This window comes from Excalfactoria chinensis, chromosome 1 (genome assembly GCF_039878825.1).
Source record: "Excalfactoria chinensis isolate bCotChi1 chromosome 1, bCotChi1.hap2, whole genome shotgun sequence".
Lineage (NCBI taxonomy): Eukaryota > Metazoa > Chordata > Aves > Galliformes > Phasianidae > Excalfactoria > Excalfactoria chinensis.
Genome location: NC_092825.1, coordinates 9,436,226 through 9,580,404, shown reverse-complemented (window position 1 = coordinate 9,580,404; position 144,179 = coordinate 9,436,226). Strand labels below are relative to the sequence as shown.

General features: G+C 36.7%; 1 protein-coding gene across 2 annotated transcripts; it reads right to left on the bottom strand.

Annotated features, from left to right (window-relative positions):
• Positions 1–24,982: 24,982 nt before the first annotated feature.
• HGF (hepatocyte growth factor) lies at positions 24,983–86,159 on the bottom strand. Of its 2 annotated transcripts, none has more exons than XM_072342554.1 (18): positions 85,920–86,159; positions 74,119–74,284; positions 70,028–70,140; positions 69,264–69,378; positions 64,546–64,688; positions 62,744–62,864; positions 57,640–57,758; positions 47,093–47,267; positions 45,025–45,152; positions 43,569–43,671; positions 41,532–41,671; positions 39,435–39,473; positions 38,857–38,953; positions 35,870–35,944; positions 35,133–35,279; positions 34,316–34,422; positions 32,574–32,719; positions 24,983–29,053 (listed from the first exon to the last, which is right to left on the bottom strand). In XM_072342554.1, the coding sequence occupies exons 1-18, from the start codon at positions 85,993–85,995 to the stop codon at positions 28,883–28,885; spliced, it is 2,181 nt and encodes a 726-aa protein (XP_072198655.1). In that variant the 5' UTR covers positions 85,996–86,159; the 3' UTR covers positions 24,983–28,882. The 2 variants fall into 2 exon arrangements, with proteins under 2 accessions (XP_072198655.1, XP_072198656.1); XM_072342555.1 differs by having other exon boundaries at positions 32,574–32,716.
• Positions 86,160–144,179: the final 58,020 nt, after the last annotated feature.

The window sequence follows — 144,179 nt, the reverse complement described above, 5'->3', positions numbered from 1 at the left end:
AAAATATTTAAGCAAAAAGGATTTTTTATTAGTATTATTATTACTGCATCATTGTATGAAAAGGGAAATATTTTTTTAAAGTGCATGTATTAGCAAAGTAAGTTTGGACAATATCTACCAGGAAGGAAATTCAAAGCAGGAATTACATTGCTGCTTCTACCTCCTCTATCCTTCTTTCATTACCCCATTCTCAACTTCATAAAATCTAATTTTGTCTTGACTCAGATATTCATCAAAATCTACACAGTGTTTTCAAGTCAGTCTGCTTTTGTGTAATCTTTTAGATAGACACAGGGGAATAAAGTCTTCCAGAAAAAACAGGTGAACTAACTTTCCTGATGTGAGAAAAAGAAGTCTTGAATGGCTGACAAGATTTCAGGCCTGATATTTAAATGCAAAGTACATCTTGTTCTTCTTGGATGAAAAGTCAAGATTAATATATATATATATTTAAATATACATTTCACTCAATCCAAGACCCAGTCATGAGTCAGTTTTGTTTATTTTTACCTCTAAGAAGCATTTGGAAAACTAACATTTCCCAAGAATATCATGACACATTATATTTCTTCCTTTTCCCCATCCCACAGGAAATAAGTCATCTGCCTCCTTTTTCTCTCCCATATAACATAGCTAACTTAGTGCTCCTTCCCATGTAAGAACTTCTTCCCTCCTCTTTGTTTCACAGGTAGTCTCCTTTCTCCCTAAAGATCTAATTGATAACACATATACTAAACCTCGGATCCAACTCCTTCTGACTTTTAGGACTGCTTCAGAAAGGTATCTCCCCTGGAAGACCTGCCTATTTTTTCAAATCATGTCAGATGCTCTCAAAAGATGTTCCTTTACAGGGACATTGATGTCTCAATAAACCAATTCATTAATTAAAAATTTGGTTTCTGCTATACATTATTCTAGTTTGATAGAAATAAAATGCGACTATAAACTAATACAGAGCTATTATAATATGGCCAGCATAGTATGAATGGCAAATAATGACATACTAATTGCATACCATTAAAAATGAAACATTTATGAGTATGTCAATAATCACTTGGTTTTGACAGGGATAGCATTAATTTTCTTCATGGCAGTTTCTACGGTGCTTCATTCTGAACTTAACAGAAAAAAAGTGTTGAAAATGGTAAAGGGATTAGAGCATCTTTCCACTGAGAAAAGGCTGAGAGAGCTGAGATTCTTCAGCCCAAAGAAAAGGAGGTTCAGCAACTTCTAATCAAGGTCTATAAACACCAGATGAGAGAGTGCAAAGAGGACAGAGCCAGGCTCTTCTCAGTGGGGCCCAGTGACAGAAAAAGAGGCAATAGGCACAAACTGTAAAATGGGAGGTTCCATCTGAACATCAGGAAGAACTTCACTGTGTGGGTGATGGAGCACTGGCATAAGTTGTCCAGAAGATGTGGTGTGATCTCCTCGGAGATCTTCAGAAGCCGCCTGGATGGTCCTGGCACCCTGCTCTGGGTGTCCCTGCTTGAGGAGAGATTGGGCCATGTGGTCATTTTGTGACTTTGAGAACACAGTGATGATTTATCTAGTGCTACATAGTGCCACCATAATCTCTGCTTTTTCACACTGCCTTGCCAACAAGTAGGCTGGGTATGGACACTGAGAGGGAACACAGGACAGCTGACATCAATTGAACAAAGGGATGTTCCATACCACATGACATTGTGTTCAGTGATAAAAGATGAATGAAATGAAGATGGGGGAGTCTGTTTGTAGAGACAGAATTTTGAGGCCTCTTTATCTGGAAGTAACTGTACCTCTGCCTGCTGTTGGGAAGTAGATAATTGTTTTTATTTATTTATTTATCTATTGCTTTGCTTTCATATGAAACCTTTATTATTATTATTTATTTATTTATTTAAGTTATTGCAAACTGTCCTTTTCTCAATACACTTCCTGTTTTACCCTTCTGATTTTCTTCCCCATTCCACTGCAGGGGCAATGAGCAAGAGGATGTGTGATGCTTGCCTGTTTAACAGAATTATGCCACATCACTGAAATTAAATGTATTCACAAATACAACTATCACTGAAAATGACAAATAAAAACAGTTAGTATTAATGGTTTAGGAAGTAGAAAACTAACTTTTCAGTGAACAGTCCAGCTGAGTTTTAGCTATATAAAAAACTTGCAGACATCACCATTACAATTATAGATGGAGCTGTATCATTTCACCTTTTTCTGTATTATGTTTCAAAAACACTTTGTTGAAAGAAATGGCATGATAGAGACTGAAGTGATGAATGCACTGAAAAATTGCTTCCTGTCATAAATGACTTTATAAACCCACTGGGAAATTTTTCATGTCTACATCTGGTAGATGGTGACTAATGCAGGATAATCAAATTAGAAATCATTCAGCCAGTAGGGACTAGTGACCACACGAAGGTCCAGTGTCTAAAGCAAGATTAGAAGTCGATATGTGTAAATCACAACTGATTCTAATCAAAAGCAGATGCTTGATTTCAGAAAGGTCTTCGTGGACGAGTTGTCAAGAAAATTTAGAATTAACTGAGTAGATGGAGACAATGAAATGCAGACTACATCATAGTACAGACAATTGACAGTATTCTATACAAATGTGTATGCACAATTTCAGAGCACAGTGTCCACAGAGAATACATACACTTTTTAAAAATAATAATAATAATAATAAATGGACTTTCTAACTGATGGTTGTGTAACTAATGTGCACATCACGTACTAACATTCTGTGAAAATTTGCAAGAAAATAGATATACTTATTCTCTGTTTTTAGATGGAGTACCAAAAAAAAAAAAAAAAAAAAAAAAAAAAAAAAAAAAGATGGTGAAATTCTTACATCAGTTTCTTTCTTTTCTTCTGGATGTTTTACTACAGCTCCATTAAACTTCTATAGTTTCTATCTATCTCAGTCGTTTTCATAGTCTGTTATCATAATTCAGGGGTCTCAGTATTTTGAAGAACAAATACCAAACACATAAGACAACCTCTTTCTTTTTTAAATTTATTTAGTGTACCTACAGCACTCACATAGGTACAGAGAACCAAGTATTGTGAACCATCTAGTGTGTTGCACAGGCCTGAATTTGTGCACTATGTCTTATATACAGTATGCCATATACCAGTAAGGAATGTACGGCCTGTAAGGAATGCATAAGGGTATGTTTTGCCGGAGAACTGATCGTAACACTAGCAGAAGACAACAATAAACTCCTTATAAAACCATGAGAATATTTTGCCAGTAACAAGCACAGTGGTGAGTATTAAAAAAAAAAAAAAAAAGTTTGACATTCAGATAAATAAAATATTTGAACAAAGTAATTATGCCAGAGTGTAGGTTAATTTTACTAAATGTGTCTTGTTTTATAATACTTCAATATTGAGTACTTTTTAGCTTTTAGTTAGGTGATTTTCAGACAGTTTGCCATCTTCTCCTTCTGAAAATTCATATGATTCATTATAGATTACTCATAACTTTTGATTGGCCAAGAAATTCTCATGAAGTTCTATTTCCTGTCTAGCTCACTATTTAACATAAAAATGATGCTTACTGATATTTAATTATAATTGTATAAGTAAATAATTCTGTGAATTGAGATTTAAATGAACACATACACAAATGGAATTAAAAGGAATGTTCCTACAAGCCAAAGAACAATTTGGACAAAGTAAGAGCTGGAGAATATTAATAAATATATGAATCAGAGGCTTTCCTGCAAACTGTGTAGGTGGGTAAGACTAATGGAAAGAACTGAGTATACAATAAAGCTAAATCTCTACTTTTGCTTGCTGAAAACAATCATCCAAAAATCAATTGGGTTATTCCATTTATGTATTTTAGTGAAATGTTACTGATTTTAATGCTATGATCTTCAGTATGATTTTGTGTATAATACAAAAAAATATTTTTCTACTATTGCATTTATAATATACCTGGAATCTTAAAAAGGAAAATATGATGGCATTTGGGTACAATTCTGCTCTACTGAAAACAGTGTCAGAAAGAGCGGACTCAAGTTGCTGGCTGCTAGTTACATGTACCCTAAACATGGTGTCACTAATCCAGAGATGAAATCATACTCCAATGGAGAAAACAGGAACTTCAGTTTACCCAACAATACACAACAGTTTCTTAAAGATCAAGTCTTGTATTATTTCTACAGTGACTGAAAGATTAAGAAAAAAGTTTGTATGAGTGTATACATAGTATATTTAGAAGGACAATTCGTGACTCAAAACATAAGTGTAATTAACATCTAAGCCCTTTTCAGCTTCTGAATGCAAACACTTAGAAACAGGATAAAAGAGTGAATGTAGAGAGTACATTGCACACACTCAACAGAGAGAATTTTTTAGCATGAAAAAACAAAACAAAACAAAACAAAAAAAACAACATAAAAAACTCTTTTGTTAATTCCTTGAATTAACAACATATGTTGTTTACTTATTGTTGCATCTTGAAGAAAAAATAAAGTTGGCTTCAACAAATAATGAGCAGATGAATTTTGGAGAAAGAGGACTGTGTGGCTAGAATTACGAATACCAGACAGTAATGCCTGTGTATTGCGGGCTTTAGGTTTTCCACAGCAAATAACAGTCTGCCAGGCAGACAAACAAATTAGCTGATGATGGACCTCCCTGTCAAAACTAACCTTTAATCTAAGACAGCCCATTTAACTAATGAGGAATCCTCATCCTCTGCTACTATGATAACAGGAAAATGTCGTGGACCTGATAAACTGAAGAGTTTGTCAAGATTTTGACCTTCCTCCAAAGTGCCTTTGACATTAGTTAGATGAGAATGTGAGGACTCAGCTATTTGAGTAAGTCTCCATAGATCTAGTCCCTAGAAGGTCTCAAATAACTTCCTTACTTGCAACAGGCACTTTGGCCTGACTCACAAAGCAGGCTGAGATGTTAAGTCCAGCTCCTACTAAAAACTGTTAGTGGTTTCAGTTCATCTCAGTTAGCTTTAACCAGTTTAGATACAATGTTCTAGACTAAATATTCACTGTCCACAGTCCCCACACAAGTGCCACACAAGATTTTCAAGTCACACAAGATTTTTCTGTTCCAGTTTTGAAGTCTTTGGAAATCTATTAGAATTTAGATGTGCTCAGTTTGAGTAAAATACTTTAAATTCGCACTTTTCTCCTGGTTCATAGAAAAGCAGTATTTGACCCTCTGATGTCAGCTAACAAGCAAGTTCAGAGTACATGCAAATTAGGTGGATGACATGCAGCTTTTAATCTGCTCCAATTTATTTTCTGTACTTGATCATTCAGACGATGGAGTATTCAGCTTTTTACTCCACTGCCACATGACGCAACTTTAACTCATGCCCTTCACATTAGAGTAGGACTAAGAACTGAATATGCTATCTATTAAACTCTTTGGACAGAGGGCATAAATGGAGATAAGAGCACATTTCCTCACTTTAAAAAAAACAAACAAACATCTTTTTTTTTTTTTTTTTTTTTTTTAATTATTTATTTATTGAAGCTGGTGTTAAATTTACAAAATTAAATGAAACTATGTCATGAAGTAGGTGAGGTTGTTTTGCCCTGACACCACTGGAAACAATGTCTGAAATCGTGTTTAAAATATGCTGTCAGTCTAGTAAGATTTTAATACAGGAGCAAGTTACTTTTACAGAGATGACAACATTACATTAGTACATTAGTACTGCTAACACAAATTGGACACAAATGTGGGTACTGAGTGCATCTTTTGGGAGAAGATTTTCACATTACCTCAGTTGCCATTGTGATAAATGTTATCTCTCTTAGCAGCTCTATTAGTTGCCTTACATTGTCAATAGATAAGTAAAAGGAAATACTAAACAGTACAAAGGTTTCTTTGGATTCTCAGAGTTTCCATGAAAAAGAGTGGGATTAAAATATGGATTTTGAAGTCAGGAATTTTGTTCAAAATAAACCCTTGTGTCTTTGGTATCCAGAAATAATGACAAATGGCTCAATCAGTTATTTGCTTTCCTGATGGAGTCATTGGGGAACTTCACTGAGCAAAGTTCAGGTCATCCTCTGATAATCAGAGAACACTGGGACTAAGAATTTGTTTATACAAGAGATAAACCGCAGCAATGGTACTTTCACAATCTAAGTTTGTGTGTCTTCTTTTCCAGTTTCTGAAGAAATGCTTAGTCATTCAAGCCAGCATAGATTCCATTCTAACTATATTTAGTCAAAGGCAAAAGGCTAGGAGAGCGTATCTTGATAAGGACAACACTTGTGACTTACTGTTTGATTTGGCAACTAGGGCTGTAATCAAAAAGCACTGATATTATTGTTCTCAAGGGTTTTGATAGATTAAAAAGCATTATGAGTCATCATTATGAGACTTATTTTTCCATACCTTCCCCTCATTTCCACAGCACATTTCCATTTCCAGTGGTGTGTTCTCCCTTGAAGATGGAGCTTTTCTGATTCCTCCTACTCTGCTTCTTCACATTCATGCAGATCTCATCCTTATGAAATCTAGGGTTATTCTTCTTTCTTATCTGTTACTCTAAATTCTTTATCTGTTACTCTAAATTCTTCTCTCTGGCTTACACTTTCTTTGAGAAGGTGTTACCTAGGCAGTAAAAGGTTGATGGGGGAGGCTGTGAGATGTATTTGTTAGGTTTCTAGGAACAACAGATGCTCTGAAGACAGGTTGTGTCTCCTTATAAAAAGAAAAAATAAATTAAAAATGCAAGACAAAATAACTGGATCAATGAATAAGGGAAAAATGAGCATCTCCTGGTGCTGTGTTGGCAGAACAAAAGGGAACAGAGGAAAACAATATTCCGTGAGGGCACACATGGCCCCACAGTACCTATCATTATATTCACAAGTATACTGTTCTACTGGGAAAGAGACAGAATGTTCTAGCTGTTAAGTATAGTCTGTACTACAACACAACAACATCACTGTAACATTCAGTGATGTGTATTCCTCTTTCTACTTCATTCATTCATACTCATTCAACATAATCACAGTGAATGACCATACAAAATATATATATAATTCAGATCAAATATTACTGAATTTACACTTCATACTTTTCTCTAATCACTGAATTCTCAAAAATCACACCTTCTTCCCAGTCTAAAATAGTCTCCAATAGTCTCCAACACTTCCAAGTTTAGAGGTAAACTTTATACACTGATTATGTGAAGATGAGCACATAACTGATGCTCCTTTCCCCGAAATAATAGAAAAGTGTCAATAAGATTGACATTTATGGCATTTTATATTACAAACAGCTTTAGTACTATATGAACTAAAAATAGACAGCCCATGTTCAAAAGAGTAGTCTTACTATGAATTGAGAGGTGAGGTAACATGTATATTCCATTTTAGCATTTTTAGGGGAAAATATATATATATATATCTTGCAGTAAGTTGCAGAGGTGCAACTTGCTCTAGAGTACACCATGGATGTCCAGAGTGGATAAAATGTAGGGTCTATAACAATAAAATAATATTCCAAATAGTGCAGAATTGTGATAAGCTTTTTAAGAATGTTATTTCAAAAACCAGAGTATTAAAGCCTGTTATAACATCTGGTAGCCCCAAAATATAGAAAGTTTCCCCAGTACTGCCAGGGTGAAGTGTTTTGGATGACCAAAAGAAAAGAGTGTTATGACATTTAGGGGCAAATGACCTTCAAGATTTGCTAAGGTTCACAACAGCTGGAAGAAAACAGCATTTGTCTAGAATTCACTGAAGAAACAGATATACAAAAAGCACCATACATAGCAGCATAAATAAGAAATGTATCTCCTTTATCAACATATATATGCCTTTCCACAGCTTACCTCATTTCATCTGGAAAACAATATTTTTACTATATATTTTTTTTACTCAATAGCTTCCAAGCTCTGATGCTGTTTGTAGATTCTGTGTCCTGTTCTGTACAGCTCAACTAAATAGACACATTCTTAGGTCTCTCAAAAATAGTTCTAGAAGAAAGGCCATGCATGCAAGGATGGCAGATGGGAAAAGGTTTCTGCTTCAGTCAGAAAACAAACAAATAACAAAAAATTCCACAAAAACACACACATACACTCAAAAAAACAACAACAACAACAAAACAAACAAACAAAACAAAACAAAACAAAAACTCTTCAAAACATAATATTAATTACTCAGTTTTGTAGAATCATTTTTTCACAGACATAATTAAATGACACTTTGAGATGTACTCAGTCAAAAAGATAATTTAGAAATGAATGGATGATTACCATTTTAAATGACCCTTCAGAAAAGTCAGGTTCTCCCTTTCCCATGTTCAGACGCCATCTACAAACATGCTGGGCTCTTTTGAAATACTGTCATCATTTGAGGCATCAGGAGTTGGCTGTTAGCAGAGGACAGATACAAATAATTGTTCTCTAGATGGATAGGACATGACAAATATTGTTTTGATCTGCCTTGAGGCATAGGAGAGTGGAAGGATACAGTGCAAAAGTCTTGATGTGAAATAAATTGGAATAATTACAATAGCAGTCTAATTATATATTGCATAATATAACCCACAATTTCAATACATTTCAGGAAGATCTAATGAGTTCTGATTTTATACCTATTTCTTGGCTGCAAACCAAGCTAATATTTCTGTCTAATCTGATTGGCTTGGGCAGGATCAGCAACTCTGGCTTCACAGTGATAAAAACACAGAAGATAATACAGTATTTTAATCTACATTTCTATTAAAAGCAACATTTGTCTGTCTTTTTTTCTTTTTTTTAACCCATATTTTAAAAATTAGATTTCACTCTTGTCTTGCAGCTATCTTTATATATGCCTTATTTCACTGGCAAATGGAGGACTGTTACATGGGTGGAATGCCCAATTGAAGTTATCAAGAGTATAAAATTCAGATTTTGTTCATGAGTATGATATTACGCACTTCATTAGTGCCTAGCTAACAAGATGCATTGCATCTACCAGCAGCAGGTGTCTGGTGAACAGAATGCGATGCAGTGCTGGAAATACAAAATACTGGACAGAAGAAGATGTCATAAATCTCAGATTTCAGGGGCTTGGTACTTCAAACTGGAAATTACCAGTGCCTAAGCTTGATAGACCAGACACCAACACATTGTAGCACTAAATTTTGAAAGAAGGAATGCTAGTCTTTGGTTTACATGAGAAGCACAAAGGTACCTGTCTGAAATGGAAGACCATAATTGCAAATCAACCTGCCATGTCCTATCATAAGCCATGTCAAGAATAAGAAATCGCCTAAGAAAATACAAAAGTCTATGTGGAAAATTAGGGTGATCTCCTTTTATCATTAAATATGAGGAAAAGGGTGAGGTTAGAACTCAACTTACAGCAGTTTCCTCTCTCTGTTAGAAAAAAAAAAAATATATATATATAAAAATTATTGATTTAGGATTGAGAATCAGAGTCTAATAGAGAGATCCAAACTTCTCAGAAATAAATCAACACCTTTCACAGAAATGAATAATAAGGAAAATGTATTTTAGTTCTACTGGGGTACAGTGTCCAGTTCCACTGCCTCTCAGTATGATAAAGACACAGACATATTAGAAAAAGCCTGACAGAGGGCCGCTAGGGTGATGAAGGGACAGGAGCACTTCAACAATTAAGAGAGGCTGAAAGAGCTGGCGCTATTCAGCAGAAAGAAGAAGAGGCTCAGGATAGGTTGTACAAAGCACTATTTGAGAAGGAACTGAGTTTCACACGTAACCAAACTGATTTTAAAGGGAAACAGGGCTGTAATCCAAGCAAAGCTGGATGATCTGTGAGTGCAGAACAATGCACAGAAACCATGTTAAAGTCAAGTAGAACTGCATCTCTTACAGTAAGGAGAGAGGATACTAGAGCAACAGTGTGCATAATATAAATTTCTTCAGAGACCTAATGAAGATAGTTCATAAACACAGAAGGCTTCACGGTCAACCAAATAGGTCCATCTAGCATTTTAAAATTGCTGAACAGTGTTTCATACATAAAGTGAGCACACCAAAGATGTATTATGAACTGGACTAGTTCCTTTCCTTCTTTGCTTTGACATACTAAGACACAGACTTAAATTTACACCAGAAAGCTTTCTAAAAACTTGGCAGGAACCAAGTACAGAACCCACAAGGAATCAAAATTATTGTCTTATGTAATACAATAAAATACTCTGGTGATGATTCAAAAGTCATGACAGAAATCTGAACTGTCCATGTAATTTCAATATATTTAAGAACAAAAAAGAAGCAGACAGAATATTTCTTCTCACTCAGGACATTTCTACAATTCCAGACACCACATGGGAATAATACTTCTGTAGATAGAACAAAAATATTTTCATAACGATGAGTGTAATCTCACTGTTACACTGTTGGAACTAAACTGTAGTTCTCTGAACACACTGGTCTTCATGGTTTGTTTCCTCCAGATGACTTCTGTGTATTCATTAAACAACATTTCTTCAAAAATGAAACTTTAAATTACTGTGTGTGCATGTTTATGCATGTGAGTCTAAAAGAAAAAACGTCATTAAATACTATGTTAGCCACTACAGAATATCTTACATATGATTATGTTTTGTTGGTGTTGTTGTTTTGGTGTTTTTTGGTGGTTATTTTGTTGTGGTTTTATTTTTTTTTTTGGTCCAACAGCTGCTTTTAGTTTAAGCAGTTTACTGTTGCTAAAAGCTCTGACAATCCAGATACTTCTTGCTATCAAGGTTTATCTCAACCTGTTAAAGTCTAGATAAAGGGTTGCCAGTTTTCCTGCTTCAAAGGAGACAAGAGTAATTGGAGCTATAAACTCTCCCATTCGTCATTAAACTGCACATTTTTATAGGACCACAGAAAGCATCTGTATCTTCACTAAGACAAGGCATGCATTAGACAGATTTAAGCTGAGACGGTTCAATACTGCAGATCACTTGTCTGACATTTACAGATGTTGATGTGCTCACACTCATTTCAGAAGAAGGGAAAATAGAACATGCATAGTCAGAAGACTAGTTTACAAAATGAGGACCTCATACAGCACAGTTCTTTGTTTTAGATGAAGCCAAGAGCCTTAGTCCTTTACCAGATGGATTTGGTACTTGTCACACTTAGGTTATACAATTCTTTTCAGAGAAAAGATATCAGTTTCTCTCACTGGTGTCTTGATATAAAAACAGTTTTATACAATGTTCAAAACTTATGTTCTCCTAAAGATGATTTCAAACACGGTGCCAAGGCATTGATAACTGCACACTTATCTGTAGAGGCCTCTAACAAAAGGTTGAATCTACCTAGCAACAAAATAGCTTTAGTTTGTACATGATGTTCATACTCCTTTATGGTTAATTTTATGAAGTCTACCTTTTTAATAACTTGTAAATTCAACAAAGATGGAAACACATTCAGAGTAAGTTAAGCTTATGCATGCAGGAGGCCTTTATCAATGGAATACATAATATCCACAGCAGAAGTAGGGTTCTGACAGAGAAGAAGTTCAAATATAATTTTTCATTTCCTTTCCCCTGTAATCAATAATTCTAAAATGAATCTCTATTTGTTTCCACTGGAATGGAAAAAAAAAAAAAAAAAAAAAAAAAAAAAAAAAAAAAAAAAAAAAAAAAGTTGCCTGATAAGATAATCATTGGTTTCTCTAGGAAAAGATAACTTAGATAACTAATATTTCACATTTTGTTATTACAAATGAGAATTTGGGTTAGCACAGCACTGGCAGATCAGCTTATGATACTGCTAAAAAATCTAAAGGTTTCTGACAATTTTATAATTTATTTTTTTTTTCCCATTCATAAGCTGTCTCTATATATTTTACAAATTGTGGGTTTTGTAGAATTTGTGAATAACATCCAGTAAGCAAAATTACTTGCTCCATAAGAGCAAGTAATTAATAAAAAAAAATATAAATTAAAAATTAAAGTAATTGATAAAAAATAAAAAACAACTGCAGAGATTTTATACATACATGTAGAGGTGAGTTTCCTAATGAAGAAATCTCACAGATTCATAGAATTGTAGAATGTCTGAGGTTAGAAAGGACCTCTGGAGGATGTCTGATCCAGCAAACCCTACTCAAAACAGAGTCACCAAGAGCAGGTTGCCCATGATGACTGGATCTGGTCTTGTTTAACATATTAATCAGCGACCAGGATGAAGGGATAGAGTGGATTCTCAGCAAATCTGGTGATGATACAAAGCTGCAAGGAGTGACTGACACACTGGAAGCTTGTGCTTCCATTCAGCAAGACCTGGACAGACTGGTGAGTTGGGTGGGAGGCACATTATGAGGTTCAAAAAAGGCAAGTGCAGAGTCCTACACCTGGGAAGGAATAATCACAGGCATCAATCAGTACAGGTTAGCAGCTGACCTACTGGAAAGGAGCTCTGAGGAGAATGACCTAGTTGTTTGGTGGACAATAGGTTGGCCATGAGGAAGCACTGCACCCTTGTGGTCAAGAAGACCAATGGTATTCCATGGTGCATGAAGAAGATTGTGCCCAGTAGGCTGAGGGAGGGGATCCTCCCCTTCTACTCTGCCCTGGTGGGGCCATATGTGGGATATCATGTCCAGATCTGGGCTCACTAGCTCAAGAAATACAGGAAACTGCTGGAGAGAGTCCATCAGAGGGTCACAAAGATAGATGCCTGGAGCATCTCCATTTTGAGCAAAGACTGAGTGCTTGGGGCTGTTCACCTGGAAAAGAGAAGGCTGAGGGGCAATCATATCAATGCTTACAGATATCTAAATGGAGGGAATCAAGTGGATAGTGCCAGGCTCTTTTCATTGGTGCCCAGACAAAAACAAGAGAAGACATAACAAGCACAAACTGGAACACAAGAAGTTTGATGTGAACATGAGGGGAAAATTTTTTACTTTAAGGGTGATAGAATACAGGAAGAACCTGCCCAGAGAAGCTGTGAGTCTCCTTCTGTGGAGAGATTCAAAACCCACCTGAATACTTTCCTGTGCAATGTACTGATTTAGCATGGGGTGGGACTAGATGATCTCCACAGGTCCCTTCCAACTCCTATGATTCTGTGATTCTGTGGGTCTGTACCAGGCTCCTATAAGTGACTGGCCTGTCTCAAATCGAAGAATTTGCAGAATACAGTCTGCAGTGGTTGTTCAAAAATGCTAAAATAAAATTAGTTCTGAATTTCCTTTCTTCAGAGAACTGCTGCGTGGTAGAACTGAAAGAATTTTAAAACTCATTTTAAGATCTGGCAATCTGAACAACACTGGCATATAATTTTTCAGCAAGATGAAATATGCATGTACAAGAAAAAAGCAAAAAGCAAGATACATGCAGTCTAATCCATTTAGCAATCTGTCTCTAATTTTAATGATGTATTTGTCATTTTATTACTCAGAAAATGTCATTTATATGAAACTGTCACTATGATATTAGAGGGGAACAGCTTGTGTTAAACTGTGCAATGTCTTTGCCAACTTTCAATTTTAGTTATATTCTACCTCCTTAGAATTTCCCTAGCACTTTCAGTGTAACACAGATACTTTATTTCATGTGCTACACTTTTGTACATAGTTGCTGTACAAAAATATGGTGGATATTGTCATTTATTTAGTTTGTATGTCAGTATAAAAGTTATTTTGAAAAGTCTTGTGTAAGAATAGTCTGAGGTGAGGAGAAAATCCGACAGTATTCTGAAATATCTTTCAGTGTTTTTAAATCAGTGTTGAGTAGGTGGAAATAAATTAATTTCAAGGAAAAAGAATTAGAAAAAAAAAAAAAGTGATATGAAATTATTTTTCTCTGATAGATATTTAAAATTAATATCATGCCCAATAATCACTAAGCTGGACAAAAGGTATGTCTCTTTTTTGTTGTTTGTATGTTTACATCAATACCTCTGCTTGGTTAATTAGTCAAATACAGAAAATTCACTGCTATTTAACAATTACTAAGTCTGTAAAGTATTCTGCAGGAGATCAAGATAAACACAAAGACAGCATTTACTGTTTGTTGGTTGGTGTTTTTTTTATGAATGCATCTAAGGGATTTAGCACTCTTCAGGTGCCTATCTACCTTACAGGAAAATTGTAAAGATTTTGGCAATTTTTTCATCTCCTATTCACAATTTTTACTATGTATAGCAATTAATAGTTAAAACTCAGAAGTCTTAGAGGCTTGGATTTCACTTATGTTTTCTAAGGCAATATCAGCTTATTACCTTCCTATGGTTTAGTGAGAACAAGGTAATGTAGAGCACTCTGTAATGTTAAACATAACGCAGACTTCTCATGTAGTTTTAGCTCAAAGCTCACACTCAAAGAAGGAAATGTTTGTATTTGAACCAGATGAATTTCAGCTGAATTAGGATGAAAGATGTTTATTAAAAGGAAGGATTTCTAAAATGAAAATTATTATTTAGGAAGCTTCAAGCAATTTTATTTCTACAGTTTCTAATGGTGAGTCTGTTGTTTTCATTCTGAAACAAATCACAGAATCACAGAATCAGAGAATCACAGAATCACAGAATGGCCCAGGTTGCAAGGGACCTCAAGGATCATGAGGCTCCAATGCCCCTGCCTGGCAGAGCCACCAAACTTCCACATTTACTAGATCAGGTTGCCCAGGGCCCATCCAACCTGGCCTTGAACACCTCCAGGGATGGGGCATCTACAACCTCCCTGGGCAGGAGGTTCCCAGGACCTCACCACTCTCCTAGTAAATAAGACAAAACTGTCTCTTAACAATTCTTATTTTAATTAATTATTTTATTTATTTATAATGGGAGTTTTAAGATTTAAAGTACTGGGTAGTTGGAAGGATTGTGAAGAATGTTTCATGTCAAACAAAGCTCAGGTGGATATTACTTCTCACAGGCTCAAAACGTTGACAGCCGGAAGATGTATCAGAACCTTTGATTTTATATTTCCAATAAATAAAAGAAAACTGCCTTATCATTATTTACAAATAAAGAATGGATGCCCAAAGGGCTTTGGGAAACTAGGACCTCCCTGGACCTAATGGCAGGGTCTGACAGCCAAAGCCCACCACCCTCAGCCAGCAGCATGGTAGGCTGGAGGCAGCAGGGACTGTCCCAGACATGGAGAACTGGGTACCTCCCTGGGGCCAGGGTGGGCTGAGGCCTGAACAGAACAGGGAGGGTCTGTGGTAGAGCTGGAGACAGTGTCCTGTAAACTTGCTAGAGAAGGGACCAATGATCCTGGAGACTTGAGAGAGATTCCTGAGTCCAGGGCCATGGGTGGGGGTCAGGAGAGCCTAGAGGTTAGGCAGGGACATTAGGGCCCATGAGTAACTCTTCATAGAGAAGAAATTCAGAAAACAAAAACAAAAACAAACCAACAACGATAAAATGACAGAAATAAAATAAAATAAAAAATAAATAAAATAATAATAATTTAAAAAAAAAACAAAAACAAAAACAAAACCAACCAAAACAGTTTCATGGTTTGTACTGTCTTTAAAAAAAAAAAAAAAAAAAAAAAAAAAAAAAGAGAGAGAGAGAGAGAGAGGTAGGGAGAAAAGAAAAAGTTTAACCATTAAAAAAAGATGATACATAGATGGATTGCAAAGGGCTACTTAAGAGCCCGTTCAACTCAGCAACCTCTATGGAGTAGCATAATTTCCAAATTCTTCCCCATGAATCCTCCGCTTGTCATCAACATTTACTTTCAGTCCATAAATCCTTCATGTTAATCTCAAAGATTTTGCCCTGTTTGTAGAGCTGTGGAATCAAGCTTTACTTGATGTAGGATGATGGGTTTTTTTTAATACTATTTGGTTGTCTTGATCAAACAATTTGTTTAATTTCAGCATTTGTTCCACATTTTTCCTTCAATTCATTTCTAATATACTTTAAGCAGACTACAGTATAATTCAAGTTAGGAATACCAAGATTTGGGACTTTTACACATGCACACGTCAACTTGTATTCTATAATGTAATTATAAAAAGGTTTTGACCCTGCCACATGTGAATGTTTTGGACTAAATTCTGATCTTAGATGAAGCACGTATCAGGTACAGCGATCGTCATGTTATAAATATATCTCTATATTCTATCAAATAAATGTCAGGTCTGGTATACAATCTGTCATTTGTAATTCTGAATCCTAAGAGATGTGTCTAGACAAGTAATATAGATGCTGGAAAGATATATACCCCAAATTCTACTCCAGAGCAGAGGCCAGTTATAGGTGTTCCCCACAGACTCTGAAATAACTGGACTTAATGTAAATATATTAGTGTTTTTTTCTGCACTGTCTTTCATCTATACAAAGACATATAATAAGTCTCTGAATAATAAGCAACTGCACCTTGTCTATTTCTGTGGGAGTTCAGAGAATCAGAGAATGGCTTGTATGAGAAGGATCATCTAGTTCCAACCCCTCTGCCTCAGGGAGGGTTGCCAGCCAGTAAATCAGGCATTAAAAAAAAAACTTGATTACCCTCCTGTTTATAATCTCCCTTTTAATACTAGAAGGTCATAATAAAGTCTCTATGGATCCTTCTCTTCTCCAGGCTGAACTCCCAACTCTCTCAGTCTGTCTTTGTAAGAGAGATGCTCCAGCCCTCTGATCATCTTCACAACTCTCCTCTGGAGTCCAAAAGCTCCACACCTCTTTTGAGCTGGGGGCCCCAGGCCTGGACACAGTAGTCCAGAAGACTCATGAGGACAGAGTAGAGAGGGACCATCACCTTCTGCTCTATGTTGGCAACTCCTCTTCTGATACAGCCCCAGATACTGTTGGCCTCCTGGTCTGAAAGCAACGAATGCTGGGTCATCTTAAGTTTTTCATCTGCCATGATCCCTAAGTCCTTCTCAGCAGGGCTACTTTCAAGTTCTTCTCCAAATCTGTATACATATTTAGGATAGCCAGACTTAAGTGCAATACTTTGCACATGGCCTTCTTGAACTCCAGTGGGTTCACACGAGCCCACCTTCTGAGCTTGTCCAGGTCCCTCTGGTTGACATTCCTTCTTTCTGCCGAATAAACTGCACCACTCTTCTGGGTATCCAAAAAAGTTCCTGAGGGTGAACTTGGTCCTATCATCTATGTCACTGATACAGATACCAAATAGTACTGGTCCCAAGTCGGGCTCTTCGGGTACACCACTTTTCACTGGCCTCTACCTGGACATAGAGTTATGCAAACTGAGATTAAACCAAATGAAAATTTGAATGTGTACCCTCATCCATAGAGTTCCAGTTTTTGAGACTTTCAATGTCAGGCTATGCTGTATTCTTAAAAAGAGATAAGCCATTAACATTTTTAATGTCAGTTTTGAAACTCTTACTTATGTTTATGGTATTTCTGGATTAGGTACTGTATAAACAAGTCTCTCCTGCAATTGGTACCCACATTCACCCAAAGTTACAGTACTTTACAAATGTAACTGGCTTAATTGTGTCCTCAAAGGGAGGCACTTTTCAATGGAACTTAAGTTTATGCTTGAAACTAAGCGTATGTTTATAAAGGGACCCAAAACAGATCTTAAGGGGTTGTGTTATCCATTCATGTTGACATTTTGGTGCTAAATGTGTCAGGAGCTGAATAATCTACTGATTCTGACTAAATCTCTGTAGGCATATTAAGTATACGGAATGAATATCACAAAGTCTACATGAGATTCTCTCTCAACACTTTGAACATTATGACAGAATTGAATAGCTTAGAAACACACAGGACGGTGATAAAATGTACAGATTCTTCTCTTGCTAGACATATGATGTTTCCTGCTGTGAAATGTTTAAATTGGACGAAACCTAATGTATTAGTTATCTTGGTCAGCTATCTTGTACATGATAAACTGACTGCTTTCTGTCATGCAATATGTCCAAAAGCAGTTATGTTAGGATTCACATCAAAGATATCCTGTAAGGAGAAATATCCACTGTTGATTCTTGTACTCTTCCAGCTACCAAAGCCTCACACAGCTAGCAGCAGAGAAATTATATATATATATATATAAATATATATATATATGCATGTATATATATATAATTTCATGGTTTGACAGACTGTACTACATCTGTCCATACACAAGAATTAATCAAATGAAATATCTCTGATGAGATTTGCCAGCTGCTTTTGACTGCTATGTGGCAGCCTAAAACTGTACAGCAGTTGAAGAAATTTATGGCAGCTCTGTATCCTCTGTATCATCAGAGACATATAGCAAAGACAAAATCTGCTGCTGAGCCTGACCTTGACATATCTCAGAATATTTTTATACTTCACATCATCATTTAACTGAATCTAGAACTCTAGAGATAGAACTCTAGAGATCACCTGCATGAATATTAATATTAATCCTATGTGACAGAGCTGACAGACCCTCTTCCACCTATCACAATAACTACTAAGGTGACAGAATCTCCTGTAATCAGATCAATTCTACTTCATGCTATCTCTTTACTGGAATAAACTTTCAGGTTTTTTGAGAAACTCTAGCCCATTTAGTCATGCCTTAATACACCACTACACAGACTGTCCATCTCCGCAGCTGCAGTTTTGTGCCAGATTGCAGTCAGACAGTGTTTTATTGTGAAAAAATCTACTCGAGGGCCATCCTCAATAATGTGAAATAGTAGGCAATATCCCTTGGGCTTTAAAAGTGAAATGTCAGGTACTTGAAGATCTTCCTGGTCTTTATATACTATGAAATATTTTAATTTCCTTAGAGCTGATATTGTGTTTGTTTTGAACTGAAGACAAAATATTAGGAAAGATTCTGGAGGGAAATCCAGCACACAAGTGACTAATAACAATCTAATCCCCCTGTACTATTGGAGGAAAATATGTTTTTGTTTCTTTCTTCTTAGTTAAGTAAACAGATAAATATATTTCCCCTGGCTTCAATTACAGCAAGTTGGCTTTACAGAAGAATCCTTTCAGTTTTGATTTCCTGTCAGCTTTACTGAAACACGACCACAGAGTACAGTATTCTCTTGATGTGATTTTTATAGACTCTAAGCCCTAAAAGGAGTGTTTCTAAGTCAAATAGCAATACGTTCTAACTTGGATGGGTTGGTTTGTTTTATCTCTGCAGTATATCTCCACTGTTAATGAACGTGTGAAACTGGGAAAATGATAAAGAAAGGATGTGGCTTGAAAGAAAACATTGCTTTTTAAAGTTCTCTTCCCTTGATTTTCATCTCCTAAATTGGATTCAATAGCCTGACTAAGTGCACACACAGACATAAACTGGTTCAAGCTGCTTTTTCAATCATCTTCCCATTGCAGGTAGAAAACAAATCAAACCAAACCAAAATGTCTTTAAACCTCATGTACTAAGGGCTTGCCTCAGGGAAGTCAGTGCCATACTGTAATTTTTCCTTTCCACATTGCTTTTTATATGGGGATCATCCAGAGAAATAGACCTAACAGCAACAGGTGTCATAAGCTGTGATCAAAACCTGCATGATTCCTAAGCTACTTTCTTACAGCTTGGTGCCCTGAGAACTAAATTTACTGTCCTACTTTCTTATTCATAAATCTCCCTGGGTGTAGCCCTGAAAATATTTTTTCAGCTCTGTCTCTACAGCACTTTTCTATTTCAAGTCAGACTTTACTTCTCTACTCATGTGCAAGTGGTAGCCCATCTTGAAGAGAAATAAAAAACTGTATAAGGAGAAATATCTTCTAAAAGTCACTGTCTCTCCTAGAGTGAGTATTATTTTTCCTCTCTCACACACACAATAGAGCTTAGTCTTTACAGGCATGGTCTTTGAAGAGAGGAAGGCAAATGCAGAAATGCAACATGGTGTGATCATGCTCAAAGAAATAACTTTCTCTGTACTTTGCAGAATAAAAAAGTCCTGCCATAGAAGTACTGTTGCTGAATCTGTGCTGAGAGACACAGACAGTAATGCAGAGTGGGGGGGAAAAATAATAATTGAAAAAAGGACTTAATCACATCTGATCTTACTAAGAATATAATGCAGAAGGCACATTTGAAACAGAGAAAGTGGAATGTCTTCAGACAACTAAGTAGGGCAATAAAACTGCCAAGAGGGGAGCGAGTAGAAAAGCTTTCCAAAATGCTGCCTTTAGCAGGCCATAAGTCTTACTCAGTGTTCAAGCACATCACTTGCACCAGTCTTACTCTTTCTTGTTTATTTTCTCCTGGTCAGCATTAAAATAGAATAATAAAGCAGCAAGCAAACAAATATGAGCAAGAAAACCCATCTGAGAAGAAAAAGAATTTGTGTTCTTGTTTGTTAACAGTGTTGAGGAATCTCCTGGGCCACACTGTGCCTATGCAAATGCCAGTAGCTCCTCTGCGTCCATTCCAGGAGGGGAAGTCTTGTGCTAAGTATCTTAAATAAACATTCAGAGGAATAGGAGAATGACAAAGCTGCATTTAAATGTTTCAGAGAGAAGCACATCCAGAATTTTTGTTTGGTACCCAGATGAGATGTCTTCCAGTAAATCTTGGTTACTTGAGCTCACACGAGCTTCACAGACTCCTTCCTGTATTTAATTAGAAACTGCTTTACAGGTAAGGAATATTTTGTGAAGTGAAGAATTCGTCAGTGGAATGGGAAACAATTTCTGTACTCAGTGTGGAGTCTGGAATTGCCATGACCACCAGCCTCTCAGAAGTCTGCCCTAACACTGACAGGGTGGAAGAGTACAAAACTCTGCTGCTGCTTTGAAAAGGGAATGCACAATCCATAATCAAATAGGCAGGGAATTACCTCTCCAGAGGAAACTACACAGAGAGGGATCCTGGGGAGGCAGGCTGGAAAGAAAACAAACAGATTTCAGTTGGAAAACAGCCTGGTCTCCATCAAACATGGTAGTAAAACTGACATACTCTTGCAGACAGAGTTGGTAGGATCAGTATGTCATGATGGAAAACTCACTGATAAGAACATTTGGAGGTAGATTTAATGCAAAGGTTATCTAAAGAAAAAATATATATATTTAAGCACATCTGTTAACAAGAAAGAAAGGTACAGCTAAATGAAAACTTCAGAAGAATGTTAAACTCAACAATTAGCGTTAAGGAATTGCATAGACTAGAAAGTCAATAACACTAAGTAGAACCAGAGATAATTAAAGAATACCATGTTTACAGTCTTTTTGCTAAGATAAAGTAGGATGTCAGCCTGGAAAACGCATCCAGCACTGTAGAGGAGATTCATAACCGAATTGATTAGGATAGCAGCCCAGAAAGTGCTCTAGTAAGGAAGCAGGTTTCTACAGGAAAACGTTTTGCTTTAAAAACAGACTTAGCACTAAGCCCTGCCCTTACTGATAACTAACACAATTAAAGTGCAATAAAAGGGAAAAAGCATCTGGAGGGGTCTCTAAGGGCCTGTTCACCATTTCAATAAACACTGTGGGTGCACATGTTTAGTATTGATTCACTAGACTGTTTGGACACCTTTAGAACCAGGGCTAAGCTTGTTCGTTTAGGGCCTTGATGTGCAGCCTACGGTTGCACTGGTGAGTCCAAACTTGAACAGAGCTGGTTGAATACTAATCGAGTCTATTCATCTGCTTCCAGGACAATAAGCAGCAGAGGGCCTATATACTGCTTCAGGCAATACTTGTGCTTGCACACAGAGAGAAATATGCATACACAAATACATGTGTAAACAGGCTGCCAGGGCAGAACCGAATGGATTGGCTTGAACCAGCTATTATGTATATATAGTGTGTTTGTAGGAACTAATTTCAGTGCATTTTATCCAGGTAGTCACACTGCTCTTCTCCCAGCCATGGCACTGGACAATGTATTCTGTGTGTTAGGACTGAAAAGATTGAGCAGGAAATGAAGAAAACCAGTTGAGGGCAAGTGTGGCATAAAAGTCCCTCACTCACAGTTCTGGTTTCTATTACAGAATTCTGCCATCACAAGTGCACAACATCAGGATGTGAAAAATTCATACCACTCAGTGTCACAATTAAGCCTACTCTTGTTATTCTTGATCACTGGACAAAAATAAACAGTCCTCAGATTGTTCTATTCCTAAATCAAGGAATTCCAGTTGGCATTTTGGAATATAGAGAAATCCCAGGTTGTAACTTTTCTCCTGAAGTATCTGCATGGACCAAGGACTTCTGAATTATCAGCTAGATAACACTGCAAAGGCAGATGCATGCATTTGAATGAGTGTGGTGCACATATGGTCATTTGCCCGCATGTAATCTGTATCAGTTTGTGCAAGTTTCTGGATATTATGAACAGTTTGGAATGGATGGCTGCAGAGCATCTCCCCACAGATAACTGAGCCTCACTGATGTGGAATATGTAGAAGCCCCTAGCATCTACATTTCCCTTGTGTTAATACATTTGATCACAATTTAGGAACATCTGTGTGGATGTCCTGATAGCTAGAGTTTTTCACATCCTATAGGTATTCTTGGAGACATATACTGAAGATGTTGAAAAGCAGAAAAAAGTGATGCTCTGTGGGGACTATTCCAACAGAAACTTAAACTTCAAAAAATGATAGAATCAGGCAGACATGGGTACTCATCTGCCTTGTGGTAAAGCAGCTGCTTATCTCAGTTTTCATTTAAGACAGAGACTGAGAGAAGAAATTATGTGGTGTGGTAGTTTTTTAACTGCTACATGGAGTTCCAATACTCTTAAACTCAATGCTAAGCAGCAGATGGTATATTTATGGCCAAGATGTGAGACAATTGTTGACATGGTTTGCAGCAGCAATGTTGATGTAAATGCTTGTTTCCTCAGATTGTGTATCATGATGACATTAATACACAAGGAAAGAAAACCATCTGGAAAATTTTCAGTTAATATAATCTGAATTTGTGAGGATGGCCAAAAGGTTCAGGAAGAAGATTTAGGATCTGCCCACTAGCCCTAGATGATGGGCTGACATTAATTTCAGTGCAAGCAGGATTAGATCTTCAGATATAGAAACACAACATGTATAACATCTACACGTATAACATCTTCTGTGACCATATGGTGTCACTGCACTTTCTCAAGTGTCCTGAACCACGCTGAATCAGCTCTTAAGTTATTCTGTTGCAACTTTTCACACCACATACCCTATGGTATAAAAATTGAGACTGAAAAATTTGTCTGTTCATTTTAGGGCTTACTTTGGTCTTGACCTTTTTATGATTTGCTTTTTTCCTCCCAGCTGTTTTCTTTCCTATTTATTGTAAGTGGTTTTTATTGGCACATAGCTGTCCAGAAGTCGGTGCTTTTGAAGGCAGAGTTGATACACAATTGAACTCTCCTAAATTGCCTGCTCTGTTTACATGAGGCTTGCTAAATAAGAAAGAGCAGAAATCAAGTACTGATAGTCTGTGTGGTTTTCATCATTTATCATCTGCAGAGTACAGTGTTCTTGCAACTGCAGGAGATAAAATCTCAACAGGAGATTGTAATAGAAAGGCAATATCCCTTTGCAGATCTTTGTTGTGTAAGCAGTTAATTTTCATGGCTCCCAGGAAGTAGACAGGTGACACAAGCATTCTTAACACTTTGAAAACTATAGCAAGAACAAGTTTTGACAAACAGATTGCATCTAAATTTTTATGATTTTGAAAGCATGCCTTCATGGTTGAAGTTACTGGCAAGCTTCCCATTGGTTTCAGGAGTTATTCATAAAATCCACTGATTGTATGAACCAATTAGACAATCCCCTTTTTGGATTACAAATAAAAATAATGAAATATTTGCAATGGAAGATTCATAATCCGACTTCAAACACTCTGTACATTAAATCATTTGAAGGATTACTTATTATTTCTATAGTTGGAGTTGTGGCAAATATGTATTTAAACTCCAAAAAATTCAGCATAACCAGAAATGCATAGAACTTAGAATTTCATCTGGATAATGAAAAACAAGCCTTGAACTTACTGACCCTTACTTGAACTTGCTGAATCAGAATGCTATGATGCTATAGGACCTTGACAGTATTCAAGTGGACAGAGATACTCAAGATACTCACCCAGTGATGCTAGTAAGTTTCACAATTGTTTTGTTTTGTTTTGTTTTTTCCCTAGCAATTGCTGTTGACTTTTCTTGATATTAGGTACATAGAATCATAGAATCATAGAATTACTCAGGTTGGAAAAGACCTTGAAGATCATCAAGTCCAACCGCAGCCTAACCAGTAGCCTATCTCTTAAAAAACAACCACAAAACAATACCACAACAACAAACCTCTGCTAAATCATATCCCTGAGTACCACATCCAAACAGCTCTTAAACACATCCAGGGATGGCGATTCAACCACCTCCTTGGGGAGCCCATTCCAGTACCTAACCACCCTTTCTGTAAAGAAGTTCTTTCTAATATCCAACCTAAACTTGCCCTGGCACAGCTTGAGGCCATTTCCCCTCGTCCTGACACATGTCACTAGTGAGAAGAGACCTAGACATCTAGTATAGCATCTAGATTTGTTCTCTTTGCATCAACTTATGTACTGCTGGTAATACTAAATGACATAGTAATGGAGGCTTTTTCCTGAGATGTAATTGATCATATTAAGAGACATATTTTAAATGCCAAACCTATCACAGTGGAATTGTAAGAAACTACAAGCTTTGTGTCAAATGTTCACATTTAGATTAATAACAAGCTTTTCAGTCCAAATTACTCTTCTCAGAGTATGCTTTAGTCATTGTCTATGCAGAATTCCAGTATGAATCTATTGGAGAGGTTCAACAGGATCACATATTTTTCTGTTTGTTTGTTTGTTTTATCTTTCATTTTATGCGTGGTCTCAGTATTGGATGCATGGAGATCTTTAAAATATCAGTCCTCTTTTATTTGGCACAGTAAAATCCTTTACTGAAATTAGGAGTGGCAGACATTCATTTTTCTAAGGCTTCCTCCTAATAATGAAGTTCCAAAGATTCTTCTTTAAGTAAGAAATATAGTGCTAATTAGGTTGATCTTTTTTATAAAATATTTTATTAAGAATAATAAGAGTAAACAAGGTTACAAAAATACCAACTTTATTAACTAGTGAAGATGCCATTAATTACAGAAGATCGTAATACAGGTTATAACCACAGTGTTCCCTTTTTGTTAGGCATTTGGTCAGTTATCATTAATGGAAGCATTATTTTTCCCACTTAAATATGAAAAAATACTCTTATCATACACCAAATTCCACAGTCAGCTCCCTGAATTGACCCCACACAAGGAAACACCATACACAAATGCCCAAGAGTGTATCTAAAAAGGATCACTGCAAAATTTTAGGATGAAAAGCCATGTCAGCTCCTGCCAGCAGACCTAACATTCATAAAACAACAATATACCAGTGCATGTGAAGGAGGAAGAAAATAACTGATAAGGAAAGAAGACTGAACAACCAATACTATTGGTTTTATATAGGTTTCGTGGGAGTGAACTGGTTTACAACCAGCCTTCCATAAAGTTGGCAATAAAGCCTCGCCTGCTGTTGCAGTAGCTGTGAAGTCCAGAACTGGTGTGCTTTTCGTTGTAAAGGATGCATGTAGTTCAGTGCACAGCTGTAGGGAAAAGCATTGAGCAAATTTCAGCCCCCACTTTGATAATCACATTCATTGATTTCAAGGGACATTTTGCCTGAGTAGATTTTGACCCTCAGAAGTATATTTGGACCCTTGTCTGAAAAACCCTAGCTCAAGTGAGTAGCTCTGTCAAGTACACTGGCATTACACACAGCAAAGGTTTGCAAAATGCCTGGGAGAATTTTAATTTCAAACTACAGAAGATTTTGGCTGTAGCAGCAAAGATTTGGATCAGTATATTCCCAATGAGAGCTATAGTTTCTCTGAGGATCATGAGATTTAGGAGAGAAAAAGAAAGGCAAAAAAAAAAACAAAACAATTATTTTTTTATTTTTTTTTTTAAAGGGAGAAACGTTTTTTTTAAGGAAAGGAAGAAGTGTCAGCCTGTTTCAGTGCCCAAAGAAAATCAGTCATTGAGTCAAACTTACTTCAGTAGCTCAAACTCAGGTCTTAGGTTTGAAAATTTTGTATCCAGTTATTACACTTTTCAGAGTCCATAGATTAGTTGCAGCTAGCAAAAGGAAGATGAAATTCAAAGGAATTTTAGAACGTCCCTAGATAAGAGTTTAGGTCCTGTATCCCTTAATTATAATATGAACAAAATCACATCTGCAAAGTAAAGTCCTGATCCCACAAAAGTTAGTAAGAGGCTTTTCAGAAATTTAGATGGACACTAGAGTAGGCCCACCTGTTATTATAGAGAGAAATGTTAGAATAATGAATGAGTATCTGTAGAGTGTCCTTTCAGAAGAGAATCCTGTTGTTATAACAGTTGCCTGGCACGGTACCATTGGTACCAACAAGAAATATTCACAGGAATAAATGAAGTACAAATTCATTACCACGTATCATTATTCTTCTCTTTCCTTGCTTTTCAGAGTCTCGTGTGCCCTCCATATAGATAGGGAGAGCAAGAGCACCTGATAAGCAAGTGCATACAAACATGTTAAGTTCTGGAGCATCAACTCTGCACAACTTATTTTACTGAGGTGATGCCCAGAACAAACAGGTAAAAATCCTTACACATTGTCTAACAAAAAACAGTATTTCTTAATCATATATATATATGTGTGTGTGTATATATATATAAAAATCACAGCCTTCTGCACAGCAGAAGATTATAACTAAAATATTTTAAGATTTAATTTTTCAGATAGACATAACAAAATGCCTACACATATAATACAGTGAGCACATAACAATCCCTAGGGTACGAAGAGTGAACATGGAATTATGTATTTTATCCACATTCTACTAATGACTGAAAACAAAACTCACTTGGAGGTTTTCAAAAGTCTCTCTCAAAAAGTTAATTGTTTCAATATGCTGTGTTCAGTATATACTTAGTAAGAATACAGTCTTTACATAAATGACAATAATTAGTTGTAAATACAAAGGCTAAATCCTGCCCTCTTTAAGCCTGTGAGTAAGAGAGACAAAAATGAATATGAAGGGTTCAGAAGCAGTCAGGATAGATAGACTGCCCATGTAGCATCCACACCTTCAGGTCTCCAGTACGGGAAATTGCTTCTGTTCCAAAGAAACTATTTACATCAGGAGGAATTTCAGATGCTCTGCTTCCTAAAATATTTCTTCCTATGCACCAGTAGATGTTGCTGGATGCTTGACACAAATCTCAGCAAGCCAAGGGATTTAAGCTTGGGCTGAAATTCATCCTAGTTGACTAGGAGATGCAAGCATATTTGAGTCTCACTGTAGACAAAGTGCACCACTGAAGAAAATAATTTGGTGAGTTAACATGAGAATGGTTTACCATGACAGCTCTTCTGAAATGGTTTCTTTCTGCCAGGACAGAACTCAGCCCTGCGTCTTTTGAATGAAATAAAATGTTCTTTTATATGTCTACATCATCATGTCAGCTTAGAGGCTATGCAGTTAGATATGATCTATATACCTTACAATTTTCTACTGGAAACATATACAATTACACTGTCACAAGTGAAGTAATAGTGCAGTTACTTATGCAATTGCATGTACAGTAGTAAAAATAACTGGATATATGTTGTATCTGCTTCCTAGAATTTACAGGGTAGTCAGTGCCACCTATAACGTATTGCCAGCTGCTAACTGTATAGTAATTCCAGACATACAGTTACATATCTAAAATGGAACAAGCACTTTTCACAGATGCTGATTATTTGTTCCTTTTCCAAATCAGCATAAAGGGAAATGATAGTTTTACATGCAGGCAGAAAACACAAAGTGCTTAACTACTAGTGATATTTTCCCTATTTTAAACAAGATCATCTCCCTGCAATAACTTTATTGCCCTGAAAGGGATATACAAAGGACACTTTTTTGACCAAAGTTAGGTAAGATCTTATTACATATCTGAAGTCTCTGAAAAGTTTATCAATATATATCTAACTTTCCTACTACTGTCTTTCATCCAGGTGCCAGATTCAACTTTTTTATTTTTTTTTCCTGATATCATCAGAGTTACTTTTAAATAAATATGTAGAATCCTTTCAATTTTAACACTTACCTCTTGAGAATGATTTGGACATATTTATTTTAAATACCTTTTAGTGGCAAAAGTCCATCAGTGGCAAATCAAGACTACTTTTTCAAATCTGATCAGATACACTTTCTTGCACTGTAAATTCACAGTTAGTTCTGTGACTTTGAACAAGTGATCAACAGTTTGCTAACGAGTTCATTTCAACATCTCTTTGCATATCCAGAGAGTTTTTTGAGATTTCTCTTAGAGGACCACCTTCACACTAAAGGGACCAAGTACACAAATAGAGACTATAAGCACTATGTAACAGGAAGTGATACTGACTTCTCTGAGAACTCCACTGATTGAAGGCTTGTCAAAGTTTGTCAACAATGAAAAGATTAAAGTCAAAAGGGATGATTTTTGTAATGGAATATTGACATTTTTTGACCTCTCTTAAGGGGGTATGAGAAATAGGATCATGTATGCTGTCTTTGATAGATTTATACATCTCCCAGTAGAACTATCGTCATATCTGAAGAGAAGTGTATGGCTCATAAAAAGAAGTTGTGTTAAATAAAGCTATAATATGTTACTCCTTCTAAGATAATCTGAAGAGCAGCAAAAAAAGAGGTCATGTGATCTTTTTGTACAAAACCATTAATCATCCAGTAATAATATCTTTGCAAAATTTTTTACCCATTCAAGTATCTTCAGGAGATATGTCACCATACTTGCATATACTGTAAGTTACTTCAATATTTATAAAACAACACTGATAGACAAAACACCAATAACACCCATAAATATTAAAAGAAGTTCAACAAACTTGACTATCAAGTAGTTTAAAAATGGTTGATCTTTACATTACACCTTAATTCTATGCTGTCCCAAATCTCTCTGTAAATGGAAGCTGTTGAGTTCTTCAGGGTTTTCTGTAGGTCATCATAATCTTGTGTATCCACCGGGAGTAATAAGAGACTCGAACAAAAATCCCAGGACGATTTCGAATGGCACATCCACGGCCAGGAACGATGACACCGACTACTATTTTTAGCCTGTTTTGTTCACAAACCAAGGGACCACCATAATCACGCTAGGGAAGAGAAAGAAAACAAAAATTAATTTGAAAAAGAAAAAAAAAAAGAATGTCACCTAAAATGCTTCAAGACACAGTGCCCACAGTGCCTATCTACCCCCTACTGCTTGCTTTCTCTTGGGCTGGACAAAGCTGAATGAACAGGCAATAAAATTATCTTTACCACAGAACAAACCCCAGCCTCTAATATCTTTTTTTCACAACAGAACTCATATGAACCAACATCAACATAATCTTTCATTTATTCATATGCAAGTAATCCTTCTTTACGTATGATTCTAGTGATACTAGAGAGAGACTACCAGCTCTTACTGTCCTGTTTCAGATACATGTAAGTACAATATTTATGGATGTGATCTACCTGGACTTTTGCAAAGCCTTTGACATGGTCCCTCACTACATCCTTCTCTCAAAATTGGAAAGGTATGGATTTGAAGGATGGACTGTTTGATGGATTAAGAACTGGTTAGCTGGATGCAGCCAAAGGGTTGTGATCAATGGTTCTATGTCAGGGTGGAGGCCAGTCACAAGTGATGTCTTTCAGGGGTCAGTCCAGGGCCAAGTGCTCTTCAACACCTTCATCAATGACAGAGACTATGGCATCAAGTGCACCCTCAGCAAGTTTGCTGGTGACACCAAGTTGAGTGGTGCAGTTGATACACTGGAAGGAAGCCAATGTATGGCTCATGTGGACATGAGCCAGCAGTGTGCACTGGCAGCCGGGAAGCCCAGCTGTTTTCTGGGCTGTATTAAAAGAGGGGTGGCCAGCAAAGAGAAGAATGTGATTGTTCCCCCTCACAGCTCTTGTGAGACCCCATCTGGAATACTGCATCCAGGCCTGGGGTCACCAGTACAGGAAGGATGTGGAGCTCTTGGAACGGGTGCAAAGAAGAAACACTAAGATGATCAGAGGGCTGGAGCACCTCTCCTGTGAGCAAAGGTTGAGGGAACTGGGATTGTTTAGCTTGGAGAAGAGAAAGGTCAGGGGAGACCTCATTGTGGCCTTCCAGTACTTGAAGGGAGTGCGTAAACAGGAAGGGGAATGGCTGTTTACAAGGGTGGATAGTGACAGGATAAGGGGGAATAGTTTTAAACTGAGACAGGGGAGGTTTAGGTTAGATATTAGGAGGAAGTTTTTCACACAGAAGGTAGTGACACACTGGAACAGGTTGCCCAAGAAGGTTGTGGATGCCCCATCCCTGCAGGCATTCAAGGCCACTCTGGATGTGGCTCTGTGCAGCCCGTTCTAGTGGCTGGTGACCCTGTACATAGCAGAGGGTTGAAACTACATGATCATTGTGGTCCTTTTCAACCCAGGCCTTTCTATGATTCTATAATTTCTTTTATAATGAGGGAAGGACTAATAAACATATTCTTTGTGATAACAATCTTTTTTCAAAGAGTACTGAGAGTAGTAGCTACTATTATATGCATCTGGCAGTCAATTGTATTCCAGTACAGTAGGATGTGAATCTGTGAACTAATTGGCAGAATAAAATTTTTAGAAGTAACGTTTTGTAGAGAAAGAGACATAATTTGTTTAAACACTCATGTTTGGTATATAATAATAATAAGACATGTATGCACAGCAGTATGTATTTAGTGGAAATTTGGTGTATGTTCAACTGAGATCAAGGACACATTCAGCATTAATGCCGTATAGTTAAATTAGGGTGAAACTATAATTTAGTTACATTCACATAGATTTTGGACTTGAACACAGATATTTTATACCCAGGCAAAAGTGTATCCAGCAAATCTGTAGCAAAATTAGGCAGTAAATGTTTGTATTGAATAAGGAGACAAAAAAAATTAAGTAGTACGGTAGTAAGTACTATTGTGCCTGCAGTAGGGAACTTCTAAATGGACTCCTGGGGTCATAGGTGTAGGCCATATAGTGGGGCTTTTACTATGAAATTGTAATTTAGATATATTCATATAGAACAGGGACTTGAACACAGACACCGCAGTATTAATCCAGGTGAAATTTATACTGAATCAAGCAAACTAGCTGCAAAACTAGGCAGTAAATATTTGTATCACATAGTGAGATGCTGTTTCAAAAAATAAAAGCTAATGTTTAGCACTCTTCTCTGGCTTAGAAGGCAAACAACAACGTGCTTTATCTAGTGGTTGGCAACTCTGCCTATGGTATGGGTTTTGAACTAGATGAACTTTGAGGTTCCTTCCAACCCAAACCATTCTATGATTCTATTATTTAATGTTTGACCTTTATTTCTTTTTCAGTTTTGTTTTTCTAGCTGGCAGCAGATTATAGACAATAAACAATTGTCAGTATCATCAAAGCCACTCATAAAACACTTTCAAGAGTGGAGTTTTATCTGCCAATCTGATTTTGTTTCTCTGCTTGTTCTTTAGTGAGGAAAGTGGCTTCAAAGGGGAGCAGAAAACCATGCATTGATTAAGACTGATTGCTAATATTAATCAGTCGATTTCTCATTGTAAGGGAAGACAAAATGCAGGATCCCAAGAGTCCTTCATCCAGATGTTTCACTTATAAACCTTCACGTGTCTAAGAGCACGTTTAGGATGAAATATTTTATTTTTAAGGAAAAAATAAATGTATTAATAAAATGGATCCTGTGATATATTAATAGTGAATGGAACAGACTTCATCTTGATGAAGACCTGTTTCTCCTATGGGTTGGTAGTATCCATGGGTAGGGAATCATTCACATCAGTGTTAGGAAATCATCTTTTTCTCCAGATATTACATGCATTATGATATTCAGGACTGCCTTCCTTTAGATATCATCTCATCAGACAGATTTTCAACACACAAAAAACAAATATCTTCCTATAATTAATGATTTATAGCATTTCTCCTCATATGTCTTTTCTCCAACAACACTAGTCCCAAGAAAACCAACTGTATTAAACTATATTATTGCCAAAGCATCACTTTCTCCTCTACTCAGTAAGATATGGCTCAGAATTTCTTAGGGAGACCAAACTCCTCACTCCTCCAATCCAAAAAGATCTTTTGGATCTTTCTGTTTATTTCATAACTTTATTAACTCCACTAAGCAGTGATTTTTTTATTTTTTATTTTTTTTATTTTTTTGTTGTTATTTGTTTGTTTTGGTTGGTTGGGTTGTTGGTTTTTTTTTTTGGATGTTGCTTGGAAATTCTCATCTAGCTAAGGAGTTCAATTTGCTCAAACCCTTAGTTGCTGCTCAATCAAAATTGCTGTTACTACCACACAATTCACTTTAGTCCTTATTGTACAAATTTATTTCAATCTAGAAAAGTCTTTGAGTACTGAAGTGTACATGAGTAGTAGCACAAAGTAACTTACAGAAAGAAACTTCTTCCCACACTTTAGCAGCAAATACATCATTAGAAACACAAATCATTTTCTAAAGCAGAAGATTCATTTACATTTTTTGTATACAAGTTCAATGCAGAGAGAATAATTATTAAAAAAAAACCCTCAAATTATTTCCCAGGAAGAAAAAGTAAGATTCTTAATACACTCATAAAATGTAATATTTACCTCACAAGGCCCAGCACCAATGGTTTCAGCCACAGCACAGATTTCTGACTCATTCACAGTGATCTTCCCTTTAAGATACTGGTTGCATTTCTCATTTCCCAGAATAAACAGGTTTGCTACCCGGAGAAGGCCATCATAGTTAGCTACTAGGGATTGAAAAGAGAATACAGACTTCATTCTATTTTAGTTAATAAACAAAAATATCTGCTATCAATAATTTGTCCTTTAAGGATTTTTTCATATTTGTTCCAAACAAAATTTGCAATAAATGTTCTCTGAGAATATCTGAAGAGTTTTTCAGTATTGGAAGAAAGGGGTAGATTCTACTGCCAGCTTGCTTTGGCATATCACAGAAATCAGGAAAAGTGTGAAATGTTGTCACTCCTGTTAGCAGAGCGAGGATTTCACTGCCTGCCTTAAACAAGGGTTAACATGTAATGGTGGCTGCTATGGTCTAAGAAAGGATGTGTTACTTGAAAAATACCATAGCAGTACAGTTTTTTTCTTGTTCTGCACTGGCTCAGCTACGCTGAATGACTTTGTACCTGCAAGAGCAGAGCCACAGCTTTATGCAATCTCCACTCTCATCAGTGTGAAGGTCAGGAAGCAGGAGCCCCATGGAGCCTGTTCTTGTCCTCATGTCAAAAGACAAGTCTGTACAAGCTGTGAATTAAAACAGAGGGCCTGGACCTGTCCATTCTCTGTACAGTGATCAATAAAAAGTGTAAGCTTTGCCTTTCACAGAATTGTTATTCTGTTTACTTAAATAGAAAAATGAATGCGGCACTTCTTCTGTCCCTGACTGTGATGCTATAAGGAGTGCGTTAAGTAGCATATAAAATATGGTACAAAGCCCTTGGATAATGGATGTTTGTATTTATGGTATTATGTAACTCTGCAGCAGTGTAAATTCCCGTATCTATTCTCTTAAACTAAGCTTTACTGTGACGCTGTGCCATGTCCCAGCCCTACTTTCCTTAGACAGCCATTCTCTTCAGAGGATATCTAAGGATCTGTGGGAAAACGGCATCTGAGTACAATAAATACTGCAGTAAATATTGTTAACTGACAGCTATTAAGTTTATCATCAACATATCATTAGCCAGATATAACATTTACCAGACTAAATAAATGTCTTTTCAACAAAATATTTGTATTTACTTCGCACAAAATCTGTGTTTAATACTTGTTAGTAAGGCTACGAAGTCAAGCACTCAAGAGTTAGGAAATGCCAGACATACTGCTACTTGTAAATCATGATTAACACTGTCTTTGTGTACATTAATTATCTTAATGTCTATTATTCTATATTATTTTTCCACCACGTGGCTTGCTTTGAGATTCAGAAATGATCATGTAGATGAATCAGAATTTTTCTAAACATGTTTAGAACTCTTCAAAACAATTATGCCAGACTTTTTTTTTTTTTTTTTTTTAATATGTAAATCAATTTTGTCTTGGCAGTTTGTTCTTTGAAATGTTTGAATCATTTTGTCTTCTCTCAAGGGAAAAAAAAAAAAAAGAATGGATTAATAGAAAATGTTTCACATTAATTTAGCTTTGATAAAATGCATAAAGATTTACAAGAAAAAAAAAAAAAAAAGAGGTGAAACTGCATTTCATAATTAAAAGGTGTTGGACAAGTGTGGCATCAGGCAATACCAGCAGCCTCACCTATAATGACAAGAGGAAGGGAGTAAGCTGTCAACGTATTCATTTAGTTTTTAAAAATAATTTCTTACATCCAGTGTATCCCCATCCATAAACACTGCAACTGGTCTTCTCTGGTATGGTACATCCAGAAATGGGCAATCGGATTATTTCTACAAAATTTGTCAATACAGCAGGTCTGAAAAGAGTAAACAAAAAGTACATATGATGGATTTTATTTAACCTTCTAGAATTTATTCTTAAAATAATATTCACAGAAGTTAAAAATTGTGCCAATTCTTTTCCTTTTTTTCCCATCTTTGAATAATATGATGGATTCTTTTGTGTGTGTGTGTGTGTCTTACACTTGTGAACTGTCAAGAGTTTTCTTGAAACACTGTCAGTACTTTTACGTTGTTTAACTTGGTTTTTCATCTTAAAAGTAAGTAATGATGGCATTTCATTTTAATATGTAGGTGTTGGTTTTGTTTTTTTTTTTAACATTGAGAAAGTTTGTAAGTTTAAATGTAAACAGATATCTTAGTTACTATCTGCTATTTACTCTATAAATGAAAAGCATATACTTTTCAATGAATATTAAAATAAAGAAATGAGCTAAACCTGGTAATTGGGAAAAAGGTAGCCATGATTTTTCAGAAGTAACAACTGATTTCTGAGTAAAAGAGCCACCATTGATGGACATTTCAACTGAAATTCATCCATTTTCTTAATACATTCATGCTTTATGTGTAGTGCCTAGAAACAGCTGACATGAACATCTTATAATTGGAAATTAATCTTACAGAAATGTCACCCGCAGTATTGCAACAGTACAGAACTGAATTTGTTATTCTTATTTAGGATGAGTTTCATTCAGAAGCTGAAAAACCTGGGATAGTCGCTACTAACCTGCTAAGTTTTAGTAAAACCAGATCGGATCCTGCCGGACCATATACCAGCTGGGAGATATTTCGAACTTGCCTGTGCTTCTCTTCTCCCTTTCCTTTGATGTTATGGACTCCAAGCCAGGCTTTGTAGTCTTTCAAATCTTTGTAACTAAATTAGGCAAAGTAAGTTAGGATTTTGCTGCATGGATAATAAAATAACTCCAAAAAAACTCTGCTTAACATGATTATACTACAAGATCTTAACTAACAGTTTACTAGAAGTCAGTTTACACTGCCAATTTCTATTCCAAAATCAACATCCTCAAATATAAGTTTTTGGTCTGAAGCCACTGCATAATTTCATCATTAAGTGTGACTAAAATGTGATTTTGTTTTCTACTAGAATGCAAGCATTTGAATCTTTGGAAAGTGTGAACCTTCAAACTTTGCAAAGTTTGCCCAAGACTTCCACTTTATTCTGTCCAGTTCAGAAAAAGCATAAGATTATTTCCACAAAGAGGCTACTGCGTAACTACACTTGGATAAAATGTTTGTACTTCTGTGTATAACAGCCAGACTTCTTTTAGATTAACAATGATAAAAACTGAAAACGCCAAGGCCTCTCAGAATTTTGACATCAGAAGAGAAGTGTTAAAGACAAACAGGACTGAAAACTCCTGCATTTAAATGCAAGTGTTGTACTACTAAGTTACAAAAAATGCATGTATTTCAGTATTGCAGAACTACAGACTACTGTACCGAGAAGGGAAACACTGCCTTGCTGTGAGAACCCACTCTTCCTTTACCAGAGTACCTCCACAGATATGCTTATTCCTGTAAAATAAATAAATACATATATAAATAAGGATACTTTTTATTCCAACCTAGACAAAACCTTTAAAGATTACTGCTGCAAGCTTTCACTTAGATACTCCCCTGGTGCAGGGAAAAGTGGCTGAATGACAACCTGTGGAAACATTTTGCTGTCCCTTTGCCCCACAGTTTGAATACATGTGGTAGCACAGCTTTGCAGATTTGCTGCAGTTTGCATGAGCCAAGAGAAAAGAGAAATTCAGTTACTCTGTTCATTTAGTTGTTTCAGAGGTGGTTCTATAATGAGAGATATTTTAATTAATGCTTAAAAAGTGAACCTCTTTTTAATGGCAATTGGACTGAAACAGTCCCCAGACTGCTGCCACATGTAAACAACATTTTTCACATAGGTATTGTTCAAAGCATTGACCTCAAGGTGGAGAGTTACTATTTGGTTACCAATCCTATGAGATTTCTGTCCCCACATACTTCAGTTGGAAACAATCTGCAATATATGACATCCTATACAATTATAGAAAATCTGAAGCATAATATATCAAGTAAAACAATTAAAACAATTAAGCTTGGCAGTTCTTTCAGAAATAAAAATGATTGTGGAAAGCAGATTAATTAGTTTCCTTCATTGTGCCTCCAAAGTCACATTTATTTTCTAAAGCTCTTTAAAAAATGAATCATAATCTTCAATGATTTGTGAAAAAAATAAAAAAAAACAAAAACAAAAAAACTCCAATTTATAAATTCAAATCAACAAAGATTAAATACTGTGTAAAAAATTCTGGAAGGAGCCCAGATTCTGCATGGAATTCAAAGAAATCAGAATAACAGAGATGCTTGACTGCTTTTATTGTGTTTGATTGTTTGTTTGTTTCTCGTACATTTGGTTTCAGTTGTTTTTTGTTTTTTTGTTTGTTTGTTTTTTGGGGGCGAATGTGTTTTGTTGTTGCTGTATTTTAGGTGAGGAACAAATTATGTAGTCCAAAAGGCTGGATTCTTTATAAAGTCATGACTCTAAGCAACCTCTGGTATAGAGGATGGTATCCCTATGAATAGCAAGGGGGTTGGAACTAAATAATCTTAAATGTCCTTTCCAACCCAAACGATTCTGTGATTCCATGATTCTCAGTTTTATTATACACATTTCACACAGAAGGAGTGTAAGTGTGTGTTCCTGCCTGTTAGTTTCACCACTTACTAGTATAACTTCACAAGACTGCATCTAGTGCTTCACAAGACTGACTAGTACAGAATGTTAAACCTCTCATTTAAACAAATCACAAACCCAGAACTGATTTCCTGAAATGAATGAAATTTCTCCAAATATATTTAAATATTCCTGATAACAGAATCTTCATCAGATAATTAGGAAAATATATCGTTAATTAATTTAACATTCAGAAGTGGACCTCAGTTGCCAAGTATGAACAGAAATTTGTAAACACAAGTAAGAATTTGTCATTGCAGTTCCATTTTGAGATGTACAACTAGTTTTTTGCAGACTAAAAGTTAGGATACAGCATCCTTTATGAAATTCTTAAATCCTTCATGTAAAATCTTGGAATCACCAAGATATTGTTTTAGACAAAAGGCTGTCTGCTTCACTGGTAGCAGTACACAATAAAATTACATTTTTATTCCTATATGTAATATTTCAAAATATATTTTCTGCTGGAGTATTTCAGGAATCTCTTTTTCATAAAATAATCTTCAGTATTTTATGCACTCTGCTTAAAAGGAATATCTGCTTAAAGGAATTCTGTAGTATTACATAAAATCCATTTTCTGTTAATGTTATTTCTTATTAGCTATTTAAACTTTAGGCACAAGGTATAATTCCCATTTCCTGGCAAAATGCTCCCCAGTCATTAAGGCCGCTTTAAAAATGATGGCAAGATAAGCTTTCCCACAGAGATTCAGCATTACAGCCGACATATCTGTTTATTTAGTCTAATGATGTTACTCTAGATATTCATTTCTGGACTATCTATCTGCTAACTCTAGAATGTTCTAGTTCTGATCTGAGCCCAGGAGCTGGAAACATTGCCAGGGCTGTTAACAGCTCACAGTATTTCTTCAGCAGTAAAGTAATGCAGAAAATAGATTTTCTTTTTGTTTGTTTTCTTTTTCCCCAGAGTATTTGTGGATACCTCCACAGTTTTTAAAGCGGTGACGAATAATAATCTAACAGTAATAACATGCACTGTATTTTTTACAAGTAGACAAGGAAAAAAAGATGCATGAGATCTATTTCCTGTTATTCATTACTAATTTACACTTCTAGCTGATGAGTTATGAACAGAAGAGGCAACAGTTCTGTGTTCTGGCTTTTACACGGTAGCAAACTAAGATGTGACACAATTCCAGATGTACATGCTAGGTCTTAGAGTTCCTACTTATTTTTTAATACAAAATACCATTTAATTGCATGAAGTGATAAGAACAGAAAGTAAAACTAGATATGGGTATATATCGTGAATCGTTTCCTAAATGCATTGCCGTTAAAAAGTAAACATTGACATGAAACTCAGTTTTCTTACAATAAGCTATAAAAGAAACAGTTTAAGGCTAAATGTGGAGCCAGTGATGTGAAAAGGTATGCAGTTGCCAATCTGAAGAGCAGAATGCTATGGATGCTTTAGAAACTCATACACATAACTCATCACTAATGAACATAGAACCATTTCACCAGTGGAGCAATATGTAACAAGATGGAATTTCCAAATGTCCCTGGATTGCTCATTTCTAAATGTCTTTATAGGATTGAACTACATTTTAGAAGTATCCTTATTCCAATCAATGTTTTCTACAATTTGAAAAAAAACAAAACAAAATAAAAATAAAAATAAAAATAAAAATAAAAATAAAAATAAAAATCCTACTAGATGCATTGTCCTTTTTATCAACATGATAGTTACCTGTATGTCAAACTAACCACCCATCCTTCGTTAGTTTGTGTTGGGATTCCATTTACAACTCTCAAATGTTTTGTTGAAGCACAAGGAATGACAGTATCTGAAAGCAGGTCCAGAGATCACATTTTACTAAAAACAGCGGTAGGAAACCTGTACAGTTACACATAAGGACCACAAGAAGGTCAATATTTATCATGGATAGTGTACTCCTTACTGAGCTAATGAAGTATATAACTAACACATTAAAACTACTTCAGTGAATTTGGGTTCAGTCCATATAGATTCAGTCAGGAATATTAAAAGAAATAAACACCTTTTAAAATTTATTACAAACATTTCCATACTTATAAAGCAAATAATGTAAGTTGTTACCATATCTCAAAGATGAGAATAAAAAAAAATGCAATAAAGCCGTTCTACATTTGACTTTTGTAAAAATATTTTTTTTCCAATTTGTGTATTTTCTTTTAACTGTTTTGTTTGTTTGTTTGTTTGTTTGTTTGTTTCCCAGTCATAAATAAAGGGCTAGTCTTGGAAGACAAAATACATGCAACATACAGTAAATCACCAAACTAACTTACCATCCAAACTGGTTGTAGTAGGAGTTGTGTCACCATTACCTAGACAGACAAATAAGATATCCTTAATACAAAACTAAAACACATCTAATGCTTGAATATAGTCATAACAAACAGCAAATGGCATATTGTTAATTTTAATATTTCATTAAGTTTAAAACATCAGTGATTTCATTAATACTCTATAAAAAAGTTACAATTTGATAAGATTTAACTAGATGGAAGGATTTCATTCCAATAGAAAGGAGTAAGAATTCTGCAACAGAAGTTTCTGCATTTTTCTTCTTGGCTGAATCCTGAATACATCAGGCTATCTGTCATGTTCAGTTTCTACATTTCAGTTAAACATGACAAGGCAGAGAAAGGAAATAATGATTTTTCTCTAAGTTTTCAGAAACTGTAGAAGTAATACGATTTAATCCAGATCAGTTTTGAATAATTTTTCTAATTTTCCTAAATACCATTGAAACTTCAAAAGTTCTTATATGTTGCATTCAGCATGAACTTATCTTTATTAAGATGTGTTCCCCAAACTCTGGCTTTATTCTTTCATCTAGTCCAAGTCACAATGCGGTTAAAAGAAAGTTGCTTAAAATTTTATTCAGAAGTTTTGCCTCCAGTAAAGTCTACAGTTGTTGCCCAGTGGTATGAGCTAGATGTATGGGTGCAGCTGCGGAAACTTTGAAATAACAAATGTTGAACTGCCTCATGTAACTTCATTTCCATCATCATCTGTATGTATATGTAAAGTTACGTGGTTATGTATATAGTTATTTTCTATGTGTATAAAGATGTACATGCATATATATGTGTACATGTCTGTACCTCTACATATGACAAAGTTTGAGCAGCCTGGTTAAAGTCACCAAGTAGAGTTGGCAATTGCCAATATTTTGTCTGTATCAGTTAAACAGGTTACTATTGTGAAAGCAAGCTACTTGTAGTTTAACACTAGTCCATACAACTTACAGTTCTAAAACAGACATATTCCAGCTTTGGCATTTGAATCTAGAAATCATAATACCACAACTGATAATACAGACATTACAAATGGCTTTTCTGAATACTTCCTTAGGAATTGATTAAGTGAGATAAAGAACTTGGACTGAGTGAATAAAATTTATATTTCTTCGGTTACTATTCTTCATCTACATAACCTTTCACATGATTTGTTTACTCTTCACTTAAATGAAAATAAAAACCAAAAAAACAAAAAACCACAAACAAACATACAACTTCTTTTATCATCTCTTAGAGATACTGTAGTTCAGAATATGAGGAAATGCAGCAAATGGCTGCTAAGAATAGATTTAACATCATCCTCAAACTCTAGACATCACAGATATACCTATTCAAAAGTCTAAGTTACCATTTAAATGTCCTCCCAGGATATATAGCTAAGTGATTTAGAAATAGGAAGTAATGAAAAAAAAAATCTAAATGTGAATTGCACATTCTTATTCATGAATCTATATTTTTTTTCCACACCTAGCTCCAGCTTATTACTGAATTCCCCATGATTTTTATTCCTGTTTAGTTAAGCTATGTAGCCTTATAATATGCAACTTTAAAGATGTGATTTTCTGAATTTTTGCCAAGAGTTAAATAATCTCACAAGCATCCAGAAGCAGGATCTAATATATATAGGTCATTTACACATCAGCATATGTATAGTGAGCTATCCTCACTCTAAGCACAAATTCGGAACACACAGACTATGAAGCTTTTGCAGCACAGATAGCTGCTGTCCCTGGGTTTCTTAAGGCCATAGCCAGCATTCTGACCACTAGACAATTCATTGTCTCCATCCAGCCCTCATTCAATAGCTAGATCTGCTGGGAAATGACCATCTGTAATAGAGCTTTTATGCTCCTACTGCATAAATAAGTCTTGAAATCTCCAAGCTGGTAAAGGAAAAGGACTTCTTGTTCATATATTTCAGAACCAGCCTTCCTCCATTCATTCTCAGTCATGCACAATTGATTCTTGATCTTGAGTTACATTATTTCTGCTGCCACAAATGACAATGGAAACGTATATACATGCCACATCTTTACTGAGAATAGAGCTGACAGTGCCTGAGGCATCGTAAGTACTCACATCGAGAAATAGGGCAGTAATCCCAGGGAATGAGAGGATCATCTGTGTAACACCAGGGACCATGAAAATCATCATCTGGATTGCGGCAGTAGTTTTTCTTCAGTTTACTAACATCTGGTTCTCTGAATATTTGTATATGCCTATAGGGAAAAAAAAAATCAAGGTTCTGAAAAAACTCTAGGCTATAGCTGAGATTTTCAGAGGTTAAATATTGCTTTGCTCTGCACTGTAATATTAGCTGATTGAGCCTGAAGGTAGGGTTCAGAGTTGGTTAAAATCAAAGGGAAGCTGAGACAAATATTTGCTGGATCTGGGTCCAACTGTCCTCTGGTTAGTATTTTAAGTACTGAGTCCAGTGGACAGGTGGGAGATTTCTAGATCTCTCGCTCAAACTTAAATCCATGGATACCTGCAGGAGAAATCTTTAAACTGATTTGAAAAGTGCCTATGCTGCATTCAGCAAATCTGCCTGGGAACCTAGGTATCTTGTCCCTGCTGGTTAGCAGAAGAGAACACTGATCCTGTATAGAAGAAAACTAAACTGTAGGTAAAGGAAGCAAAAATGCAAGGAAGTTAAGCAGACAAAGCAGCAGGCAAAGAGAAAGATGAATTGAATGGCTCAAAGTCTAGTTATAGGTGATCTAAGCAGCAGACCTGCACAAAGCATTCAATGAAAGGTGAAAGTCCAGGGTGATGATCTGAAGTGAAGAAAGCTGTTTATTTTGGTTTGTCAGATAGGAGCACACAAGCTACTCAAGTTACAGCTTTGCTTCCCTCTAAGCTCCTAAACAACCAGGTGCACTACTTCTGATTTTCCCTAACCAGAGTAATTGCTGAGGTAAGACAGGTAATTTCCCAATCTTTCCTGATTGGAAAATTAGTGGTAGGAAGAGAAGAAAGGCTGATCTATACTTATGAATACACCTGCATCATACATCCTGTTGGTACAAGGTTCAAGCTGTATCCTTCACAGGTAACTGAGAACATATCTGAGCTCTCTGAAGTCCCGATCTTAAATCTCCTCCTTTAGATAGTAAGTAAGCTGGAATATATATCCTGTCTCTGACCCTGGGTAGGGGAAATAACACATAGTCCAACCTGTGATTCCAGACAGTGACACTGAAATGTTTGTGGCTTTTTTTTTTTTTTTTTTTTTTGTAACACAGCTTCCCTGAAGGTTCACTTACTGACTTCCATTGATCCTATTACTCCTGAAATTTATTAATCTACACTTCTGAACACAGACAACATTGAGGATCCTGGAGTGACTGAGAAAGTCTTTTGTAATTTTTGCTGAATCATTCTTGCCTTGGCAAGTAAGTTAAACAAACTTGCTATTTCCACTGCTTAGAATTCAGAAGCCAAAGCAATGATAAACAATAGAAACTGTAATTTGCTTTAATGACACTTAATGTCAGTGTCATTAGATTTTAGACTCACAATTCAATTTCAGTTTGCAGGGGACCTCAGTAGATATCAAGTCCAACATCCTGCTTCAAACAGGATGAGCTAAGAGATCAAGTTGCTCAGGAATTTATGGTGTTCAGAACTTAGAAAAATATAAATATAAATATTGAGCAAATGTAACATGACCATTTCCTGCTTCATTCCTGCTATTCTTTCATAGGAAAACAAACAAAGAAAAAACAAAAACAAACAAACAAAAAATCTTTCAAGGACAAATGAGGAAAACGCGACCAGTAAACTAAACACTAAGAAACATCCCAAAGCCTGCAATTAGTGGTTAGCTTGAACAAAGACATGTTGTGTAATATATTTTAACAGGACACTACAAGACAAGACAAAAGACAAGAAAAGACAGGAAAAGACAGGAAAAGACGGGAAAAGAAAGCAAAAAAGAGGAGGGAGGGGAGTGGAGGGGAAGAGAGGAGAGGGGAAAGGAGGGGAAAGGAGGGGAGGGGAAGAGTTCCGGGGCATATGGGGCTATTTTTGAATCACTGCAGAAGAAACTGAGATGCCATCTGGAGTCAGTATTTATTCAGGACTCACTGAACAATCTCTTTTGTATGTACTCACCTACGTAAGTCTTCAATATTCTTGTCCCATGTGGAGCAAGTTAGTCCAAATCTTGTCTTGGACAGATTCCCCGTGTAACTCTTTCCATTGCCACGATAACAATCTGAATATGAAATGTTGAGACAAAGAAAAGTGGAGGGCAACTGTGCAACACTGAACAGAAATCTCTTCCTTTCCATCATTAATTCCAATAATTAAAGATAAGTTTTACATGTAGCAAACACTTTATGATATAAATCAGGCATCAGTATAAATCAAATCAGAAAGAAAATGGCAGAAAGTTTTCAAATTTAGATACATAATCTTTTGCTTGAGGCCTTTGTTCTCAGTATAGTAGCATTTTAAATGTCATCTTGCTTGGATAAATTGGGACATTTTCTTTCATAAGTAGTTAGGTTGTGTATAATGTATTATGGTTGCACCTAATGTTCTGAAATTTGTCAAGAGCTGTTTTATACAAAACAAAGCAAACCCTATCTTTTATCCTCCCTCCTCAAAAACAGGCTTTCAGCCTGCCTATCTTCAACAACCTACCTTCATGTAAACTCTGGATACTGGGTATAGAACATAATTCTCGATTTAAGTTCTACTTTGGCAAAATTGAAAAATTTACATGACTTCAATTTTAATGAAATTCAGAATCTTGCCTGTTGCCTCCAGTAGAAGTCATGTTTAATTCATAATCTTTAATCACAAGCTTTTCTGAGACTTTTCAAGAAGATTATTTAAAATGAGCTTTACTCTAAAGACTTCTGTATTAAGTGATTCATTTCATATTCATCAGTATTTTTACTTTTTGATAACTGATACTTAAAAAAAAGTTAAAAAAAAAACAAATTACTGAATGAAAGGAAAAACATAGTCCTTGCTCTGAGTTCTTGCAATTGTGGTTCTTTATATCTTAGGAGATAAATTATTTAAAATCTAAAGTAGCCAACTTTAATATATGCTGAAGTAAGGTAACAGATTACAAGTTTGAAACTCAGCTTATGTCTTGGTTGATATGAATTCTCAGTGTATATGGGAAATCCCATGTGGAATTTCTTTTAGTCTTTTAGTTAAGGGGGTATATGGGGAAAATAACAAATGTTCACAGCCTTATACACACAAAGAAGAAAGAAGCTAACCAAGAAATCATGAGAAATCATCTCAGCTGTGAGAAAGGCAGTCCAAATTAAGAGTGATAATAGAGTGAAGATTGAACTAGTCTAAAAATCAGATCCAACAGCAAATCTTTGCTGCAACTTTCCCTGCTGGAACTGAAATATGAACTGAGAAATGAATCTCATTTACACCATGATGAATCCCAAGTATGCAAATAACACTAAAGCATAACTACACAGGTGTAATGCAGATGTACTGAGATCAGCTTCTCCAGTTTTCATGCTTGCATATGTACCACTTGGAACAGTACAGCATTCACTTAAGATCATGTTATCACCTTTCCCTCTGTTACCTTGTTCATTTGATACATCGCACTTAGGAATCTGGGAGCAATAACCAATCCGGATGTTTGGGTCAGTAGTAAAACACCAGGGTGATTCAGATCCATCTGGATTTCGACAGTAGTTCTCCCTCAAATCCCTATAAAAATAAATATGTTAACTCACAGCAGGGATCACCTAAAACCACTGATGCATTCTATCAGATTTTATTATGAATTAGTAATAATAAAGGCTCCTAAAGGTCTGTGTGCAACTTGATCAGTGTCAAGTGCAGGGAATTGAAGAACCAGTAAGATTACATATACCAGAAAATGTAGTAATTGTAATGAGAAAATGATTATGGGAATTCATTTTCAGTGAACTTATGTTTTGACTAGCTATAAGATTGCATTTGAAGATTAACAATATTTTCAATATAGCTTATTTTTATTCAGGATTCTCCATCACAATTTGCATGCAAGCTGACATTGGATACACCTGCAATCCATTACAAGTGCTTTTAAACACAAACATTACCAGAGTGCTTAAAATTCCCTGTGCTTGAATGGTTCTGCTGAGCTTAGAGGAACAAAGTCCTTATGATTGTCAGTGATTCATTTAAGAAACTGAATCTTAGAACATGAAAAAAAGAAAAGAAAAGAATAAAGTATGTTGAAATCCTATACAGCTGTTGAATTTAAAGTTGGCCACAAGGGAACATATTTAAATGTCTCATGCAGCTTGAATTAAATAATCAAACCTCTTAAATGTTTTATTTTTCATCTCCTGACATTTGTTGCTATGTTCTCTGCAATGCCATATTTCATTGCATTTTTCCATCTGCATCACTTACTGATAACAGAATATGGAAATAATTGGTCTAATGCTGTAATTCTTCCTCTGTGTTCTGAACATCCATATACGTGATTCCATTGATTTTACTCAGTCTATAGTCCTAAATAGCTACAATGCACTCAGACATCAGCTGAATAAAAAGTCCTAATGTTTTCGACACTATACTGTTAGAAAAGCGGTTAAAACCACATAAGGGCCTAAATCTGCAGCAAAGGTACAGCACAGATTGATTTAAATGGTAGATTGTCTGAGGAATGTCTGTGGGGTCACGCTCAAGCACAAATTTACAAGTCAATTCAAGAGGGTCCTGTGATTAACAGGAGCTTCAGGGTCATTTCCTATTTGCTGTCACATTGTCAGTAGATTTGTTACTACACACAATATTTGATCAATATTCCAAACAACAATAGTAAAGGGCTTAAAGAGCTTAAGGTATTAAACCTAACTGTTCTACTCAAGCAAGGTATTGCTAGTGTGAGAATCCTAAATGAAACTAAAGTCTTTTCTTTACTTATTCAGTACTTTACCAGCACCGTTAAATCCCAACACAAGTCCATACTGTTATTCAGCCACCAATAAAGACAGTTATATAAGTATATATACATAGATATATGTGTATATATAGTATTTATAAAGACTTGAAGTGTAAACTTTGAATCAATGCTAATTAGCTAGGTTTCTTCTATGCTCAGTGAAAAAGAAAAAAGGACTGAAAGATTATGATTAAGATAACTGCCAAAAACAAGTAGATGATTCACATGCTGTGAATGTATCTCTCCTTTTATGTACTCTACAGGAAACTTAGATGCCCAGTGGTCCTTCAGGTAAAATCTGTTTTATTTGTGCAAATACATTTACTAAGTGGAAAAAAAAAAAAAAAAAAAAAAAAAGGAAAAAAAAAAAAAAGATTAAAAACATGGAAAATAAAAGAAGTGTTGTCAAATATTGTAAATACCAAGTATTGTCAATTTTTGGTTTTTGAAAAAAATTATTTAAAAAGTAGTGTCAACGTTTACTGAAAAACAAAAACACCAACATTTTTACCAAAATTCACCTAGAGCTAATGTTTTGAGACAGGAGTAATTTATTTTCCCAGATTCAAATATTTTCCAGCAAGCAGAAGAAATGTATCACTGTGCAGAGTGAGGGACAGGGATCCCACTGCCTACTTTGGCAGTGTGAAATTTAAAAAACAGCAGGTATTGTTCTTAGCCAAATGCATTAACACCCATTGTCTCTACTCACTTGCACTTGAAGTTCTCAGGAGTGATGTTGTGCTGATGAGGAAACTGGGAGTCCCACCGTTGGCACTGGATCCCACTCCATATAGTGTTGACTGTGCCACGGTAGCCCTCGCCCTGCCCCTGGATGCATGTTGTTGTCTCAGCCACTGTCTCTGTGCTGTTCAGGATTCCAACATCTGCAAATGCAGAGAAGTGAAGCTGTTTTGTTTTCATAAAAATGAGCCCAGATCGGGATGTAGGGTTTGAAATCTACGCTGCATTCCAAATTGTGGAACTGAAGTTCTTTGTCAATCTGTCTTTTAAAGAATAATGATCTCCTCTTCCCATTGCCAACATTTGTAAAATCAGAATAGGTACTAGGCTTTATGCTAGTTTCCCCACTTGCAGGCCAGGAATCTAATAGCTGTGTAATGTTTAGGAATGTTTAGACGCTCATTCTGTAACATTGAAAGTCAAGCAATATTCTTAGTTATTGTATTCAGTTCAGCAATTAGTTTTTCTTTTGCTTAGCTTTACACAACTTAGTGACCACCCATGTTCACACTGTTAAATATGTTAAAACATGTTTGCAGGATGAGAATAACCTAACTGTTATTATTCCCAGAATATCAAGTCAGAGAAAAGAAGAAAATAAAAAACAAAAAAATGAGATAAACCTTATTCTCAAGTAACATGCTAAATATTCCTTGAAGCTTCTCTTTGTATGCCTCATATAGTTGGAGAAAAAAAATAGCCTTGCTTTTGGAAATCAAAGATCATTATTCTCTAAAGAGAGACAAATGTTTTAAAGACCAAGAAAATTCTTCAGACTCAAGATCTTTTACAGATGTTGATATACTCTGCATTCATCCTGGTGTGGGTTGTCTTGAACTAAATTCAGAAGAACAGTGGTTTCTGAAATGACTCATTCACATAACTTGAAAGTCTTTCTATTTCTTATGCAATCTTCATAATTGGAAATTAATGGCACAGATATTGCATCAGCTATATACAAAGTAATACAAAACTAAATACACTACAATAATGCTTCTGCACTGTCCCCAAAAGCTCCCAATGTCAGATTATTATATTTCTTTTAAGTAACTGTTCATCTTTTTGTAATTGCTGTTGTTTACAAGAATAAATGTATTAAGTATCCTAAAGTACTGTTGCCAGCAATAAGTATGTTAATAAACTTTTCAAATTACTTTTCTTCAAATAGTCCAGTGATTAGAAAAATATTCCTGTGTTTTACTCATATATAGTTCATGCCTACTAACTTTAGCCAGTTCTGTGAACTTGTGGAGAATATGGTTCTTCAGGAAACCAAATGTCATAACAGATGGGTTTGGTTGATTTGCTGTCTAATCTTCTATGTTAAAGACCACTTCTCTGTCAGAGGATAACGTCAAGTTGTGCAATTGAATTATACATTTCTACATGATACAGAAAATTTTCCTTCTTCTCTTCATCTGACTGATATTTTTACATTAGGGTTTCACTGTCAAATTAACTTTTTGTCCTTCCTTTCCAAGATGATTTGTCTGCAAAGTTTGACCTGTTTCATTGGGATTGTCAATTCTATATTCACTCCAAAATGAAAAGGGTGTCACAAGCAGACTTCTGCAGGCTGATAAATGCGGTGGAGTCATCAAATGGACTTGTAGCTAAATTTTTAATCATTAGTATTCATTTTATAAACAACTGGACAACAGTAAAAACAATAAAGGACAAATTTGTACATCTATTAGAAATAAGCAGCTGCATATTTCAGTTTTCTACTGTCACTAAGGTATGAAAACAAATTGGAATTATATTCTTAAAGACTTCTGAAACTGATTAAATTGAACATCAATATACCACGTTCAAATACCTATTTGCCACTGAAAAAAGATATGCATCTCTTCCTTAAAAAATGAAGAAAAAAAAAAAAAAAAAGCCAACATGACGTACAATTTGGAATAAGAAAGTCAGTCACCAAGATGTATTTCAGTATACATATGGCATCCTGGCTGCATACTAACTCCAAAGTTACTACTGTATAACTCCAGCAAAAAGCCTTCCTAATAGCAAGAAAATTCAATTTAATGCAATATTTAATGCAATTTTTTACTCCAAACAAGCTTTTTTCTTTCTTTCTTTTTCTTTTTTTTTATTGCACGCCTTAACTGAAACAGCTAATGCACCAACTGATTTAAGCAATGCCACAGCATTTTTTTTTAGAGTTTTCCTTTCATTCATCTAAAGATACAATGCTCAACTTCATATACATCAGCTTTTACATCAATTTGTGTTAAAATGTTCTCTTTAAATGACCTTCTAGACAGACAACCTTGTCTATCCTATTATCACTTAAATACTTGCAAAACCAAGTCATTGTGATGGCTAAGAGAGAAATTATTTCAGGATCCATAATGCATGATGGATTATCTACTCCCACTACTTTGTGGCACATCTCAGTGAGAATTTTAGAAATGAAGAAGATCTTTAAAATATTTTTAATTTGAGTTAACAAATCAGTTCTATTATTCCAAAAGGTTTCTTGCGAGACCACCTCTATTTCTTGGAAACTTCTAGTTTTCAAATATGAAAAATGATACCAAAAAAATATTACTGAAATATAATTCTGAAATTTAAACCTGAAGTTCTCTTGGCTTTGGTCCTCAGAAACCAACTTCTCCCATTCTTTCTTTTGAATCCCAGAACAAGCTGAGAAATGATCAAAAAAAGCCTCAACAAATTCAGCTGGCGATTTCCACAGATACTATGGGAACTGTCTCCCTGTTCACAGGAACAAAGGGTAAACTGGACACACACAGAGACATGCAACAGCATGGAGAAAAATGACTGCCTTAGTAGGCACTACAGAGGTGTTCTGCAGACCATAATGCAGTTGCCAAACTTTAAGAAATGTCCAAGATATCTATGACTTCAACTGTCATCTTCCTTCATACTGGTCTTGCTCTTGAGGCTAATTACTCCTGTCATGCACACAGCCAAATACAATAACTCCAAGCATAGATACAAGGCATGGAGCGCACTGATGAATAAGTCCTACTTCTGAGAGCACACTCACCAATTTTCTCAGAAAGACACACAATTACACCAGTAATCAGTAAGACACCTCATATGCATCCTAGATATGCCTCTAAAATAAGACCCTGGATTACCATGGTTTTATTTTTTTCAGTCAGAAAACCATTATTTATGAAGTTGGAAGATGAATTCATGATGAATACACAGTTTCTACACAGACAGGTACGTTGATATCATAATAGAAATACTTTTTTTTGTTGTTGTTGTTGTTGTTGTTCAATTCAACTTTATAAACTGTGAGGAAAAGTGCTCTCAAAGAAAGATCACATAAAAATCATCATATGAAAGACTTCTATTTGTGCTTTATTGATTGTCACTTTTTATTCCTGTACAAAACTACATTATGAAATGAATAATTTATTAAATGTCAGCAACATTTATCCACTTTTTAAATTTGATGTAATTATTTTTAAATTCTGTGAGACTGAAATTAAACATGCAATTCAAACAGCCGTATTTGAACTCTGACATGTCCAGGCTGAGGACTTCAGTGAAACCTCAGTAATCAGAGGTACACTTTTTCCATAAAACCTTCCTTATTTTGGTATCTTAAACTAAATAACTATTAATAATGGACAGCTCATATATTCATAGAAGCTTGAGTAAAGAGCCATAATGTTATCCAGAGCTTCATGTGTAAAGCCACAGTCTTCTCAGTACTGGTTCTCACACTAATGCCAGCATGAGGGAATCAGCAGGGGCCTTGAGTCATTCTACAGCTGAAGCAACCAGCCAGAAGCAAATCCTGCACAAATGTTAGGTCAGTGGATAAACTCCTACTAACTTTAATGAAGGCAGAGATTTTGCTGGACTACTATTGTTCTTTCATGGTAAGACTATTTAAATACTGTTGGAAAAGATCTAGTTGGAAAAGAAATGTAGTCCTGAATGATTTTCTTAGGAAAAAGAATCTACAATAGCTTACCTAGTTGCAATATTTTTCCTAGAACATAACAAAATGTGCCCAGAGTTATAATGAAAGATCTTAAAAGGTAGATTTTAAAAGAGCTGCTTAACCCAGTGTAGAAACAATACTGAAAACAATAATGTCCCTTTGACCAACACAGTTCAGCATGTCAGTGATTTTCAAGGAATAAGCTGCTCTTGCGTAGTGAGGTTGCTTCTAGCCATCCCCACCACAAGCAGTTCAATGTACTCGTGTGAAAGTTCCTTTCTTTCCCTGCTTTCTACACTGTAATATCTCATAGGATGCAAAACACGGGAAAACAAAGAAACAAGCAAATTCTGTACTTGTAGCCTTGATGAAAAAGAGTTCTTTTTTGTTTGTTTGTTTGTTTGTTTGTTTGTTTTGTTTTGGTTTTTTTTGTGTACTTTTGTACTGTTTCACTGAGAACATAAAAGAAAGTGAAGAAACAAATTAGATCCAGGCTCAAGAATGGCAGTACTGAAGAATACGTTGTTATTTAAGACCTGCAGACCTACACAGTCACACCTTGAAGAGACAGACTTTTTCTGAGTCGTTCCAACACAAACGACTAAGCTTTAAATCCATATATGTATATATATATATAGTTTTGTTTTGATTCATTCATAATCTTAATCTGGATTCAGATTTTCAGTGTTAAATCTTTGCAGGTTCAGGAGAGCTTTTAGATCTCCCTTTCAAAGCTATGCTAGAAAAGTCTATAAGGACCTTCCTTGAGGGAAAGACTCTCTTTGGGAAAATACAGAGTAAAGTAGCTGCAATGCATGCTTGAACTCTGCTATTTACTTCTCTTTAAAACAAACTGGAAGGTATGCCTTATTTATTATTAAACACCAGTCTCTTCTCACTCAGTCCATTCCATAAACATCCTTATCTTAAATAAATATTAAACTTAAAATGAGTGGCACATTTGTTTTTGTTTACACACTCTAATGCAAGAATGAACTCCTTAATAAGAATTCCACATTCAAATGGTCCATTCAAGTGGTCCATTTAAATCTCTGTTTTTAAAATATGAGTAATCTAATACTGGTGGTTCTCTGACTTTCCAAACCTGCAACTTTTTGTTGTTGTTGTTGTTTTTTTACATCCAGACTTCTCACTTTGCTGCTTTATCCCCTTCCATCAAACCTAGCATTAAACCCAGCCTGTTATTGAATTATTTTAGAACAATGAGGTCTCCAGTCATCCCCGCCTATTTCCTGCGAGCAGTGACAGCAAAAGCTAGATCCATACTAAAATCAACTTAGCTGGTTGGAAATCACATAGGCAGCAACAGAACACTTTCCTTAACATACTAATTGCATGCAGGTCTGCAACTCTCAAATGACTGACATAAGTTTTTTTCTCCTTTCTGGGCCTCATCCATAGAAATGTAGCTTTCTTTTTTTCTTTTCTTTTTTTCTTTTTTTTTCTTTTTCTTTTTTTTTAATTTATTTTTTATTTTATTTTAAAGCAGCATTAGTTTCCTGTCCTTCCTGTAGTCCATATCATCATTCATGACAAAGTAATAGCCATTTTCTTTAGTTCTTATTTGCTGTCATTGCTCCCATTTCTTCATTTCATCCTAAACTTCTTATTCTCATTCTCATAGTTGTCCTTTTATCCTCTTTTCTAACTAAAAATTGTCTCAAGCCAAAACCACAGACACATATGTGAGCAACTTCAAACCAATCCTGGGGTCCCTGAAGTCTTAATCCAGATCCAATTTTTGCAGCTTGAGCCATCTCTAATCCCTAATTGCTCCTGTCATCTCTTTCTCACAGCCTTGGCTGTAAGCCACCATGTTTTATGCTGCCTTCTGTGCTTGGAAATAAAGTTACAATGCCCTCCTGTCTCCTCAGTCTTAAAAACATATTTATTTTCTGAATGCTTCCTTCCAGTGACTTTTTTGCTTAAAATTTTGTATATGAGCTGTTGTCAGCATTTTGGCTATAGAGCATACTAGCACTCATGACATGTAGCTAAAACCACAAACAGCATGCTGCCTTGTGGTCACTCCCCTGAAGAGAGGACACCTACGTTTTTGTACGGGGTCCAAGGGTTTGGATTTGCAGAGCACTTTTTCTAATTAGTATTTCTTGTAAAATATATAAACAGTCCTCATCATAGGAATTAAAAATCTGTGTGGGAATCCAAACCACAAAGCTATAAAAGACATACAACACATGATGTTCTCTTTTTAGTGTACCGAAATTGTACACAGCCAGAGCTTCAGAAAACGGAGCAGCCACTGAAACCCAGAATGGTCTAGTGTTTTGGGCTCCCTGCTAGGAGGTGGGAAAACAGTTTTTCTATGTGCCTCAAGAATGACAGAAAACTCAAAACATGGCTCTGATATTTTGATTCACATTCCAGTCACTAAGCCGATGATATAACTGTAATATCTCCAATAAATTCCCTCTTGAGTTTATAAAATAAAGCAGTGAAAGCACTGCATTTTGTGTAGAGGGTAGGGCTATAAACCTGTGTTAAATATCCTTTGAAAATATCAGCTACATGATGCACTTTCAAGATCATTACTTCTGCATTCTTGTTAGCATAGATTCCTTCAGTTATTTCCGAAGATTTTTACTGTGAAACTGCCGTTTTACATATGAAATTTCCACTGATCTTAATATAGTTTCTATTAACGTAAGGGAATACTCCAAAGTTTGATCTTAATATAAAAAACTAAAGAAGGAATTCACACTTAATGTTATCAGCATCTGCCTAGAAATCAAACTAATATTTTCATCACATTAAAATCGTTATATTGTTGGAACTTTTATTTATTTATTTGTTTGTTTATTTTATTTTGGTGATAATTGTTTGGGAATTACTTTTTTTTCTGGAATTATAGCGTAACTGTGAATGATACAAAGATAACAGTACAGTAGTTTGCAGAAGCTCTCCCACCACATGACTTTATACTGAGAGTTACACGGACTGTAAGCTTACGTGACCAGCAAAGCCAGATGTGAATCCTCAGAACACTGACACATCAGCTCAGGAAATGCCAAAGGATAGAGGTTTATAAAAGTTGCATTTGTGAAACAGTCAGCTGTAACTTTGGACTATTTTTATTTTCATGATAAACTCACTTCTAACAGTGGAAAAGAAAGCTCTATTATGCTACGTATGATTCATATTTTATTGAATATCTAAAAAATAAATAGAAAAGGAAGCTCAGTTCAGTTTAATTAAAAAATAAACAATTGCTTAATGAAAGACAATTCAGCTTCAGAGCAGAACAAGATTATGTTTATACTAGGAAAAGGCTGAACTTAAATGTTCAAATTATCAAAAAATCTAGATACGATTACATGATTTAGTACTGTAGTTCACAGACAAGATCTTCAACATGAGTATGGCTTAATGGCTGCCTAATAAAAAACAAGCAGTAGTGCTTTGTGAAGTTTCTTCTGTCTCTGGAGAGCCTGATTACAGACATTATCCAAAGTGGCAAATTATCTTCACTTTTTCACAGTGAAATAATTTTACTAATTTTAACTACCTTATACTGGATTTATGACTTATGATAGTTTGGAATAAATTCACTTACTCCTTGCCAGGGAATACATTCATAGTATTCATCTCAACCTTTGGACTGTAAGCACTTCGGATAAGAAGCGACTGACACCCCAAGACTTTGCACTGGCCTAAACCAAGAACTAGCAAGGAGAAAATAATCTGAACTATGAATGCTGGATGCACAAGGAAAGGCAGCATTTGATTCACTAAGAATTAAACAGTGAAAACAGAGAATCCCATACTTCCACTTTAAGTTTGATATTGCTCATACGTAATAATTCCAGAGCCATTTCCTTTTCTCTCTCTCTCTCTTTCTCTCCAATATAACCATATTGAAAAGGCTGTGGTATGAAACCTTTGCCAGCAACCTTTACCAGCAAGACTTTCAGGAATCCTAGGTCCCAGAGGCCAGATTGAATGGATGGAGAAAGGAACATATATCTTTGGTGGAGGAGGATCTTGTCAAAGAATATTTGAGCAGGCTGGACCTGTAAGTGCTATGGGTGTTGACAAATATGATTACGAGGACACTCTTTAAGTCTTTGCTCAATCGTAACAACTGGGAGAAGAGACTGAAGAATGGAGGAAAGGAAATGTCATTCCTATGTTCAGAAAGAGTAAGAAGGAAGACTCAAAGAATTATAGGCTAGTCAACCACACTTCCATGGGAAGGTGATGGAATAGCTAATCCTGGAAACCTTTTCTGGGAAAATAAAAGAGAAAAAAATCATCAAGAATGAATAGCATGGATTCATCAAGAAGTCATGTCTGACCAACCTGATAGGTTTCTGTAATGAAATTACATGGCTGATGGATAAGAGGGGAACAATACATACTGTCTTTCTGGACTTCGATATCAACAAACACCTGAAGGGTGGGTGCAAAGAGGATGGAGCCAAGCTCTTTTCACTGGTGCTCTCTGCTAGAAAACAGGCAATGGGTACAAACTGGAACACAAAATGTTCCATCTACACATCAGTAAGCACTTCATTACTGTTCCGGTGACAAAGCAACAGTGCAGAGAGCCTGTAGAGACTCCTCTTAAGCTGTCTTCAAAAGCCACCTGGACATGGTGTTGGTCACTCTGATCTGGGTGTTCCTACTTGAGCCAGGGGTTGTGCTAGATGTATACAACAGTTCCTGCCAGCCTCAGTCAGACTGTGATTCTGTGATATACATATTTATCCAACGTTAAGGGAAAAAAAGAAAGAAGTATTACATTATGAAAACATACTTTTTTAAACATCCATTACTGTCTCTATTTTGTCCAGATTTGAGATATCCTAGTAGCTGTTTGTCTTGTTTTAATAAATAAATAAAGAAATACAGAGAATTTTGAAAATTGAAGAATGTAAATCAATGAAAATTACTCCTGTAATGATTTTTATTTTTTTCCATTTTTGAATTCTCATGTAAATTCAGTTCTAGGTGAGCTTAAAATGTTCTTTTTAATAGAATCTAGTCTTCTGTCCTCCACCTAGGAGAGCTAAATGGATTTTACAGTGAGACAAGCCTTCTGAAGTGACACTTAGAGCTAGATGAGCTAGATGAAAAGCAGAAAGTCTGTTTTTTAAGACTTCTTTTTAACACTTAATTTTGGTTAAAATGAAGCAGAACTACAAAGGAATTTGTAATTTCCCAAACTTTGCAGACCTCAGAGAAACTGACTTTCTCATGAGCTAACAGGACACTGAGATTTTCACTCAGAAGCTTCCCCTTGACTCTACAAAAAATCCAAAGACTGGTTTCCTTTCCTGTCTGTGTTCCTTGCAGCTCAGCCATAAGGCTAAGCACATGAAGTAGTGGGGATTCTGACAGTCATGTCTTGTTTTTAGACTTTGCCTCTACTCCCAAAATGTTTTCAACACAGTATTTTGTGTAAATCAAATAAAGAAAAATGTTTTGTGTACTGTTAGATGGTCTTTAGCATTATGCTTACATGCTGATTATTTTGTAGGATGGTAGTTCTATGGAGCAAAATATGTATCCCAGATCTGGCACTGAAAATTATAGGAGATAAGAGAGAAGATTACCACCTGCAGATCCCGCATTTCATTTGTTGCACAAGTTACACTCTGCAAACAAAGTAAGGATGCAAATCTTCAATTCCTAATTTAAAAAATGCCACTACAAAACATAATATTAGAAGCTTCCTCTGCCCCAACATTCCCATAGAATTACTTCACCACAGTTTTCAAGAGGAGCCCAATAATTTTACCTTCTCATTGTCCTTGTATTTCTCATTTAAAACATCTAATTTTCAGTAGAATAGAGCTGGCAGAGGTATCACAAAAATCAGCAGAATCTGGGCTTTGAACATAGCATGTGCTCCTCAGAGGTAAAATCTTCACAAATTCTTAACTAATGAATCTCAGAGTAGGCATCTATGCATATCTTAATATCATTATCACTTCAATCCTCTGTATGTAAAGTGAAAATAACAAAATCCACCATTTCGTAGTATGAAAATATATCAATTGACCGTGGGCCATTGATATTGAAAGGATGAACATCACAGAGGAACACATGAGTAAATCAATATTTCTGTCTTCAACACAAGGTTGAATAGCATGCAGGAACCAAGACCTAGAACCACACTATATGTAAAACAAAGATATGTTGATAGAGCAGGGAAGGAGGTCTGCTCCAAAGCGTTATGTATGAATCTACACTCAAAGTGAAATTCAGAGACTCAACATGGCCAAACTGTTATTGTATATTAGAACTTCATGCTTAAATTGCTTGACTTTGTTAGTTCTTGATTTTTTCTACATTTCTAAACAATTTCCTGTATATAGGATATACACATATACATATTCATGTGCTAAGTAACTCACACCTCTTTTACTTCTCATCCAAAATAAATATAATGCCATTGTAGGAACTGCTCTTTGAAAACTGCCACCAAAGTGCAATTAATGACATAGCTTTGGCCCTATATTGCTTGAACTGTCTGTGGTCTGTGTCCAAATTTTGAAAGAGAAAAGGAAGTAATAAATTCTGCTTTAACTTACCACAGGTTTTAATCGCACAGAACTCCCAGGGGGTGTTAGGGTCAAGAGTGTAGCACCATGGTCTCAGCTTGCCATCAGGATTGCGGCAGTAATTATCATCAAAGCCCTTGTCAGGATATCTGCAAACCACAACACGAAATGTGTCAGGCAAGCCTTCCTGGCAGTAGTACACAGGTCTGTACAAGGTACATAAAGGACTGGCTTTAGCAGAGAAAAATAAGAGCCGGTTCCTATTAACCTCCGGTCTGATCCTGTGAGATGGATGCAAATAGTCTTTAACGCTATTAATAGGTTAATAACATAAAATCTCTTTCTAAGTGTGCAGCAAAATCAAGCTTCCACAGAGGGGATTCCCTGCTGAGCTAATGCACAGGCCACCGGATGGGGTAACTCTGCTAATTGCTAAACTCTTGCTCTTTGTCTGTCAATCGATGACCAGACTCTAAAGCCACTCATTTTTTTTTTTTTTTGAAACAGCCCAATTAAGTGTGGATTATATAAACACTGCCTGGCAGGCTGGACTCATTAAGAAAGCAGGTTCTTCAGTGCAACAGCCCTGGGTTCAGACTGGAAGCTATTTTGAATAGCTCTGTTACTAATGATAGCTCAATTTTTGTAACAGAGCTTGTTCTAGGTCATGCCCTTATTTCATGCATTGGGGGAAAAAGGAGAAAAATAAGAAATTAACTTCCGTCTCACTTTATCTCATTAAGATTTGAAACCATTCTGCCATTTAATTATTTCCATGTTCCTACTGCCATCACTGAACTGTCAGGAAGGGATTCGAGATAAGGAGGTTCTTTTTGCATAAAAGTACCATACAGACATCTATAAGCTTAAGGAGATTAATGTATACTTTTATTATTATTATTTTCTCCAGTGTATACAAATTGTCTTGGTTTTCCAGTTTTAAGGAAACATTTGTAAAAGAAACAAAAAGTAGATTTGCCCCTGAGGAAAACATGAAAAGTCTGTAAGCGAACAAGGAACGTAACTACCTGGGAACATGAACCCATTTACAACTGCAAACAGATGTGTTTCACACAAGCATTAGAAGATATGGTTTACAAGCATATGTTTTTGCTAAGATGCTTTTTCTATCAAACAGTTATCCTATTATCAACTCATATATTTGCAACACGATCTCCCATTCTTTTGGTTGAAACAGGCTCCTTCACCTATGCAAGGAATGGGAACAGGATTCAAATAGACTTTGTAAAAAAACAAACAAACAAACAAACAAACAAAAAACAAACAAACAAAAAAAAACCCAAAAACAAGAAACCATACAAAAATGAAAACTGAAGGAATTTAAGAATCTGTTAGTTTCAGATCTAGAAGCAGCACCTCCTTTTCTCCTAGGTAAAAGAATCTGTAAAGGAACAAAAAAAATAAAAATGTGCTCAAGGATTTCAGAAGCAAAACGTATAGCTAAAAACACAATGGCTCTGGACACCTGCTACGTGCAGGGATTAATTTTGATGTTGACACTGTATGCACTCTGTAATGTCCACAGAACCAAAGTACGTCCAGGATTGGCAATGTCCCTGCAATCATAGCTCCCTAAAGCCATTCAGAACAACAGGGTATGTAAAGCATCCACTTTATAGAAGACAAATATTATTCCTAATATTGTATAGTATGTCAAAAATGTTATTTAGTATTCAGAACTTAAATATAGATGTAATAATTCTTCAAGGATAAATCTTTGACAATTTTTGCCAGACAGCAATGTCCAGATCTTTCAATCTACGTATCTAAGTGTTTTTTCTGTGTGAACAGCAACCTTCTCAGTCTGTTTCTTCTCACAACATTTTCAGGCCTGCCTTTGTGTTACATAAGATATAAGACAAAAAAAGAGGTTTCAAACTATTCAATGCAATTTCACAGTGAAGAATTCTCAGAGAGCTTTTCCATTTGTTCTGCAGATTCTTCTACCTTACAAAATGCTTGGGCACAGTGTCCAAGGTTTCCAAGATCTTTCAGAACCCTTGAAACAGCACTATCTGTACTTTACTGCTCAAACTGAAATGAAGCATGAAGATACACATCTGGTGTCAAAATCATGGCTTTTTCTCATTATCTCAGAAAAAGGAAGTTAGATGAAGATATGTTTATTCTATATAGCAGACAGATGACAGTGTCTAGCTCTTACTAGAGCTAGTTACTAAAGTAAAACCGAGAGTCTGAAACTCTTACTTTATCAAAAATTCTTTTCACTTAAATTTTTGTCACTTTATAAGACACACAGGACTAAAAATTTGATTTTTTTATAATGAAATTTTTGTACCAGAGATACAAATCAGAGTTCTCTTAACAAGAGAACACCTACTTTAAAATTTAAACTCTTATATTACATTTCAGTCCTACTTTCCTACAACAATATTTACTGCCACAATATAATTGTTTTTGAGCAGAACATATGAGTGTAAGAAGAAATGCTGCTTCTCAGTTCCCCTCAATGTCGCTATCCTCAATGGTCTTTCTTTCACACTGAGGCATAAACCTGCCTTACATGAGGGACCTGGAACTTCAGACAATTCTGCATCCACTAAAGGTTAAAACTGGGTCATCCCTGAATTGTTTCAGGGTATTCCTACTGCTAGCTTCAATCACTTCTAACAGATATTATCAGTTCTCTTCTGTTCTCTAAACTCTGACAGGAAAAAAATCTAGAGCAACTCACTTAGGTGACAGAAAAGTGTGTTTCACTCTGAGCTGAAAGCATGTTAATTATGGTGCGCTTGAAAACGTCATTAGTTTTACCTCTCTTTTTTCATTATTTTAATTGATGCCTTCATAAATACAAGCAAGATAAAATCGTCCCAGCTACACTAGTCCTTTCTGGCTTCCATGTTATTCACATTACTCATAGATAATACAGGGTAAGCCTCTCTGGAGACTGATATATCATTTGCTTCAAAACTCCTCTCCTATTTTAAAAGCTACCATTATCCAAGTGTAATTGGCATTACCTTTAGTAAACATTTCCTAAAATTAACATCAGTGTACTAGAAATGTCCTGGACGCTGGTTACAGTTGTGAAAGCACATATAGGTGGTTCATTTAATATGGATTATTGTTTGTTGTTTTTGATTTAATTATTTATTTAAAATAATAATAATAGTACTACAGCTTGAAAATAAGAACGTGTTTACTATAGGGATTATAATTAGAAAGGTGATCATGACTGATGCTGCAGATAGTCTGAAAAGTTATTTTGTGAACAAACCAAAATTAGTGGAACAAGAAAAAAATCCTTCAGGCAGTAAAGTTATTATTGTTTGTACCCAGAATTTCTATAGATGTTTTGTTCCCAAGGAACAAAATTCCTTTTGTGACTTATTCTAGAGTATAAAGCAAGTACATAGAAAAACTCAGAAACAGATTATCTTCAGTCACAGACTGCTAATACAAAATACTAATTGTAGCAGAACTACAGGAGACTCTGCTAATTATTCATAAAACTGATCATTTTAGCCAAGAGGAAAAAAGAGTTTGTCTCAGAAACTCCGGAACTGCAGGTCCTTACTGTTTTGCTGAAAAATAAGACTTTCAACCATCTACATTACTGTATTTCTGAGCATAAAAATCAGAATAAATGCAGTGGAACACTTCAAAATATAGGAAAATATGTATTCTTTTCTATATAAAGATTTCTGTTAGTGGAAGATCTCACATATTCTGAGTCTGTCGATTTTTGTAGACTTTTGCTGGCAGTTGGAGGTTATTTAATTCATTTTAAAGGTGCAGGTAATCCAAACTCCAGAGTAAAATTAAACAGTTCAGTTTAAGAGAGACACAAAGGTTCTTCTGCATGACCTAAAACTTGTCACAAAATTCTTTCATAAGAAAGTGTTATAGATGATATTTAGCAGTTGGGTGAATTTTACACTCTATGACAACTGCTAAAAATGGAAGGGAATTTTTCTTGCTATTACTGACTTATCTAGCATTATACATATATCTGTGCATATACATATATGCACATATACACATGTATTCATAAAAACATTATATATACATAGAAGTTTAAAACATAAATCCATGTTGAATGATGAACTTTCTCCTTGTAGAACACATGCAGTAAGGAAACACTTTGGTCAAATAAGATGGATCATAGAATCATCACAGAATTGTTTGAGTTGGAAGGGACCCAAAAAAGTCCTCTAGTTCACCTCCCCTTCAACACCTACAGATAGACTGTGTTGCTCAGAGCCCTGTACAGCATGACCTTGAATGTCTCCAAGGATGGGGCATCTACCACCTCTCTGGGCAGCCTGTTCCAGTGCCTCACCATCTTTACTGTAAGAAACTTCTTCCACATATCCAAAGTAAATCTCCCTTCTTTTATTTGAAACCCTTTCCCTTTGTCCTGTCACTACAGAACTCTGCAGATGGATGCATTAATTTGCGTGAGGTCTTACCAGAACAGAGTAGAAGGGCAGGATCATTTACTTTGCCCTGTTTACCATGCTTCTTTTGATGCAGCCCAGAATGGAGAGGGCATATTACTCGCTCATGTTCAGCTTGCCATCCTCCAATATTCCCAAATCTTTTTTAGCAGATACTTAAATTTGATTAGAACAGACAAACTACAGCTTTAAAACCATTCTATATTTCAAGGTCTTGATCTTTGGATAATATTGCAAGTTTATATTCACAAAGCATGTTAATAACTCTTGCATTAAAAATAATAATAATAATAAAAATCCAACTGTTATTTACTCCTAATTTCTTTAAGGTATTTTAAGCTGACTGAAGCTGTGTAACAATATATCCTGAAACATTCACAGGTGATTTTTTTATCATGATGAAGCAAAGGAGGGAAGTTTTATGAACTAATGTAATGTGTATAAGCCACTGCATTCAACAGAATTGGGATGTAGTCACTGCTGCTCAAAACAGTCAGTAGTCCTCACCCTGCACCTCCATCATGACTGCAACAAACCCGTATACACCATGGGTCAGATCTACAAATAACTGAAACTGTCCAACTCCATGAATTTCAGTCCAGCTAATACTTTGCCCAGCTAGTTCCAGAATGTGTATAATTTTCAAATGAAAACCACACAGATTTTCATGGTAGCGAGGAGGATGTTACCTCTCTGGACGAAATTTGTGTTTGTGTGGTCTCTGAAGGTCCCAGCGCTGACACTCCTTGCCTGACTCAGTATGATCCATTGGCCCTCTGTAACTTTCTCCATTGCAGGTCATGCATTCAACTAGAAACAAAATATATATACATAGTTTTATAGTAATTAATTATGCTAGTGAATTACAGAATAAAAAATAATAATAATGAATTACATCCCTGCTGTTATAAATTGAAACCAACATAGAGAGGTGCAAAAGTTGATACCTTTTAAGTTAGGAATGACTCCTTGGAATGGAAGATTTTGTTTGGAATTGAATTATGTCTCTTTCTCAGATCTAATCCAGATGCCTAAATTTGGTACCAATTCATAGGACTCTTGCAGTTTGGAGGCAGGTAGGTGTGAGCTGCTAGAGTCATTTGTGTTCCTAGTTGCTTTTTAATCTTACCTATAACAGAGATTTGAGTTCTGATTTTACCAATTCCCTGCATATAATGTAGAAAGTGTTTTGATTAATGACAGAGAGACGCAGACAAGGAAGGAGCATTATTTGGAGGTGATATTATCTAATGTTTTTAGTATTCACAGTCCTAAATCACTCATAAAGCTCTGCAGAATAGCAGCACTAGTTTAGGTGCAGAATAATGCCTGAATTACAAATTTCAGGAAGTACAGTCTTTAAATTCACAGCACTTTCAGATGTGTATAATATTGTTTCTTTTCAATACTAACTCTTCCTGCTAGTGTAAACAATTATACATTTTCAGTCTTGGTTTAAGAAAGTGGGAAGGTGGAGGAAGAGTGGGTAAAAACTACAGAAAGGATTTGAAATTGCAATTAAACAAAATACACTTCATAATTTGGAATGAAATTAAAATGTAACAAATTCACCCTAATTAACTAAAGACACATTTCTCAAGTGCCCCCTAATTAGAGTAATTGTAATTAAGGAGCACTTGGTAAATAATTTATGCAACTATAGATCTCATTCTTCAGTCAAAACATTCACTGCTAAAGTCTGGGTCCCACAGCAAGCTCCAGGTCATAACCCATTTGAAACTCCCTTAAATTGATCATTAAATGTTAGCTCTTTATAGATTTACAAACTACTTATAAATCATTCTCTTCTCTCTGTTCCCTTTTATTCACCTTCCACTGTGTGACTATTGCACTTAACACATTAGCAGGAAAGTGGAAGGCATCCTATCTTGAGAATTTAAATGAAATGATTGATTAGAAGTGAATTGGCTGATTAGCAAGATGTAAGAGCTTGGTTTGAAAGTTAACAGAACATAAAAGTCAGATGTGATGAGGCATATCAATTCAATTTCAGATTCTGAGACTTGAAAGTGGAATGTGACTGGCTTTCCTAGATGTTTTCCTTATTTATGTAATTCATTTGAAAAGCAAAATATCTTTTTACTTTAAGCATTTGTCCTGTAATTCACTACTTATACATTTTCATCAAAAAGGCAGAAAGTTGATTTTACACTAGATAAGTTTATCAGCTGTTGAAGTGAAATTGTTAATGTAATGTCTCTATTAGACAATGAAATAAGAGATATGTTTGTGCAGTCAGCACAACTGCAGTGTTCTAAATTCTCTGTGATCTGAGCAAGAGCTAGTGATCCTGAAAGCTTGTTCAAGATCTTTTCTTCAAACTACTTTTTGTGCAGCAGCATTCATTCTAGCAAAAAGTTATCTTTCCTTACTGCAAAGACCATAGATGAGTATTACAGAAGCTAATGGAAGTTCTGTGTACTTGTTCTCTGTACAAAAAAGGCACCTTTTGACTTGAGCCCTGCCTTACCTTCAGAGCAGAGGGGGATGTCGCATACTTCATGGCGCATCTCTGGGCTGGTGGTGAAACACCATGGCCCTCCCTCTTCCCCTCGGGGGTTTCGGCAGTAGTTTTCCCGCAGGTCTTTACCCCGATAGCTCGAAGGCAAAAAGCTAGTTTTAAAATGACAATCATTACAGCATCAGAGCATGCAAATTTCAGTGTTAATCATATTATTTTTATAAACAGAAACAATTGGATTTCTGCTTCCTTTTCCCTCCACCCAGCCTACACAAATGCACACATCCAGATATCCGTCCATACACAAATACATATCTTTGGTCAGGATTACTCAACCAGTGGCCTACGTCTTGGACAATTCCTCTTAATAATAAATAAAGCTTACTCTAGAAAGTTTTATTCCTATTCTTCAGGTATTTTAAGCCATTTATTTGGCTCTAGAAGACCCCAGGATAAGGAAGGTAAATTTATTATGAGAATGGAAGTAAAATCCATTGGCATGTAAGACCTGCTGTTCATGTACACTGTGTGCACATGTAGCAGACTCAGCCCAGCTGGGCTTGGTGCACACTTACACACAGAAGTTCCATACCTGGTCAGGCAGCAGCTGGAATTGAGCACCACATGAACATGGCTGAGCAGTGTGTCACACCATGCCAAGATGCTTTCACTAACTGAAGCCATGCCTGCTTTTTGTTCCAGAACCAGAAAATGCCCCAGATCCCTCTTTCAGTGTCTTGCTGCATGTTTTGACACAAGTCCCACTGATGTCACCATAGGATCTGCTACATAAAGACCCCATTAGTCAGTGTTATTGCACAAACTGGGTCATTTAGGAGCTACAAAATTTTCTCACCATTTCACTGTATTTTCTTCTTTTGGTATAAAGGCCTGTTAAATAACAATAGTCTTATTCCTTTACAATAGAGGATTTCAGGGCAATCTTAAGGACTTCGGCTTTTCTAAGAAAAATGTATGCTGCTATTGTATTTTTGGCCTGACAGATATTTTCAGTATGATACTTCCCTGTTGATTCCCAGCCCAACAAATATGAAGTCTCCAGGATCAAGCTTTTGTCTTCTTACTGTCTCTAACGTTATGTGTTCTAGAGACAAAAAAAGCTAACACCATGGTAAGGAACCCAACCTAAGATCTCATCACTGCACAGCCTGCACAATGCAGACAAACCCAGTGTTCCTTCACTGTCAGATTCATTGCAGTGTAGCGCTAAATTCTATAGTTTAAAAAAAACAAACACATTCTGGATCAGAAAAAAGTTTGCAATTTAGCTTAACTGTTAACATTTAGTTTAATTTCTGTGATTTCTAACATTTGTTCCATTTTTTCCTCAATACACTTAAATTGTAGGAAGACTACAAACAAAACACAGTTTTTATTCTGAAAATATCCAGCACTTTTTAACAAACTTTTTTTAAAAATTATCTTATTTTTTGGCTTCTTTTTTTATTATTTTTAGTCATCAAGGGAATTCAAGAATATCTATATTTTTAAAGAAAAAAATGCTTTAAAAATTAATCTAACTTCCTTTGAACAAATGTAGATACTTGAGCTCAGGAATTTGAATGGAGCACCAGGGACAGTATACACAAACTGTGTGCCCCCGGTGGCGCACGGTGTTAGAACTGCCGCTTGCAACACCAGAGGGCCCGGGTTCGAATCCCCCCTGTGGCGCAAGGGGTAAAACTGCCGCTCTGCTACACTAGAGGGCTCAAATCCCGGGAGTTGGACTCGATGATCTCTAAGGTCCCTTCCAACTCGCACGATACTATGATATGATAAACACTGATTTAGTTAATATACAAAAGCAAATGAGAAATATATGTTCTCTATTGTCATATGCCATGCTATGAATGAATAAATAAATATATAAAAGCAGACAAACAGAAAATTCCAACAATTCCAAAGCAACATTTCAATCATGTTTTATTCTAGTTAATGTAATCTTTGAATTAACTGAGGTGGAAAATACCTCTGTTAATCACACTGTGGTTCTAGTCAAGGCAATATGGAAGTAGTACTTAAAAGTGCTTTTATCATTTTTGATGCTGGAAGACAATGACTGCTACTTATTAAACTTTTGCTTCCGTTTTCCCTCTGTAGTCTTGCAACTCTCAAAAAATGTTAAGTAAAGACAATCCTGGACAACTGTTTTTGATGATGTGTTACAGCCTGTGTATGTTTTCATGGGATATGTCAATGCAGTTTAGAAAAAAATATTTAATTTTCCTTCTGGAAAACGTTTCAGCTTAAAAAATGATAAACATTAGAAAATATCAGCATCTCATATGATGTCAGATTTACTGTTAAAACATCAAAACAAATGTTAGAAGATAGCATTAAAAAGCTAAGATGTGTCACACGGATAACTGGTATCAACAGGTATGGAAACAATATTCTTGAGGAAGGAAGAGATAAGACATATTAAGGGCTCACCCAGAATTATCCAATAGAGCCACTTTTAAATTTGTATACTTGTTAAGTTCAACTATATTAGCCAAGGAAAAAGAAAACAGAGCCAGAAGATGAGGCCAGCAAGAGTAATAGTAAAAGCAGATTTAACCACAGCTAAAGCAGCTGGAAACTAGCAAAATGTGAAGTGCTAATCTAGTCTCAGACCTTTTCTCTTTGACTCTTTTTATATTGGCTTTAGCCAATTTTATATGGATTTAGCCATTTAGGTAATAAATGTTTAAGAAACAAAAATTTTAAGAGAGAGTTTTGTAATCTGTGCTAAGATAGGAACTAAAATATTCTGATCCTGATTTCAGTGAGGAGCGTTACCAGAAGAAAAAATAATTAAAGGTATCATTAGTTAAATTTAAACACAAGTTTAAAGCTTGAAGCTATTTCAACTTTTGCTGGAAAGATCAAGAAAAAAAAAAAAATCAGTAAAATATATTTCTCCCTTGAATATGAAAAAATATATTTATTTTCTAACTGGCAGTTTGTGATAATAAGATGTTGAGAAAAACTGACCTAAAAATCTAAGCGTTTCATAATAATAAGTTCCAAACACACCACTACTGTCTGCTTCTTCCCATCTCCCTCATGTCTCTGATGATGAAATCATATTTTCTGATGTTGAAAAACAAAATTAGCAAGCAGCCACCTCATTTATCCAGTGACCTTTTAAAAATTAAACTTATTGCACAAGAGAGGAGAAAAGTCATTCTCATAAAATTCATCACAGAAGAGTGGCTGTCCAACTGTACTATATAGAGCCATGTTTGCTATGTATTAAAATGTAATTTAGTGACATATTTCTTTATTTCATTATGTAGTCACAAGTATATTAAATGAAATTAATGCTTATCTCTGCTTATTCCATGATTACTGAGAATTGTTTCACTTCTAAAAGAAGAATATTGTATACTTCATAGTGTTGAGTCTTGAGAGGTCATTGTCGTGTGAGCTGATGGCATTTATCATATGTTCACAATTAAGCATGGTCTGGTCCGACACTAAAAATCAGACACATTACCATCTATATTGTAAGCAATCAAGTCCAGTCAAATTCAAGCCTGAGGCTCAGCTCTGTGACACATTGTAAGAGGAAAGATCCCAAGTATCCTTTGCCCTTTAAAGTTGTTCCAAGTTCTCGTCTTGCACTCTAGATAGATTTGGTCAGGACAGGACTGTGCAGTACACAGCCCAGATCCTCATTAGCAGTCTCCAGCTTGGCTCTTGCTAGGCAAAGTTCTGATGTTGGGAGAAGAGATCAAAAGTCAGCAATGTGAATGGGAAACTATCGGGTGAGAGAAAACATCTTTTTTTGCCACTGTAGGGTTTATCATTGAAATGGATGAAAAGAGTCAAACAGAAACAGACAAAAAGTATACAAGTGCCTCCGTTGTTTTGTTTTTTGTTTCTTTTTTTTTTTGCTAGTTTCCAGCAACTTTTGCTGTGGTTCCATCTGCTTTTATCATTACTCTTCCTGGCATCAGGTTTTTTTGTTTTCTTCTCTTTTCTTTACCTAATGTAGTTGGAATGGGGCTATTCTCAGGGTGTAGATATGTTTTCACTTCCTCACAATACCAGATCTTAAACTCAAAAGTTTAACTGCATCAGTCTTTAGTTATTGCTTGTACAATCTGAAGGAAAGGATTTAAATCATCTGCTCAGTCCTTTCATGTATTTATTGCCTGGTCTAAGTGCTTTGTGGAGTTTAATATATTCTACAAATAGAACAGAATAAATAGTAACTATACGAAATGTGGTAACAATAATTATACACTGATCAAATAGGTGGGCTGATATTCTTACCATTCTTCATTTCCTATGCTATATTTTTTTAAATTACCCATTTCCTAGGAGTCCATTAGAAAACTGATAAACTTCCAGACTCCAGGCTGAAGTAAAGCAGCTGTTTTGCTACTGCCAGGAGCTAAGAGATCAAAAGGAAATAAACAGCTGAAAAATCCAGTGCAGGAGAGGAAGGGATCCAGACAAACAATCTGGTATTGGAGAGAACTCTTTGGAGAAAGTTTGAGAAGTTCTGTTTTGTTTTTTGGGTTTTTTGTTTGTTTGTTTGTTTTTTCTGGAACCTGGAGAATGGCATCTCTTGGGGAAAGGCAAGAATACTCCTAAGAGATTTTGTTGTTTAAGGTCATCATTCTCATAAATTCTGTGTCTGCTAATAAGTCAAGCTGTGCTTTGTGGAATCTGTCTGAGCATTATTCCCACTGTCTCTGCTCCTGAACTCTTACCTGTGCTCATGGGGGATCATTGAATTCCAGGCCTGACACTGAATACCACTTTTGGTAATAGATATTGTTCCTTTGTACTCAGCTCCTTTTCCAATTATACAGTTTCTGACATAATCTATTGAAAGAAAAGGAAAGTAAATTAGGACCTTCATTAAACACTTTCCCAGCGTATCTAAAAATAAAGCTCATAATCAGCTTTCACATAAAAAGAATACATTTTTAATAAACTTAAGAGGCATGATTATTCAAAACATACTTTTGTTGTCCACATACATTCTTGTTTTCTTTTTAAATTTGTAAATACTAACTTGACAAAGTCGTTACTGAAAATATTACCAAAGTGCCTGACTGACAAAAGTCCATAACTTGAGACTTAACACCTCCACTCATTAATAAATAATAAATAAAAACAATAACAATTGAATAACAACTCAATAATTGTAAGTCATATAACTGGTATTCTATGTAGTAAGCTGATGTAGACTATTACGTGGGATATTAAGCAAATATGTAGATTGGAAAGCTGAGCAGCAACAAGTATGCAAACATCACTGCCCTTGATAACAGAAGGGAAAAAAAAAAAAAAAAAAAAAAAGGAAAAAAAATGGTGAAAAAAAAAATTGCAAATAAAAATGTAAGATGTTCAGAATGCATATAACCACCTTATGTCCAAAAAACATATACACCCAAAAAGTCACTGACTGACCTCAGCTTTTATCCCCCATCCTTAGTTGGAAAAATAAATAATTAAATAATTCAGTTACCCTTCTTTTCAAACAGATCAAATGCATGGTCTTGCTTCTTTCTCACACCATTTGTCAAGCTGTTGAAGGATAACCAATGGCACCGTTTTGTAACTCTGTCATAAGCAAAGGCCCTGCAAAGAAAATCTGGATGAGAAAAAAAATCTCTGTGTGGTTTATAATAATGACACATGGCTTGCCAAGGAGCATGCAATGACTGCAATGACATCAGATTTATTTTTACTGGGAAAGTCAGAGAAACAGCCCAAATTACTATTTAAACCCACAACTGTGTTGACAAGAACAAAGAAACAAAGAAATTAAATTTATGTGGCCATTACATTAAGTACTAGCTTGGTTGTTCACACTAATCTAAGAGTTCCCTTGTTGTTAAAGATCTTTGTTTTAAAAGTAAGATAAATGTGACTGAGTCAGTATTTGTGTCCTTAGTTGCATTGCTTTCTGGGAAGGAAAAAAGTAAAATAAAAATGGAAGACTAAAACATCCCTGGTTTTCTTTAAAATATGCACGTGAAATCTCACACAAATAGCACAGTCGTAGCTTGAGGAAAATTCAAGCACAAGATCTGTTTCTTGTCCAGAACAACAGAACTATTTGAAAATAAGATTATTATTTTTTATTTTTACAAATAATATGAACTGTGATAGTGTAGCAAACTTTGTCCTTGCTTTGCTTCTATTTTTTCTTCTCTTTCTTTTTTTTTTTTTTTTTTTTTTTTAATTTTATTATTATTTTTAACTTTTTTTTTCAAGGATAGAGTACAAAGTGTGCTGAACTGAGCAGAATTGGGAGTCAAAGGGTGGGGGAGAGGGGGAGCAAAAAATAACAACAACAACAAAAAAACAACCAGAAATTAGAATAGTAAGACCACTTTTTTTCTATCTATCTATCTATCTATCTATCTATCTATCTATCTATCTATCTATCTATCATTATTATTTACCAATATATAGAGTTTTTCTCTCAACAGTATTTTGAAAGGAATTTTCTTAACTGTAGGTAAAATATTTAGAAGGTTTTTAAAGATGGATTGACTGGAGGAGGGCAACATTTATTGCAATTAACAATCAACCAAAGAAAAAGAAGTAAAAGAACTAAAGAATTTTTTTCCCTGTAATTTTTCAGTAGAAAAAAAAGTAACAAATCACTCATATGACACTACTGGCTATAAACCACAACAAAAAGTCTGTACTAGCCATCAGTAATCCTAAATATTCTCAGCTATTTTCTTCTGATCTGAGAAGGCACTTTAACACTACCTGATAGTATGCAAAAGACGTTGATTCTTACACTTTATCCTTACTTTGTCTGTGCACTGCATCTCCAACTTATAGCTCCTGATTTCCTTTTAATTCTCCTCTTGCCACACAAGTTTTTCTGTGTGAGATCTTGCTGGCTTTAGTTTAAAATATTACAAGATCCTATCCAACCTCCCCTCTTTCAAACATCCTCTTCATTATCTTTTCCATCACCAAACAGATTTTTCATCCAACTGCTCTCTCTACTCTGTTGACTCCAAATGTTTCCAACCTGCTAACCTTCATCCTTCTGCCTTTGTTCAGCCTTCTGTTCTCTCCTGGCTAGTTCTCAAATATGAGCATATCCAAGTGCCTTCAACTCCATCTTCACAAAAATAACCTTGACCTTTCCTGCCTTTCCAACCACATACTCCATTCCCCTCCTCCCTTTTAAAGTGGGAATGCAAAATGCACTGTTTACAAACACTTCTTTCATTTTTTGCCTTTCTGTTGCCTTTTGGTTTCCTTTCAGCTTGGCTTCATCTACTTTTGCACATCAAAGTTTCTACCACTGTTTTCTCAGACACAAATCCTGCGGATTTTTACAGTTCCGAAGTCAACATATTTAGGCAAATTCTCGGACTTTTTCTACTGATACTACTGATCACATTTTTTGTTATTGCTATGTGTACTGAAATAATCAGTACAATTTCTGATCAGATACTGGAATCTTGTGGTCTAGAATGTAATCTCTTGCTGTCTAAATATGAAATTTAAAGACAAAACAGAAGGTGAGAAGACAACAGTGTTGTAGTAAGACTATCAGAGCTATGTAAGTAAGGAAGTGACAACACAAGTGCAGTTATTTAAGTGATGGAGAAGTACTGTCTGGATCAGTACTATCACTCGAATGAAGTCAGGAAAATGTCAATAAATGCAGGTATATAGAATCAAATATATAAAAAGTAATTTTATGTCTTTTTTTTTTTTTTTTTTTTTTTTTTTTTTTTTATGTTCCCACAGATACCAGTAAGCTAGTAATTACAAGTTTTTTTTTTTTAATGAGAACACATGTCAAACATATGTTTATAGTAGCATCAAAGAATCATGCACACTATAACAAGACTCATCTGATACTAAATGGAAATCCCAAGAATGTTCCCAGTTACGGAGAATATTTCTTTCTGCATAGTGATAGCACAGAGTAGTCAACTACACCTCTGTTGCTAGCTTTGCTTCTGAACAAGTGCAGGGAAAATTGTGTAATTCAGAGCATGAGGAGACAGATCTATAATTATTTTTCATCTTCAGTTCAAAAGAGCTATGTGACTGATTGCGATACTGCTATCTCTGAGTACTATTCTTCCAAGCTCTTTTCCCAAGGTCCCTTGTGGTTTCTCTTTATTCTTTTATTGACTGATTATGGCAGAGTTTGCCCCTTAATGAATCTGTCAGGCAGTGGCAGGGACTGACTGTCCCAATAGAAAAAAATCTTCAAAAATGAAAAAGTAATGAAAAAGCATACATGTTTTGCATTATTATTCATATAAAGTAGAATTACTGAATATATTAACCTACTTATTTTCAGAACAAATAAATGTACTAATCAGAGCAGATACAACCAGAAAAAGTTTGAAACAATTTTCTTGAGCAGATGTTGGAATACAGAATTGTTGTTTGCATGGCATTATTCAGAATTTTTTATACTGTGAAATCTAATTTTAAAATACTTCTTGCTGCTGAACATCAGAACTTAAGGTTCTCTTGTTCACTGAGTACAACCTGATTCAATTGGCAGTGCTGTCAGTGGAAGGTCTGCCAGTAGGAAAAAGATTCAGATGTACCATGTGAAAAATATTAGTGTCTGGAAAATATTTTTAACAAAAAATTGTAAACTCTGCTTATTTTTTACATATGTAAATAGGCAAAGTCTGAAATAATACAAAATAGATCTCACAGCATTGGAAGTAAAAGCTTGAAGAAGGATCAAAGAGCTTTCATTATCAGTTTGATCTAGCTTCAATTTTAGCAAGAGTACATTTTCTTATATTTTAAGATAAAGCTGACATTTAGCTCACTAGTACAGGAGCCATTCATTGTCTCCAAGATTCTCCAGTGTTCATGTTATTCATCTATTGGTAATGGTCTAGACAAAGAGAGGCCAAGGGGACAATTCAAGTCTAATACACTGAAAAATAACAGCAACATGTTCCAAAAAATAGTAGAGAATAGAGAATACGTATTAGGCAGATAAGCAATCAGCTGTATTATGTGCTTGAAAGAAACAGCAGATGCTGTAGAATAGCTATCATGTATTTATAATGACTATGTAGCTGAGAAGGTTTGATTCCATTGTATCAGGTTCACAGTACTTGCCAGCAAAGTTTAGCAGTCCATGTATCTGTGCTCCATGTGTGAAGTTCCCATTGACTTCAGTGGGAGTAATGTGTAAAGAATGAAGACAGAATATGGTCTGAAGTGGTGCTGAAGTACTGCAGCTGTGATGTGTGACAATATCCATTTTGTAAGAGATATAAAAATCCCAGAAACGTTCACTCAACGCTACAGTGCAGCACAAGACATCCACAACTTAACATCCATACATTTTTTCAGCAATATTATGGGTAGGATTATAGATTGAACAAGCTAGGACAGAACAGCTTTAGAAAGGGCTGATATTCTCTGGGCAGGTAGAACAATGCCAATATTTTATTTTTTTTTTAAAGTGCAAACTTTAAGTTGTCCTCAGTACAAGCCACAGCTGGTGAAAATTACAGTAAGATGCTCTGCCAAAGAGCATTATGTAAGAATATGTTAGGAAAAATGTAATAGCAATAGAGATACATTACTTACTTGCAAGTGAATGAAAGGCCTTTGTTCCTGCTGCATCTCTTGGCACACTGCTCAGTGGTATTTAACAGCTTGGTTTTAACTTCCAGTGTTTTGTTTACTTTGATGAGCATCAACTCGCCTGTTTTTTTATAGTCATGAAGAGGATTTCTCCTTTTTCCTTTACCTTCTAAGAAAGAAGCACAGAAGAAAAAAGGTTCAAGTAGATACACGAGAATGGTGATCTCCATTCCTAAAAGCTGGTGTGGAAGAAAAAGCAGAAAAACTCAGTTCAAATTAAGGATTGAATGATAGTCAAAAAAGGTGGGAGAAAAGTTTTTCATCTGAGTATTTTTTTTCAGAACTCCTGAGATATGCCTGTTTTGCATCTTGAAAACTCTATCGTAAATATTTCCATGAAAAACTGAAGTGACAAAGTTAAACAATAGTCTTCCCTTGATGGATAGAGGAGAATTAAAATCAGAATGAGAAGGATATAAATATTGCAGAGAATCACAATATGAACCTGATAAACTGTTTTAAAACAGCAAACTTTTTAATCACAAGTTAATAACAGATTTTGAGCCTAGAAGTAATACAAAATAGTTACTTGTGCTATTTGTTATTCCAGCGAAAATTCACTGTATTGTTTTGGGTTTAGAAGTCAATGAAAGAGAACTGTTAGCCTACGGAAAAGAGGAGGGGAGATGTAAGCCAGAGTATGTAAACAGTTCACACTTTGGAAAGATTTCCACTAAAAGTTCTGTTTCTATTACTCTGTTGAAAGACCCAAGGAAAGATGTTTAAAATAGAGAAGATTGTCTAGAGAAGTATGGTTAAAGTGCAAGAGGAAATGTCTTTGTGCTTTACAAGGAAAAAAAGCACAAATTTTCTAAAAATATATACATTTTATATGTATGCACATATTTGTTTTTCTTATAGAAAGCAGTCTGCCTCCATAGGCTGCTCCATTATCAGTGAAGGTAGATGAGTACCTTTGGAGAGTTTCTCATAACTCTAAGGCACACAAGTAACACAGGAAGGATAAATTGCCCCTTTGATCTGTTTCTCCATTTTCACCATATCCAAAATGATCCTTTTAGATTAGATGGTTTGTGTGTGTGGAGGGGGGGGAGGGCGGGAGGAATGGAGAGAGGGAATAAGTGAATTTCTTAATGACCTAGATAGTAGTATTTTTCATAACATATAGGTAATTTGTCATACAGGTGAAAAGTGCACATAGATAGCACATTTTTCATTTGGCACACTCTGCACTGAATTTCAGAATAACTCCATGAAGTGTAAAGCTCCAATAGCTGAGGTTCCCATGACTCTAAGTTACTGACAGCTGCACATACTGTTGAAGAAGCGTGTTTCTTTCACAGAACTTCCATTCAGATTGTTAAGGGATCACATTTTTACTGGAATGAGTTAAACTGTACCTCTCAGTGGTGAGTTAGCCCTAAGACACCTAAAAATAGAACAGATATTTAAAGTAGAATCAATCAAGGTTCAGTTATTAAGAGACAAAGTGAGAAAGAGAAGATCAAAGTAAAATAATATCACTGCTGCAATGTATCTATAAAAAATTCCTCATCCATTTTCCTCTTCTTTTAAAACTGCTGAAGGTGAGCAATGCTATTCCCCTGTACCTAATAGACTATAATTTTAATTCCAAACACAAGTATTTTCAGAAAACAAATTTCCCTCCAAATAACAGAATCATAGTACATCTCGGGCCAAAAGGGACTTTAAAGATCATCCAGTTCCAAGCCTCTTGCCATGGACTGAGTTGCCTCCTGTTAGATCAGACTGCCCTGGGCCTCATCCAAACCTGACCTTCAGGGACAGGGCATCCACAACTTCTCTAAGCAACCTGTTTCAGTACCTATTATTTTTACAGGAGGAAGTTTTTGTTGAAAAGTTCAAATGTTAACAATTTTGGTACTGTGTCTGGGATCCATGTCAGTTATCATAAGCATTTTCATTCTTGAATTTGCACAACACATATATTTCCCAAATGACTCATGATGCTTAGAGAAATGTTATGATAGGGCTCTGACTTTAAGTATTAGCATTGTTACTGGAAACTATTTTGTCTGCACTGAAGCTGCTTGCTTTTATTTTTATTATTTTAATGTACCTATGAAAGAGCCAAAGTGCTGTAATAAGAATTGCATCTGTTCTTTAAGACAACCACAGAAAAACAAGGCTACCATTAAGCTTTTGTGGTAAATGTCTCAATCTATTTTCTTACAAAATGTTGTTATATTGTCTCAGCCAAGATTTTTATGTCAAGTGAAGGTAAGAATTTGTACGGAAATATCAAAGTATTTTCTTTTAGTTCCCGATGCTATCATTTCCCATCTACTTGTAAGTGTAATTATCTTTATTCCCTATGATAACAGCTTTTCAAACTCACCAGCTAGCATGCAAAAATAGGAACATCAACCAAAGGAAAAAAATCAAGAAATTCTTTTCTGCTATACAGTTCACAGTAAAGCTTTTATTTTTTTTCTTCCCTGAGCAGTTGTCTAAAGAGGATTATGGGTTTGAACTTGCATTTAGCAATTCATAACAGCCTGATTTACTTTAGCTTTCAAACAACATTCAATGACTTTGCCTATAATCCAAAAGGCGAAGTGCCAAATACATGGTGTGACTCTGTTAGAACCATCTGAATAATGCAAAGCATTAATTTTACAACTCTAACAGCAACAACAAAACAAAAAAATGTTTTTTATTGGTTCAGACCAGGTCCTTTAATTCTTAAGATCTCAAATAGAATTATGTCCCATTAATGTTCTACATTAAAGGATACTGTGCAATATTGTCTATATAGTTCTTCTAATTAGTGATGGACATTTAATTCAGCTTCTTAAACTTTGATTATTCATTACTTTGTGGGCCAGGCCTTCTGATGCTTCTTGTATTTGTATGCATACTAGTAAAGAAGTATGACATTCCACTTAAATTTGAAAATAATAACAGCTAATTCAAGCATAAAAGAATATACTCAAATACAAACCAAGATTTTTTTTTTTATTTTTTTTTTCCCCTCAACAGAAACAACCCCTAACTGAATATATTTATTCGACTGACTCAAAGTATTACTGAAAAAGGTGAGGGCAATGCAATGCTTCTTTCTTCCTCTTAACATGATAGAAACCATGGTCAGACAGAAAAAATCAGAGCTCAGCCAGTGTACAGGGAAATGGAAACTACCATAGCGACTCTAGTAGGATGCTTTAGTGGGTGAGTATGTTGTCATCCCATTTAGGATCTCCACAATTTTCCCACTGGAGCATTTACCACTATCCAAAACTGTGTAAAGTATTCACTTTAAAATAAATATTTTTCACAATGAAAGACATGTAAGCTACAAGAAAAAAACAAACAAACAAAAAAAAAACAACTTAGGTTCTCTTACTACGTTTTCTATATGAAGTTTCTGTATAGTCTTCTAAGATATGGAGTATCAAGTGAGTTTACACAGCTGGGGGAAAATATTTCAAAAAATGACTTCTCTTAGAGTAGTTTCGGTCTATGCCAAATAGGTAAACAGAGATAAAGAAAACAATCATTTTGCAGCACTACTTAGAAGACCCATTAGGTGGTTGTCACACCTGTATTCTATAACCTATTTAACCATTATGCATTGGACTAGTTAACCATAATGACTGGTCTAGTGGGAAAATTGCAGCAGAATCATATTATTTATCTTATTATTTATTTATTTATTTATTTATTTTGTCTCTGTTTCCACACCAAAAAGATATTTGTATTCAAAGTATCATCATACCACCACCATACCCAATCCTGAAACTATGTCAGTAAGTTTCACACGTCAGTCAAAAATATTACACTTAGTAGAAAACAGTAAGTCTGATAGTAAGCTACAAGACAGCCAGGAAGTTTAGGTTGAATTTAGTTGCATTCCACTTAGAGCTCAAATACTTTAGCAAGTCAAGACTCTCAGATTTTAGTCTGACCACAAAAAGGATTTGTTTTCCCATTTGTTTCATAGTAAAAAACTAATATCACCCAAATTATACCAACGTTGTCACAATCAAGAGCATCTAAGATATCAAAAGGCCTAAAGATTACTTTTGCACATTATATTGAGATCAAAATACTACTTGTATTGTCTACAGGAAAATTTTACTGTCAAATTATCTGATATTATCCACTTCATTGGTAATTGCTTTCTCTTTCCTCCACCAGTCCAACTTTTTAAAATGCACTTGTATATTAAGGCTTAAGTGTTATAGTCTTACAAAGCACTGGAACATACTTCTTTCTCCTTTGAAAAATCTTCATTTTTGTGGACATGTCATAGACTACACAAAGCTTTTATTAATCAAGTCTAGTGATGCATTCAACATGTCAGCTTTCAAGGTTCCAAGTCTCACTCTAATGTATGCAATAGTTTGGGTTTTATTAAAGAACCACATCATGGAGACTTGTAATAATGTGAGATGTCTCATTCCTTTCTACTTTTGCATCCTACTTCACTAACTAGAACAAACACATAATGCCTCAAGACCAAATTTTCTAAATTAGAAGATAAATAAATTTAAATTCAAGGTTTATGTTTGAATCAAGATCCTTAAAGAAATCTTGTTTTTGTAAGGAGCTTTATTTCCTTATTTTTCTTGTATACACTTGTAGACCTGGATTATATGTTTCAGAACTTCAGCAATTTTCCAAGTGGTTATTTGTTTTCTTGTGTTAAACTTTCAACTGGCTAGGATAATGAGAAATGTTTCTTCTATTATGATAGCTACTGATGTAAGTAAGTTGGATGAAAATTTGCATTTGGTAGATGGAAAAAGATGTTTACAATTTTTAGTTATGAAGAAAATAACATTCCCATAGTAGTACCACTAGTCATTATTCATGTTGGATGTTTGTTGGATGTCAGAAATAAACTAAATCCTTGAGGAAAAGAAGAATCAAGAAAAGGAAGATACCTTAATGTCTAAATTTAAGGAATCATTTGCAGTCCTCCCAAATAGTACAATAAAATGCAAAATAAGATGACACTGGGTAGAAAAACTGAAAAGAGGTTATTTGTCCATATACTGTGCATAAAACTGAGAGAGATTTAAGATTTGAAACATATTTGAATACTGACCCCTGAGAGACACCACTTGTAATTGGTCACCAGCTGGACTTAACTCCATTAACCACTACCTGCTGGGCATGGCCCTCTAGCCAGTTCCTTACCCAAAGAAGGGCATACCTGTCCAGACCACGGGCAGCCAGTTTTCCCAGGAGAATACTGTGAGAGAGAGTATCAAAGGCTTTGATGAAGTCTAGGTAGATTAAGTCAACAGCTTTTACCTCATCTACAGTCTGGTCACCCAGCCATAGAAGGAGATGAGGTGGGTCAAGCATGACCTGCCTTTCACAAACCCATGCTGTCAGGGCCTGATCCCCTGGACGTCACACACATATGAGAGACCGCATCTCTCTCATCAGACCTGATGAGGTCTCTCATCTGTGATGCCCATGCATCATATGAGAGACCTTCAGGAAAAAGGCATAAGAAACTTAACTTCATCTGAAATAAAAGGAAGAACAGTTCAACACCGTAAATATCTCCAGTATTTTTTAACAAGAAACACTATACTTAAAAAAAACAACAATGTTATCCTCAAGAAAATATATTCATAACTATGTATCTGAAAGGGGGGAAGAAAAAAAACAGCAAATTTTAGAACTTGGTGAAGTGTACAAAGACAATTATGCAAAATGATGGATTATCTCAATATCTTTTTTTTTTTTTTTTTTTTTTTTTAAAGAGATAGCAAACCTAAATCTTATCTCAGTGTAAATAGTGAAAATGTAATATAGGAGTAAAAGATAAAGCTTAATTATAAGCATAGAAGTGCACTTGGCAAACCTTGTGTAGAAGCAAAAAATCATTGAGTATAAAACAGGAGTTCTCAGCATGTTGTGAGGTCTTTAGCTTGTCTATAAAATATGATTTGTGAAAAATTTTGAATTAAATTCAACAGTATATCTTCAGGGTAATGCTTTTCAAAGGATATAAAGTATCACGGGTCAATTGTGTATTGATACAGGCTCCAGTACAATACCGTAAATATACCAACTTCATTAAGAGAAAATGAACTTGAAAATGGGTGTCACAAGATGGTTTCAGATATGATATGCTAACAGTGATTTATTATATAAAAGTATGGTCACTGTAAAAACTGATAAAATAAATAAATAAATGGTGAACGTTGATATCAACATCATTTACTGGGTAATGAAATAATTGATATCTATGAGAATAGTTAGGAAGCAGTTTTTTAAACAAATTCACTCAAGACAGTTCTCTCTCTTAAATCAAGTCTAGAAGAGTCAGTTAGATAATGTGAATTAATACTCATAATTTTAACTTACTTTTAACTTAGTTTCAACTTGCTTTCATTTATTTTGACTTCTCCTTAAGCATGTTTCAGTATCAGAAATGTCCAGTATCCTGTCTAGAATGCAAAAAGTGAACATCTTTTCCAAATGAAAAGTCATTTGGAAGGAAGGAAGGAATAGAAAGGAAAGATAGAGAGACAGAAAGGAAGCAAGAAAGAAAGAGAGGAAGAAAAGAATGCAAGCAAGGAACCAAGAGAGAACGAGAAAGGAATGAAGGAAAGAAAAAAATGCAAGAGAGAAAGAAAAAGAAGAAGGAAAGAAAGAAGGAAAGTCATAATGAAAAACTGAAACAACTCTGAAATGTGCCCAAGAAAATAACTTTTTATACTGAATAGATTTAGAAACCAGATTAGGTTTAATGTGGTTATTTATGTAAAACAATAATTTGGCATGAAAAAGTTTATCAACCATACCCATAAGAACTGCAGTCAGCTATACAGATGGAATGTCACCAAAATAAAACCAGCTGTCCAAAGAGTCATCTCTTGCTTGTCACAATTAAATTGTTTCTCGGAAAGGTATCTGGAGGATCATGTGATTATTCTTCCGAATTTATTTTCTTGGCAAAAGAGCCATCACAGAAAAAAATATCTGCAATTTTTAGAAAGCAGTTTGCAATACATAATATAGGGATAATTTTTTCCTTATTTTTATATTGGCTTTCAGTCTAGCTGTTGAGCAGATTCAGGAAATGTAAAGAATATATTTCTTTTTGGCTTTATGTTGCATATTACCACTCAGTCACACACCCACACACACATACACACCCATGCATACATATCCTTCATTAGCAACTGCAAAGATTGTCATTTTCTTTGGAGCCCAACTTCAAGTTTTTGCAAAGTCCATCCTTTGTAACTCTCCTATAGTCAGCATGAAAACTCAAGAAACAAAGGATAACGCTAACAACTGATAGCATGTTCTATAATTGGATGGTAGATGCAAAAGAACAGCTCTTTCTCTTCCAGGAAAAGGTTATCTGCACAGCAGGATGCTGAGACCCATTGGCAGAAACAAACAGTCTGCAGTTTGTACTCTGACTTGCTGTATCTAACCTCTGGCTAAATTACAGAGAACTTTTTCCCTTGTAAGATTTTTCTTCCTATGCATCTGCAGAATAATTAAATCCCTTCTATTTTGCATTGCATTCCACAATCTTTACAAATATGTGATGCTTTTTTCCAAGGAACCCTGTCCATTGTGTGCTCCATTTGCAATGGGGTCTCAGCTGCACCTTAGTGTGCCAGGGTTTGGAGGGGGGAGTAAAAAGAAAAGCACAAGCAGACAGGACAGCAGTTTAGGCAAAACAAAGATGGACCTGTATGAGGAGTGAAGAGCTTTGCTACATGTTGTATACATAAAAAAAAGTGCTGCTGGCCAAAGCAAGGAGTCATAGGAAGAGTTGGAGCTGATGGGAGATGGATATAGCAGCCAGTCCCACACTGTGCCAGCAGCTCTGAGGACTGCCAGGCATGGCCAGGCACATCAGGCAGCACATGGGTGGAGGCCCACAATTCATTTAGCTCCGTCTCCTGTAGCTAGATTTTGCCAGAACATCTGACTAATCTCGAGCATGTTCCTAGCTCTGCTTCACTGCAACACTGCTTTACGTGTGGGTACTAATCACATACAGGAATAGTTCTACTATCCTCTAATGGGACTGCCAAACAAACAAACAAACAAACAAAGAAAAAAAACAACATAGAAAAGAGATGAAGGAAAATTAAGGATATCCTCACCCCTTCACAATGCTTTGTAGCTCTTTGTAGCTGCCCTAATTTCTAACTGCAGTGTACAAACTTTGCTCACATCTGGAAGATGCCAATGCTACTATTCCAGGTTTCCAAGCAAGTGTGGAAATTTTTCTCATCTTCATGCAGCCTTATATCCTCTATCCTTCTACCCCCCACCTCAAGACTGATGGAAGAAAGTGAAATTCCAGTACTCATTTACTACATGCAATTGCAAAAAGTTCATGGCGACTCTTTCTCCCCTACATAAAGCTTTTACCCATCAGCAGGCCCGGTTATCCTGCTTTAGAAAAGTTTGAAATGCTTAAGTGGCAAACTAATGTTCAGTGTAAAGATCCAAAAGGGAGATATTATGCTCTCTGAGGGAGTCTGTGAATTTCCCTTCCAACCCTGGCCTCAGTTGAAGTATTACAATAATGACAGATGAACTCCTCCAATAAGAGGCTTTCGTTTCTTGACTTCAATGCACAATTTTCCAGAGTTTTATGCAACATTTTAATCTGATGTCTTTCAACTCTAAGTTCGCCTGCTAGGTTGCTTATGAAAATAGCATTAATAGAAACAGAAAATCTGTTAAGCAGGGTAAGAGCGTATTACATACGAGAGCAAAACAAGCAGCCCCTGGCACTGAGCACCAAAAGGATTCCATTAAACAGAAGGAATACAGTCTTCCAACTGGCAGAGTAGCATTTTGCTTTGTTGACAGTATATAGAATAATGACTATCTACAGCTGGGGTGGGGAAGTATAAATCACATTAAACTTTAAAATATATGCAGCTAAGCAGACCACAGGGATACACAACTTTCATATATCGATTATTGGTTTGGGATTTTTTGAAGCAAGTTATTTATAGGAACTAAGTGCAACTCCCACATCTTTGTTAGAAACTTTTCAAATGATCTGAACTACAGAAAGTGCTGAGAAATAATGGTGAAGAAACACTCCAATGCCAGTCTTTTGCAGGAAAAAAAAAAAAAAAAAAAGTCTTTAATTTAGATTAATCTTTAGCATTCCTTCTTCCACAATATACCAATCTAGTTTCATTATACGTGCAGCCTCAGTTTCACTAGATTATCTTCACTAAAGAAATGCTAAGAAAACTGAAGAATGTCAGTGTGATTTTTTTGTTGTTGTTCTGATACAGTTATTAGCTTCATATTAATTTATTTCTGCAAGTGATAGAAACTTACAGGATGTTGACAATGACCAGGAAAGTAGTCTATAGGAATCTTGCATGTTTATCACTTTCACCAATCAGCTTCTTCATATCTACATATAATAAAGAAACTCAAGACTGATGGGATGGACAGCTTGCTTGCATGAAAGTTTCTTCAACCTTCTTTTTATTTATTTATTTTTTTTAATTAATAGAATAAAGTATGGGTATGCATTAGCAAGATACTTCTTATCTATCTATCTATATATTGATTGTTTTCATCACTTAGCTTTTTCATATATAAAAATAATAAATACACAGACATATATTAAGCTTTCTTGAAAACCTTTCAGTAAAAATAATTCAAAACTCTTCTTCCTTACATTGTAAAATCCTGGAACATTTGTTGAGGATCATCTATTTTTACAAACCAAGGTAACTACAATGGCAGTATGTGGTAAGAGTTATCTTTCTTGTCCAGAAAACAAAAAATAGGATTGATTAATATTAGGGTAGGTGGGGGAGGATTGTTAAGGAAGGGAGTTTTGCCAAGAAACTGTCACTATGAAAGTTGGCCAGAGAACAAGTTCTACTCTAAGAAAAATTCTGAAGTTTAGGAAATCTAATTTCCCTCCACATCAGGATGAACCATACACTAAACTGAAGAGTCCATTGGTTAGTGAACAACCATAACCAACCATAAACATTAGTCCACTGATACACATAGTATCAACCTCCCAATCTCTACCATTAGAATATTAGATTGAGCCTAGGAAAATACAGACCTGATTACAGTCAGGCAGAACAAGGACTCTTTCAAGGAAAGTGTCCTAGTCATCAAGGGATTAAGTACAACCTAGCTTCTTATGAACTTGGCTATATACCAGTTTCTGTCTGGTTGGCCAAATGAAGTTACACAAGTCTCTTCTGCTTTTTTTCAAAATCATGAGGTGATGAGTTTCTATCCCAAGTGAGAACTGTTCACCATCAGGTACTCCAAGTTATTGTGAATGTTTCTTGATGCAAATTTCTCTTTCATTTGATAGCAGGGAGCTAGGCCAAATAAATTTTCTGTCTAAAAGGAAAAGTTGTGATGGGTCAGCATTTTCTAGTAAAAAAAACACCACAATATTTCCTCAGAAAATTCCTAACTAGCTCTAGTCATCAAATTTTCTGAAAAGTCACATGTCCATAGAATGGAAATTGCAATGTATGTGGAAAAGGCGTTCAGAAAAATGTAGTAGTATAGTGACTATATCTCTGTTTCACCTGCTTCTACTGCCTACGAAAACAGAGTCAGCATTGAGCAGACTGAACACATAAGCTCTCATGAGATATTCAGCAGCAGACAGAACTGCACTCTTACTATAGGGGAAAAATTACATGTCTATTGCAGATGATGCTACCTTTTTGTTTTATTTTATTTTATTTTAGTTTTTGGTCTTACACACTCAGATCACAAACTCTTCCACTTAAAAATACTATATATATTTTATATAATATATTATATATATTTATATTTATTATTATTATTATTTTACTAGAAAATCTAATCATATCTTGGAAGCCATTGACATCACTTGCCATATCCGATGCTCTCCAGCCTTACCGCTGGACCCAGACACTGCCTGTGCCTGCTCTCTCTCTGCTTACTCCTGGCAGATCCTTTCCTTGAATTCTGGCTGCCTTTTGTTTCTGTCTGTGCAAAGGTCTGACCCAAACAATGTTGGTGGAAGGAAGGAAGGAAAGGTTTGTAGAAACCTTTACAAACTTTCTTCCTCAAGCATCTCCCCAGAGGACCAATAGAAACACAGAGTTAGCTCTCCAGATATCCAGTCCAAGGGGGACACTTCAGGAAAGAAATTCAGCTAAAGAGCTTCCAGCACTTGATTACTTATTGTTTGTTTGTTTCCCCCTCACTCGTCCCCCCCCCCCCCCCCCCCTCCGCTCCTGGATTTCATCGGGAACGTCTAATGAAATTACAAGTACTACAGCCTGGAAACAGCACGTTTGTGCTGCTGAACTCTAGCAAGGGTTTTTCCTTTCAGCAGCATACTATTTTATGCTTTGGGTATTCCTTGTCAGTGTAATTAAATTAGCATTTATCCTAGCACCTGGCAATTACAGGCAGACGTTTCCTCATACTCTGACTACAGGCAACGATAAAACGTCCTCCTCCCGCTCTCTGATCTCTCTGTCCTGAGAGACTCCCGAACGCCCCTCACCGAGTGGGGCGGTGATGGAAGCAGCAACACTTCTACACCACCCAGCTTGTCCCCGCCGAGAGCAGGTTGTCCCGAGACGACCCAGGATGGGCACTGGCACCCAGCACCTCACCCCGAGCCGCGCTCGGTGCTGGTGCAGCGCAGGTAGAGCTGAGGGGCTCCGGGTAGATAGAGGGAGAGAGGGGAACGATGCAGCTGTGAGCTAGCGAGGGGTGGAGGGTGTCTCTAAAGAAGTGATAGAAGAACTAACCTGCCGCAGGGATGGTGATGGGAGGCAGCAGCAGCTGATGGAGCAGCAAGGCTGGCAGGAGCTGGGTAGCCCACATGGTGCTGGCGGCCCCCCCCGGCGGCTGGCGGGGAGGAGATGTCTCCTCGGAAGGACCCTGTGCACAGCCGGTCACTAAAGGAGTCAGAGCGAGCCGAGCTGCTTTTTATTGCGATGATCTAAGTTTGTTGTGTGATTAACTGGAAAGATCTGGGTCCCAACTCCCTCTTACGGTAAGAAACTGTTCAACAACATATCCACTCTGCCTCCTCTCCCCCTCCCCTCCCCGGGAGCTGCCTCCCCACCCGCCCCGCAGACGGCCCAAGGAGAGGGCTCCCACCGCCTTCCTCCTTCCTCCCTCCTCCCCCCACCGCCTCCCTCCCACAGTTCCTCCCGGGGCTCAGGGCCAGTACCGGGCGGGCCAGGTCCCCCACCGCTGTCTCAGGGCTCGTCCCTGCTGCTGCAGAGTCCCTCAGATTTTCACCCTTCTGCATCCTGGCTCGCAGCCCTTTTGCTCTCTCACCTGCGGCCAGAACAAACCTTTCCCTTCCTCTAGACATCTCTCCTTGTGACTTCTCCGTTTCTCCACCTGCCCCTTGACCCTATTCACAGGTAGCATAGAATCATAGAATCACAGAATGGCTTAGGTTGAGAGGAATCTTAAAATATCATCCAGTTCCAAACCTCCAGCCATAGGCAGTGTTGCCACCCCCCCCGATCTGGCTGACCAGGGCTCCATCCAACCTGGCCTTGAACATCTCCAGGGACGGGGAATCCCTGGCTTCTCAAGGCTGTGTCCGCCAGTGCCTCAGCACTCTGAGTAAAAAAAATTCTGCACATATCTAATTTAAATATCCCTTCTTTTTGTTTAAAATTATTCCCCTTCGTCCTATCACTATCTGCCCACGTGAAGAGTTTGTCTCCCTCCTGATTATAAGCTACATTTAAGTACTGGAAGGCTGCATTGAGATCTCTCCTGAGCCTTCTCCATACTGAACAAGCCCAGCTCTCTCAACCTTTATTCATAAAAGTGTTCCAGCCCTCTGATCATCTGCAAGGTCCTCCTCTGGACACACTCCAACATCTCTGCATCCTCCCAGTGCTGGGGGCCCCAGGCCTGGACAGAATATTCCAAGTGGGGCCTCAAAAGGGCAGAGCAGAGGGAGTCAATCAGTTTCCTCACCCTGTTGGCCGCCCTTCATTTAATGCAGTCCATGATACAGCTGGCCTTCCAGGCTGCAAGCGCACACTGCTGTCAAGCACACTTGTATCAAGCTTTTTGTCTGCCAATTTCATCGACGGCTGTTCCAGCAGGACTCTTCCTGCCCCACTGCCAGGGACAGACCACTTAGGAAACTCACCTTTCCTCCTGTGACTCCCCCTGGCCATTGGTCTGGCCTTTCCTTCACCCTCTTTGGCCATCTGTCAAGTGCCACTTCCCCAAAATTGTGGCAACTCAAGAGAATCTAAAGGTCAAGTATCAGCTGTCTGGTGTTCTGTGGTGGCAAACCTCAGTCCATAGCAAGGCTTGTCCTTCCTTCCATCGCAGACAAAATGACTGTAATTCTTCTCTTGCACTTCATTTTAACTTCATGGAAGCAATGGCACTGGTGTTTGTTTAAAGTCATGAGGCTGGCCTTCCGACATGTGGGTGTACAAAAATAAACACTTCAGGAAAAATTTTGCCTTAATTTAAACCATTTCTTTGTCCCATGCACCCACCTACTGTCTATAGCACGAACATGTGACAACACAGGCATCAGGAAAATGTTCCTCTCAATTTTCCACAAATAAATCAGAGCCTTGCATGTGGACCCTTGCCATATGGGTCATAAATGGGTCTCCTCCGAACCGGTTTCCCTTGCCCAGATTTACTACCAAAACTTCTGATAAGCAGCTTTTCTTAACAGTGGGGATGTTTTTGAAATAAAAAAGTATTAATTGTTATCATGTATTCAGTTTTCTTCTTTATTCCCCCAAAATACATATGTGAGTATATGTATGTGTATATGTGTTCTTTTATGTCTACATATTTATATATATATATGTATGTATGTATGTATTTATATTCACACTTCTTTCCTTTCACCCTATTTATGCCCAGTGGCAAAATAAAAATTTCCCATTCGAGAACTGCTGTCTTGCTAAGAAAAAGAAAGCAGACAGCAAGGAGTTGAGAGAATATAGAAGTTGTATTCCCAGTGCCACTGACCTTGTGTGGAATCCTTGTCCACTGCAAATAATAGAATATGGATATCTCAATTTCTGTTTTTCTTCTTCTTATGCTTTAAGATGGACATAAATATAAACAATAAGGGGAAAAAAAAAAATCATAGCACCATGCTGAGCTCAAAATACCCATGTTCTGTTAACCAAACGTATTTGACTTGTCCATGCTTTTTTTTTTTTTTTTTTTTTGTATAATGCACAGAATCATGCACCATTAAAATCAAGTATATTTTTTGCCACTGGCTTTCGTAAGGGGGACTATTTGGCCTGTAGTCATATTTGTCCTGAACTGGAGGAGGGTTTCTGCTGTGTCTCATAAAGACTAGGATGCTCCCTGATGGATAAAATATTTATCTATATGGATTCTCATTATCAATACACAATCCTGTATACTGCCTGAGTTAAAATCATGGGCACAAATGTTTTTGCCTTAGTCCTGATTCTCTATTTGTCCGGTTTTGAGGACTTGCTGGAGGACACCCATACCTTTTACATAATCCTTACATATTTGCCTTTAGAGAAAACTAGTGTATTCAGTGTGAAAGGCCAGATAATGAGGAAAGATTAGAAAGGAGAAGATCCTATAGGTGCTACATTCAGATGCTACATTCATAAACAGTCAAGGCATAGGTTTGCATCTGATTCCGGGAATTCAAAATGCTCTATGGTCCTGAATTGTATATGGCAAAATGTAGAACAGTCCTTTTTCTGTGTCTTCTTGCCATGTGCATTTTACAACTGAAAAAAAATATTTAAGTTCAGCTCATTGAAATTTTACCTTGAAATGAAATTCAGTATGAAGAAAGTCTGCAAATATCACATTTCATTCTTAGCCTTTCTAAAAAGAATTCCATGTCAGGACTTAGCTTGCACATAGAGAAACTACAGAGCTAAACAGTGTAACCAAAGTTGTAGGTTTTATGTGAGAATATCCTGTTATGTGTCATGGTTATATCTAAAAAATATCTAACTATAACTAAAAAGAAAAGAATTACATATTTTACCAAAGATATATTGGCTCTGGATTGCCTGCATTAATAATAAGTTTGAAAAAAGTTTTATTTTGGTTGGAAAAGTAAGCAGACATGACCAAATACACAGAAATCGCTATTTTTATATTTTGTTTTCTGACCATAACCACAGTTGGATCTTTTTTTCAGATGTAACTTGCTACCCAGAAATGCTAGATATTCACTGTTATGGCAGGAATCTTCACACACAAAGAGTAGTACCAAGTCTAAATAAGCTTTAAAGGAAAGCATTTCTATATGAACCAGTATCTGTCATGTGAATCACCTAATCACCTGTTGTGTTCAAAATAAACCTTTCTACTTTGCAACAATTTCTATGCTAAGGTTCCACTGGATAGTAAGACCAACAAAGTAAGCAAGTGTGCATAGTAGTTATTCAACATTGAGTTGACTGATGAAAAAGATACAAGCTACTTGAGAAGCAAAAATAATATATATGCTTCATTTTATAAGCAGGAGCTTTCTTTTTAGTGTCCTGGAAAAAAAAAAAAAAAAACAAACAAAAAAACAAAACAAAACAAAAACAAAACAAAACAAAACAAAAAAACATAAAACAACTGAGCTTGAGACTAGGAAAGAAAAAGACAAAAGTATGGACTGGGAGATTTAATGCTGCCTAGAAAGGCAAAGTTTAAGCAGAATTTAGCCCTTTAAAGGCACCTGAGGCAGAGATCAGCTGGTCTCGTGGCACCTTCCAGCTCCAGATTTATTTAGGCAGGTAAAAAAAGATAAAAAAGTAAGTGGGGAGAGGGATGGAAATTGAAAGGAAAAAGGAAAAGAAGAGGATAACAAGATCCCAGCACAGGGATTAGTATGTTTAGTTGAATGTCAAAGCTCAGCTGTCCCCTGAGTCTAACATTTTAGATTCAGCCAAAAGAATTTTGCATGTCATCATATTAAATGCTGCAGATCTGAATTGCTGGTCCCAGAAGGCAAACTCACCCCACCAGTCAAGTATTTACACCCCCATGCAGTGAAGCAGGAGAGTTTGGCATCTCAGATGAGGCTTCTTGCTGATGATTACCCACCAGGGAGACTCCAGGATGATGACAAGAGCTACACCTCCCTCTGAGATGTAGGCAGTAATCTACATACATTCACAGATAAAATCCCATGTGGATTTAGTAGTCTAAACTATCCAGCTTTAAAAAGCTTCTTTTTCCTTCAGCTTGTGTCATAGTTTATGAACAAAAATTAGTCAGAGACTATTACCTGGTGTTATAAGCACAGGGTTTGGCCCTTTGCAGATGCACTTTACTCAAAAGCAAGATTTTATAAACGGTCTTCATACCTCAACTGAGCACTTTCATGGTGCAGACCATGAAAAATTATGCAAGATATATGTAAAAATGTCTAGGTTAACACATTATACACAAATATATGCTCCTAGAGTATGAAATGTATAGTTTTGAAGTTGGTGAGGTTAAAAAGGAACATTGGCAATGAAGTGATCTGGTTGTGTTTCTTTCTACCTGTTCCTTTCACATATGTTCATAATATTCCAACATATGTAATTCATAGCTGCCCGTATTCAAACTCTCAGGCATCCAGGTCTGAATCCTAAATCTTAGTCAGGTAATCCAGTGTCCATTCCTGCACTCATTTAGTAGCATAAATATTTTATAGCTTTCCTGTGTAAATCACACTGTAACTCTTCTTTACATGTATGTTGTATGATGTTTAAGGATAGATAAAATGTCTAACAAAAGAGCTTTGAAGTTACAGTATGAAAGATATGTAAGCCATTTATGGCACTGTGCCAAACAGCAGCTGATGCCAAACTAATCCTTCTAGATTAGTTTGGAAATAACTACTTTCAGTATTTTGGATAAGCAAAACAAAACAAAAATACCTGTGTGTATGTACATATAAATTATGCACACCAAGTTGATTTTAGTAGGGATACATCTGATCAAAATTTATCAGAAAAAAAGTCAGACGTTTTAACACCTACATGCTTTATTTACACAGACTTAAGTCCCTCAAAATATTTTCATGCAAAGATGATTCTTTTCAGAAAAATTCCCCTTAATATCCAATGAAAGATTTTTGTAATATTTTGTATTGTGGTTAAATATTCGTAGGATCTGACCTTTCTACTCTAGAATTAAAAAACCCCTTCGCTCTACTCCTTAGAAATGTTTCATGTATGCACTCAGAGTATATGGATTAGGAATGTTAAACTTTTTGGTTTTTTGTTCGTTTGTTTATTTGTTTGTTTCCAAATTGATCACTTTCTGCAGTGCCAAAAATTATTTAATGGATAAATGCCATTGGCAGTTCTAATGTACTTTGTCTATATTAATCAAGACAGAACGTGTTCCTCAAAACCTTTACAATAGATTTTTTTGTTGATGTTGTTGTTCAAGAATGTAAAAGAAAAAAATAAAAAAAAAATAACCTCGTTTTGACCTTTTTTTTCAGCTAAAATGAAGTTGTGGTACTGGCTGCTGGAAAAACAAACAGAAGCTGAATACATTCATTATGAGGCAACAACCCCAGAAGCCCTTAATTTACATACCGTAGTTACCGAGTTACTTCTCAGAGGATAGCTATTCTCCATATTATTTAACTCTTCAAGTATGTTTGTGTGGGTGTTCTCTGTAAATGTTTCAATTTTAGCAAAGAAAGGAGTGTTTTTTCATGCTTATTAGAAGATACATTCTTCATGACACGGTGATCTCAAAATGAAATGTTTGGTCCAGCTCACTGGTTTACAGACCAATATTATGTAATTTTGGAAATTACAAAGATTAATTACTGTCAAAGGAAACTATACTAATAATTTATTTTCACTCTATCTTATTGTTGGAAAAGATTGAAAATATCAAGTCTTAAATATTAATCCACTAAGATAATCTCCAATATTCTGTTTTTTATACCATTATTATTAATATTATTGTACCTGAGGTAAGGTGGGAAAATATGTGATTTTGATACTATAGTAATGTTCACTCTGAAATGCATATAGTATGTATATGAATATATAGATAATACAGGCCCCTTCAGCTATTTTGTAAGTCGTTGAAAATCAAAGACATACTTAAGTAAAAAACAAAACATAGCATACCTGTCTGATTAATTTTATTTTCATTATCTGGCATGAACCATAAAATTGAGATGTTTTTTGTTGTTGTTGTTTTTGTTCTTTTTTTCTTCTTATTTTTATGTTCTTATGTTTTAAATCCCAATCAGGAAAAAAGTTTTAGATTTCCTATAAAATTTTTGATTTTCAGTATTTTTTCTTGCTATCAGAATAAAATATTTTTCAAAAATTTTAAATCAAGACATTTTACTTACAAATCTAATATGCCAGGCTGATAGACATTCCGCATTTTGAAAATTTGTTTTCAATATATTTAGAAAAACATTACTTAATTTTGAATTTTACTCTGAATTATATATTATGGACTGAATTCAACAATTCAAAATACAGGGATATTAGTCCTATCAATTCCAGAGATTGAAGCCTTCCAAAACCTGCTTGTCAAGGTCAAATTCTCTAGAATTTCATATCAAAGAGGAGAACTTCTACCTAGGATGCTGTTAAAGTTTATAGCAAGAAACCTAAATGGGTATTCATCAGTTTCCCTGAAGTCTCTCAGACAGGAGAGCATATTAATAGCAACTTGGAGAAGACACAAACAACAGAAAATAACTTAGAATTGATGGCTGTAAAGTTCTGATTTTTCCTGGTAAGGTTTGTAGCCCCAGTGACAGAAAGCTTGCCAAGGCTTCAGAAAAGATGTTATCAGAGGAGGAATATCAACTTGAATTCTTTTCAAGAACAAGCTTTGGGTACTTTATTTGAATCAAAAACTCTCCTTGTTTGGTATATGAGCTTTGTAATGCAGCTACTGGAAAACAGTCAAGTAATCAAAAGAGATATTTGGCTGCAGAATCATGACAGGGACTCTCAAAGGAAGACGAGAGCAAACTGAAATTTCTTGGTTGCGTTCATTTATTTATATACTAAAAAGAAACTTTTCACCACAGTTTTGTCCCTTAAATCATCAGCCACTGGTACTGCCCAGTATAGTGAAATGACATTGGTAAAAATATGATTCCTTTGCATTGGCTATGCACTTTATTCTATTTTTGTATCTATATCTGTGAAGCATTTGATCCTCACTTTTCATAGAATTTATTCCTTTTTTTTTTCTTTTTTTTCTTTTTTTTTTTTTCTTATAGGTGAAATGGATGATTAGCCTTCAACTACATATTCAACAGAAGTGATAAATAACAGCATAAATTCTTGCATTCTCCTGTCATGTATTTTGATATGAAATTCTGCAACAGAAGTAATACTGAAACATAATTTAGAAGTCTGTGATCTGAAATTACAATTCTAAAGCTCTCCGATTGGTTACATGCTTCAACTTTGCTCTTCTTTCCCAAAATTGTGATCCATTCTTCATGTCCAAAATTATTAGTTAATGAAATAATAAGTCTTTGACTTATTTAGAATTATTTAGATATATTTAGACTTATTTAGAGTTCTGCTAAGCAATTGGTTTGATGACCTATTTCAAATTCATTAACAAACATAAAGCAACAAATGTGTTTATAATAGCACAGAAAAAGTATGGAAAACTATCAATTTTTCTTTCTGCTGAGTAGCAGTTGTTGTCTGTCCCAAACTGACACACGTTATTTCCTATTTTTGCATTATTTTTGCAAGTTGTTTTGAAGTCTTTATTAAAATAGCAATGTACAGATTAATACTCACTGTATTTTCACCTCCACAGATCAGTAACATTGTTTTTTTAACAATCCTCAGATTGAGTTGAAGGATAAATCTGTGTAGACTAGAATTTTATCTGACAGTAATCCATGAATGATGTCTCGGAAAAAGTATAAAAGCAGAACAAGTTTGCAGTGATACTTCCTTCAACTATTTTCCAGTCTATGTACATTTCTGATCTTCTAATTTTTCGTGCTCCAAAATTAATGACCCTAAAGAACTAAATTACTCATACAAATAATTTTCAATTATATAATTTTGTGAGTTGCTTTTGAAGCATGATGCAAAAATGTTTCACATAAAAACCTGGTAAATGATAGCCATTTCATGCTCTAGGAATGATAAATGCTTCCTACTTCTATTTATTACCATTCCTTAAGAGGAAATTAAACATGCAAGTAAACAAATAAAACTCCACCATTTACTTGATTTTCATGCAAACACTTGAACAACTTCTGAATAAGAAAATGGAACTGTCACTTCTGAAAATACATACATTTCCATGCCACACTTCTGATTATCTATTTTTTACCATTCCTATGTGTTCCTTTAGTTACTCCTAGTAAATCAAACAATGTGGTTTCACTTCACATATTAGAGCATAGTGGTACTAAACTGTCTTTATATATGCCTGAGATTATTTTATGCACATGTCCTTTAGTTGTGGACTTTAAATAAATCACTGTGAATGTGATTGAGTACCCACAAGAATTAGAAGGTTGTGCCACTCAGCTTGAAATGAACAACATTTAAACTACTTTTCTTATAGTTTATCTGGGAAAATAAGCGAATGAATAAATGAATGGCATTTATTTTCTCAAAGTAAAATAACATGCACACTATATACTATCAACCTGTACTATATCAATGATGTCTGTTACAATCCCATTGAAAGGTCTGGTTTAACTGACCAACATTTTGTGTGCTGTATATCACCTTTTAAAAAACACTGAGCATTACTTATTCTGGTAAACCACTTGTATGATTCATTGCTGTTAACTGACAGTGTATATGGAACATATTTTCCTTCTTTCTTTCTTTCCTCTCTCCCTTCCTCTCTCCCTTCCTCCCTCCCTCCCTTCCTCCCTTCCTTCCTTCCTTCCTTCCTTCCTTCCTTCCTTCCTTCCTTCCTTCCTTCCTTCCTTCCTTCCTTCCTTCCTTCCTTCCTTCCTTCCTTCCTTCCTTCCTTCCTTCCTTCCTTCCTTCCTTCCTTCCTTCCTTCCTCCCTCCCTCCCTCCCTCCCTCCCTCCCTCCCTCCCTCCCTCCCTCCCTCCCTCCCTCCCTCCCTCCCTCCCTCCCTCCCTCCCTCCCTCCCTCCCTCCCTCCCTCCCTTCCTTCCTTCCTTCCTTCCTTCCTTCCTTCCTTCCTTCCTTCCTTCCTTCCTTCCTTCCTTCCTTCCTTCCTTCCTTCCTTCCTTCCTTCCTTCCTTCCTTCCTTCCTTCCTTCCTTCCTTCCTTCCTTCCTTCCTTCCTTCCTTCCTTCCATCTTTTACTGCTTTGTACCTTTCTCACATCCTTTGCTATTTTTCTCTTTATTTTTCTCCTTCTCTCTGCCTCACTCTTTCTCTACCTCTATTACTTTCACCGTTTGACCTTTTATCTTCGTGCCTTTCTCTTTTACTTTCCTTTTCTTTTTATTTCTTTCTCTGTCTCATTCTCTTCTTCTCTTCTGGGAGTTTTATTAAACAACTACAGGATACTTCTTGTAATGTGAATTTAAAAGTGTAGTTATACAAGCTAAGTTTTATAAATTATTTTTATGTAAAACAAGCACTAGAAAAAAATTTCATAAAGTATCATGAATCTCTTGACAAAAATTAGTAACTATAATTTCAGCTAATAGTCATTTTAGGAGGTGTACCAAGCTACGTTAACTAGAATCCCCTTGATTGCCTTGTTTTCTCAACTTTTCAGACACTCAAGTTACTACTGAAATTTGAGTTGTCAACAGAACCAGACAAAATACTTCCTCAAAGCGCAATAGATTCTGAAAGAAAATTTTTCAAGAGGTAAGGAAATAATAACAGCTTGAAATGTTCTACCACTTACATCGATATATCCATCTAGTGTGATAGACAGCAGCCTGTTACCTCTTTATTTCCAATGTTCTGTTGCAGAAAAGTTGAAAGATGGAGACTAACAGTGGACACTTTTATACAGGCCACAGAGCTCACATCACAGAGAACAAGTGGGACACATCAGGATTATTAGCCCCAGTATGCCTTATATAAACTCTGTATCACTCTTCAGAAGAAAAAGAAGAAATTGTTGTATCTGCAGTTTTTCTAAATGTTACATATGGACATTCTCTTCTACATAGAAACTTCATAGCTCCAGAAAAAACACGTAAAATCTATTTGTTATCCTAATTCACATGAACTTTCATTCCACTATGTTTTGGAAAAGATATAACAGGTCTTTGTCCTAGACTTCAGTCTTCCTCAATAGGACAACGGTTGTTCTGTGCGGAGCATTTGAAAAGGTAATAAAACATGTTCAAATAATATATACCTTACTTAGAGTATGTTGGAATTTGTTTCAAATGTTTATCGCTTCTTATCAGAATTGCAGTTCCCTTATAGTGAAAATCATGGAATCAGAGAATGGCTTAGGTTGGGGGGGATGTTAAAGATCATCTAGTTCCAACCCACCTGCTACGGGCAGGGTTGCTACCCACTAGTCTGCCCAGGATCCCATCCAGTCTGGCCTTGAATGTCTCCAGGGATGGGGCATACACAATCTCTCTAGGCAACCTGTTCCAGCACCTCAGCACCCTCTGACGAAAAAGTTTATTCCTAAAATCTTAATCTATATCTCCTTTCTTTTAGTTTAAGGCCTTTCCCTTCAGGTACTGGAATGAAGTCTCCCTGGAGCCTTCTCCAAGCTTAACAAGCCCAACTTACTAAAATTTTCTTAATAGGAAAGATGTTTCAGCCCTTTGATCATCTTCGTAGCCCTCTTGTGGACCCACTCCAACATCCTTTCTGTATTGGAGCCCCAAACATTGATGCAGTGTTTTGTAGCTGAAAATTTGGTCTACCAAGTTGAGTTATTGTACTTTTTCTATGTGTGGTAGTCTTCATGGAAAGAAACAGGAGGGATTAATTTAAGAGCAACCTATGTATTTCTAGATCTAGAAATAGGAATGCCATGGCAATCCTATATTTATTATTTTTTTCAGGCAATTACATTTTCTGAGATTAAATTAAAGCTATTAGGCACATCACATCACTAGTACAGATTTATCTCTTCCAAACCTGAAGAATGTACCTCAGAGCTGTCCTGTTAAATGAATGTCACAGCATGATTAGAAGTTGCTAAGAGAATATTTATGATTCAGGTATCATGCAAAATTTGTCTAAGTAGCGCAGGCAGCCAAATCTGGGTTATTGATTCATTCTAGGGGACTAGTTTCCTAAATCTAAAAAACACAGTCTTTGCCTTTTATTTGCTTTGCTGAATTTATTACTGCTGATGATGACAGAGAGAAATAGAGTTTCAAATTGGAGATTTGAAACACTCATATGATTGAAATGTTATTATGAATGCATTAAATTTTCAGAGCATCAATAAAGAAATTTTCTCTTGAAAACATATATAGTTGTCATCGTTTTGTACATACATATATTGCATATATATATATATATAATACATATTGCATCAATCTACTAACACAAGTCACAACATTAATTAAAAATGACTGGGAATTTGCAGGTCATGTATTTTAAAATCAAAATGACTACAAAAATAAAACTGAAGGAAAAGTACATTCTAGAACTCTCTTTATTCTATTTTAAAAGAGCTCTGAAATATATAATAATCTGAACTTTTTGATGGGTATCAGAATTTAAAATGACATTTCCCAGTTTGAAGAATTTTCCAGTTATTTTTACTGAAAGTCAAGATTAATGTGTAACAGAAAGAAAAAGAAAAAAAAAAAAAAGAAAAAAAAAAAGAAAAAGAAAAGAAAAGAAAATTGTGTGAATCATTTTAATTTCTGCAATTCAATTTTCAATTCAATACATTTTTAATGTCAGTTCCTCCAAATATCAGATTTAAACACTTCATTAAAGACAGGAAAAAAACTGGAAGTGTAAAAACCAAACCAAAACAGAAACAAAACAGAACAAAAAGCAAGCTTTTGACAAGAGAGGCTTATTTCCTGTGTAGTTCTGATTCTGATTAAGAAGTCATGAGCCAAAAGCTTGAGAGGTCAATGATACCAGAGTAGTGGTCATGAAGACAATGCACTGAAGTTATAAATTAATACACAATAAAACTTAACCTAATTTTAATGTATTTATTATTACTGTGATGTTCTGTGATTTGCTTTGTTAGTGTAGGAATCCATATGGGAACGTCTGAACATAATATGCAAATCTGGATATGTGTTACGACCATGAATAAATTTCTTAATGTCATACACTTTAGTTACTAGTTGCAACAACCTTTATCCATAATGTCCGGTAGGTATTGTAAGCCTTTGCTCATTCATTAAAGCATTAAATCTGCTCTGACAGCATTTCATGAGCTGTACTAGAAGCCTACAACTATAAAAATTTACATGCTCATGGGCTGATAAACCATAAAAGGAAAGTGTGTTTCTTCTTTACACTAGCATAGCCCTGTTTAATAGACTTAAATAATGACCAAGTAAACAGGGAACTTCTGACAATATTTTACTTGCCATCATAACAGGCAATCATCATCATTTTTTTCTTAATTAATTTACAGATGTCATTGATAGTTGTCAAGAATGTACAAGAAAGACAGTGTTTTCTGCAGTCTTGGAGCTAGAATTTCATCTGGAAGATTTTATTTGGTTTAATTTATTAAGATTAAAGAATTTTTCTCATTCACTATTCCACGACCTGTAGTTTTGGCACTTGGTTGTTTGTTTTTGTACTTTTGTTCTGTTTTGTTTTGTTTCCTGAAGGAGAAGGACCCTATTGGGAAAAAAAAAAAAAAAAAAAAAAAAAAAAAAAAAGAGGAAAACTGGAATTCCAAATAAACAATTCTCAGCTTAACTACCCTCATTAGATCCACAAACTTAAACATTCAGATATATGACTGCATATGAAAATCAGATGGGCATGAGGAAATGATTTCATTTGCAGTTTTGGACCATATGGCAAACAGCTGCTGTTCAGATGAGCAAACTTCAGAGAATCAAATTTGTTTCTCCAAACAGAGAATCCTGCAGTCAAAGGTAAATACATCATAGCACCTTACATCTTTCATTTACTATTGTCACCACTGAAAATGCATAGTTTCTAAAGACATGTCATTCATGTACCTTGAAAGACAGGAGATAACAAATACACAAGATATAAGATCTGAACAGTCATCATTGCTGAAACATGCAGTAAATGGGAACATGAGTCCTATTATTCTCAGCAATTTACCACAGACATTTACAAGAATGTGTGATTACCCAATGCTTGCATAGGAAGCCATTGCAGAAAAATAATATTTTTGTTTTGTGGCAGAATAGTTCAGTTTGAAGAGATCTTCAAATATCATTGAATCCAACAGTCTGACCATTTCAGGGCTCATAGAAAATTAAAGCATATTAATAAGAGTATTCTCCAAATTTTTCTTTGATCACTAACAAACACTGTGCATCAATCACGTCACTAGGAAGTTGTTTCCAGCATTTGACCACCCTCACAGTAAAGAAATTTTTCCTAATATCCTGTCTGCACATTCACTGGTACAGTTTTGTGCCATTCCCACGTGCCCTACTGTAGTTTACCAAGGAGAAGAGACTGCCACTTCCTTCTCTATTTCCCCTCCTCAGGGAATTACAAAAAGCAGTGAGGTCACCTCTCAACTTCCTTTCCTTCAGCCTGGACAACTCATGTGTCCTCACCCTCTCCTCACAGGACATGCCTTCCAGCCCTATTACTTGCATTTTTATCCTCCTCTCAAATGCTCACAATTATATTAACATGCTTTTTATACTGTGAAGCCCAAAACTGCACACAGTATTCAAGGTGAGACTGCACTAGTGCTAAATATAGTGAGAGAATCACCTCTTTTGACTGGCTGGCTGTTCTGTGTTGAATGCACCCCAAAATGCAGTTTGCTCTTCTGACTGCCAGGGAACACTGCTGTCTCAGTGCTAACCCAGCTGTCACCAGCACCCCGATGTGCCTTCCTGTTGAGCTGCTCTCAGGCACTCATCTCTCAGTCTGTACTTGTGTCTGGCGTTACTCCATCCCAGATGCAGCTCTTTTCTTCATTTGTTGAAATTCATGCATTACTGATTGCCCAGGGCTCATCTATCTAGATTCTGCTGCACAGCCTCTCATACATCCATATCACTGAGAAAAACTGAAGGTGCCACTGATACTCAGCACTAACTTGTTTCTACCTATTAAAAATCCCAGTTTGAAAAAATTGAAGTAAATATGTGAAGTGAGGCCTGCAATATTTCATTGAGCCTGCATGCATCTTTTTCTTTTAGTAGAGGTCTAACTTCAGCAATGAAGTGCTTGAATATACTCTTCTGTCGTTAACTCTCCAAACAGATTTCAATCTGGAGACTAATTGTTAACCTTACATACAATTGCATTTTATGGAGACCTAAATTTAAAAGGGATATGACACTACAAATACTTGTATTTTTTTTTTTCCTTATTATTACACGTCTTTTCCTAGTATCATTTTTAAATTATATGTTTGTTTCTTTAACCCCTTCATCTGTGCTACTCTATCCTCCATCTCTTCAATCAGCATCCTTAGATGTGATTACTCAAGGCAGAAGTGCAACTGTTCAAGTCCAGAATGCCTAATTTTGAATTTCATGACTTGTTTTGTTTTCAGGAAATTATTCCATGTCTTCTGATGCTCTGCCCCAGAGATTTCCCTGATAATTGTTTTACTCAGAAAGGAAATAAGTCATGCAAGACAGAGAAGTATTTATTATTTATTTAGGACTTTTCAGTCAATACTCTTAAATGAAAAGTAAGGTTAGTCATCTACATTAAGGAAAGAGATGTTTAGTCTTCCTTATAGAACTTATTTTAGTTCTCCAGAAATTTTATGTACTTCTTCTTACTTCTATCCAGGAAGAAAGTATTGCAAAGAGAATATGGAACTGTGACTTTCTGACATAGGGCATATAAGGCATCATTATTTTTGGACTAAGACTCCGTTACAAGAAATTCTTCCAGGAATTTTCAAACTGAAAAGGAAGATGTATCTGAAATCTGCTATGCCTTGGAGTAGCAGATTTCCCACGTAATTCAGCTTCAAATGTATGAAACCCACAGTAGTGATCACTCATAATACATCCCATCAGGGCACATGGAGTTATATAAATTGAATTTATTAAGTTTTCCGTGACCTACTCCTGTTCCACCAAGTTGTGGTCTTCTTTGCTTCATACTTCTCCCGGGTCTTTACCTGGGATCTAGTATTTCTGAAGTCTATTAAAGACTGAGATGAAGACACTGGCGCTTTGGAGTATCTCCAAAGAACAACAGCGAAGCTGTTAAAGGGCTTATAGCACAAGTCTTACAAGCAGCAGCTGAGGAAACTGGAATTTTTTAATTTGGTGAAAAGGAAGCTCAGAAAAGACCTTATCACTCTCTGCATCTACCAGAAAGAAGGTAGTAGAGTAGCTAGGCAGGAAGTGAAGGGGGGGGGGGGGCACCTCTTCTACAGGTAACTAGTAATGGCTTTAAGCTGCACCAGGGGAGATTCAGGTTAGATATGAGGGTGAATAGTAATAAGACGGGGGGGTCTTAGTGAAGGGGGGGGGGGGGGGGGGTTAAACTGAGACAAGGGAGACTTAGTTTAGATACTGGGAGGAAGTTTTTGCACTCAGAGTGTGGTAATGCATTGGAACAGGTTGACCAAGGAGATTGTGTTTGCCTCTGTCCCTGGAGGCATTAAAGGCATTTTTGCCTGACTTTCTCCTTGCTGGTATGGACTGCTCTTCAGCTTGGAATAGCTGACCCTGGAATCAGTGTTTCTAGGCCACACTTCCCTCCGGGGACTATCCCGTCTACCAAGCACATCCTTGAAGGGGACAAAATGTTTTGTCTTTTCAATTTCTCAGCAACACCTTCAGAGGATACTCCATGATTCACACTTTCAGACATGAAATTTATTCAGATGAGTGAGATTTCAATCCAGATTTAGTCCAGTAAATTCTCTTTTATGTCCACTAAAGCTACACAACTGTCTTAGGCACTGAACAGCATCTAGAATTACAGTAGCTACCTATGTGAAAACAATATTTTGCAACAGAGTCAGTAGAGTTTTTAAAAAAATGGTCAACTAACTGAATCTAATATTTGAATTTAGGTATGTGAATCCAGATCTCTAATGATGGTAATAGGATCTTACAAATCACATACATAACTTTCTGTCTCATAGATGCCTAACTTCAGGTATCTGAATCTTGGCTTGAGTTTCTCTGCAAACATTATGCTTTCTTAGTAGAAAATGATAGCAAAAGTTAGTTTTGCTGCATGTTACACAATAAACACTTTACAATGTTTTTAAAATCATCAATAATTAATCTTTTTACTTTTAAAATAAATATTGTGTAAATATTTTGGAATTAATAAAACAAACACAGTGTTCTTCATATATTGCAAATGAAATGGAGGGCAAACTCACAGGGAAAGGATGACGCACAGACAATTCATAAAATTAGATGGTATCCAAATAATGAAACACTCACTTCCTTCAGTTAAATTAACATTCTTTCCATGAGAGGTATAAATCATCTTCCATTCTTCCCTCAGCTCCTGCTTTCCCCATAGTAATACTCAGAAAGTTAGATCATATCAGAGCTCCTAAACTGTTCAGTCCTACTGTCTATATGAATTACCAGGATCAAAGATTTTGACCAGCATTACATTCATATCCACTTATCAATCCTGACACAAACTGTGAAACTGCTGTAACTGCTCAACGTGACCTCCCATACTGTAAAGAGAATTAATAGGAAATACAAAGAAGAAATGAGACATAAATGTCACTTATCAGGACATGGCACAGAAAAGCTGTGCCAGCTCATTGTAGGACACTACACATTCTAACAGTAAATAAAATACTTTTTTCTCAATTGAACAGGAACAGGAATGTAAAGCTGAAATGCTAAATACAACCCTTGCATTTCCATTATGATTATCAGGTGTAATTAGCATCAAAGCTACCCAGCTGCACATTGTCCTACAGTTGTACTTGTAAGAAAGTAGGGTTTCAGTTTTGGGGAACATGACTTTTTATTGTAAAACCTTTGCATACTACTAAAGAATTCTTCTTCATTTCAGATTTTCATGCTTGGGGTCAACAATTCCAAATAACTTTCTATTTAGCCAGCTTACACATATTTAATTCTTGTTGTTTTCTTTAGTCTTTTAATCCTTTTAGGCATTTTAATTCTTTTGCTATCATTGTTTTACTACTGGCAAGAATAGCAGGGAGAACATAGGATTACTTTCATTTCCATTCATACTACTTAATACTGCAGGCAGATTAAAAGAATTATGAGTTTTACTAGGATTTAAGATATTAAAATACTAAACATTTACCTGTTATAGGTTTCTTCTCCCATTTCTATTTTTCATCTTTAGATAACTCTGTGTTTTGTTTTGTTTTGTTTTGTTTATTGTTTATTTGTTTGTTTTATAAATCATAGAATCATAGAATGACAAGGTTGGAAAGGACCTAGAAGATCATCCAGTCCAACCATCCTCCCATAACCATTGCTACCACAAGCCACTAAACCATATCTCGTAGCTCCTCATCCAGATCCCTCTTGAACACTGCCAGGGACAGCAACTCCACCACCTCCCTGGGCAGCCATTCCAGTGCCTGACCACTCTCTGAGAGAAATTTTTTTCCCCTATGTCTAATCTAAACCTCCTCTGGTACAACTTGCAGCCATTTCCTTGGGTCCTGTTTGTTGCCTGGGAGAAGAAGCCAAGACCCTCCTCATCACAACCTCCCTTCAGGAAACTGTACAGTGCAATGAGGTCTCCCCTGAGCCTCCAGGCTAAACAATCCCAGCTCCCTCAGCCACTCCTCAGAAGACTTGTGCTCCAGACCCCTCACCAGTTTCATTGCCATTCTCTGGACACATTCTAGGGCTTCGATGTCTTTCTTGTAGAGAGGAGCCCAAAACTGAACCCAATACTCAAGACGCGGCCTCACCAGTGCTGAGAACAGGTGAATGATTACCTCTCTGCTTCTGCTGGTCACACTGTTTCTAATGCAAGCCAGGATACCATTGGCTCTCTAGGTCATCCAGGCACACTGTTGGCTCATGTTCAGTTGAGTATCAACTAACACCTTCAGGTCCCTTTCCTCTTCACAGTCATCCAGCTACTCAATTCCAAGCCTATAGCACTGCATGGGGTTATTGTGGCCAAAGTGCAGGACCTGGCACTTGGCCTTGTTGAACCTTGTCATGGTTTTATGATCATCGGTATTCCACATCATAACATCATGTAGTGTGCTGGGAATTAAAGTGTTAATACCCCAGTTCCACACACCAAAGAGAAGAAGCTTCGTTCCCCAGAAGACTGTTTGCTGTGCTGATATCATTTCTGCACAGGGGGGAACACATACAAGGCGATGGCAGGTCATCCGACACTCTCTTTCTTTAGTTTGTTTCTCCTCAGATTGTTGCCACTGTTTTTTTTTTTTTTAGATTATTTTGGTGTTCCCTTTTTCACTTCTCTGGAGGCATGAATTTTGCGAAATCCCTCCATCCCAGTAGTCACTGATTCCATTTGGTTCATCCCATTCACCTAAGCCCAGTGATCCATCTTATCCAGATCCCTCTGAAGGGCCTCCCTACCCTTGGGCAGATCAACACCACCTCCCAACTTGGTGTCATCTTCAAACTTACTGAGGGTACAATCAATCCCCTCATCTAGGTAATCAGTAAAGATATTAAACAAGATGGGCCCCAGTACCGACCTCTGGTGAACACCACTTGTAACGGTTCGCCAGCTGGACTTCAATATCTCAAGTCCAATAAGCTTATCATTTCCAATAGGAAATGATCTTCACAGTGAAGAGGATTCTTTTGGATCAAACTAGGACAACAAACGAAGAGAAAATGTGGTAGAAGAAGAACCAATAATGAGTCTTGTGACTTCATCACTGTATGATCTTATAGCACATCTATATTATTACAGTTCTTAGGAAGTCAAAACTGAAAGCCTTTCAGTATAGGAATGATGAAAAAATTAGGACTTACCAGCCTTACCTTCAGTGTAAAAGACATAGAAACAGGTACTGCCCAAATGCCGAGTCATCAATGGAGACATGGGAATTTTCAGATTCCAGTTTAGATATTAGGGAATTTAAACTGATGTTTACAGTGGCTTTTTCCTCCCATTGATTCTAAAGGAGAAACAGGCTGCTAACTGCTTTAAGTATTGAGCGCCGATGAAACTCTGCCAGGTCTCTGAGTGCACTTATGGATCCTAGTGTCCTGTCCAAGACCAGGGCTTTCCACATGCTACTGGTTCAGAACCTCAAACCAGCCCCAGTACCATCCGTCCCTGCTCCAGCAAGGCTGCAGAAAACCATTCCCAGCCATATCACTGCCTTGTCCTGCCTGACCAAAGTCCCTACTCTGGCTGATGTCCAGCTGTGTCTTGGCCCTTGCCTATCCCCACAGCCCTTCCCAGGCATCTTGTTATGTATCTGACCCTGGTTCCTGTCATGGGGCCTGAATGCAACCCAGACCCCGGGAGTAACATCTTGTTTCCATCCCCAGAGAGCTGCCCAGTGCCTGGGGCAGAGCTGGCCCCCAGCTGCACCCAGTCCACTCTGCTCCTTCCTGTGGAGGATGGGCCCATATTGTGAAGCCCTTCCCAGCTGCCTCAGGGAGACCAGCTGCTAATAGCCCATGGTCTATGGTTCACATAGGCCCATGATAGATTTTAGATTTCAGTTAAAATCTACTACATATGTGGCACTTTTTTTTTTTTTTTTTTCTTTTTTTTAAACTTTCCTTTTATTCCAGATGTATTGAATGTCAGGGTTTGGTGCCATGTTATGTCATGTTATGTTGTCTTTAATTTCTATACTTCACTGAACAGGAGTCAGACTTCCAGACTTTTATTCATTTTAATTTTCTTTTGCAAAGGAAAACCGAAATTGACATTTGAAATTGTCACTTTATACTTGTATTTTCCTGCTGTAATGATCAGCTCTTTCTCCATTCTGAATAGGCTCCCTGTTTACTTCTAATATTCTTTTTATGAGATGGTTGTTTATCCACTTAGGCCTCTAAAAGATTTTCTTTGTTTTTTCTCTCTGCATGAGATGAAAGTCTCAGATAATTTTTGTACATTTAACATAGACAAATTCCAGTCTAACAAAAAGAGGTTCTTGATCTCTTTAGTCCAGTTAGCTTCATTAATTAATTTCCTTAATTCTCAAAGTTTGTTGTCTGGAAACAAGGAACAAAACAAACCCTTAGCTCCTGACCCATCCTGCTGAAGTCATTTAGAGAAGAATTAGCCTAGAATGGTAATACTTCCCCCTGTTTGCACAATGTATTTGTAAAGTGATTTATACTACTCCAGTTAAAATGCAAGCACTTCTGTTGATATTGAGTTTAATTGAGCACAGTAATGACTAAAGGCTCTTAAAGGTCACTGCATCCAGATGTTCAACTATTAGTCACCATCACCCAACAAACTTTCTACAGTAAATAAAGATAAAATAAGGAAACACTGCAACATTCAACAAAATTACTGTGTGACTGGTAGGATTATATACTTCTGCTTTCTGGTCAGCTATGTTAAATTCCATCAGAGAACAAAGTCTTACTGAAAGTAAATTTTACCCTATAAGGAAGAACCAGCCTTTGCTTTATTCAGGCAAGCAGGCTTTACTTTCATGAGTAATTCAGTCACAGATTGAAACTTGGAATAATTATAGCAGTTCTGATATATTAACCATTGCATAATCGTGGTATTTCTAGTTGAACACTATGATGGGTGCACAATCTTGCCTTTGAAAGTTTAAGCAACTTGCAGTGCCTGTCTTATCACAGTTTAGGATACACAGCTTAGCAGCTAAAGTAAAAGTCTTTTCTTCTTTGATTTCAAAAACCAACACAAAGACCATAATAACACTATTTGATAGAGCAAATTCTCACCACCATCAGCTATGGATTTTTGCAATGATGAACTTTCTTTTGTAGATGTAAATTGGTGGTACTTATTCATTCAGAGAGATGACAGGAAGGTAACTAGAAATCAAAGCTACCATTGATCAACCACTCGTGAATAAATTGTGTGCAAATTATTTTAATATGTAATTGGAATTAACATAGACAACATTATTTAGATATTTTTGTTTGTGGTGTTGCTCTTACAGAAATGCTATGAGAAATCTTTAATTTTAATTAGATATATACCATGGAAAATTCCTACACTGCAAAAGGAAACCAATGTAATTGCATTTTCTTTTCAATCTATCTTTACAGTGTTTCATCCAAAAGTCTGTGATCCTTATTTATCAGCACTCTGCTTCCCCAGTGAGATAATCAGCATTCTTTAGAAGATATACTGCCAGACTTTACAGTAGAATTCATTTGCTGGAGTGATAAATCTAGAGCTAAGCCTGAATGCAGTTTCATTTAATCCAAGAACATTGTCACAATTTATGTAACGGGCTGCTCTAAAGGTTAACAAGAAAACTTCCTATCTCTTTTTTCAAATGTCACCCGAATATTTTATAGATTTCTCTCCATCTCTTATTGTAGACCCTTTAGTTGAATTAGCACAGCCGTCTGAGAGATCAGATTTAAGGACTTTCAATTTTCCCTTGATATCAGAAAGGATGCTTCAGGAGTACTTCTAGGCAGAAGGTAAAGCAGACTAGTGCAGCATACTTTCTGAACACATTATATCGAAAGAAGTGGCAGGAGGTAGGTAAGAATTCTCTATATATATTTTAGGAGGCTTTTAAAATCCTGGAAACAAGCCTAAAGTGTCCAAAAGCAGATGCAGATAAAATGCAGTGAACCAGTGCTATTCTTTATTAACAGTGATACTGAATGACAATAAGCTTATCTTGCAAAAGAGCATTTTGAGACTGGATGAAAACATGACCTCTAGCCTTGGGGCAAGGAAAAAGTATTCCATGCATTGATACCTTTTTCTTTGCTAGCCAGTTTTCTAAAATTAATCTTGTAGTCTACAATAGAGTATGTTGCTGTACTTTGGGCTAGATGATCAGAGGTTGTCAGTTTTCTGCATCTTCACAAATTCAGTCACAGACTACTTACAATCATAGAATCATAGAATCACCAAGGTTGGAAGAAAAAAATTAAGATCATCCAGTCCAACTGTCCAGCTATCACCAATAGTTCTCACTAAGCCATGTCCCTCGACACAACATACTTTAGACAGTCTTCCAGACACTCTGCCCCAAGACCGTAACATTACCTGGGCTTGCTGTGGCCAAAGTGCAGGAGACAGCACTTGATCTTGTTGAACCTTATTCCAATGGCTCAGCCATCCAGCCTGTCCAGATCTTTCTGTAGGCCCTTCCTACCCCCAGGCAGATACACACTTCCTGCCAACTTAGTATCATCGACAGACATTGGTAAACTCAATCCCCTCATCCATGTCATCAATAAAGATAGTGAAGAGGCCAGGCCACAGTACCGACCCCTGGGGAACACCACTCGTGACCGGTCACCAGCTGGATTTAACTCAATTCACCATAACTTTCTGGGCCTGGCCCTCCAGACTGTTCTTTACCCAGCAAAGAGTGTTCCTATCCATGCCAAGAGCTGCCAGCTTCTCCAGGATAATACTGTGGGGGACAGTGTTGGAGCTGTTGCTGCAAAGGTAGACTACATCAACAGCCTTTCCCTCATCCACCATACAGGTCACTAGATTATAGAAGGAGAGTAGGTTGGTCAAGCAGGACTTCATGAACCCAAGTTTCGACAACATAAATAGGTCCTCTGGTTGTCCAGCTACTGGTATTGATGCACCAAGGGAAATTTAAAAAACCTGTGATCATTTGAAACACTAACTCCTGCAGGAAAGAGATAAATATATCACACATTTCTGACCATTAGACAGAAGATGAAACACATTCTTAAATAAATAAATAAATAAATAAATAAATAAATAAATAATCTCCATTCAATTCTTCTACATAAGAGCTTTTAGAACATGATTTTTTAATTGATTTTTTTTTCCACTACCTGCTTCCATATAAAGCAACTCCATATATGTGAAAGTAATCAGACGAGACAGTATCGATGGGAAATGTACATATGTAAAATAAATAATGTTTTTTTGTGTGTGTGCTAGTAAATCCTATTATCACCTATTTCCTGAAGAAATGGGCAAGAGGAAGGGTTGGAGCTAAACTACATATTCAAGTTTTGAACTGACAGGTCCATAAATTTTTTGGTTGTGTCATAGGTGTAAAAAAGAAAAGTTAAATCTTATTTAGAATTTCATGGGATTTACGGTTTATTTAGGATTTTGTCCATTTTCACGTAGGTAGGGTGACTCAAGGACAAGCAGACTATTCATAAACAATACAGTGTTTCTATTTCAGTTTTTCTATTGCCAATTATTTCCACTTCTGAGTCATCAGTTGTAATGTTTAAGGATGGCACCCACTAAAGGTGTTTTATAAATCACTGTCATATTGTGGTCATTTATGGGCACAGAGATGTGTTTTATGCAGGCATAAGACTATTAAGAACTTTAGATGATCTTAATCTAGTGGCTGAAATGATAAATATCATATAAGTGGTGCAAAGGTATATCTTACAGGCATACATTAACATACCTAAGAAGTGACCCAGATAAAGCAGCTGAAAGTGTCATCCTATAGTGCTACCACTGGCATTTGCCAAAATAAATGGAACTTACTTTACTAGAAATTGTCATCAGTTTTTCATTTGTGCTGTAAAATTAGCAACTCCAGCATTGTTGGGAACAGGGAGGAGAAAACACACTACAGTTTGAAGTTTTCTGAGCTTTAAAAATGTTTTTTCAAACACTTGGTGTTTTACTACATTAGCTTAAGCATTGTGAAACATCCCATCCACCCTTGTAATTAAGCTACTGTTTATTTGTTTTTATGGAGTTTAAATTAAAACCATGATTTTTCCTACCTAAAGGGAAGCCAGGGTTGAGCAAACATCAAGAAAATCATAAAAGAGAAACTTCTGTATGATGTTGCTTGTTTTTCCTATAAAATATAAAGGGTGAAATCCTAGCCTATTGAAGTCATTGGGAGATTTGTAATTGACTTTGAAAGGCAGAGATTTTACCCTTAAGAAACATGGCTAATTTTTCCAAAAACACTGTCCGATTTGGAGTTTCTTGTATGTGCCTGCTTGATCCTTTGCCTGTGCTGAGCTTTAAAGCTCTACAACTCAGAGTTGCTGATGCTCAGCACCTCTAAAATAGGCCCTCACTTGTCTTAATTTAGATGCTTAAATCACCAATGCAACAAGAATTAAAAGCTGCCTTTGGAAATTTTTAGCCTACTTCTTTAAAAAGGGTTTAAAAAAGCCTTACTGTGCATATCAAAAGCTTTGTTGTTGTTATTAAAACAAGCTGTGTGGAATAAATTGAGAGCAGAAGTGAAAATTGGCAAAAGATACAATGGTGAAAATTGCAGATTTTCAGTGCTGCCCTGGTTTTATAACCCTACTTCATTGGATATGATGAAAAAGGGAAAAGAGCTAGTGAAATACATCCATCAGACTCTGTTAGGAGATATGAAGAGTCTGAAACTACAGAAAACAGAAGTGACACTTTTACAGCACTTGCAAAGGAGAGGTAGAGAGAATGGATATATTTAGAGGGCACATTTAAATTTAGATTACCAGTTTCAGATTGTTTAAACAACTTCCTCATCACAGACTAATTTTTTTCTATCTGAACTCATGTGTTTTCCATGTTACTATCAATCACTAGCAATACAAACCTCAAAGAAACATCATATGTAATTGCCTATTTAAAAAAAAAAAAAAAAAAAAAAAAAAAAAGCATCCTGAGTATGGATTGATCTTGAAAGGTATAGAATTATGCCTGCTTTGTCTATCTCCAGCAGAGGTTATAAGAATTTCTTTAAGCCTTCACCTTTGCAGCAACAGAGAGGTATAGTAGAGGAGAAAAATGGAGAAATTTCTGAGAAGGTAGAAAGAGAAAGAAAAATCCCAAATTCAATTCACAGTTCATCTGACTTCTTACTGGGATAGATTTAAAAGAAGAAATGTATCATGTCTCCAAAATGGTAGAAGCAGAAGAGGTCCAAGACTGCTCCAAAATGCTTTTGTTCCACTGGAGGCATGGAGTATTTGTGAGAACAATCCAATGTGGGTCCTTGTTATACTGCACTGTAGCAAAGGCCTATGAAGAAATCTGAAACACCCATGGTTATGCTGCCCACTTCATCTAAAATCCATCTCTTTCCTTTATGCTGCCTCAAAACAGAAGGCAAAGGCCACACCAGGATGGAGTACGTACCAAACCAAAATAGTTATGGAGCACTGTATTTTTACAGACATGGGAAAACAAAGATTGATGTGGTTAGCATCACCTTTGACTCCTTCTCAATAACCTGATACAGCTGAGGTGTAAGTGCAAGTTCAGAGAAAAATTTAAACTCATATCTGGTGCCTTAGAAGATGGAACTGCCAACTCTGCCACAAGACCTTTACCCCTATGCAGATTTTACACCCCTAAAAAACAAAGAAAGGGCATAGCTAACAAATGAACTGAAATGATTTGATGGCATATCACAGACAGAACACATTCACCAGGGAAAATATTAATGATGAGGACAGTCTGACTTGATGGGTGATTCTTCTCATGTGTGGCCTAGGTAGACAAGAACTGCATTCTACATTCAAGTGGATGTCTTTCTTTTCTTAAGCATACTGCAAAAAAGTAATTAATTAAAAAATGTTCAGCTATGATGCATTCAGATCACCTTAGCTTAGTGGAAAAGTTACCTCCTGAAAATAATTTGTGGCCACTTACTATTGGTCTTAACTCCAAGACAAGATTTTATCATCAGTAAAAGTAGTCTTCATAAGAATGAAGATATATGCATACAGATTTTTTTCTCTGTATTTAAAAATCTCCTCATCTTCTGACTTTTTTTAAAAAAGGTCAGTCCAAGAAATAGCTGAGGTTTAAAAGTTTCAACATGACATGGAAATAATTAACACTGTACTGCAATGTACAGTCTTGTTCCAGACAAAACCAGATAAATGATTTAAAAATTGCCTGCTGAGCGTACTTACTTAGGATTGAGATTCTCTTTTTTTTATTATGAAGTTGTTGAAGACTTTATTCTGTTTCCAGTTTGTTTTACACCGTTTTAGATATAATTGTGCAGACTGCAATTAAACTGAGGCATAATAAACTTTTGTGGGTTTTGTAAACTTTGTTAGCAAAGGATAAATCAAAATGTAAACCCCAAATTAATTAAATCATGAAGACTTTTTATATTTTATTAATGCATAAACTAACTAAGTATGCTTTCTACTTAAACTTTGAATTGGGTAATGCCTAATTATAAGCAATATAACAAAGAAAATAAAAGTTCGACATTTCCTTATCCTAGAAAACCTTCATGCCTGTTGTCCACAACTGCATTTTCTAAAAGTAAGTTGTAATTTATCTTCTGCTGAAAATATATAAAGTATTTAAAATAGTAACATTCTTTTACAGGAAAAACATTCCAACAAGCACTAGAGATAATGGATACAGGCAAATATTTTACAGTGTGCAATAATTAAATATGTAGAACTTGTATATAACCTGAAAAACCTGTTAAAATTTCTAATCTAATACGAGAACATGCAGATACATACATATGTATACTTATGCTTGAGAGGATAATTATAACTGTGTACGAATGGAAGCTCAACAGAAATGGGCCTAACTGCATACACACTTTGAAAAAATTATCTCAGAAAGAAAATACCTTTTACAGTAAGTCCTACATATAGGATTTATTATAGGAAATCCATGATGAAAAGGAAATTAGACTAAATATACAGACATATATGTGTCACAAAGTACTACATGTGCAAGTGGTATTAAAGGTCATTCTTTACAGTAGAGGAACTTTTAATAAAGAAAACAAAAGTTTGTAAGACAAATATCAAAGAAAAGTTTTAATTTAATTGCATATGATCTGTATTCAAATTGTCACACACATATGTATGTATTCTAATTTTGTTATATACTTTTAGCAAAAGAAAAATAATAATACTTGAATTACGCTGATTTTTTCTTTGACTCTTTTGTAAGTCCAAGAGAAACCAGAGTCTGTTACCATCATTAGTGTGCTAATTAGTCTTCTTGAAGACAGACAGGAATGCCAAATAGTACTGTTTTTCCATAAAGGTATGAGACGATATATCTGTGACTATGGAGTGATTTTCCAACTCTGTTATCACACCAATTCACCATACAAAAAAGTGCGTCAGCAGTTCATGTCCTAAAATAGCTGTTGTTTTAAACAACTTCATCCCAAAATCTGAGTAATCTGTACCAAATTCTGCTCTCCAATATATTTTGGAATATTTTATCAAGAAAAGGTGTTTACTCAGTAAGATGATTTTATGTGGACCAGAGACAGTACAAGCACTTCTGCTTCAATAATTAATTTCAACTCATATGTTCAGTCTTAAGGGGAATTAAGATTATTTTGAACAAGAATAACTTGCCAAATGGGTAAACAGACTGGCCTGAAGATTTGCATCATTATTGTGTAAGAGTGGAGGAAATCACAGTTAAGATTTTTCCATACCTGGAGTTGGTTAAAGATGGACAGTAAATTGTTTTGAGGATAGACTGAAAACAGTGGCTTATTGACATCTTCATTCCAGATCTATATCTATAAAGTATATAAAATAAGGTGAGTACATGTTTTCCTGACACAGTTACCATTAACCAGACTTACAATTGCATTTCTGGGAAAAAATAATAATAATAAAAAAAAATTCAATGGCAAGAATAATTCAATGTGAAGACTATATTTCTACTTTTATATCAATTTTCCACGTTATTTACTAAATTCATTTTCTTGTAACATGAGGTAAGCAACACTTGAACAAAACAATTGATCAATAAAATAAACAGCATTTAAACCAAAATTAAAGTGGTACTGAGAAATTATAACTGCATCTTCTATGCAAATCTATTTATGTCTTAAATAAATAAATAAAGCTATATTCACTATTAGAATCAGGCATGTTTTCATTGCATTTATGATCACAAGATTTGTATGCATTTGTGTGTGAAGCAAGGTCAAAAAAGTCTACAGTTAAATAATATTAATTAGTAGAGTTATTGGCTGGATATTCTGAACAGTATATATCACAGAATCACAGAATGACCAGGGTTGGAAGGGACCTCAAGGATCATGTAGTTCCAACCCCCCTGCCTAGCAGGGCCACCAAACATACACCTTTACTAGATCAGGTTGCTCAGGGCCCCATCCAGCCTGGCCTTGAACACCTCCAAGGACGGGGCATCCACAACCTCCCTGGGCAGCCTGTTCCAGGGCCTAACCACTCTCCTAGTGAAGAACTTCCCCCTAACATCCAACCTAAATCTACCCTCTTTCAACTTGGATCCATGTTTTCCTTTATAATGCTGCTACTTTACTACAAAAATATGAAGAGTCATTGGAATTGAAAAATACAGAAAGAGTTGACATGAAAGTATGTATGAAACAAAAGTGTGCCACTGAATTCCTCTATGTGGAAAAAAATTGCACATATTGACATTCACTGACAGGTGCTGAACATTTATGGAAACCAACCAGTGAGTGTGAGTACTGTGAGGTGTTTGTGTGTGGGGGGAGACATGCTTCAGTATTAGCAGATGTGACAGAGCTCAATCTCCATTGGTGAAATTTTTTATCAGTGCAAATGCACAGTTCATGGTGGTTAGTATGTTGAACAATAGTGATTGTAGCTGAGAATTTGCTTTATCAAATGGTGTTATTGTGCCCTTTATATTTGTTGCAGTTTCCATGGAATAAATAAGAGGCATTGCTTTTGGAGCAACCTACACTGTATGAATAAATGGGATAGAGAAGTAATCAACAGAAAACTTAGGGACATTTTAATAGCATCTCTATCAGTGTTTAATGGAAACGGTTTTCAAGATTATAGTGGTCTACATATACCTCTGAGAAAGTCAAGCAATATTGTCCTAGATACAGTACAGATACACAGTGACAGTACATGTTTTGTAAGGTTTGCACTCTATATATATGTGAATGAAAGAAGACAATGACTGCACAGCCTGTCATAAAAATAAGACATCAAGAATAGAAATAGAAAGTGGCTTTGTGAACATCAGGATAGTGACATGTTAACTGCTTCGCTTTCCTTTGGTAGAGCTGCTATAATAGTAGTAATGCTGTTGAACTTGAGATACAAGACTCTGGATAGTAAGAAAAAGTGATTACTAATACAGTTCAACTTTTATGCCACATGTGACTTTTTCACATTTTCACATGTACATTTGTTCGATGAAAAAATGAATAACTTGAGTATTAAGTGAAATGGGTACTCCATGTACTCCTCCACAGATCACCTGTCTGCTCAAAGCAGTTGTTAATTGCTTTGATGCCCGATGTCTGCTGATTTTGAAATTATTTTGCTCTCCTATGAGCTACTACTCCGTACATATTTTAAAGTCCAATTTTTTGCTGCTATTTCCTGACCTGGAACAGATTAGGCATCATTATTTTTAGAATGAGACTCCCAGAAATTCTTCAAAGGATTTTCAAATGGAAAATAAACATATACCTGGTATCTCCTATACCTAGGAGTAGCCTTCCCTTTCCTTCCCTTTCCTTTCAGTTCCTTTCCTATTTCCAGAACATATACATTTAGGTGACTTTGCCGAAGAAAATAACTATATACACAAAGAATGAGAACACATGACTTCCTGAAAAAAGATTAAAGCACATACATAAAACAGTGTGGCCTGAGATTTGGGGTATTAAGTTTCAACAAAAATGGAGAACCATAAGGAGGGTCTGAGGAACACACAGAGCTTTCAGTCACCAACCTGTTGTATAGCTTGTGGCATTATCCTGTAAAAAGATACTGGTTCAAGGTCTGATTTTAAATTTTCAAATACTCTAACTAATTTAGGAGTCTCAAGCTTATCATTACTTGTAAATGTACAGCTGTTCCATCCATCATCAACTTGCTAATAGGCAGTTGTGCAAATCTCAGGAGCCTATCATAAGAAATAAGAGCAGTAGGTAGCTGCTACAGCTGGAATCCCATTCTACCTCAGCAGCTTCTTAACAACATTCTCAGATGTGTAAATGATCCATTAGCAACCCAAGGGGATTGCTACAAGAATAAAAAGCTACCATCACACATTGAGATGAACATTTCACACTGTCATGAGAAACTGCTGGAACAGAAAATCCCTGTGCATCAAATCAGTAGAGCACAGGTCAGGAGAAAAAAAAAAAAAAAAAAAAAAAAGAAAGCTAACAAATATGAAAGATAATAATGAAAACCCACTGAGATTTAATGGAGAACTGCTCTCCTGCATGAGAAGCTTTATGGGACCATATCTTTCATATCTTTTCTTCTTAATCTTAGAGCACATATAACACCTCAGTTGTTGCCTTTATTGCAGAATTAACTGCTCAGTCCAGCACATAAGCCATGGTTGCTTTCCTCTGACTTACTTTTTCTGACCTGGCTCAAAGCCTACTTTGATCTTCCTGTTGTACTTATTGCATTTAGTCATTTCCCTTCTATTTGGCGCCAGTTTCTCCCTGGATCCCATGACTGTTCTGCACTGCTCATTTCTCAAGTTGCTCCGTCAGCAACCCCACTGGCAGATCTGTTTCCTCATTACTGGTCATTACATCAAGACTCCCATTTTTCATGTTTACATCTGTATTTATTTTCATGAACTTTTGTCTGCCACACTTAGACTAACTTTAGGAATAACACTTTTATGCTCCAAGCCTGAGTTGGTCTCGCTCATTCTGTTCTTTTGATAAGTCATCTAGAATAACTTGTCTGATAAAATACAACCCAAGCAAGCTTTATATGTGACTTTCTATAATAATCACAGCTAATTATGTTCTCATATTGCTTGATGCTCATGTACCTGTAGTTTAAAATCATTTGAGACTTTTTTTTTCCCAAATTTTTAATCATCCATGCTTGAGAAAGTTCTGTTTTAGCCTCACAGATTTCTAATTCTAAACTATCATCTTCCTAACACCTTTATTGCATCTGAATGCATATCTTTAGGTTTAATAAGTGAACAAATGCTTCTGTGGTAGCCATTCCCTTTGTTGATGCACAGATTGTATCATTTCAGCATCTCTTTCTACTTTCCAGTCCATATATCGCATAGTCATTGCCAGCCTCACTCAGTGTGTGTTCCATGTTGATTTCTTACCAGTCTCTTTATTTTTTCAACCCTACTACTGCTCCCATGCTAATTCCTTCAGTTCATAGACATATTGTTGGTAGTACAGACCAGCTACCTGGTTTAATTTAATCAGTTTTAAAAGCCAAACAAACAAACAAAGAAACAAAAGAAAGCAAGTTTTTTTAAAAAAATATACAGACAGAAAAACGCAGGACAGTTTTAACAAGCTCTTCTGCTAGGTAATCGTATGATCTCAGTGTCATGATTTCCTCTCCTTTCATGAGTTTCTGGCTTGTGATGCACTGAAAATGTCATATGCTTAGAATAATTCTTTTGTGAGAATCCTATAAAATCCCCAAAAATAAAGCAGATAATAATAAAGGCATTTTTTGTGTGTGTACATGTTTTTAACATAAAAGGTAAATTTATTTCTAGAGACTCGAGTGAAATTTCAGAATATATTTATAAAATCATATTGTACTTCCTTCTACACAACACATATCCATTCACATATCCATCTAAAACAGTCACTGGGCAATCACAATAGACCAAAGAAAACAAACAAACAAACAAGCAAACAAAAGAAGCACCCCCAAATAACTTAGGAGTCTTGTGAAGACACAGATGTAGTCAGATCATGTCACTTGATCCTGTCTCGTTGTTTTTCTGGATAGCTGCAACACCCATGACTGCACTTTCACTTCCTGATCATTCTTCTGGAAACAGAATACTGTTGATGACTCAACATCACCTTCAGAAACTACAACTGTTCTTCACTGGGGAGTTTCGTTTCTGTTCTTTTTCTTTTGGCTAGATAATTTCAATATATTCTCTATGTCTAACAAATCCTGGAGCAATATTAACAAATATTACTTTTCAAGCATGAAGAATAAACATCTATGTAAGAAATTTCTACTACCTAGACTATTTCAAGTGCAGTTATTTAACACGTATCCACTTCTTTATTTCTCTTTTTTATTTCCGGAATGCATAAATTGCAAAGCACTCTACATAACTGAGTAAGAGCACAAGATATTAAGAAATCTAGGTGTGATTTATTTAACTAAATATTGATGGTTGTGTTTAAGCTAGCCATCAATGCCCCCTTTACATTCAGTGGAAAGAAGCTGTCATGTCACTGTCATTATTCATTTAATCATAAGTCGGATAACTAAAGCAGATCAGGGAGATATGTAGTGATTATTTTAGATGATGAAAGCTACACTATGCTTGTGCAGTATTAATGGAGAAAAATCTAAATTTAGAACTTAACCCTTTACTGGCATTTTGGGCCTCACTGTTCGCTAGCAACAACAATACTTACATAGAAAACATTTTCTAAATAACACTTTTCAAGAAAACAAAGTGATTGATCAAGTGAATGAAGGTCAGATATGATTTAATTTATTTGCCCCAAATTATCTTAGTAATTAGGACAGAAAATGTAAACTGTTCAGAATTGGACTAAAGCCACTGTCAGCCACAGGACAACTTTTCACTAAACAGAAGACTGAGGTAGAGGTAGATGCTGTCTTCCTCTTCTTTAGTGAAAGCTTCCTTTCTGCTTCACAGTCTACTATCACTGCTGACTCAGAACTAAGAGTTACCATGCCATCCAAAAAGCAGGATTAAAAAGGCTGAAAGCAAACCAGTCAATTTTTTTTCTCTCCTCTTTCATTTGTTAATAATTAACCAAAATGAATTTATAGTAACCATGTAAATATGAATAATTGCTTATGTCATTCACAGATAAGTTATAAACCATATGTTCTCCCAAGACATAAATTAGTTTTGAGATTATTTAAAAATATCGCTTATAGGAGGCAGTTTCTTTCTACAGAATGCGTGACATGTTCTTGTGGTAAATCTTACTGGAATGATGTTCCAGGTGCAAGAAGGCCAGTCTTGAAAGAAGGGCAGGGCTGACTTTATTCAACTATGACTATATAAAGACAGTAGAATTCAAAATTTGGAAACTACCTAAAAAAATTAGTGACCATTACAATAATACATAAAATTCTCAAGGTGATTTGAAACTGCACAGGCGTAAACCCCTTATCTTTAAAACCATGAAATATCTTTATGTTCTGATTTTCCTTCTTACTTTCACTTTGACATTGCATATACTCGTGATTTAACATAGACTTATGTTGAATTGAAAATGTAGTAAATCATGGTACTGCTCTGAAACTTTTTCAATAAAGCGTGTCTATTCTGCAGACATAGGGGATTTTGAAAAGCATTTGTAGAGGAACTTATTCTTTGCTGTGTTTTATTTCATTCAACTTTCAAGAATACTATAGTCAATGTCTTCTAGAAATGGAGAACAGATGGAGATAAGCTGCCCATACCATGCCAGCTGGCCAAAAACCAGTAGGTTCAGTTTCAAAATTAAGTAGTTAAATGTGTCTCTTCTGGTTAAAGTAGGATACCTAGCATTATCCACCTACAAGAAGAGGAGATTAAAGGGAAATGTGAATCTCATATAGAGACTACTGTATTACAATACACCAATCTGAAGTATGGGCTTAAAAAGAAAGGCTTAAATTTGCTTATAAGCTAAAGAGATCCTTTGTTTAATCCTTCTTATTTCATTCCCTATTTCATGTAAACCTGTAGTATTTGAAACTCTCTCTCTTGTATGTTTACATTTAATTCCAGTGTCCTAGTTCCACCAGTATTTGCTTGTATGATTCATTTCCTGTACTGTAGTTTTAAAATAATAATAATAATAAAAAAATTGCAAATATGAACAGGAAGGAAGGAGGGAACGAGGGAAGGAAGAAAAAGAGGAAGGAAGGAAGGAAGGAAGGAAGGAAGGAAGGAAGGAAGGAAGGAAGGAAGGAAGGAAGGAAGGAAGGAAGGAAGGAAGGAAGGAAGGAAGGAAGGAAGGAAGGAAGGAAGGAAGGAAGGAAGGAAGGAAGGAAGGAAGGAAGGAAGGAAGGAAGGAAGGAAGGAAGGAAGGAAGGAAGGAAGGAAGGAAGGAAGGAAGGAAGGAAGGAAGGAAGGAAGGAAGGAAGGAAGGAAGGAAGGAAGGAAGGAAGGAAGGAAGGAAGGAAGGAAGGAAGGAAGGAAGGAAGGAAGGAAGGAAGGAAGGAAGGAAGGAAGGAAGGAAGGAAGGAAGGAAGGAAGGAAGGAAGGAAGGAAGGAAGGAAGGAAGGAAGGAAGGAAGGAAGGAAGGAAGGAAGGAAGGAAGGAAGGAAGGAAGGAAGGAAGGAAGGAAGGAAGGAAGGAAGGAAGGATCTTCACAAATAATTCCTTCTCTTGATTAAATAAAATAAGAAAGCTAATCAATACAATGGAAAACAAAACAGGATTTTGAATGAAAAAGTAGTGTAAAACATAAAAATTGGGGAAAAAAACAGTTTTTACCTCATGCTTTGGATCTTGTTATCATAGTTCACAGACAGATAATTCTGAATGCTCTTCTTTTTAAAGTCTGTTCACCATCTTCTGCCATGTCACTGAAATCACCAATTTAAAAGCCTGTGCTTCTGAAAAATAACTCAAATAACTGTCTAAATCTGGATCTAGGAACATAGTTCTAGCCATCTGGTTTTGAATATGTTGGTTTGAAAGTGTCACGCTTGCTGAGTGGTGTCTAACTCAGAGAGAGATTTATTTGTCAACACAACACATATTCTATGAACTTCCTGTACAGTTTTCAAACAGCGAAGCATGTTTTCAAAATTATCTTTGTAATTGGCCATATAATTTCCATTAAAATGAATAGAAATGGTGTGCCCAAACCATGGAGCATGGATTTGTATGGCACTTACTTACTTGATCTTTGTTTCCTTGACAATCAGGTCCAGAGAAAGCCTTTTTGTAAGAGACAACAATGTCATCAAGATCTTGCCATGAACATTAAAAATAGATTATTTTCATGCCACCACAATCCTAAGTTTTCTTAAAATCTTCCTATACGACCATTTGAAAGCTTTCCTTTGATTTCTGGACTGACCATTTCATATTCATCTACTTTTACTCTGTCCTTCTCTCTGTAGTGTACCTTTCTGCCATCATCATGTGCTTAAATGTGAAAATAAAAATGTATTTATTACATGATTTAGTTATCTAACAATTTGTGAAATAAAACATCTACTTAGACATATTTCAATAAATTTTCAGCAAATTTATAAGTTCAGATCCAAACCACTGTCTTTAGGGGGCTTTTGTTGGGAATACTCTGTGTCTGGCAGCTGACAAATTCCAGTATTTTCTAGACTGTTCTTTCAGAGAATTGTTTCCATTCTTTTGATCAACAGACACGTTCCTCACCTCTCTAAAAATGCAATGCCTGCAAGTAATGAAAAGCAAACCTCCTCATAAGCTATCACCACAGTATTAGTGATGTCATGCATTATGCAATCTATATATTAACAAGAAATTAAGAGGTATAGAAAACACACACACACACACAAAATTTGAAAAATTAAGACAAAAATACAAAATTCAGTCAAGTCATAATCACACTGATCACTACTGGTAGCCCTAGCCAGCATGGGTTCACTTTGGCCAAAACAACAACAGGCAGCGCTACAGGCTTGGGGCAGAGTGACTAGAAGACTGCACAGAGGAAATGGACCTGGGGGTATTGATTGATGCTAGACTGGACATGAGCCAGCAGTGTACCCAGGTGGCCAAGAAGGCCAATGGCAACCTGGTTGCATCAGAAATAGTGTTGCCAGAAAGAACAGGGAAGTGATTTTCCCCCTGTAATTAGCTCTGGAGAGGCTGCACCTCGAGTACTGTGTCCAGTTTTGGGCCCCTCACTGCAAGAAAGACATTGAGGCCCTGGAACTTGCTCAAAGGAGGGCAACAAAGCTGGTGAAGGGTCTGGAGCATAGGCCATATGAGGAGAGCCTGAAGGAGATGGGATTGTTTACTCTGGAGAAGAGGAGGCTCAGTGGAGACCTTATTGCTCTCTATAACTACCCAAAGCGAGGTTGTAGTGAGCTGGGTGTCAGCCTCTTCTCTCGTGTAACTGGTGATAGGACCAGATGGAATGGCTTCAAACTGTGCCAGGGGAAGTTCAGGCTGAACATTACGAAATTCTACTTCTCTGAAAATGTGGTTGGGCAGTGGAATGGGCTGCCAAGGGTGGTGGTAGAGACACCGACCCTGGAGGTGTTCTAGGAAAGTTTGGATGTTGTCTTGAGAGACATGGTCTAGTGACAGCTATTGGTGATAAGTGGATTGTTGGACTTGATGATCTTGTAGGTCTTTTCCAGTTTTGGTGATTCTGTGATTCTTGATAAGAATTCAAAAAAAATCTAAGCTAAAATGAGAAAGGATTATGATTTTATTCATTGTATTTTAGAATATCTTTGTCCTGTTTCTGTGTATATTAAAATTATTTATCCAGACATGTTTACTACAGTTCTCAGTGATATACTACAAAGGTACAAACCTTCAAACAGTTTTTTTCTCTGCTTTTTTTTTTTTTTTTTTCAGTTAAGCATTTCCGTAAATCAACATGTCCTAGAGCTGGAAATTTGCAATTGTTTATCCATAAGCAATTGTATTTACAGCCAAAGTACAGTTATTTCATCATTTGGGTCAAAAGCCAATTTATTTATAATACAAAACATTTGAAAACTGACATCTGTTCTTGAGATACACAGAACTTCTGAACTGACGTCAATGATATAACCACACACACAAAATGTTTCCAGTGGATTTCCGTTGTATTTTTATCTGAATGATAACTCAGCTCAACCTAGTGTAATTTGCTTTCTTTTCTTCATGCTACACAATGGTGTGAAAGGGCAAATTTCAGAAATGCCTAATAGTTACAGTGTGAGCAAAATTCAAACCCAATAAGCCCATTTATTCCTATATTAATAGGATCTCTTTTGGGAACAGGTATGATAAGTACTGCTGGAAATATGCCCCTTACCATGAAGGTGAAAATATTAAATCTAGGATCATTTGAAAAATTGGGAGTAAAGAGGTAGCAGCATGTTTTCAGAAACTCCTATGTTTTCCAGAAAGTGATCTGGCAGTAGTAGCTTTTTGATTTCCCCAAGCACGTAATTATTTCCTAAGGATTTCTGGCAATGATATGAATCTGCACTTTCCAATTCTCATAATAGTATGAAACATATCTTGAGGGAAGAACTTATAGCAGCTATTTTCACCATAAAGCACAGGTTTTCTTGCCTTTGTTTCTACAGTTGCATAACAGCCTCCTAGCAATTTTATTTTTTTAATAAGGAAAAGAATCATAACGGTGGTTTTTTTCTTAGCTCTTTTTGAGGCGTTAGCTTCTAAGAAGGTTATAAGTAAACACATCTTCTAGAGCCATCTGTAGCATTTCAATGTCTACAGAGAATGGATCATTCAAATAACTATATAATAACGACTTAGAAAAAACTTGAAACCAGAAAACTCAAGCCTAATGTCTATATGTGACAAATTCTGGAAAGAATTTGGGCTCAGCAACTGCTATTTATAATCTTATCTCTGAGCCTGAAGAATCTATTTGCTACATGGACTAAATCAAAATTAGGAATAACCTGAAATGCTGAGATGTTTGTTTTGTCCTTTTGTTCCTTCCTAGGAAAGAGATCATCAGTGAACTCAGTGACTTTCTAGTAACGAGATCATCAGTGATTAACTCAGTGACTTTATCATGATCATATTACTTAAGGCTGGGAAGTACCATTTAATCATCTAGTTGAGTCTGCTCTGTTTAAAAACAAAACAAACAAACAAAAAAAACCAAAAGCTTCTCCTTCAGTTACATATTCAGTTTCAATACTCATGTAAAACATGAAAACATTTAGCAAAGGTGAGTTTTGTTCAATGGTAGGAATAATTGACGAATACTCGTAGCAAGATTCCTGGATTGCTTCATCCTGTGTCAGCAGGGGTTCAAGTAGTTCAACTTATAGAATATGAACTCCACAATCAGCAAAGAGGCACATGTGATGGGGTTATTTCACATCTAACATACATAGAATTAAATAGATATTTCCAGCCTCCTGATCTGCAGGCATGGATGTTTGGTCAGCCCAGCTAGGATGGTACTCCGTATGACTGGGCATGTATCTACTTCCAAAGGGGGTGGGTAAAAGCCAGTGTCTACCTGTGTCTCCCTGAGTTTTCCCTATGGAGAATCTCTTCATCTTTCTCCTAAAGTACTCCTAATTTTCAAAAAATTTCCAGAAATTCAGCTATTTTTGAAACTTCTACCCTTTTTTGAAATTAGGCAGTATAGTAGGAATTAGAGAGTGATACTTACAAAACTCATCAATGACCAAACAGTTTAATAGTCTGCAGAATCCACATTTCTTAAGGTAAACAGAATTCTTAAATAAATAATCATACAGCAATCAGAATACTTACTGACTCCATAAATTAAGCTTTGTTGTGTTTTTTTTCCCAAAAACCATACAAGATATATCACTTAATTCTGCTCTGTCTACCCTCCTGTATATTCACATTGTGTGCCCCGGTGGCGCAGCGGTAGAATTCCCGTCTGCAACACCAGGGGGCCCGGGTTCGAATCCCCCCTGTGGAGCAGGGGGTAGAAGTGCCGCTCTGCTACACAGAGGGCTCGAATCCCGGGAGTTGGACTCGATGATCTCTAAGGTCCCTTCCAACTCGCACAATACTATGATACTATGATACTATGATAATAAAATATGTTATGTGAATGGTCCTCAGGTAGCAGAAAGCAAAGCTCTTCATTAGCCATCGCCTGCATAATAGAATCATAGAATCACCAAGGTTAGAAAAGAGTTAAAAGAACATCCAGTCCAACCGTTCACCTATTACCAATAGCTCCCACTAAACCATGTCCCTCAACACAACATCCAATCGTTCCTTGAACACCCTCAGGGTCAGTAACTCCACCACTTCCCTGGACAGTCCATTCCAGTGCCTGACCACCCTTTCTGAGAAGTAATACTTCCTAAATTCCAGCCTGAATCTCCCCTGCCGTAGCTTGAAACCATTCCCTCTGGTCCTATCACCAGTTAAACGAGAAAAGAGGCCAACCCCCAGCTCACTACAACCTCCCTTCAGGAAGTTATAGAGAGCAATGAGGTCTCCCCTGAGCCTCCTCTTTTCCAGGCTGAACATTTCCATCTCTTTCAGCCTCTCCTCATATGGCCTATGCTCCAGACCCCTCACCAGCTTTGTTGCCCTCCTTTGAGCAAGTTCCAGGGCCTCAATGTCTTTCTTGCAGCAAGGGGCCCAAAACTGGACACAGTACTCGAGGTGCGGCTTCACCAGTGCTGAGTACAGGGGAACAATCACCTCTCTACTCCTTCTGGAAACACTTTTTCTGATGCAAGCCAGGATGCCAGTGGCCTTTTTGGGCACCTGGGCACACTGTTGCTCATTTTCAGCCGAGCATCAATCAATACCCCCAGGTCCATTTCCTCTACACAGTCTTCCAGCCACTCCGCCCCAAGCCTGTAGCATCGATTGGGGTTGTTGTAGCTGAAGTGCAGGACCCGGCATTTGGTCTTGTTGAACCTAATTCCATTGGCTTCAGCCCAGCTCTCCATCCATCAAACCCTGACACATTGTAGACAGGGCATGATGCATATCAATAACGCTTTCCCAGCTGCTTACAATACAGAAGTCGAATGCAGGCATGTGCACATCAGTCTGAACCCTTCTTTGTTTTTGTCTCAAAGCTTGCTCTCCGAGGCATTTCATGATGTAAGACCCTGACTTACCTAGGAGATGAGAGGTGGCTGTTGCCGTGTAGCAGTCGGCATCACAGTGTTACATTTGAAAGCATTTCTGTGGAGCTGTTTGCCTTTGGAAGAGAAAGCTCAGGACTGTTTACTGGCGGAAGATCTGGCCTGTGCCCAAAGATCTCCAGCTTGTTATGGGAGACTGGGGGATGATACCACTGTATTCTGTGAGGGCAAGATACAAGATGATGCCTCCGTGCTCCCTCTTATCTGTTGGCAAGGCCCAGAAGATGAGAAGAAAAGGAGTTCCTGCTGAGATCCAAAAACCAGAAGCTATCACTCCAAAAGGAGCTGACTCGACCACTTTGGTCTTATCAATTTATAAGTTCGTACTGCCATTGGAAAGGGTCATGGCCGTCATGGTCATCAACCGGACAACAATCTCTGATAACCCATAACAAATGAAGATCAGTGTCTGAACCACAGACAAAACTGGATGCATGGTGGTGACTACCTCTCTCTTGCTTCTCACAAAGGCTTCTTGCTTTTATTTCCTATCTTTTCTAACACCTGTCTTCCTTTCCCCATGTCCCTAAATGACTAAGATTTGTAACAAAATGTTCAGACTAACATTTGAGCAGTTGTGCCTTCATCTCTCCATCAGGTACACATATGCTAAAAGATCCTCCTCTCCCTCCTATAAATTGGTGCAGGACAGCATTACACAAACAGTAATGATACAACGCTAAGGTCATGCCAACAATACAGCAGCAGTTTCTTACCAAAGCATCACAGAATGCTTGGGTTGGAAGGGTCCTGACAAGCTGAACTAATTCCAGCCACCTGCCGTGGCCAGAGATTCCACTACAGAAGGTTAGAATAAGAAGGCCTTGAAAACCACCAAAGATGGGGCATCCACAGCTTCTCTGGGCTGCCTGTGCTAGTGTCTCACTAGTCTCACGGTAAAGGATTACCTCTAAGACTTAGTCTAAACTACTTCTCCAGATTAAAACTAGATTAAACCATGTTCTATCCCTATCAGACCATGCAAAAAGTCACTCACCACACACACTAGACACCAAATATGCTGTTAACTTGCAATCTTTACTAGACCATGCAGAAACATAGACTAGACTCAGATCAGAAGTGCTAGCGTGGGACCAGGGCTGCAAAGTGTGGCCAAGGGACAGCTGCACTTCAGCATCTGCCACGAAGAGCAGTGCCAGCAGGTTGAGGGAGGCCGGCCTTCCTCTCTGCTGCAAGGCAGCGCCGGGTCCCCCATCTGGGCTGCCTGCAAGGGCTGCCATCTTCTTGCTTGAGGGCCTGCACCCACACCCGCTGAGAAGTTATACCTCCTAATGTCCAGCCTGAATCTCCCCTATCGTAGCTTGAAACCATTCCCTCTGTTCCTATCACTAATGACACGAGAGAAGAGGCCGACGCCCAGCTCACTACAACCTCCCTTCAGGAAGTTATAGAGAACAATGAGGTCTCCCCTGAGCCTCCTCTTCTCCAGGCTGAACATTCCCAGCTCCTTCAGCCTCTCTTCATACGGGCCTGTGCTCCAGACCCCTCACCAGCTTTGTTGCCCTCCTCTGAACACATTCCAGGGCCTCGATGTTCTTCTTGCAGTGAGAGGCCCAAAACTGGACACAGTACTCGAGGTGTGGTTTCACCAGTGCTGAGTACAGGGGAACAATCACCTTTCTACTCCTTCTGGAAACACTTTTTCTGATGCAAGCCAGGATGCCAGTGGCCTTCTTGGGCACCTGGGCACACTGTCGGCTCATGTTCAGCTGAGCATCAATCAATACCCCCAGGTCTGTTTCCTCAACAGAGTCCTCCAGCCACTCCGCCCCAAGCCTATAGTGCTGCCTGGGGTTGTTGTGGCCAAAGTGCAGGATGTGGCATTTGGTCTTGTTGAACCTAATTCCATTGGCTTCAGCCCAGCTCTCCAGACTGTCCAGATCCGTCTGTAGGGCCTCAGTACCCCCAGGCAGATCAACACTTCCAGCTAACCTGGTGTTATCTGCAAACTTACTGAGGGTGCACTCAATGCCCTCATTCAGGTCATAAGTAAAGATATTGAAAAGGAGAGGCTCCAGCACTGACCCTCAGGGAACACCACTCATGACCGGTCACCAGTTGAATTTAGCTCCATTCACGAACCCTCTCTGGGCCTGGCCCTCCAGCCAGCTCCTTACCCAGCCAAGAGTATACCTGTCCAGGCCACAGGCTGCCAGCTTCTGTAGAAAAATACTGTGGAAGACAGTGTCAAAGGCCTTGCTGAAGTCTAGGTAGTCTACATTAACAGTCTTTCCCTCATCTACCAGACAGGTCACTCGTCATAGAAAGAGATCAGGTTGGTCAAACAGGACCTGCCCTTTGTGAACCCATGCTGGCTAGGTCTGATTCCCTGGCTGTCTTGCACATGTTGCATGACTTTCCTCAAGACAATCTGCTCCATAACCTTCCTTGGCACCGAGGTCAGGCTGACTGTCCTTTTGTTCCCTGGATCCTTGTTACAACCCTTCTTTTAGATGGGAGTCACATTGGCAAACTTCCAGTCTTCTCATTCCTTACCAGTCAACAAGGACCACTGATAGATGATGGAAAGTTGCTCGGCTGTCACCTCCACCAGTTCCCTCAGCACTCTCTGTTGAATCTTGTCTGGCCTCATGGACTTGTAGCAGTCCAGTTGGAGCAGTAGGTCTCTGACTCTTTCCTCCTGAACTGTGGGGGTTTAGTCTGCTCCCCAGACAAGACTACCAGGTCAGAGAGTGGAGTACGCTGAGGATAACTGGTCTGATCTTTAAAGACAGATGTAAAGAAGGCAATCAGAACCTCTGCCTTTTCCTTATCCTTAGGTGGCCACATTACCAGCCTCCTCCAGTGAAGAGTGGAGACTCTCTTTAGTCCTCCTCTTACTACTGATGTATTTGTTAAAGAGCTTCTTGTTCCTTTTTACCCCAGCAGCCAGATTGAGTTCCAGCTGGGCTTTTGCTTTTCTGATTTTTTCTCTACACATCTTAACCACTTCTCTGTACTGTTTCTGACTCACCCATCCCTTCTTCCACAGGAGGTAGATTCTTTTTTTTCTCTCGGGGCCTCAAGAATAGCTCCCTATTCTTCCCTGACAGCTCGTTTTGCATATGATAAGACAAAGGGCAGTGTTTTTTAGACAACAACAACAAAAAAGGTTAGATTTAGATTAGACATATGGAAGACATTCATCACAGTGTAGGTAGTAAGACACTGGAATAGGCTGTCCAGAGAAGCTGTGGATACCTTATTTCTGAAAGTGTTCAAGGCCAGGCTGGATGGGGTTATTTGGGTTATTTATAGTACATTCAGCTTCTGTTAAAATTTTATCCTGAAAGATGATGCATCTGAAGACTTTTTTTTAATTTTTTTCTTTTCCTTTTTGTCTTCAATGACTTTTAAAGGGATTATCTGAGAAATGAAATATTTGTTGAGAAAAGAATTTATTCTTAAAACAGTTTGTTATGTAGAAGACATACCAACATGCCCTAAATACAAAATCAAAAAGACCAAAAAACTGCAAATGAATAAAGCACAAAAAATACTTCTTTAGTACAAAGAATTCTTTATTCATCCGCTTAAAACATGAAATCGTAGTTTTTCAGCTAAATACGAATAAATTTTCATAAAAAATCATGCAATTTCTGTATTGCTTTTTTCCCTTCCTTCCTTCCTTCCTTCCTTCCTTCCTTCCTTCCTTCCTTCCTTCCTTCCTTCCTTCCTTCCTTCCTTCCTTCCTTCCTTCCTTCCTTCCTTCCTTCCTTCCTTCCTTCCTTCCTTCCTTCCTTCCTTCCTTCCTTCCTTCCTTCCTTCCTTCCTTCCTTCCTTCCTTCCTTCCTTCCTTCCTTCCTTCCTTCCTTCCTTCCTTTCTTTCCTTCTTTCCTTCTTTCTCTTTCCTTCCTTCCTTCTTTCTCTTTCCTTCTTCCCCCTGCTTAAGAATACAATTTAAGAGGAATTCCAAACTATCTTTCCACTGTGAAATGAAGCCAAGACTAGGCCAATGCAAAAAAGTGAAAGCTCTCTCAGCAAGTCTGCATTGGCATAGTATTTGAAAAAAGTTTTTTTTCCTTTCTTGGACACTATTTCTCTTTACTTGAATTCCACTACTGGAAGAAATATGAAGATGTGAAAGTGGAGATGTGAACAGATTTCTAAGCTGTATTGATAGGACTGATAATTTGAGGATTGCAACTGGCTTGCATAGTACTATGATTTCCTAAGACCATCTTTTTATTTCTGATGTATCTCTCCATCCCACTTCTAAACATCATATAATCATCCCCTGCTGGTTAATTACCATGATTAATGATTAATCAAAATCCATCAAAAACTACATAATTGTTTGAGATGAAAAGTACTCTTAAAGATTATCTGTTACATGATCCCTGCCATAACCAGGGACATCTTACACTAGATCGAGTTGTTCAAAGACTTGGGCAACCTTTAAACACTTCCAATGATAGGTCATTCAAAAATTCTCTGGGCAACTTGTTAAAGTGTCTCTGGATCTCAACCATGAAGAACTTCTTCCTTATATCCAAATTAAATCTACTCACTTTCCATTTAAAATCATTACCACTTGTCCTGTCACTGTGAATCTTGGTAAAAAGTCTTTTTTCTGTCTTTCTCGTAAGCCTCCTTGATATATTGAAAGGCTACAACAGTGTCTTCTTAGAGTCTTCTCTTCTGTAGGATGAACAACCCCAGCTTCCCTGTAGTGCTCCAGGCCTACAGTTATATTTTGATCCTTCTTGTGACACCCTCTAACAGGCCCATGTTTTCTTGTACTGGGGTACCCAGAGTCATATGTGGCCCTCCTGGTATGGTCTCCTGGGAACAGAACAGAGGGAGCAATTACCTGCATCCACCTGTTCACCTCATTTTTTTTTTATACAGCTCAGGTTACAACTGACTTTTTGGGATACAAAAACAAACTCATTTCCAGTTTTTCATCCACCAAGTTTTTATTTGACAGACTGCTCCCAGCTGATTCATCTCTTAGTTTGTACTGACAGTTGTGAACCTAGAACAGCTAAACTTCTTGAGCGCCCTGAGGACCCTGCTTAATTCCATAATGTCCTAAACATATTACACTACACTGTGATTACGGTTAGCGTTTGGACAAGCCCATAAGAGGCAAATAATTGATGAAGGCACAGAGACTACTCTTATGCCATCTCACATATAGGCAAAGGGCAGTTTAAATGTGCAACACATTTGTGCTCTATACATAGGAAGTTGGTATTGAGTGTCATTCTGTTTAATATCTTTGTTGATGATCTGGGTGAGAGAACTGAGTCTACCCTCAGTAAGTTTGTAGATGACAACAAGTTGGAAGGAACTGTTGGGTAGGAAGCCGTAGAGATGAATCTTTACAGTCTGGGTCAATGAGCTGAGGCCAATAGGATGTTGTTCAACAAGGCTAAGTGCTGAGTTCTGAACAACAACCCCATGCAACATTACAGGCTTAGGGCAGAGTGACTGAAAACTTGTGTGGAGGTGCTGACTGACCCTCAGATGAACATGAGTCAGCAATGTGCCCAGGTGGTTAGTAGCATCCTGGCTTGTATTAGAAACAGAGCATCCAGCAGGAGCAGAGGGGTAATCGTCCCCATGTACTCAGCTCTGGTGAAGCTGCACCTCAACAGAAGGACTGTTGTGGCAAGGTGGGGTAGGCCTTTTTTTCTAGGTAACTCACAATATGATGAGAGGGAATGGTTTTGAGTTCAGGTTGGATATCAGGAAAAACATCTCCAAAATAGTGAGTGGGCACTGGCACAGGCTGCCCATGGAGGTGGTGTTCAAGAAATGTGTAGATGAGGTACTTGAAGATATGGTTTAGTGGACAGTCTTGGTGGTGGGTGTGCAGTTGGAGCTCATGATTGTAGGAATCTTTTCCAACACAAATGATTCCATGATTCTGTGATTATAAATCACCATAGTATAAAACAGGTTAGATTAGAAAGGGTAGTAATGAAATGAAATGGAGTGCATGTTTCCTTTTTCTGAATGATTGTAACATTCACTTTTGGCTTGCTCAGAACTGAGTGTCTGTATTATGCTTCTTTACAAAATGAATTTTCCTTTAGCCATGCTATTCCATAGAGATCACTGTAAGAGCCTATTTCTGCTCTTTTGTCTCAAAGTTGGATGGACAAGTCCAGGCAAGTCTTGGACAGCTTTTTTGTTGTTGTTCAGACTTCTGTCATTTTTTCAAATTCTACGGCCCAGTTTTAATAGTCTTTTATTAAAGTTCTGAGAAAAATTTGAGGGGAAGAAAACTGTAGAAAAGTAAAGGCTTAGAGTGCCATCTGGACCTTACTTGAGTAAGAATTTTACTCCATTTACATTGAGAATAAATTAATAATGACAATGCATAACATGCATTAACCCTTGGAAAATCCCTCTGCATAGTACATGGAACTGATACTGATTAAAGCAGAAATCCCACACGTGTTTTTGTCCTGTTTTAGATTACTCAGGTCTTAGGAAGACAGTGCTTCATGCATAGCCAAAAATAAATACATCTTTGACAAATCACGTCATTTTTGAATAATTTATTTTGTAGAAGGAAAAAAGAAATTCCCTGTATATCCAGCAAAAAATAGTAAAATGAATTTATTATTTGTTAGGGAAAGATTAGTTTCTTTCTGGAAAATAGTAGGATTTGTCCTGTTATCTTAGTAAATTCCAAACTTTTGGAAACATCAGAACTATGGAGGTCAGCACTGTTACTTTACTTTTTATTTTTTTATTTTTTATTATTTTAATATATATATATATATATTTTAATCTGTCTTAGATTTCCTATATGGATTACCTTTACAGAATTCAATAACTCATATTTTTAGGCACACACACTTTTCCACTGAGAAAGAATTAAGATCCTTGAAAGACAGACATTAAACAAACTTATTTACTGCAAAGCTCAACAAAAGCTTGCACTTTGATTACAAAATTGCACAAATACAACTGACCTCTTCTATATTCTCTGTATTATACATTATATATATATTTTTTCCCATTGTTTTAATTCATTCTCAGCACATCAATTCTTCTAAGAGCACTGAAAAATATTAATGAACCAGTGATATGACTTTACTGCAATCTGTACAACACCTCATAGCTCCAAGAAAGAGTGAAGCTCCATTAATAGAAGACAATCACCTCTCAGCCTCCTGCCTGATAGAAAGATCAGGCAGAGGGCAGCTGTAAAATTATGTGATGAGTGTGTGGTTTAGGTGTGGGGAATGGATATGAAATGATGAGGTGTTTTGCAAAAGATCTAATGGAATACCTATGGTTGAACCAGGCCTTTGAATGGGATAAGTCTGACCACATAGCAAAAAAAGCAATGTCAGATACCTATCTCAACAACAAACATCTACAATATAGATGTTAGTGATAGAATATTGAATACAATATAGAAGTTAGGTGAGATGGGATTTTTCAGTTATCAGACTGCTCAGATTTTCTTTGTAATATCTTTGACAGAAGCATAATTATCATTTTAAAGATGGGAAATTGCAAAGGCCAAGGAAAAAAAGGAAAAAAAAAAAAAAAAAGGTTTTAGTGTGACTTCTAAATAGGCAGGAAACTAATTGAATGGTTTCTAGAACCCTGTCTGACCTGTTAAAAGGCAGAATAAGACACCTAAGCAAGGAGTAAAAATACTTGTAGATCATTGGGACCTTTTCCAAAATGTAGTCATTGGGGTTTTTTTATACAAAACTTGCAAGGACTACTCCTTTTGTAGTTTACTGAAGGACAGCAAAAGACCCCCACATCCTCTGTGACAAAGTTCTCTTCACAAGGCTTAGACTTTTTCAGATATCATTTCCTTCTGTTTTCCTTAAAAAGTAAGTGTATGCTTGTACTGTCATCAGTCTTCAGTGATGCTCAGAATATTTACAGGCACCTGCATAAAAACTGCAGCAATATTAGGTCTGCCTTTTAACAATTATTTTCAAGAAAAACAACAACAACAACAAAACAAAAAACCCTCAGATTCTACAAAGTGCCTATCATTTCCATTGAACTTGCACAGTTCTGTTAAAACACAATCTCATTCTATCTAGTAAAGCTGCTATTTTGTTTTGCTCTTTTTCATCTTTTGTTGTTTGTGCATCCTAAATTTTCAGTGAAGTATGCGACTGGAGACTTCTGAGGGGATAGTGTCAAATTAAAGCTTTACATGATACAAAGGGTGACATTTCAGAATACCTCTTTATGACTTATTTCACAGAACAGACATGTTATTAAGTGCAACACATACATTTTCTATTTTTAAAGCATGAATGAATAGGTTATGATAGCAGCTGGCAGCAAAAGGAAAGGAGAAAAATCCACAAGTATTTCATACACAACCAGTGTCCCTTGCTGTGTAGAATTATTCTGACATAGGTATTGTCAGATTGCCAATGTGAAGTCTCGGCAAAGCATCTCAGTGGGCTCCCGTGTGACCATCCATACACTGTGTAGGGCTTTTCTTTGGAAATGCTCATTTTAGTATTGCATATGCATTCAGCTTGAGACAAATGGACCGAAACTGGCCCTGCATTTGGCCCTACAAGTGGTCTAACATCCCAGACATGAAGCTGAAAGACCCTGATCCTGTTCTTACTGTGGTTACCACTCCTTTCTAAGTCCTTGCTTCAGTGAGTGACTTTTTTAGGATTCCCAGTTTTTCTATTTCAGAGTTTTTCTCAAGCACCAAGTAACTGGTCATTGTGACTGGCGCATATATTCTTAAGAGCTAGCACTTAAAGTTAAGTACTTAGATAAGTGTTAAGCAAGAAGTAATGGTGGCTTTTTTGTTATTGTTTTGTTTCTTTATTCGAAAGCAACCTTCATAAAATATATATTATTCAAAAATTGTGACTCTCCCAAGGTAACAGTGCTATCAGTGCCTTACATTATCCTCTTTCACAGGTATGTACAAAAACCTGCAGTCCTCAGCCCAGTTTTTGACTAAGTAAGTATATGTATATCACTGTGGAATCTGTGCCTTTGAGTGAAAGAGCATCTAAAGGCAACTCTCAGCCATGTGAACTATATAATCTGGATTCTCAAGGTTTTCATTGGTTTAGCTTGTAATTATATAACTAACTAGGGCTCTTTCCAGAGAAAAAACATCCAAATATAAGCTTTACTCATGATTCAAATCAAACAAATGCTCAGCTTTCTAACTTTCAAAAAACTTTTACTAAGTTTCTGTTATGTACCTCAATTTTGTCAAAGATGTAGATATCTAAATGTCTTTATTTAAGTTATTTATCCAAGGCAACAGAAGCAAAAAGTCTGCCCATATTTCATCATCAAACATCAGTCAGCTTGCCTTTCTCAGCTTCATACTGTTTACAGAATAATTGGCTAAAATTAGAGGAGGCTGTAAACCAAACTGTATGCATCTAAGGACTGTTTTATTGAATTTACATTTTAAAAACCCACAGTGGATTTGACTGAAAAAAATAAAATAAAATAAATAAAAATGTGGTGGAGAAGTTGAATTATCCTTGTAGCTGTCTTTTTTTCCTGTCATAAAACCAATGGCCTTGTATAAAACCTAAGGTTTTTTTGTTTTTTGTTTTTTTGTTGGTTTGTTTTTCTGGGAACTTAAAAACTTATGAATTTTAATGGATTTACAGCCTGATGATCTGAAATGAGAAAGCCAAAAGAGTGGAAAATTTTACTTCAAATTTAAGAGTAAGAATCATAAGCTTTGATGAATCTAACTATGCACTTCAAGAAAATTATGGAGCTATAAAGATTCATACCAACAGAGGCTATCTTCCTGGTATACTAGGTCACTGTCAGACAAACTGTCAACCTCTTTCTTTCTTTCCTTACTCACACAGTTGTTTCATTTTATACTCGCTGGCATAAACTCCCCATAAATTCCACTGCTTTGCTATGAAGTATGGCTTCCATCTTGACTGACTCACTCTGCCTCTCTTGAAGCAGTTACCATGCTGACACTTCTGGAGGAATAACACAGAAGCTATTAGTGCAGATATAACTTATTAATAGCCCTTTGCCTTTTATATCAACAGCAAAGTAAAAAGAGCAAATGAGATGCCACTCACAAGTTTGTAACTTACGTTCACATCCAGAAGCTGGATGCTGCTCTGGGCACACTGGCTTCCAAACCTTGCCTTGTGGCAGCCCACATCAGTGATTCACAGCAATGCAAACCTTCTTGTGAGACTGCACATGCCACCTCAGATTACTTTGCTGTTGATGTAAAAACCAAAAGACTACTAATATTTTTCCTACCTGTAAGCAGTGTAATTTTCCTATCTCTGGATCACAGGATGAGTGGTTTTCTGATCAGCTCCTCTACTCGTGTATTTCTCCTGGCAAACTGCTTTGGCTAAAGGTGTGGAAGATGGATAGCTTCTAGTCAGGATTTTTGGGAGGTGAAAATAAGAGTCACAGGCATGCAATAAATGTACCAGTTTTTGTAGATGAGGTATATCATTTGTCTATTTATATTAAAGAAAAGATTTTGGAGAGGAGGGCCAAGAATATGATCAGAGGGCTGGAGTATTTTATGAGAAAACATTTTATGATTATAGTATTCTATGATTTAACATAGTCCTATATACACAGCTCCCATTATCTCACTTTAGTTTGCTTGAAGCCAATAGTACATGGATATGGATGTCACATCACAAGTGTTTGTTCCTAGCACATACATCTGATGTGACTGAGCTGAGCTGCCTGCTTAACCTCTTTCATTCACAGTACCTGGGGGAGGTGAATGGACTTAGTCTGTGACACAGCCTTTTAATATCATCTCCCAGCTCTTTCTGTTAAGCCTTTTAGACAGACTCTAAGATCAGCCTCAGGTCCAAACAGAGCTGTTGGGAAGACTTCTGTGAGTGCAGTTTGCAATTGCTGTGCATATTGCCAGCACAGAGCTGAAGTAGGATGCACTGTGCCTCCTGTCACTTCAGTGGAAGTTGGCAAGTGCTACAGGTGGAAAGATCGTGGTCTCAGAACTGGGAGCAACACTGGAGAGGAACTATACTCCTTTCCAAAATATGAGAATGTAGAAAAGGAATAATTAACCATTTGGAAACGCCAATACATTTTTGGTGAGATATACATCACTCTGAAAATAATGCTCACTATTTATTTACGTGGAAACTACAATAGATGCAAAGAGCACATCGAGAGCATTTGATGTAGTAGGTTCTCATCTACAAAATACTATTTTTCAATATAATCACCAATGTTTGCTATGTGTTTTCACCAGTGATGAATGAAAGCCTGCTTTATCTCAAAGGAAATGTGAATAAGATCTAAGAATCTGATCCATACGTTTTAAAGCCAGAGTGTTTATTATAATGTTTTGAGCCAATCACTTGCATTGAAAAGATGGCTTTTGTGCAATATAGCCAGGAATATTTATGTGTTTGTTTGAATTTCAGCCTGTTTCTGACAAGGCTTCTCTGTTTTATTCCCTTACGTAGAGGGTTTCAAAACTGTAAAATACAGAGTTAAACCCAATGTACTTCACATCCAAGGGTCTTTGCAATTAATATTTGATCCTGGGTGCATCTGCAAGACTTTTTTTTTTTTTTTTTAATTCAGTCTGGCTTCAAAAAGTACTGAGAAAACTGTTTAATACTAGGAATTTGTTTGATGCTATAAGCCTGGTGGGCCAGCTTCGTGCATGCAGTCCCACTGTAAAGGTGCTTCTTCAGCCAAGGCCATGGCCTGTGGTGAACCAGAGCTAATGGCTGGGGGTAACTGGCCTGTAATCTAGGATGATGTGTTTTTTTTGTTTTGTTTTGTTTTGTTTTTTCTAAGTTTTATTGTGTAAGCTTTTTGCCTGTAGTGGTCTCACCATTGAATTCCCGTTTCCTGTTAACCACAAGTAAAAGAGTGAAATGCTTGTGGTTGTGAGCCCCAGACTAACTGACCTAGTGCAGCCCTGAAGAGATTTGGGTTATATTTGTTGAGTGTTTAAGTGTCTCAGATATCCTCTGATGCTTTATACAATTGATGCTTTGGTTACAGATGGGCTGTAACCCCCAGGTGGGAGAATTCACCCTCACACACAATTTTAATCAGCATAAAGCAAGCTGTGTAACACTCTGTTAGACTCTGAAGCAACTTCTGAGTCAAAACTGTGCTTACAGGGGCTGAGTTTGTAAGGCTGGAACAGTTATTTATTTTACAGACAGAAGTAGCGTATGACGAAAAACATTTTTCTATTGTAGTTGGTAGAGGCCAGTGAGTGCTCAACCACTCACAAATCTCTCATTCATCATTTCTAAGATCTACACCAGTTCTTTGCAACTGCCAGGGGCAACTGGCTACCATGTTACAGTCTGCAAAAATACTAGCAAAGTCATTAACCTGCTAGCATACATATAAATCTGGAAGTAGATAAAAAATCTTATCCACAATTCAAATGAATAAATAAGATGGAAGTTTTTCACAGTTTGGATCAAAAAATTGGTTTTATTCTCCCAGGTGGCCACTGAGAGGACCTTGGGACTGTGTCAGAGGAAGTTTAGGTATTGAAAAATTGTTAAAAATTAAATGAGTAATAAATCTTTGGTGACCTCTGCAAGAAGAAAGAAATACACTGAGGTTCCTATATATATATATATGTTGAGTATGAATATTATTTGTTCTGTTCTTTTGCCATAAACAAAATCCTCAGCACATTGCTGTCCAAAGCTCTGTGTTTTTATACAACTGTGATACATGGTGCCACATTTTACCAAGAACTTGCATTTACAAGGAGATGCAGATAAAGAGCTACCAAAGAAAGGATGGAGTGCAGGTACCTGAACTTGGAGCAGTGACCTCAGAAGAGCAGAACTGAAATGCATGGGCTTGTTGTAGTTGTTAGATTTGGTTTTGTTCTTTAATTATTATCTCAGTGCATGAACTTCTAAGAAGGAGGAATGCTCTGGCCTTAAATTTGATCTCAGATTATTTCATGGTATAAAATGCATACCTCAAAGTGAAAGAAGTACTTTGAAGTTATTCCTATGTAGTGCTATAACTCCTGTTTAGATAACATAGCATGTCACAAAATCTTTCCACTGACATCAGCGGGCAGCACATGTGGAGATGCTCATGTGTCTTAAGTTTGCAGGACATGGATCTCATATATTCATTATTTATTTATATATTGTCATAATATTTTTGTTTCTATTTCTATCTTCCTTGTACTTTAAACAAAAACTCCGTCCACTTCATGACTATGGTCTGGTATGGAGAACAAGAAGGCTGCTGAATTTCAGTGCAGACTGTAGTAAGAAAAATCTAACTTTAATCCATTTTTGTATGTCTTACAGTTAAAAATAAAGTCTCTGACAGAAAGTCACATATGTATTACATTATCTCACATTCATCTTTCTAGCACTGATTATATGTGCTTCTCCGTGCTTATGAAATATTATCTATGTATTTATTTCCTGAAAAAATGTTCTGAGAAACTTACCGAGTCACTGAACTTGTGACTTGTGAATTCTGGGGTATGTGCTTTTTGTGACAGGCAACACTTCCACTAACAAACAATGGTGATTAAAAGCAGTCTAAAAATCAAAGGTGCACAAAGGGCAGAAAAAGAAGAAAGGAACACACCCCTCACTCCTCCAGAAAAAAGGGAAGAAACCTTACCTTTTTTTTTTTTTTTTTTCTCTCTCTCTTTAAGGAACCTCTCATAACTCCCTGAGTTTAAAACTCAGAACCTGGGTCTGAGAAGTTCAGCTGTCTGCCATTTTTAATTTATTTTATTTTTTTAAAATAGAATAATTAAATAAATTGGAGATTAAAAGCTCAGAAATTAATTGTTTATGGAACAAAATCTAGTATTTAAAAAATGAAAAAATAAATGTTTTTTGTTTGTTTGTTTTTTTTTTTCAAATGTTTTGCTTTCATTGGGTTAAAATACTGTAAATACCATTCAGCATGAGAGTGAATTTAGTATAGTTAATTGAATCTGGTCATTTGCGTTTGCTGATGGACAATGAAGGTCCTAATATATTCTCAGGTTTAATCACAGAATCACAAAATCACAGAATTGTAGGGGTTGGAAGGGACCTCTAGAGATCATCGAGTCCAACTCCCCTGCCAAAGCAGGCTCCCTACACCACGTCGCACAGGTAGGCGTCCAGGCGGGTCTTGAATATCTCCAGAGAAGGAGACTCCACAACCGCCCTGGGCAGCCTGTTCCAGTGCTCCGTCACCCTCACTGTAAAGAAGTTCTTGCGCACATTTGTGCGGAACTTCCTATGCTGAAGTTTCAGCCCATTTCCCCGAGTCCTGTCCCCATGCACTACTGAAAACAGACCAGCCTCACCACTATGGCTCCCACTCTTCAGGTATTTATAAAGCTGGATCAAGTCCCCTCTCAGCCTTCTTTTCTCAAGGCTAAACAGACCCAGTTCCCTAAGTCTCTCCTCGTAGGGGAGATGCGCCAGGCCCTTCACCATCTTTGTGGCCCTCTGCTGGACTCTTTCCAAGAGATCCCTGTCTTTTTTGTACTGGGGAGCCCAGAACTGGACACAATATTCCAGATGAGGCCTCATCAGGGCAGAGTAGAGGGGGAGGATCACCTCCCTCGACCTGCTGGCCATGCTCTTTTTAATACACCCCAGTTTGCCATTGGCCTTTTTGGCTACAAGGGCACACTGCTGGCTCATGGCCAACCTGTCGTCCACCAGGATGCCCAGGTCCCTCTCAGCAGAGCTCCTCTCCAGCAGGTCTTCCCCCAGCCTGTACTGGTGTATGCAATTATTTCTACCTAGGTGCAAGACTCTATTGCTTTTGTTAAACCTCATCCGGTTTCTTACTGCCCAGCTCTCCAGCCTGTCCAGGTCTCGCTGAATGGCAGCACAGCCTTCAGGCGTGTCAGCCAATCCTCCCAACTTCGTGTCATCAGCAAACTTGCTGAGGGTGGTCACTATACCCTCATCAAGGTCATTGATGAAGATGTTCAACAAGACCAGACCCAGTACAGACCCCTGAGGGACGCCGCTAGTCACAGGCATCCAGCCGGACACCACACCATTAATGACAACCCTCTGCACTCTGCCAGTCAGCCAATTCTCGATCCACTTCACCGTCCACTCATCTATCCCATACTTCCTCAGCTTTGTTATAAGGATGTCATGGGGGACCGTATCAAAAGCCTTACTGAAATCAAGGTAGACTACATCTACTGCTCTCCCCCCGTCCACCCAGCTAGTGACATCTTCATAAAAGGCCACCAGGTTGGTCGAGCACGAACTCCCCTTGGTGAACCCATGCTGAGTACTCCTGATAACCTCCTTTACTCCCAGTTGCCTGGAGATGGCATCCAACACAAGCTGTTCCATCACCTTCCCTGGGACAGAGGTGAGGCTGACTGGCCTATAATTACCCGGGTCATCCTTCTTGCCCTTTTTGAAGACCGGAGTGACATTGGCCATCCTCCAGTCTTCAGGCACCTCCCCAGTTCTCCAAGACCTCTGAAAAATTAAAGAGAGCGGCTTAGCAATAACCTCCGCCAGCTCTCTCAGCACCCTCGGGTGCACCACATCAGGTCCCATGGATTTATGGACATTAATGTTTCCTAAGCACTCACGGACCACCTCCTCCCTGACTAAAGAGAAATCTCCCATTCCCCAGATTCTCTCATCAACCAATAGGGTCTGGGATTCCTGGGGGAGAGCCCTTTCACTAAAGACAGAGGCAAAGAAGGCGTTCAATATTTCCGCCTTCTCAGCATCCCCCGTTACCAGAACACCCCCCTCACTTGGTATGGGGCCCACATTCTCCCTAGCCTTCCTTTTGCTGTTAATGTACTTAAAGAAGCCTTTTTTATTATCCTTTATCTCCTTAGCTAGATTCAGCTTCAGGTGGGCTTTAGCCTTCCTGGTCGTATCTCTGCAGTCCCTGACTACATTCTTATATTATTCCCAAGTGGCCAGACCCTTTTTCCACATATCATGTACTTTCTCCTTCCTGCAGAGCTTGCACATGAGGTCCTTACGCATCCACACAGGTCAATATATATGAATATATATATAATATATATATAAATATATATAAATAAATATATACATCTTCATCTGTTTAACTATCATAAAAGCAGACATTCCTGAGATTCATCTTCAGTGATTTTGGCCAACAGTGGCTTGACATCATTAATTACTTATTTCTGAATCTGAAGAGATTTACAAAAAGATAGAATTGTTTTCTCTGGGACGGAGGTAGGAGTCATGACCTACATTTTTGAGTATGACATGGATAATGATCTGATTCTGTGATAATTTAGAAAATGACTTGAGTTCTTCTGATACTATCAAACAATGAACATTCAAGCTCCCACCCAGTTCTCAAGAGAGCTGTGAATAGAGGTTGTTTGTGTTATTCTATCACAGTACCTGAATGCCTCCCATATTTCATGGCTTATTAGCTTTCTGGGGTATATACCATTTTTGAGTATGTATAAAAATAAAAGCTGAGCTTTTATCTTGGGGTTTTTGACACCTAGACAAAAAACAGGATCTGAGAGATGTGATTTTTGCTTTTCCTCAACAATACTGCTTACTCTTCTGTGGGAATTACAAACTCTTAATGCTGAACATGACTTTAAATAATGGAAATACTGACATCTTTCCCCTACCCACAAAATATAACTGGAGATCAACTCATGCAGCAGGGAAATGCCCTTAAAAAAAAGATTCCAACAACTCTGTAAAGTTGGAAACAAATAATAAGTAAGTTGTCAGCACTGGTATAATATGATGTAAGCCCCAGATGTCTCATACACTGGGTAGTTTCTACTGTATGAGACACAATAAAGGCTGAGAAGCTTCAGCAGTGGAACTGACAGCTCTTGTCACTGATGTCCATGCCCACCTTCAGAAGGAGTACTGGGAAAACAGGCACATGCCCAGCCAAAGTCAGTGGGTACATGAAGAATGGGATAGTGGGATAGACCTTCACCTGTGGATCAACTTCACAGCTGCCATCATATCTCAGGCAATATAAATGTTGAGAAGTTGTTTAACAGTCCCCTTTCTAATGAAAAAAAAAAAAAAAACCAACAAAAAAAAAACAAAAAAAACCAAACAAACAAAACAAAACATATTTTAAACCAAAAGAATTACTTCACAGCCTTTATCCAGCAAGTCCAGACATAATTGATTGCTTTGGAAAGAGTTCAGCTTCACAGAGGAATTGTTGGATACATCATCATCTTTTCTTACACCACAATGTAATGTCACAAATTATTTATCAGCCTTCATTTGTGATTGCATTTGACCTTTATGCTTAGTACATACTAAAATACATTTATTACCTCAAAAATGTAAAAAAATATTGCTTTAGATGGAGGTAGGAATGTAGCTGTAGCATTTTCTTTGCAATTGCTATAGTAGGGACATGGATTTGTTAAAATGAACTAGGCTCACAGCCTTCCATTCCACTCACAGTAGTTATTTCCCTCTGATTTGATGTATCACCAAATGCCACACAAGTCTTGAGATGTCATAGATTTTAAGAAGGAATTTACTGATAATTTTGCCATTTGTTGAAATAACAAAAAGAATCTCACTTTTTTTCACCTTTTTTTTTTTTTTTTTTTTTCCCATTAGAATGATTACAAATGGTTGTGGGGTCTTTTTTTGAGAGTTTAAATTAGTAGTTCTTAGAACAGTATTTTTTATCTTTTCTGAACATGCAAGTATGTAACCACATAACAAAAGATAAAAGTAACAGTGATATCTCAAGCATGAAGAAGCCTTAAAAAGGGGCATAATTGAACCTCACTATAGAATCACAGAATCACAGAATCACAGAATTATAGGGGTTGGAAGGGACCTCTAGAGATCATCGAGTCCAACCCCCCTGCCAAAGCAGGCTCCCTACACCACGTCGCACAGGTAGGCGTCCAGGCGGGTCTTGAATATCTCCAGAGAAGGAGACTCCACCACCTCCCTGGGCAGCCTGTTCCAGTGCTCCGTCACCCTCACTGTAAAGAAGTTCTTAAGGCATAAATGCATTAGCTGTTAAATACTTTTACCCAGTAAGAGTATCTGAGCATATACTTGGCTTTATGCATGTGCAGTGTACCCCCCAGCAATACGGTAAAATGAGTGTTAG

Excerpts from the sequence above, each read along its gene's own strand:
- HGF (XM_072342554.1), bottom strand. The coding sequence starts at position 85,995 with ATGTGGGCTACCCAGCTCCTGCCAGCCTTGCTGCTCCATCAGCTGCTG. Across the intron at positions 57,759-62,743 it reads CACAAATTTCGTCCAGAGAG|ATATCCTGACAAGGGCTTTG; the intron begins GTAACATCCTCC and ends TGTGGTTTGCAG. Across the intron at positions 41,672-43,568 it reads AATATTGAAGACTTACGTAG|GCATATACAAATATTCAGAG; the intron begins GTGAGTACATAC and ends TTTTCCCTATAG.